The following is a 108,262-nucleotide window of genomic DNA, read 5'->3' on the forward strand; positions in this document are numbered from 1 at the left end:
TGGAGCAGACATTACCCACATGGAGGGCTGGGTGCTGGGAAATTACGTAACTGAAAAGCTGTTCGAGTTTGGAGGCGGCAGGAACTCCCTGAAGCCGGAGACCAGAGCACTCGGCGGAGTTGTCTGGGCATCGGGCACAGAGGGTGTGAAGCAGCTGATTGGCAGTGGCTGCGGACTCAGGGGCAGCAGGCCAAATGGCCGTTCTAAAGCAGGGCAGTCGGGGCCGGCTGTGGGGAGTTTCATGATTCAGCATTCATTCGGCAAATATTTATTAATTACCTCCTTGTGTCAACAGAACAATTCTGTTGGCTCTGCCTTCAGACACGGGTCCACCCAGAATCTGAGCTCGCTCACCACCGGCGTTGCTCCCACCGGAAGCCAGCAGCCCTCCTCTACCTGTTGCCCCTCACTGGTCTCCCAGCTTCCTTTCCTGAGCCTCTTCAGGCTTTTTTCAGTACAGCAACCAAAGTGAGTCTTCCCATAGACAACACCTGTCACTCTGTTGGAAACATTACGAAAGCTCCCTATTTCACCCCAGATCAAAGCTGTAGTCCTTACAGTGGTCTCCAAGGTCCCAGCCCCATCCCCATTCCACCCCTGTGCTGTCTTCAGGCCATGGTGGCCTCTAGGACAGCCAAGCACACTCTCCCCTCAGGGACTGTACCCTTGCCTTGGACTCTCCCCGAATCTCCCTGGAGTCCCCTCCCTCCCCTCCTTCAGGTCCCTGCTCAAGTCTCAGTGGTTGCGGTGGGGTGGGGATGGCGGTGTGCTGAACTGGGCGATTGGGATTGACATGTATACACTGATGTGTATAAAACTGATGACTAATAAGAACCTGCAGTATAAACAAACAAACAAACAAACCAAAACAACGAATACTAAACTTTCTTTGGGTTATTTGTATGGAAATATATTAATATAAATGTTTCAGACATTACATGAAATTTCTAAAAATCTTATATGTTCTGGTATAACGTTATAAGTCATAATTCTAGTTATTACTTTAAAATGTATATCTCAGAAATAACTAAATTTCCTTGTCAGTTGCATTATTATGAACTTTCATCAGATCTTTAACCGTGGTCATTTTTAAGTCTTTTGTCATTTGCAGACAGTTCTGGGTGTACTCTGATGCTTTTGCAAAAATGTTCCTATAAAAGGGTTTCATCTTCAAGGAATTCATGGAAAAGACTCTGACAAGTACAGGTTTCTGGTAACTGACTGTACTGCTGAACTGAATGAATAAGCATTTTCAGAACTCTAATGGAAAACTGATGAATTCATAAAAGTGCTAACAAAAGATCAAGACTAAAAAAATTAATTACATGGGACTGAGTGAACTGATGAGGATAATTATAATTTTTGTGACTTTCTGTTTGAATAAAAAAAAAAAAAATCCCACAAGGGAGCTGTTACAGTGGAGGATTACTGGACTGAATGTCAATATCATGACATAGTGTGAGTGTGTTTCGTGTTTGGTGATTGTAATCATTGTTGCTTTTGTTGTGGTCATCCATTTACAATGCTTGGTGTCAGTTTATTTATCTCTTGTAAAAATAAAATACAGTGCGTGTGTGTGAAAAAAAAAAAAATCTCAATGGTCAGAGATGACTCCTTGGAGCAAATGACCCTCACCCTGCCTCACTCATGACCCCTCGCAATACCAAGTATTTGTTTGTCCTCCATCTCTCCCCATTAGAACGTAAGTTCCACAAGAGAAGAGTCAGTGTTTGGCAAACTACTACTCCCCTCCCCATCCCCACCTCACTCCTAGTCCAGGGCCTGGCACATAACACTCAAGAATTTGTCAAATGAATGAATGAATGCCCAATACTATTTTAGGGGCCGAGGATACCGCAATAAACAAGATAAACAATCCCTATCCCCTGAAGCTTACTTTCTAAAGACAGGCATTGAATAGGTTACATAATTATCTATGAAATTGGTGGTGGGGGGGAGTTAAAAGAGAGAAAGGGGGAAAAAATAAGAGAAAAAACAAAATCCACCCAGACTAGATTGGAGGCGGAAGGACTCTTACCCAAGAATTTGATCAAAACCCTGTCACTTCAAAATGTCTGCCACTTGTCTGCAATCATAAGGGCGGATACCTGGGGGCAATAATCACTTTATTTAACAGAACATTTTAATGGATTGTTAAGGGACCGGAGGGGAAACCTATGAATGTACAAATATCCCCTCTTTGTAACTCCCAAAGTGTCAGAGAATGCCAGGACTTACCACTAGGGGGCCTTGGTTTTCTGCGCTGTTGCTTCTGTCTGCCTCTCTGTGTCACTGCTGAACTCATGCATCCTCCAGGGTGATAAAGCCATCATCCTGCCAGAACAAAGGGGCTTGACAAGAAAGGTTTACACACACACACACACACACACACACACACACACACACACACACACACACATACATACACACACACACGAGTTTCAGAACCCAACCGACCCCTGGAACCCCTTAGATCCTTCTGTTTAGCCTGGGCCACCTCCCTTTAATCATGGAGAGTTCCTGCTCCAGGGCACTTAGTGTCCTTTCCTGTCCACAGTCTTCAGTCTAGACTTAGTCCCTCCAAAAGCTTCCTATAACATTGAACTTCAGAAGAGAAGAAATTGTATTCTTGATTACTTTTTCCCCAAGGTGCTCCTTGAACCCCACGCAAAATTTCACAACTCCTTGCCAGTGACAGCTAAGTATGCCAAGACAAGGAATATTAGAAGGGGCAACCTCGAAGCTCCCATTATACCCTTCATGCAGGGCAATGGATGCCTACTCAACTTGCATCACTAAGGGAGAGAGTCCCCACACAGCATCTCTGTCTCAAAAATGTAAAGCCCTACCCAGCCATCTCGTGACTGGTCTGGGGGTGGAAATGTGGGTGTAAGAAAAGCAAATTTGAGGTATTTACTGGCAGTTGAGGGGAGGAGAATATTCATCACCTAGCCTTGGGTTAATGGAGCTTTGGGACAATGGAGGAATTCAGGGGTTTCCATTTGGAGCCAGAGAAGGGCAGAAAGTGGATGGTGGCTTCAGAGGCCAAGAGCTCATGGGAAAAGCCAAGAAGTAGGCTGTATAATTAACCTACTGTATTGTATACTTGAAAATTTCCAAGAAAGTATATCTTGTGTTCTGACCACATAAAATTCTAACTATGTGATGTGATGGATATATTAATTAGCTGATTATGGTGGTGATCATTTCACAATATACACACATATATCAAAACATCAAGTTATACACCCTGAATATATACAATTTTTTTTTTTTTTTTTTGGCCACCCCGTGCCGTGCAGCTTGTGGTATTTTAGTTTCCCGACCAGGGATTGAACCCAAGCCCTCTGCAGGGAGAGTGCAGAGTCCTAACCACTGGACTGCCAGGGAATTCCCAATATATATAATTTTTATTTGTCAATTATACCTCAATAAAGCTAAGGAAAAAAAGGAGTAGGCCGAGCACGGCCTGACTTGAGAGACAGTGAGCCCCAACCCGGGAATCCTCAGAGAGATCATGGATGCCTGGTTATCCTTAATATGTGGTGAGGGGCTCATGTCATTTTATTTTGATGTTAAAGAAAAATGGAGGGTGACTGCAGAAGGTGGAGGATTGGGGGTTATAGTTAATTACAGCTGTGATAAGGACCACAGGATGCTAAGAATGACATAAGATATAGTGGACACCTGCTATTTCCTGTTCCGCACCCACTCCCTTCTCTTTGGGTGCCAGCGCCCCAAGTTTTCCCTTCCATGTTCTTGGTCCATGTGGTTCTGGTGGGGTTGACTCTACCCCTTGGCTCCATGGGTTGATCACATGAGCCAGGTCTGGTCAAGCAGCATATTCCTACCCCTGAGCCACAGTGATTGGCTCAGGCTTATATAACTGGGTTCTACAAGGCTCCTGGCCTTTCTCTACACCTATCAGGGAAAAAAAGTATGCTCTTTTCATTAGAGTTGCTAAGCTTGTGGGATGTAAGCCTGGACCACTTGGGAGGATTCTGGCCAAGCATGAAACCTACACAGAGTGAATGAAGCAGGGCCAAGAGATGAGGAGCCATGGATTAGGATGACATCTGAGCATAAGAATTCATGACTGAAATTAGATCTAAATGGGTTCTGCAGTTGCATGAGTCAATATATTCTCACAAATCCATTTGAGTTTGGTGTCTGTCCCTTCCAAATAAGAGAGTTCTGACTGGTACCCAGAGAAACTTAATCTGTAAGACCCCTGAAACCACCAGCATCTATGGGGCCCTGCCCCATAGCAGCCACTGATCAACACAGGTAACCTTGATCTCTAGAAGCCACTGAGCCCTTCTGGGATGAGACACTCACTTCTGAGGCTGAGATTACCGGAGTATTCATCAGGACTCATTGATCTCGAATAACAGAAAACCCAACGCAGACTGGTCGATTTGAAACTGATTTGACAAAGTCCAGAAGTAGAACCAACTTCCGGTGCAGCTTAATGCAGAGGCTTCAACTTCAGCGCTGGGATGGATTTCCCTCTCCATCCGCTCTGCTTCTTCTGTGTAAACTTACTCCTGGACTTCTTCCTCTCTCCTTGTGGCGTAGGATGGCTGCCAGTCGCCCCAGCCCGCATGTTTCAGAGTGATTCCCAGCAGGAAAACATGAGACGCCCCCTTCCCCACTGTCCTGCCCAGCTGCTGTTTGCTTTGTGTTTGGTTGATCCTGATTGGATCAACCTGTATCGATTGCTGATCCAATCACCGTGGCCAGAGCAATGCCGTTCTCTGACTAGCTGAGACCTTGTCACATGCTCCACCCCTAAGCTGCAGGTGGTACCTCACTCACTCCAGTAACTGACTGAGGGAGTAAAAATGTCTCCAGTGAAAAATCAGGTAATGGTGTGGTGGATGTATCATTTGGCTCCAACTCGTCACCCTTCTCTGTACCCATGTCCTTTGGCAGATTATTTTACAGTGCCCTCCCACCATGGGCAAGATGACCTGCCCAATCTCTTGAACCTGCGATCAAACGTGTGACTTGCAGTCAGTTGGATGTTAGCAGGTGTGATCCTGAGGCTTGAAAAGAGGCTTGCTCATTGGTGCTCAGTGTCTCTTACCTTCTGCCGTTGCCATGAAACCAGGTTTGTTTCCTATTCATGGACCAGGGGATAACTGCCTTTGTATGTTTCCCTGTTTTTCTTTACTCCTTATCTGCATGCATACGTAGTTTTTAAGAACTGGAGAGTATTGCAGTAGGTATCTTTTTTTTTTCCCATAAATTTATTTGACTTATTTATTTTTGTCTGCATTGGGTCTTCCTTGCTGCGCTCGGGCTTTCTCTGGCTGCAGCGTGCGGGGGCTACTCTTCGTTGTGGTGCACGGGCTTCTCATTGCAGTGGCTTCTCTTGTTGCCGAGCACGGGCTCTAGGTGCCTGGGCTTCAGCAGTTGTGGTCAGCGGGCTCAGCAGTTGTGGCTCGCGGGGTCTAGAGCGCAGACTCATTAGTTGTGGTGCACGGGCTTAGTTGCTCTGAGGCATGTGGGATCTTTCCGGCCAAGGGGTCAAACCCATGTCCCCTGCACTGGCAGGCAGATTCTTAACCACTGTGCCACCGGGGAAGTCCCCCAGGCAACTGGATTATAAAATGCATAATTTGGGACTTCCCTGGTGGTCCAGTGGGTAAGAGTCTGCGTTCCCAATGCAGGGGGCCCGTGTTCGATCCCTGGTTGGTGAACTAGATCCCACGTGCATGCAGCAACTAAGAAGTCCACATGCCACAACTAAAGATCCCACATGCTGCAATGAAGATCCCGCATACCACAACTAAGACCCAGTGTAGCCAAAATAAATATTAAAAATAAAATAAAATGCATAATTTATGCAAAACTCCTTAGTCTTATGAGATACCAGAGAACTGAGGAGAGGCATAGGTTCCTGGAATGAGAGGGCCATCGTCTGTATCTTGGTCCTGCTGTCCTGGAAGGATTCAGAGATGCCCTTTCCATCAACTGCAGACCTGAGGTCCTGCAGCCATTCTCTAACTAGGGTCCCCAGGTCCCTCAACTCCTCCCAGGGTCAGAAGATGCCCCAGCTTTTTCTGCCATCATCTGCTTCCCCTCCCACCCCTGGAAAAGCAATCTGAAGTAACTTCCATTCAGTGACCGGGGAGGTGCAGTGCTGGTTTGCAATGGGGAAAGAGGAGTTTCTTTCTTAACAGCTCATCCATGGTGTCTGTTGTGGTCCTGACCTGAGGATGCAGCCATGGAGCTCCATGAGGATCCTGGGCTTCAAGGGGTCTCAGAGCTCTGCTGGCTGAGACCAGAAGTGTGTCACAGCAGCTCTTAACCTGGCTGTTCACTAGCATCACTAATGTCAGGATTTTTTAAAAATAGTTAAGGATAGAGGAACAAGGTAAGTGACACCATGAAGAAAGAATCGGGGAAATCCAGATGTAGAGTATTCTACAAGACAACTGGTCTCTTCAAAAAGTAAACGGGGGGGAGGCTTCCCTTGTGGCGCAGTGGTTGAGAGTCCGCCTGCCGATGCAGGGGACACGGGTTCGTGCGCCGGTCCAGGAGGATCCCACATGCCGAGGAATGGCTGGGCCCGTGAGCCATGGCCGCTGAGCCTGCGCGTCCGGAGCCTGTGCTCCGCAACGGGAGAGACCACAACTGTGAGAGGCCCGCATACCAAAAAAATAAAATAAAATAAAAATAAAAAGTAAACGAGGGACTTTCCTGGTGGCACAGTGGTTTAGAATCTGCCTGCCAATGCAGGAGACATGGGTTCAATCCCTGATCCAGGAAGATCCCACATGCCTTGGAGCAAATAAGCCTGTGGGCCACAACTACTGAGCCTGCGCTCTAGAGCCTGCAAGCTACAACTACCGAGCCCACATGCCATAACTACTGAAGTCCAGTGCCTAGAGCCTGTGCTCCGCAACAAGAGACGCCACCTCAGTGAGAAGCCCGCGCACTGCAACAAAAGTAACCCCCACTCACCACAGCTAGAGAAAGCCCACACGCAGCAATGAAGACCCAACACAGCCAAAATAAAAATAAAATAAATAAATAAAATAAATAATAAAATAGAGTTCTGTTAAAAAATAAAAATAAATGGGGAACCTCCCTGGTAGTCCAGTGGCTGAGACTCCATGCTCCCATTGCAAGAGGCTAGGGTTCGATCCCCGGCCAGGGAACTAGATCCCACATGCCTCAACTAAGAGTTGGCAAGCCGCAACTAAAAGATCCCCTGGGGCTTCCCTGATGATGCAGTGGTTAACAATCCGCCTGCCAATGCAGGGCACACGGGTTCGAGCCCTGGTCCGGGAAGATCCCACATGCCGCGAAGCAGCTAAACCTATGCGCCACAACTACTGAGCCTGCGCTCTAGAGCCCGCGAGCCACAACTACTGAAGCCCATGGGCCTAGAGCCCGTGCCCTGCAACAAGAGAAGCCACTGCAATGAGAAGCCCGCACACCGCAAGGAAGAGTAGCACCCTCTCACCGCAACTAGAGAAAGCCTGCGCACAGCAACAAAGACCCAACGCAACCAAAAATAAAAAATAAAAAAAATAGGGCTTCCCTGGTGGCGCAGTGGTTGAGAATCCGCCTGCCGATGCAGGAGACACGGGTTCGTGCCCTGGTCCGGGAAGATCCCACATGCCGCGGAGCAGCTGGGCCCGTGAGCCATGGCCGCTAGGCCTGCGCGTCCGGAGCCTGTGCTCCACAACGGGAGAGGCCACAACAGTGAGAGGCCCGCATACCGCAAAAAATAAAACAAAAAATAAATAAATAAAGATCCCGCATGCTGCTGGGCTTCCCTGATGGTGCAGTGGTTGAGAATCCACCTGCCAATAAAGGGGACACAGGTTCAATCCCTGGTCCGGGAATATCCCACATGCCGCAGAGCAACTAAGCCCATGTGCCACAACTACCGAAGCCCACGTGCCTAGAACCTGTGCTCTGCAACAAAAGAAGCCACCACAATGAGAAGCCCGCACCGCAACGAAGAGTAGCCCCTGCTTGCCGCAACTAGAGAAAGCCTGCACGCAGAGACGAAGACACAACGCAGCCAAAAACAAATAAATAAATAAACTTATTTTTTTAAAATAGAAGATATTAGAGAATTACTGTTAATTTTCTTGGGTATGATGAGAGCTAGAGGCTATGGAGGAAGATATCCCTATTTTTAGCAGATTCATGCTGAAGTCTTTAGGGGTTAAGTGTCATGATGTCTACAACTAACTTTCAAACATTTTGGCAACACACACACACGTGACCCAAGCAATACGGCAATTATTAGTAATTATTGAATCAGATGATGTAATCATTATACCATCCTTTCAACTCCTCTGTGTTTGAACATTTAAAAACTAAAAAGCTGGGGAGAAGGTATGGCTGCCGCCTAATTGAGTGGAGCCTGCTCTTATCAGCCCTTCTGGGTCATTTAAGGACCTTGGATTCTATCCTGAGTGCGTGAGGAAGCCCTGGAAGGTTTTAAGCAGGGTGTGACATGATCTGATTTTTTTTTTAATTTATAGCTTTAAAAAAGATATTTTCCTTTTGAGGCTTGGCAAAATGGATGACATAGAAAATGGTTCATGGCCAAGCACCAATGTCTGTACCAGGAAAGCATAATTATCAAATTATAAACCAGAAGCCACCTCATGTGTTGATCATTCTGAATAAACCTAAATTCTTTGGTTCCCCAAAGCTGTGTGAAACAAAATCTCATAATCACTTACAGATAATAATAATAACACAGGGACTTCCCTGGAGGTCCAGTGGTTAAAACTCCACGCTTCCAATGCAGGGGGTGCAGGTTCGATCCCTGGTCGGGGAACTAAGATCCCACATGCCACGCGGCCAAATAAGTAAATAAATAATAACAGTTACTGAGGCACCACCCAGACCAATTAAATCAGATTCCTGGCACCAGGATCTGTTAAAAAAAACCCACGTGAGCCTGCAGTCCCGGGGTGACAAGTGCCAGCCTGTGATGGCTCAGCTCCCAGAGTCCCTGAGAACAAGGCTGGTCCTCGGTGCCTGTAGAAGCACTAAACTGCAAAGACACGTATTGCACCCTGGACCTCTCCCAAATACAGACAGACCCTGACTCTGGAGGGCCAAGGTCAAGGAAAACTGCTCCTTCCCCCCAGGGTTTCAGGACCTCTCACTTTTTCTTTTCATTTTCACTTAACTTCTCTGATTATAATGATCCGTATACATTGTAACGAATTAAAATAATAAATAAAATATGAGAAAGAAAGTAAAATCACCTAGAATCCCGCAGCCCTGAAATGACTGTCATTTTACTTGGTGACCACTCTTCAGGTATTCCTTTATGAGGCTGGACACCTGTAAGCATAGAGACGTATGTAGGCGGTGTCCTAACGCATAGGCACTGTTTATCACAGGCAGTCTTTGCTTTTCTCTGGGCTTATCTCCCCCCAGGTCTCTCCTCTACTCCATCCCTGCCGAGGTAAAGCTAACAATGCTGTGTGTCACCTCTTGTACCTTCCCTGTCTCATACGACTACATCCAAGCATGTATATGCATAGAAAGGGGATTTATTTTTGTTTCACAAAACTAGAATCCTATTATCCACACTTCTCTCTGTTTGTTTTACTTTCTCGGTTTAAGAGCATTTGATGGAATCCCTCCAAGGAAGCTGGGATGGATCTATCAAATTCCTTCTGTCTCCTGGCCCCGTGGTATTCAACGGTGTGGATGTTCCCCAGTTCATTGAACCATCTCCTCTTGGGTGGACATTCACTTTCTTTCCAGTTTTTGCTGACGTGAACCCTGCTGCAATAACCATCCTTTAAAAACTTATTGGGGCAGAAAAAAATGTGAAGGATAATGGCTGAAAACTTCCTAAATTAGATGAAAGAGATTATTCTGTCCACCCAAGAATCTTAGCGAACATAACTAAGACATGTAAACTCTACTCAGCACTGAGCCATGAAGTAAATTATGATTACCTTTCCTTTCTGCACTTTCTGTTTTACCGGTGTTAGTAATTCTCTTTCTTTTTTTTCCATTTGCTTAGACAAATCTATGTACGTGTTATTAGTTCAACCCCAGACTCTCCACCAGTTGTTTAAATTGTTTCTCAAGATGTTCAGTTGGATTAAGTGATTTACAAATTTAATCTTGAAGAAAATCTCCCCGGGAGCCCCCTGCCCTGCTCCAACGTGAACTGACTGCTCTCTGGACCTGTTGTGGCACACGGGATCTTCGTTGCTGCGTGCAGGATCTTTAGCTGCAGCATGCAGGGCCTAGTTCCCTGACCAGGAATCGAACCCAGGCCCCCTGCATTGGGAGCGCGGAGTCTTAACAGCTGGACCAGCAGGGAAGTCCCTGTCATCCTGGAGTCTGTCTCTCATGATTTCCCAGAGGAGTCCCTTCCCTCTTTTCTATGCCGGAGCTCCTATTTCTTTATGAAATTATGTTGCTCTTCCTCAATTTCTTCTCTTGTTTTGGTGGAGCACGTTCTTTTGTAGTTGCCCAATAAAGCATGCAGAAAATCTTGCAAAAACTCTTGCAAAAATTCTCATCAGATATTGCCAAATTGCTTTCTGAAAGAGCTGTAAACAGTTCACATTTCCCTCAGCGATATATGAACCCCAAACCCCTTCAGTTCTTTCATTTTTGCCTACCTGCTGGGTATAAACTGCCAGCTCATTGACACTTTAATTTGCCTTTCCCTGCTTACTATGAGACTGAGCATCTTTAATTTATGTATTTGCCATTTGGATTTACTCCTCTGTGAACTGACTCTTCATACCTTTTGACATTTTTCTTTGGGGCTATTGGTCTTTTTGCTGCCAATCTGTAAGGACTGTCTGTGCAGAACAAGCCTGGACCATTCATCTGCCATATTTGCAAACACAGATCATCTTTAACTATGCTGACAGTATCTTTCCATACCTTTCCCTCTAATTTTACCATAGTCAGACTCATCTAAAAGATTTTTGGTGGCCTCTGGGCTTCTTTTCTTGGTTTAAAGAATTTCCCCCAAACCGTAGATTGTAAGTCTAGTTTCCGAAGTTTTCTTCTAAGACTTTTATTAAGCCTTTAATTCATCTCTAATTTACTTTTGCCTATGGCATGGAATTTTTTTTTCAAGTAACACTCTCTCTTTTAAAAATATTTTTACCTATTTTATTTTTTTTGAATTTTATTTTATTTATTTTTTATACAGCAGGTTCTTATTAGTTATCTGTTTTATACATATTAGTGTATATACGTGAATCCCAATCTCCCAATTCATCCCACCACCACCCTCCCGCCACTTTCCCCCCTTGGTGTCCATATGTTTGTTCTCTAAATCTATGTCTCTATTTCTGCCCTGTAAACTGGTTCTGTGGTATAGAATATCGATCCAGTTTTCTTTCTTTCTTCCTTCCAAATGGATATCCAGTTGTGCTGGCACCTATTACTAAATAAACTGCCATCTTCTGGGACTTCCCTGGCGGTCCACTGGTTAAGGCTCCGCACTTCCACTGAAGGGGCCTCAGATTCGATTCCTGGTTGGGGAAACTAGGATCCCACAGGCCACACGGCCAAAAAAAAAAGCCCTCAGGCTTCCCTGGTGGTGCAATGGTTGAGAGTCCACCTGCAGAGGCAGGGGACACGGGTTCATGACCCAGTCCGGGAAGATCCCACGTGCCGCGGAGCGGCTGGGCCCGTGAGCCACGGCCGCTGAGCCTGCGCGTCCGCAGCCTGTGCTCCGCAACGGGAGAGGCCACAACAGTGAGAGGCCCGCGTACCGCCAAAAAAAAAAAGCCTTCTTCTGACTGATTTGAAGTTCCACTTTTGTCATGATTATAGATAAGACTCCGCCTGCATTGGCAGGAGGATTTTTTTTTTTTTTTTTTGCGTTACGCGGGCCTCTCACTGTTGTGGCCTCTCCCGTTGCGGAGCGCAGGCTCCGGACGCGCAGGCTCAGCGGCCGTGGCTCACGGGCCCAGCCGCTCCGCAGCATGTGGGATCTTCCCGGACCGGGGCACGAACCCGTGTTCCCTGCATCGGCAGGCGGACTCTCAACCACTGCGCCACCAGGGAAGCCCCCTCTGGATTTTTTTTTAAGGTTTATTTTATTTTATTTATTTATTTTTGGCTGAGTTGGATCTTTGTTGCTGCATGTGGGCTTTCTCTAGTTGCGGTGAGCGGGGGCTACTCTTCGTTGCGGTGCATGGGCTTCTCATTGCAGTGGCTTCTCTTGTTGCAGAGCACGGGCTCTAGGTGTGTGGGCTTCATTAGTTGTGGCGTGTGGGCTCAGTAGTTGTGGCTCGTGGGCTCTAAAGTGCAGGCTCAGTAGTTGTGGTGCACGGGCTTAGTTGCTCTGCAGCATGTGGGATCTTCCTGGACCAGGGATCGAATCCGTGTCCCCTGCATTGGCAGGCGGATTCTTAACCACTGTGCCACCAGGGAAGTCCCCCTGTTATCTAATTTTTCAAAGCTCCCCATTGGGAGCTGCATGTGGGGGCATTCATGTTTTTCTGATGTTTTAAGTTATACTATTTTCTGAGGTTAACTCTTTATCTTTGTCCTTCTGCACATTTATTTCCTCATAGAGATCTGCATTTTCCCTCTTAAATGTATCCCCTGATAATATAAATGCAAATGAAATATTTTCTTTTTTCTATTTCTTCCAATGATTTCTCACAATATCGAATTAACTTATCTCTTCTTTTTCAATAGTGAGGATTTCATTTTTTAAATCGTGGTGTATTTGATAAGCCCTCCAAAATACTTTTTAATTTTGATTTCAAGGGAAATAGCCTTAGTATTTAGAATGAAGTTTCCTGTCAGTTTTTGGCAAAGAACCTTTATCATAGCTCAGTAGTTTATTCCTTTTTAAAATTTCTTTTTAGTAATTTTTTTGAAAAAGCTAGTGAATTTTTTTTTTTTTTTTTTGTGGTATGCGGGCCTCACTGTTGTGGCCTCTCCCGTTGTGGAGCACAGGCTCCGGACGCTCAGGCTCAGCGGCCATGGCTCACGGGCCCAGCCGCTCCGCGGCATGTGGGATCTTCCCAGACCGGGGCACGAACCCGTGTCCCCTACATCGGCAGGTGGATTCTCAACCACTGCGCCACCAGGGAAGCCCAGAAGCTATTGAATTTTTTCAGCTAACTTTTCGACATCAATTGATATGATCATACTGTTACTATCCTTTAATGTGATGTAAAGAATTACATCACTCAATTACTTGATATTGAACCTGTCTTGATTCCAGAAATAAAGCTCTATTTGCTCAAAGCATGTTATTCTTTCAACATACAATTTTATTTTACTTGTTAGCATTTTATTTAGAATGTTTGCATCCAAGTCATAGAGAGATTGGTCTACAATTTATAGGTTTGTTATGTCTTTTTTAAATGGTTTTAATTTGTTTGCTGGTTTACTATGTTTATCAGATTTTCATATTAAGGTCATGCTGCCTTCATAAAATAAAAGGGAGGGAATTCCCTGGCGTTCCAGTGGTTAGGACTTCAAGCTTTCACCATAGGGGGCCCCAGTTCCATCACTGGTCAGGGAACTAAGATCCCCAAAAGCTTCACAGCAAGGCCAAAAATAAATAAATAAAATTTTAAAAAATAAAATGGAGATTTTCCATCTTTTTCTATGACCTAGAATAGTTTAAGTAACATTGGAATTACCTTTATTTTTATCAATTTCAGCTATCTGATGATTCATCTTTGAAACTGTCAGGGCCTGGTGCCTTTACAATTTTATATGTACAAAAAAGGTAATATAACTTAAATGTAAGTTTGAAGACAGAGAACGCCAAAGGCCCAAGAGCCAAATTAAGGTACATTTATAAATTACTCATCTGTGTTACCAGGGTTCAGCCTGGGCACTTTTTGGGGTGGGTTTCTCAGCTGTAAATAGATTTGTGTGAGTTTTAAATAAGATAAAGGCTGTGCAGTGCCTGCAGATATTCCACAAACGTGCCTCTTCTTTGTCCCCTTGTCCAAAGTGCCCCCTAACAGAAGACTGCACTTTGTTGTGTGGGCAGCGGGGAGCCACTGCTAGTCTTTGAGGTGGGGAGTCCATAGGACTCCATAGGAAGGGTTTAGTGCTGGGAGGTGGATTTAATTAGCTGATGTTACAGGGGAGGAAACTGAGGCACAGAGAGGGGAAGTTCCTTGCACAAGTTCACACGGCTACAAAGTAACAGCCGTAATCCAAACCCAGGTCTTTCGGACTCCAGGCCTCTCAGTCACAGGATCTATCCACCCCCAAACTCCAGAATCTGGGAGAATCCACAAGCCCTCCATAGCCCACTGTACCACCAGCTTCTTGAGAGGGACATGCGTCACCCCCTTGTGCCCCGCACCTTTCGTACTGGCCCCCGCATGAGTCACGGAGCCAGAGTGAAAGAAGCCACCCCCTGGAGGAGTTCTCTCTGTGAGTGCATTTCGGGTTCTGTCTTAGTCACCACTTCTCTTGGTTTCCACCCCTCCCTCGACCGCCAGGAGCCTATGCGTCCCCAGCCAGGGCTTCTGGCCCCAAGTGTGGGGGAGGCTCGGTGGTGGGGCTGTTGAGGCGGGGTCCTGAGATGTGGGCAGGGTGACTGGGGGCACCTGGCCCTATAACCACTACTGTCTTCCCTCAACCCAAGTGAAAGCAGTGAACCCATCAGGCAAATGCAGCCTCAGCGCTAATAACAGCTGACGCTCCTGGAGTGCCGACTGCAGCCAGGCCCTGCTCAAAGCCCTTTGCATCAATTAAGACATTCAATCCTCAGAAAAGTCCGTAAGGTACCATGGTCCCTATTTGATAGATGAGGCAACTGAGGCTCAGAGAGGGGAAGTGACTTGCCCAAAGTCACAGAGCCAGCCAGAGGCACAGCAGGGAATCCAACTCAGGGAGCCTGTGGCCCGAGTCCACTCCCAGACTCACTACACATTCCTTCCTCTTTGCCCTGCTGGCTTCCCCTGGCCCTCCCCTCCATGATCAGTATCAGAACCAACACGGCCTAAGGGCCGGGCAAGGCTAGATCCCTGCCTGGGCCTCATCCTGTCCTTGCAGACCAGCCCAGCCAGAGGCCCTGAGAATGGCGTGCAGCTCCCCCAGGTTGCCAGTCTGCTCAGCCTCCAGCCCTTTGTAGGTGGTTTCCTTTGCTTGGATCACCCTCCTCCTTCTCTCCACTGGACCAATCCCCTCTCTGGTACAACTCAAGTGCAGTGCACCTCCTCTGGGAAGCCCTCTGGGATATGCCCCCATGGAAACCTAAACTTCCCCTAATGAGTCCTAAATTTGGCATTTGCTTGCTGTGACCTTAGGCAAATTACTGAATCTCTCTAAGCCTTAGTTTACTGATCTACAAAATGGGGCCAATGTTATCTCAAGGGGTTGTTCAAAGATGAAGAAATAAACTGGGCAAAATGCTTATGACAGGGCCCAGCCCAAGGTGAATGCTCATTAAATGGGCTCATTTTATGGCACTGAGTTGTGGACACTGGGTTGCAATTGTCTGTGTCTCTCTCTCCCACTGGACTGAGTGCACTACAAGAGAAGAAATCCCAGAGACCAGCACGGAGCCCACCCTGAAGGACATCTCAACACATATCCGATTTATTGGATGAACGACCAAGGTCCAGCTCCCTGGCGGTGGGCTGGGGCCCAGCACTGGCTGAACGGGCAGGCAGGGCTCATCCTGCGGGGGGTGGGGGGTGGGTGGCGACTGCCTCTTCCTGGTTGCGTGACCTCGTGCAAGTCACTTAAATTAACCTTTCTGCAACTCAGTGCCTCCAGGCCAAGTGGGGATAACAGTCGTCCTACCTCTAAGGACTCTTAGGAGGATTAACCGAATGGCTATTTATAAAGCACTTAAGGAGAGCTGGCCACGGCAATGCTGTATGAGGGTTGTTGGAATAAAAATAAGCAGCTGCATCCCCTTCAAGTGTCCATATTTGGCCAGCTCCCACTCCCTGCCCCGGCCACCTCAAGGTCTAGGTCACAAGGAGCACTTCCCTGGCCACGTCCTCCTTCATGCCACTCCCCGCTTGTCCCATCACCCTCTAGGCCCTGCTCCCAGCGGAGCCTGCATCCCAGATCCGGGGCTGGGTGTCCTGCTCCATGTCAGGCACTCCGTGCAGGAGCAAAACCACAGAATCCAGAAGCAGAAGGAAACAGTATAAACTTGTTTTCCGAACCTAATTTTCTTGACTCTGACACCCCGAACCCCATCGGCTCTGCCGATATAATTGAGTGGGGTTCAGGGAAATCCAGTCCACACTGGTGACTTTTAGTCACGGTGAAGACTCTCTGAGTCCCAGCCATTTTATGACACTGGTCACGAGATTCTTCCCCCATCACCAGCCTCTAGGCTGGGCTGTGGACCCCGGGCCACAGGGCCACTGAGGGGTGGGTAGGAGCCCAATGACACGGGGGAGAGGACAGGTCGGACTGAGCTGGGGCCCGGCTGGTGCTTCTGCCCCACCCCCTCCCGTCTGCTTTGGGGAGAGGATGAACGGGAGCATTGTGGTTTCCCCTGAAGCTTCAAGGCTTTCTTCTTCGCGTTCACTGTTGCTGAGGCTTCTCAAGTCTCTGCTCGACGCCCGGTTGGCGCCAGCCCTCAGCTACGAGGTCGCATCGCCCCTGAGAATGAACGTCCCTGTTGGCAAGCTCTCCAGCCATTCCTCCCAGCTTCCTTCTGTGTCCCCCTCGGAGCCTGCAGAAAGCTCTGGAAGGCCTCTTCTCTAGGCAGAGGCCATGGGATGCCCCTGCCCCTTCCCCCAGAAATGCCCTCCCCTCCCCTCTCTGCCCCGTCCGTTTCACGCCCACGGATAGGCTTGTCGGATAAAATACAGGACACCCAGTTAAATTCGAAGTTCAGAAAACCAACAAATAATGTTTTAGTATAAGTATAGCCCAAATATTATATTTTTATTTGCTAAACCTGGCAGCGCAGCTTGTGGGGCTGCATTTGTCTGTAGGGGCCTGGCCCAGCAAACCCAGCCAAGGAAAGAGTTGTTGGTCTCCCTCTCTCTCAAAGACCCCGAACTCCTTGGGGGACTCTTTCTGTGGCTCCTTCCCTTCCCTTAGCCCTCTTCCCAGCCCATCCTTGCCCCTGGACGCCCCGAGGGGAGGGAGGGAAGGAAACTCCACCGGCTCCTCAGCAGCTCAAACTCCCCCTCTGCATCCCCTTTCCGGATGGGGTACGTTTCCCCTCTTGCTGGCAGGAGAAACCCTGTTCTCCCACTTGGCCTCCCCTCCCTGGTCCCTTCTGTGTTACACCTGGCACAGTCTTTTGAACTGTCGGTTTGGGCTCTTTGTCTCCATTTCCAGCTGCTGTTGTGGGAGGTGGTAGAAAACAACACGTTTGATGTCTCACATTAACAGGCCGCCACAGATCAGCTCCTCCATGCCATCCTGCTCTGCACACGTCCTCCCCTGAGAGTCTCCCTACAACCTGCCCATTTGATAGATGAGGACACTGAGGCTCAGAGAGGTCAGGGCCTCGCCCCAGGTCACACAGCTGGTGAGTGGTGGGCTGGGGGTCTCTTTCGAGGACTTGGAGCTGCCCAGAGAAAACTCCCGCCTCCCCGGAGACCTGGGTTCCCCGCAGAGACGAGCAGGCCCTGTAGGGAGGGGCTGAGCTGCTGAGGAGGCTCCGGGCCCCTCAGCCCACGAGGTCTGTTCACACAGGAGCTGGTGCTGCAGCCGCCCCGGGTGAAGCCTCATCCCACCCCCCCGCAGCTGGGGCTGCGTGTGACATTTCCTCTCTGAGGATCAGCCACAGCCTCGGGGCTGGGGGAGAGGGAGGAAGAGGGGGCCCCTCCCACCCATGGGAACTCAGAGAAATCTGTCTGCTTGAGGCGGCCAGGCCTCTGCGTGTGGGGCTCAGGAGCGGGCAGGGCCCCTTCTAGAACGAGTGCCGCCGCTCAGCAAGGTCCCGGGAAAGTCATTTCGTGGCTCCAAGTCTCAGTTTCCTCATCCCCGATAGGATCAACAATACTTGCTACATCATAGACCTGAAGGAAGGATTAAACATGGCCTTAAATAATAAAAATAGGGACTTCCCTGGCGGTCCAGTGGTTAAGACTCCGAGCTTCCAATGCAGGGGGCTCGGGTTCAGTCCCTGGTCAGGGAACTAAGATCCCACATGCCCACGGCACAGCCCCCCACCAAAAAAAAAAAATGGTTCACACTTAGTATTATATGCCCTAGACTGCTCTAGGCACTTTACATAATATATTAAGTTATTTAATCCTCCCAACCAACCCATGAGGTCAGTCCTATTATTATCCTGACCTTGGAGATGAAGAAACTGAGGCATAGGGAATTCCCTGGCGGTCCAGTGATTAGGACTCCACACTTTCACTGCCGAGGGCCCAGGTTCAATCCTTGGTCGGGGAGCTAAGATCCTGCAAGCCGTGCAGCTTGCCCCCCCCCTCAAAAAAAAGAAACAAACTGAGGCAGAGAGATGAAGTCACTCGTTCAAGGTCACTGAGGTCACAGTAATTCTGAGGGCTCAAGGCTCTTATGTGTAAACCACACAGCACAGAAGTGCTCAAAAACCTCCACATCAGGAATCAACAACTGAAATGGCCCAGGAAGAGACAGATGTTAACAAATGGACCAAAAATCCAGAAACAGTCCCGAGGAATTTAGTATAAGATATGGCACCATTTCAGATTATATGATTATATATATAATCCATAGACAGAAAATATGGACTGTTTCATAAATGGCCCTGGGGCATAGTTTAGCCACCTAGAAAAAACATAATGACTGCTCCATAGATCATACCTTACACCAGCATAAATTACATTAAAGATTTAAGTGGAAACAATAAAACAGCAACAATACTAAAGTCAGGAAAATGTTTTTATCTCAGTGTGGGAAAGGCCTAACCATGACAACAGATCCTAGAAGTCATAAAATAGGAGACTGATAAACTCAACTGTGTAAAAATACGAAATTTCTCACAGCAAAGCCTAGGATAAATGATGATAAACGTGATAAACAACAGGGGACACAGGTGGGTCCACTTTGTGAAGATTCATCAAGCTGCACACTTCTGATCGAATAGTTTGCTGTGTATGTTGTACTTTAGAAAGTTTTTTTTTTTTTTTAAAGAGAAGTGACAAACTGGGAAAATATGTTTGCTCCTCATGTCATAGATGAAGAGTTCCTTTTCCTAATACATAAAATGTTCCTAGAAATAATAAGAAAAAGACTACTCAGAAAAATGGCGATGGACACAGACAGGTCACAGAAAAGAGAATACAAATGACTCTTAAACATATGAAAAGATGCTCATCTTTTCTCTTATAATAAGAGAAATGCAAATTACAACTACAGTTAGATGTCAATTTTTAACTGACAGTCTGGCAAGAGATTAAAGAGTTATATAGCACTGAGTTGGCAAGGATGTGGGGAGACAGGCGCTGTGGGATATTGCTTGTGGGAGTGTCAACTGCCCTCCTCCCCCGAAGGGGAATTTGACAATATCTATCAAAAGCACACTTGCTCGTTCATTTTGATCAGATGAATCCACTTCTAGGGATTTGTTATACAGAGATACTCCCACGTATAAGATCGTTACTGCAACTTGATGTGTGCAAAGTAAATTATTGGAAACAATCTAAATGTCTGTCACTAAAGAACTAGTTAAGGTACATCCATATAATGTCAAACTACGAATCGGAAAAAAAAAAAAAAAAAAAGAACGAGCAAAGTTTTGGGATATGCACAGAATAATCTCCAATACATTGTTACATGAAAAAAGCAACATACGAAGATCATGTAGCATTATACCGTTTATGTAAAAAAGGAGGGGTGGAGAATATGCACATTCATGTATTTGCTTATATGTGTGAGAAAAATCTCTGGGTAACATAACACCCACCGTGCCTTGGGTCAGGAACTTAGTGGCAGGGGATGAGGTAAGAGGGAGATTTTCCACTGTATACCCTTTAGTACCTTTGGGATTTTGAAGCACAGGAATGCAATACCTTTTTTTTTTTTTTTTTTTTTTTTTGCGGTACGCAGGCCTCTCATTGTTGCGGCCTCTCCCGTTGCAGAGCACAGGCTCCGGATGCGCAGGCTCAGCGGCCATGGCTCACGGGCCTAGTTACTCTGTGGCATGTGGGATCTTCCCGGACCGGGGCATGAACCTGTGTCCCCTGCATTGGCAGGCGGACTCTCAACCACTGCGCCACCAGGGAAGCCCTGCAATACCTATTTTTAAAAACATATTAAATTTTCATTTTAAAACTTTGAAAATAAAATAGAACAGGGCAGGTTCTACCCAGCTCTGGCCAGTGGTTGCCACGTGGTAATACAGAGCCAGCCTTGCCAGACATGTCACGTCTTCAGGAGAAGCTGGAACTGAATTTCATATGGAAATTACCTGTGTTCATCAAGTTGGCAACAGTGGGGAGCCCATAGTGGCCCTCTCATTACTTGCTTCTTCCTTAGTTACAGAACTCTGATTTGAAGACGTGATCAGGTAAAAAAAAATGCATTTCCTGGCCTCCCCTGAAGTTAGGATTGGCTAGTGAAATAGAGGCTGTCGTCTCCCTGAGTGGAGATGCATAAAATCTGGAATGGGGGCTTGGACTTGGTGGGAGAGGCACCCATTTTGCCCCTCCCAGCTCTACTTTTTCCTGCCAGAGCACAGATGTGAGCACTGGCAGTCATTTTGTGACTCTGAGGATGGAGGTAAGAGTTGAGGATGGTGACTAGGAAATGTAGAAGGAAGCTGGGTCATTGGTGATGCTGTGGAGCTGGCACACATCCCTGGACCGGGGGCTGCTTGCCTCACAGGACATATTCACGTGGTGGACATGGCAGATTTATATGTGCATGTGACCATTTTCTGGAATACAATAATGGAATGTCTTATTTGAACAAAATCAGCATATCACAACAATTTTCCAACAGGCAGAAATAAAGTCTGTGGAGAATAGGGTATCTTTCTCTAATTTGCACAAAGAATTAGACTATTATTTGCCTGAGCTATTATAGTCAGGTCTCAGTCAAATCCAATACAGCAACTAATTTTTAAAAATTAAATAGAAAAAAAATCCATCCTAAAATTCATGTGGAATCTCAAGGGACCCTGAATAGCCAAAACAATCTTTTTTTAAAAAAATATAAATTTATTTATTTTTATTTTATTTAGTTTTGGCTGCGTTGGTTCTTCGTTGCTGCACGCAGGCTTTCTCTAGTTGCGGCGAGCAGGGGCTACTCTTCATTGCGGAGTGAGGGCTTCTCATTGCAGTGGCATCTCTTGTTGCAGAGCACGGGCTCTAGGCATGTGGGCTTCAATAGCTGTGGCACACGGGCTTAGTTGCTCCAAGGCATGTGGGATCTTCCCGGACCAGGGATCGAACCCATGTCCCCTGCATTGGCAGGCGGATTCTTAACCACTGTGCCACCAGGGAAGTCCCCCAAAACAGTCTTGATAAAGAAGAACAAATTTTAGAAGACTTATACTTTCTGATTTCAAAACTTATTACAAAGCTACTACTGTAGCTTTGTAATCAAAACAGTGTGTTACTGACATAAAGACAGACAAATAGACCAATGGAATAAAATAGAGCGTCTAGAAATAAGCCCTCACTTATATGGTCAAATGAATTTCAACAAGGGTGCTAAGACCATTCAGTGAGGAATGGATAGTCTTTTCAACAAATGGTGTTGGTAAAACTGAATATCCACATGCAAAAGAATGAAGTTGGACCCTTACCTAACACCATATACAAAAATTAATGCAAAATAGATTAAACACCTAACACTATAAAACTCCCAGAAAAATAAAACATAAGGGGAAAACCTTCATGACATTGGATTTGGCAATGATTTCTTGAATATCACACCCAAAAGCACAGCAACAAAAGCAAAAATAGATAAAAGGGACTACATCAAACTTAAAAGTTTCTGTGCCTCAAAGGACACAATCAACAGAGTGAAAAGACAAACTACAGAATGGGAGAAAATATTTGCAAATCCTATATCTGATAAGGAGTTAATATCTAGAATATATAAAGAATCCTACAACTCAACAACAAAAAACCAAATAACCGAATTAAGAAATGGACAAAAGACTTGTATAGACATTTCAACAGAGGAAGGGATAAACAAAATGTTATGTATACATAGAATGGAATATTATTCAGTCTTAAAAATGAAGGAAATTGTGTCACATGCTACAACACGGATGAACCTTGAGGACATGATGCTGAGTAAAATAAGCCAGTCACAGAAGGACAAATACTGTATGACTCCACTTGTATGAGGTAGCTAAAGTCAAACGCATAGAAACAAAAAGTAGATTGGTGGTTGCCAGGGGCTGGGGGAAAGGGAATGGGGAGTTGTTTCAGTTTTGTAAGGTGCAAATGTTCAGGAGATCTGTTGTACAACAAGGTGAATATACTTAACACTACTCAACTGTACACTTAGAAATGGTTAAGATGGTGAACTTTCTGTCACATGTTTTTTTTTTAACCACAATTTCAAAAAAATTAAACACTGCAGTGGGCCAACAGATTGCAATCCTTCTCCTAGACAGTGCTTCCCTTAGGCTGGATGTGTAACCATGTGTTAGGACTGCAAGGGCCGTGGGGAACTTGTCACTGAGGGGCTCACATGCTTGTCGTCAGCTCTCTTTTAATTTATTCATTCAACAATACTTACCGAGAACTTACTCTGTGCCAAGATCTATGCCAGGCCCTGGAGTGAGAGAGATGAAGGGGGAACTAGCTCACAATCTAGAGGAGAGACAAATGATAAACACCAAATGCATAAAAAATCAGTGTTATGATGCCAATTCGTTGGGGTGGCCAGATCCGGGGTGACTGGGAGTGGGACAAGATTACTTGAGGATCTGAATGACAAAAGGAGAGGGCCATGTGAGGACATGGGAGAAGGGCTCCAGGCAGACAGAAGGGCAAGTACAAAGACCCAGGGGCAGAAATGAGCCTGGATTGTTTGGGGAGGATGGGGCAGGAAGGTCAGCATGACTGGCTCAGAGAGCAAGGGGGAGGTAGATGGTTGAAATTCTGCCAGCAGGCCCACATACATGAAACAGATAAAAAGCAGCCTTTTATCAGCATAAATTTTTTTTTTTTTTTTTTTTTTTTTTTTTTTTTTTTTTGCATTACGCGGGCCTCTCACTGTTGTGGCCTCTCCCGTTGCACAGCACCGGCTCCGGCCGCGCAAGCTCAGCGGCCATGGCTCACGGGCCCAGCCGCTCCGTGGCATGTGGGATCTTCCCGGACCGGGGAACGAACCCGCGTTCCCCGCATCGGCAGGCGGACTCTCAACCACTGCGCCACCAGGGAAGCCCAGCACAAACTTTTTTTTTCAATCAGCATAAACTCGATTCGTGAGTTCAGATATACCATTATCTTTTATGGTAAAAAGAAATTATAACAATTATTTTGTCCTAGAGAAAGGCTGGGTCAACAGACGCCCCTCCAAATCTCCTATTTGCCTCAACACATCCACTGTCTGCCGAATCTCTGAATTAGTTCCTTGGGGTAATTTAAAAACCACTGATCTGCTTGGGCCCCATCACTCAGCAGATGGGTGGACTGAGGCCCAGAGCAGAGAAGGAGCTCCAAGTAAGGCCAGGGCAGAGCAGGAGTTAGGCCTGGTGATCAGGGGGGCCTGGCTCCCCGGTCAGGGGTGGGGAGGCCTGGGAGAGGGGGCAGTCCACAGCCCGTGACCCTTATTCACATGGGAGGAGCCGTGAGTGACAGGACACTGGAGGGCCCTGGCCCTGCTTCCCGTATAGGGAGAACCCTCTCCCCAACACCCAGGCAGCCTGGGCATGGGTGTGGGGCCTGGGAGGGACAGTTGAGGGTCAAGCCGGTGGCCTGATGGCAGGGCTGGGAATGTCTGAGCACGGCCACCTGTGCTCAGACCTTCCCCTCACTTCCTGCTGGTTTTCCAAGCCCGCCTCAGCCCTCTCCTGTGATCCTCTGGGCCTGGTCCCCGTCTGGCGAATCTCTTTGAAGCAAACAGTCTCAGCTGGTTTCTGTTGCTTGTTACCAGGAGCTCTGCAGGATCTGGAGGGTCTCCCAGGCTGCAGTGCCTCCATCACCACCCATACAGCCCCTCCGATGGCTGCTAGGGTCTCAGCTCTGTTACTGACTGGCCATCACGTCTGGGAGAGGCAATCGCGGGCTCGGCCAGGCTGGGAGGGACATTGGCAGAGCAAGTAAAGGGCTCTCGGTCACCGACCGGCTCTGGGTTTCCAAAAATTCAATTCTGAATCCACATTCAGGACTTTTACTATATCCATAACTGCCTGGATTCAATCTTATTATTTTTCTTTAAAATGACTTCCTTTCAAAACTCAAATTCAGGGACTTCCCTGGTGGTCCAGTGGTTAGTACACGGGCTTTCACTGCAGGGGTCCCAGGTTCAATCCCTCATCAGGGAACTAAGATCCCACAAGCCATGTGGTGAGACCAAAACAAAAACAAAGAAAACAGAACAAAACAAAAAACCTCAACTTCATTTAATAGGCAACTACATGCCCCATTCCTGTATTTGGAAATCCTGTATTTCTTGCCTTAAATAAAAGGAAACCCTAAAAAACAAATCCAGCAAAATCAAAATGATTAAATTCCATCCAGCTGCCTGCTCAGGGCACTGAGCTTGAGGCTTCCTCTCTGTGCAAAAAGGGAGATTAGCAAGTGTCTAAGGACAGTTAATAGCACCCAAAGAGCCTTTCTCCATATCCATAATCAGAATTGAGAAGAAAATTACTTTCTCTCCCCAAGATTTAAGGTGAGTTAATGTTGCCACTGTTTAAAACCGGCACGTATACAATGTACCCAGACATTGGCAATGACCAGACTAATTCAGCCAGAGTCCTGTCACGTCGAGGGTTCCAGCTGTGTGACCTTGGGCAGGTCACTCAACTTCTCTGTGCCTCGGTTTCCCCATCTCTAAAATAGAATAAATAACAGAACCCACTTCCTCAGGGTATTGTGAGGATTAAAGCAATGAATAGCAGACAGGACTGCCAAACATCTGTTAAATAAATAAGCCCACCGCAGTACAGGTGGAAGCCCTGAGGTGCAGGGAGGGGGAGGGATGGGCTCAGAGCACCTGGGAGGCTCCCTTCCCTCAGCCCCTCAGCAACCCCAGCCAGCCTCACCCTTGGGCCCCCCACCCTGTCCCCTCCCTGCTGCTCCTCACTCGCCCCATCTTCCTGAGCTCCTGCTCCGGCTGGGCTACTTGATTTAATTCTCACACGAACCCCGAGAGGGAGGCGGGTTCATCAGGCCCAGTCCACAGAGGGTCGGCCTGAGCCCCAAAGGGGTGACATAATTCCTGTCTGTCTCTGCTTGCACCAGGGCTGGGAGGAAGACGCAGCGGATTCTGGGCTCCCCCACCATCCAACCCAGGCCACCCCCCTCCAATTATCTTTAGGCGGCAGCAGCGGAGCCTCCTGGTATCTCTCTGATCCCCCAAATTTCCGGTTCCCCAAAGACAACTCAGGATGTGGGGAGGGCGGGGCAGGGAGAGGAGGAGAGAGATCACAGAGAGACAGAGGGCCACAGAGACAGAGAGACAGGGCAAAGAGACAGATGAGAGATACAGCTTCCAAGACAGAGACTAAGAAACAGATTGAGGCCCACAGAGAGGGAGACAAAGAGTCAGCAAGGGAACGGGTGATCCAGAGACACACAGAGACAAGGGGCGAGGGAAGGGAGAGGCCAAGAGAACAAGACGGAGGCAAAAGTGAAAGTGGCAAGCGGGATGGGGAGAGAGGGGGCCCGGAGTCGGAGCTTGGTGTGCGGGGGTGCCGCGGGGGACCCGGAAACAGAAAGACAAGGGGCGAGCCTGAGAGCCAGGTGGGAGAGAGAGAGAGAGTGCTCAGAGGCCCAGCCGAGGCATACAAGGAGGCAGATGGGGACAGGGACCCCGAGCGTGGAGGCAGGAGGGGCCCCAGGTCCCCATGTTTCTCGGAGCTCAGGGGGCTCCCAGCCCCCACAGGGCCACAGATGCTCCAAGCGTCCACCCCTCAGGCTCACGTAGCCCGTGGGTCCCCAGGAAGGGGGACTCGGCTCAGGTCCAGCTGCCCACAGCCCAGAGCCGGCAGCCCCTTTGAAGTCCAGCAGGGGAGTGGGCCCTGAATGGCCTTGGCTACCTGCCCCGCTGAGGGACAGAGGTGGACAGAGAGGCCTGAGGGGGGACTTGGTGGGTACAGATAGATGGAGGCACTTGGGAACAGGGGTTGCTTAGACCACTTGGGGAGGGGAAGCCAGTACCCTGCTTGGTCTGGCCACCTGCCCTCTCTGAGCCTCAGTTTCCTCATTTGTAAAAGGGTGATAATGAGAAAAACTTACTCAGGGTCACAGTAGCGACCAAACATATGTGAACCATGTGGCATCTCGTGTGGCCTATGTCAGTGCCTCAAAGTGGGCCTTGTTGAAGGTCGAAGATCCACAGCATCCTGTCCAGATGAGTCAGGGCCCTTTCATTTGCAAATGACAGAAACCCAGCTGGAGCAGCGCCAAGTGAAGGGTGTTAATTAACTCATGTAACTGAACAGTTCATGGGTGGTGCCAGTTTCAGGAATGTATGGATCCAGGACCTCAACCCATGTTCTCAGGAACCATTTTCCCCCTACCTGGCCCTGCTCACCTCTGTGCTATCTTCCCCCTCACAGGTGCCCTTCACATGGCAGCCCCTGGCAGCTCCAGGCCCATGTGTCCTCCCTGTTGAGGGGTACCAGCAGAGAGAGCGAGCCTTATTCCCAAAAGTTTTAGCAAAAATCCCTATGCAAAGCAGAATTTGCTCTCTCTGGAATTTCTCCTTGGGTCTGCCTCCTTGTTTTCTCCTTTTGCACCAACTTTAAACATAGTCTCCCTCCCTTCACTCCAAAGTAGGCTGCGTTTCCATAAATAACTCTAGCATTTGCTGTGTGACTTTAAGCAAATCACTTAGCCTCCCTGAGCCTGTTCCCTTCTCTACAAAAGGGGCTCCTTATACCTTGAAGACCAGAGTGTTGTGAGACTCAGTGAAATCATGAGTGTGGCACACAATAAATGTGGAATAAATGCATCCCAACATCAGCAATAACCCCTAATTTTCTCTGGGTGCCTTCCCCACTTCCGGTGCCTTCCCCATTTCCATTCCCTCAGAGTGGAGCATATGACCCAGGCCTAAGTCAGTCAGCACATGGCATTCTCCTGGCCAGTGATTAGTTCGGGGAGTCTTGTGACCCAAACTAAGACAATTAGAGTAACTTTAGGGCTTTTGCTGGAGGTGCTGGGACATTTTGCTCCCCCCACCCCCCAGGATAGGAACTGGAAGGACATGGTCCCTGCAGCTGCCAGAACCATCACATGACCAGAAGAGGCTGTGAAAATGGAATCAGTGGAGAAATTAAAAGTTGGTAGTGATACTTAAGCCTCTGACTCCAGCCATACCTGAGTCCCAACTACTTTCTCAGCAACAAGGGATCCCATTCTTTTACTTCCAGGGACACCTTTTGGGGCTAGGGACCTCAAAATGAGAAGGTTTTAAAACTTAAGTTCAACATCCTCAAAGGTTCCCAAAGTCCAGAAATCTAGTGGTGGAGTAGGGACTCAAACTTAAGTCTCCTCACCTGTATCCCAGTGCTGTTGCCACCAAACTCAGTCCCCTCTCTAGAATTATTGCTCATCAGCTCCAAGACTAATAATACCAAGTAAATAAAGCAAAAGTAAGGAAAAACCAGAAAGATTTCCCTGGGCAGGTGGGTGTTGAGGAGGAAAGTGGGACACTGGGAGGGGATTAGGTAGAAGGGCAGACCCATGTGTCCAGGATAGATAGGTTACCAGCCATAAAGTGTGCACCGAGGTATCTCTGAGGAGCAGTCAGAAGAGGTGGAGGGTGAGGAAAAAGGTGAGTTTCACATATTGGTCACCAGGAGGTCAAGCCTGGGTTGGCCTGATAGTGGTTGGGTTTTGGTGGAAATGATAGGCGCCGTGGTTATCCACTAGGAATCTTTTTGTGGCAAGTGGAAGAAAGCCTGGCTCAAATTGAGCTAACCAATTGGCCTGATGATATTGACTCATCAGGGAGTAATGTCTTCAGGCATATTGGATCATTGGATCTGGGTGCTTATACAGCTATCACGACTCAATTTTTCTATTTCCATTCCTGTTGACTCTGCTTTCCTCTCTGGAGCCTTCATTCTCAGGCAGGCCCCCTCCAAGTGGAAGCCTGCAAAAGCTCCAGGCCTACGTCTTATGGTCTTGACACCGCAGTGGACAAAGAGCTTCTCTTTCCTATTAGTTCCACTGAAAGTCTCAGGAATGTGTCTCATTGGCCTGAATTGGGTCATGTGCCCTTCTATCAACCAATGACTGTAGCCAGGGGGTGGGATATAATGATTGGTCAATCCTGGGTCACATGCACATCTAAGACTTCAGTCCCACCTGAGCCACATAGACATTTCAAATCCAGGTGGCGTCATTGGAAGAAAAAGGCATGGATACTGGCAAGGAAAAACAAAAGAAGTCCTCTATAGATGTTAGAAGGTGGCCAGTAAAATGCTAATAATAACATTTTTTAAAGTTCTAAAGTCAAATACATTTGGGGAATACTAGGTTAGGCAAAGAGAAAAAAGGTTTCTCACAGGATCCCTCAGAGCCATGAACTCAGCAAAGTGCACTTGACTCTGCCAGGAGGATTTAGAGAATGCACTTCTCCCAAACTCTCCTGAAAGCAGAACGCTTCCTTGAGAAGTTTCTCTCGGGACTCATGCGCCACACAGTGTATTTTGGAAAAAATGGCGCTGAATACCACAAACAGCTCGAGCTCTTGCAGAAGCACTGTCGATGCCTCGTCCATGGCCCTCCTCACCATTTCAGGGCTCACTGGCCCACGCATCTGCCGGCACCTGCCTTCCTCTGCTCCAGGCTTGCTGGGGCCACTGGTGCCCACTGTGCCCACATGAGCAGCAGGCCAGAAGTTCTGGAGAATTAACAGCCCCCCTTTCCCTGGAGCCACCCTCAGTTGGTGAGTAATGGGCGAGGTTGTACAAATACCCCAGCTCCCTCCCCGGCTGGGATGGCTCATACCCACCCACTCCACAAGGCCCCCAGCCTGCCCTGGCAGGGCTGTGCCCCAGTTGCCCGCATGGGTAACTGGCTCTGTAAAGCATCCTTTGTTGGCTGCCTTCTCTTTCCTGTTTCACTCCCTTGTCAGTGTTTTTGGGACCACCTCCCAAATAAACTATGTGCACTGGGACCCTTGTTGCAAGGACTGCTTCTGAGAGACCCCAAATCAATAGAGCTGTTACCTTCCAATGGCCTTTACAAGCACCCAATTGTCTCCCCAGCAATTCCAGAAAACATTCTCTCTCACTTATCACTAAATCTACCTTTCCTCCAACAACGGACTTCAAGAAAAAAATCTGTTTCTGCTCCCCAGCTTTCATCTGCAGGGATTCTACCTACTGGCCACCCCACTGTGCAAAGAACCCCAGCCCAGCCCCGTAGACCTCATTGCCTTGACTATCTGTCCCTCCTGGCTCATCCACTGGTGGAAGCAAAGCCACATTCTCTTGCTGATCCAAGAAACACCAGTGGGAAGCTGCTTCGTGCCTCAGGGCACACCTCGCCCCCAATGCACCAAGGCAAGGACCCAGAGTCACCTTGGACTTCCCCAAGGCTCACGGCCCACGGCCAACCCATCACCACGTCCTTTGCTTCTGCCTCCCAAACATCCCCTATTCTACCACCTCACTCCACCACCACTCCTTCAGCTAGCCCACCATTTCTCCTGTGGATCGCTCTAGGAACCCCCTCACTGATCCCACCTCAGGGCCTTTGCCTACGTTGCTCCTAACGCCTGGAGCACCATATGCAACTCACCTACTTGGCGCAGACAGACCGGCCCCTCTCAGCCTCCTGTTTACTGCCTCCTAAAGCTGCCCTACTTTTCTGCCTCCATCCACTGCCCCCTTAGGTCTTGGCCTCTCATCTTATTACAAAATCATTCAGATATGCAAACACTTAAGAGAGTCACGTATCATACACCCCTGTATCCAACCCTGCTTAATACGAACAAGACATTACATATAGCGTGGAGGCTCTTCCTGAACTCCTTCCCAGGTGTCCTCCCCCTCTGGCCCATGGCAGTGAAAGCGCGGAATCGTAACCACTGGACTGACTGGGAATTCCCTCCTTTGCCTATCTTACTATCCTTGCATATATGTGTACCCCTGGACAACATGTACAGGTTTTTCATGTTTTTAGGTTTATATAAATAAAAAATTGCTTTCCTCTTCTCACTCCACCTTCTGCTGGTGGTATTTATCGGAGGTGACAGGCGTTGCTCCAGTCCACTGATCTTTCTCTGCTGGTGGGTCTCCACGGTGTCACTGGACTGCAGCCCCTCCGTCCACTCTCCCAGTGGCGGTGTCGGCTGTGTCCCGCTGTCGGCCATTACAGTTTGCCCTGAGCCCCTTGGACGCAGCCCTTAGCCCATGTGCTGCTTTGTCCAGGTTTATACCCAGAGATATGCTAGGCAAAGGGACACACCATCTTCAGCTTGACTGATTTTGTTAGTTTGTTCTCAGGGTGGTGGCACCAATATGACCTTGTTGGTAAACTGTTTCTGTCCCTCAGCCCAGGCATAAAGGTGCCTCTGCCCTTTTCTATTTCCTCCAAATAAAATGACTTGGACTTCTCTGGTGGTCTAGTGGTTAGGACTCCGCGCTTCCACTGTAGGGGGCGTGGATTCGATCCCCGGTTGGGGAACTAAGATCCCGCATGCCGCACATCGGCCAAAAAAAACCAAAAAAAAAGACCATACCACCTGTCGATGTCCAGCTTGTCCAAACCCCTCCCCAGACCTCCCTCCCCCACTTCTCCAACAGGCCTCTCACAACCTCCCCACCTGGCGCAGCGGCACCTAATACAACACCCAGAGCAAGGGTGCTGGCGGCAATGACTCTGGAGGCCAACAGGCCCAGATCTCAGCCCAGATTGGCCACTGCAAGTCACTTTTCCTCTCTGAGCCTGTGTTTCCTCACCAGCAAAATGGGGATACGCACAGACAACAGGGCCGTGACAATGATGAAATACACACGGAAATGTGGCAAGCGCTCCATAGAGGAGCTGTTGCTATTACCTTTGGAGGCCAGAGGCCGCCAACAACTTTGCATCCCGCTCAGGTCTACTCTGGTTGTATGTGACAGAAAGCCCAAATCAAGCCGGTTGAAGAAAACTGGTCATTTATTGGCCCAAGCAACCAGGAGTCTGAGGGGATGTCTCGCTTCAGGTGTGACTGGATCCAGGCATTCTGACACCACCAGGAAGCCAGCCCTGCCCACCTCCAGGCCTTCTCTCTTCCATGCTGGTTTCATTCTTGGGAGGCTCTCCAGGTGGGGGCTCCAGGACCATGTTCTCCCAGCTTCACGACTGCCATGAACAAAAAGCTTCTCCTTCCTGACACTTCCTGCCCATGTCCGGCGCTGGGCCTCACTCTGGCCAGGTTGTCACACACCCACACGGGGGCCAGTCCCAACGACCAGGGTATCCACCAGGCCCTCCTACTCAGAGGGGGTCTTGGAGCAGCAGCAGTGGAACCACGTGGGAGCTCGTTAGGAATGCAGAGTCTCAGGCTACATCCCAGATGGACTGAATCAGAATCTGCATTTTCGCAAAACCCCCACACGAGTCATCTGTAAGTCAAATCTGAAGAGCCCGTTAACTTTTTCAGTTGCTTAGACAATTTTTAAAGTTCTGTTTTATTAAGAACCACAAAAAGTAAGAATTAAGAAGGCCCTTTGAGGGATTTCCCTGGTGGCACAGTGGTTAAGAATCTGCCTGCCAATGCAGGGGACACAGGTTCGAGCCCTGGTCCGGGAGGATCCCACATGCTGTGGAGCAACTGGGCCCGTGCGCCACAACTACTGAGCCTCCGCTCTAGAGCCCACGTTCCGCAATGAGTAGCCCCCGCTCGCCTCAACTAGAGAAAGCCCGTGAGCAGCAACAAAGACTCAATGCGGCCAAACATTAATTAATTAATTTTTTAAAAAAGAAAGCCCTTTGAGGTCATCAAGTCCACCCCTTTGTTTTAAAGATGGAGAAACCAGGGGCCGGTGGGGAAGGGTCTTGCTCTAGACGCCCACCCAGAGCTTCCCCAAGCCCTGTTCTCCCATCACCTCGGCCGTCGTCTGCCACTTCCAAGGACTATCTCACGAGGACACGCACCTGAGCCCCAGGAGTGCCAGCCGGGCTCAGAACTGCCTCACTCAGAAGGTGACGTGTCCCAGGCTTTGTTCAGTCACTCATACACACCTGGTCAGGACCCTCGAGAGCGCAGAGGGTCTGCGAGGATGGAGACCCATAAACACACACACGTGCACACGCACACACACACACACACACACACTCAGGACCTCGGACACAGCCCACCCTCACCCTGACTCCGACCCACTGGGCCCCCCAAAGCTAAGAGCACTACAGACCACAGCAGCCTTTATTCTGTTACGGAGCAGGGCTGGGGTCAGGGTGACTCGTTCTCAGGCTGCGTCAGAAGGTGCAGAGTACTGGGGCCACACAGACGGGACCCCGAAGTGACAATAAGTTAGGGGGAAAGTCCTCAGGCTGTTGTCAGGCTGGAGACGGGGCGGGGTGCCAAGTGGGGGCCCACAGAGCCACTGCCGGCTGCTTAGCTCAGCACTCCCAGGCAAGGCTGGCTCCAGACCCGGCAAGGCCTCTCACTGAAACACAGCGGGACAGGGACAGAGGGAGGGGTACAAGGTCAGGAGGTCGGTGGCGGTCACAGAGGCCCCAGACTCAGAGAGGAGAGGGCGGGGAGGGCCCAGGGCCCGCAGGTCCAGGGCAGGGCAGGGCAGGGCCAGGCCGGGCGGGCCTCTCACCGGGCCTTCAGTGGATCTAGAGGTTCTCGTAATCTGGAGCTTCCTCACCCTCCACCTCCTGGGAACTCTGGCCGGCTGCGAGGGAAGGGAGGGTTGGTCTTCAGCTCACAGACCATCGCGCTCTCCTCCAAGGCAGCTCCCCCCAGCGTCTGCCCTACCTCCCCCGACACACACCAGCCTTGCTCCTCGCCCCGGGCGGCAGCTCCTGGGACACGTTCACATACTCCCGGCTCCCATCTGCGGGGACAGGTCAGAAGGAGGGACGGCCATACCGAAAGGGGGGCAGGCCACACTGAGGGTGTGAGAGGAGGAGGAGGACACCCGGGCAGAGGGCGGCAGAGGGCGAGGAAGCCAGAGGGGGGCGGTGGGCACCCTCAAGGCTGGGATGAGAGTGAGGATGGGGGCGGGGGCGCGAGAGTGAGGAGGGAAGGCAGACCCCAGCCGCTCACCCAGAGACACCTCCGCGCTGTCCTCACTCTCGGGAACATTCACGTAATCGTCCCCCGACTCCACTGTAGGAAAGGCATGGGCGCCCACGCACTGTTACCCAGACCCCCCGAGGCAGACACCCAGAGGCTCCCAACCACAGCCCCCAAAGACTTTCGACATAACCAGCCCGAGACTCCCACACGCAGACCCCCAGAGACCATCCCCACTGTCGGCCCCAGAGGGAGGCAGGGAGGGCGGTCCGGACCTGCGACGCGGGTGGCGACGGAGAGAAGTAGGACAACTCGACCAGAATAGATTAGGGGAAACGGAATTGTGGGAGGAGAGACAGCAGGCCCCAGCGTGTCCCCCAGGCTGAGGAGCAGGGACGGGGAGCGGCTCGGGGTGGTGGCGCTGGGCGACACGTGTGCAGAAGGAAACAACACGCGGGGCTGGGCCGAGTCGGAGGCGCCATCGGCCCCGCTGGCCCCTCCTCCTCAGCCAGGCCTGCCCTGTCCCCCCTCTCCTGTCCTTGTCCCTTCCTAGCGCCTAGCGCCATCGACAACATCTTATTCTTTCACGTGTTGACTTATTTCTCCCTGAGGATGTGGACAAGGCAGGCTTCGGAGTCAGACTGCCCAGGTTCAAGTCCAGCTCCAGCATTAACTAACTGTGTAACCTCAGGCAAGCTACCTAACCGCTCTGGGTCTCAGTTTTCTCATCTGTAAAATAGGGTGAGGAACGGTACCCACCACACAGGGGTGTTGTGAAAACGGTGAATTAAAATAAGGCCTGTCATATAGTAAGTGCTGCCAAGTTTCTGTTAAATGAACAAATCATTGTTCAGATGGGACAAGTGAGGGGCAGGAGGGGAAGGGACAGGCTCAAAATCACCTGGGAATTGTGAGGTTTAATATTAATAAGTTAATACACATAAAACTCTTAGTAGGGCATGTAGTAGGCCCTCAATAATGTTAGCTGTTTTAATCACAACTCTACCTCATTAGATGTGATTATATCAGGGGCACCCAGTAAATATAATGGATGACTGAATGAGTGAATGAATGAATGAAAATAAGCACTTGGACAGATGGTCTGGGGCTCAAGAGAGAGGCCATGAGTTGAGAATCAGGACAGCACATGAAGCCAGGGTGTGGAAGTGAAGACCCAGAGCAAGTATAGAGAGAAAGGAGAGGAACGAAGCCAACAAGACATTTAGAAAAGCCTCCAACAGGCAGGATGAAACCAAAACGAAGAGAGGAAAGCATCCCAAAGGAAACTAAAACAACACAGGAAGCAGAAGAAAACTTCCCAAAGAAACCCAAAAAAGACGACCTATAATCAATATCCTTAGAGATTTACGAGACGATATTGCCTTTGTGAAACAAGATAGGAGGCTATGAAAAAGGAACATTCAGAGATGAAGAAAGCGCTTTTGGACAAGAAAGACAAAATGAAAGCATAGAGTCAAAAGAAGAATAAAGTCAAGGAAATCTTGCAGACAATAAAAGCAAAAGACAAGGAGGGAAGAGGAGAGAAAAGGTAAGGAAATCAGACGATCGGAGCCGGAAGTCCCCCGATCTGAAGGACAGAAGTGCTAGAAAGAGAGAAGAGAGAAAATGGAGGGGGAGCAAACATCCAGGAGGAGAGGGAAGAGCCGAGGGGCCGCAGCACAGAGGGGCAGGGAGTGGTCAGATGGCCGACTCACTGGAGAAGGCGCTATCTCGGAGGCCAGGGTTGCTGGACACGGGAGCTGGGGGGACGGCGGCGCCAGCGGCCGGGACGCTGTCAGGAAGCACGACCCTGAGGGAAGTCAAGGAGCGGGTGAGCGAGGAGCCCCGGCCTCAGCTCCCACCTCCCGCCTGGCCACTCACAAGTAGCCCTCGTTGTTATAGTCTTCCTCATCCTCATCTTCGTCCGCATCCTCACAGACTGCCTCTGGGGCGGGTAACGACACAGGGTCAGCAGAGCCCAGGACAGGCCCCAGCCTCCTCCTAACCGGGGCCACCAGGGTCCCTGACGCACCCTCGTTCTCGTAGCTGGCCACGCTGCTGGCTGCAGAGAGAGCAGGACAGGAAGACTGAGCCAGCTCAGAGGGGCCTGTCCTCCGCCGGGCCCCAGCCCCACAGGCCCAGCTCCACACTTACCGCCATCTGAGTCCTGCTGGGAAGACGGCATGCGGTGGGAGCCTCCGGGGGGCTGTGGGGATCTCCTGGGAATCAAAGGTCAGAGGGCGGGCTGGGGTGGGGCTCTGGGGCAGGAGGGATTGCAACAGGGAAAGAGGCCCCCAATCCAAGCAGGTGAAGGGGTAAAAAGGGGGATTTGGAGGGGAAGCGGCCACTTACGGGATGGGGAGCAGGTCTGGCTGGCTCTGGAGCAGGTAGGGCACAGGCGGGTAGGAAGTGGCTGGTGGCCAGGGGGCGAGCGTGGCTGAGGACACAGGACCAAGCTGAAGGAATGACTCCAAAGTTCATAGCTCATGTCCCTACCCTGGACGAGGCCTCGAAGGGCAGACTAGACCCCGACACCCCTGTGCCCTGGACAGGCCTGGGTGGGGGGCACCCATCTCCCTCCCCACTCCCAGCTCAGGTCAAGGCCATGTGGGCAGCCACAGGGGGAAACTGAACAAAGGCACACGCTCTCCCACCCACGCCAGGAGACGCTCCCCCCCCCTCCGCATCCAAGGAAGAGGACCCTCCGTGTACTCACGAGGCGGTTTGATCACGATGCTACTTGGGGTCAAACTAGCAGGAGAGACACAGCTTGGCTAAGCAGCTGGGAGAGGGCCCAGACCCCATCTCAGTCCCCTGGGGCCCAGCCCTGCATGGGGTATTGAGGGAGACACCCAGGGCGGACGGGGCAGACTCACCCATCAGAGGCAGCAGTGTCATATGAGCCTGAGGAAGAGAGGGCCCGTGAGGCAGCAAAAGGGGCTGACGAGGGCAGAGGGTGATGGAGTACGGGGCTCTCGGCGACTCCAAAGTCAAAGAGGGACAAAGGAGTTGGGGCGTGGGATGAGGATCCCTGTCGGTGTGTCTGAGCACCTGGACACCCCACCAGCCCACACTCACCTGGCAGCTCTCGGCAACGCACACACAATGCCATCAGCAGCACGGCCAAGAGAGGCAGCAGCAGGAGGCCCAGCACCAAGAGGACCAGGCTAACTGCCTCCATCTGCAGGGGAGAGCTTGGACGGGGCCTAGCTGCTCGCCGCACACCCCTCAGGGACGGAGCAGCAGGGCAAGGGCCAGGCCAGAAAGGGTAGAGGAGCCAAGCGGGCACCAGGCTGGGAGCCTCGTGGGGGGCAGCCGCGCCCTCCTCGGGGGCTCCCTGGGTCTCCTCCCCTCAGTGGGCTCAGCGAGCGTCAGCGCGGGCTCTGGAAGACCCTTGAACACCAGGCCCTGGCCTGGAGTCTGGGGTGCCAGCCACCCCTACACAAACCCTGTGCCCCAGCCCTACCTGCCCCTGGGCTCTGTGCCTGCCTCTCCTCAGCGCCTGCCTGCCTGCGGCAGGAAGCTGTGGTAAGCACCGGGTGAGGGCAGGAAATCATCGGGGCTCAGCTGGCTGCACCCTCCCCCTTCCCACCCCCACCCAGCCAGTGGGGAGGGGGAGGAGGCGGCCTCAGGAGCCGCCTGGGGCCCTCAGGAAGGGTCTGCTGGTCCCTGGGACAAGGGGCAAGCAGACCAGTGGGAGGAGGAAGAGATACTTGCAGGCCAGCCAGCTGCCGGGCCCTCCACAGTGAGGCTCAAGGAGGCGGCAGGGAGGGAGGCCCTGACACCGGGAATTCTGAGGGGCCCAGGGCGTGCCCACCCCACCTCACCCTGGCCGGCCTGCCAAGAAGGGCGGGCTCTCGGGGAGACATGGGCCTGAGCCAGCTCCCTCCGCCCCCTGATCATCCACTGGCCCAAAAGGGCAGGGATTTGCCCAAGGGCCCGCAGGAGTGACCCAACAGCCACTGGGAACCTGGGACTAGAGAGGGGGTGTCCCCTGCAATCCAGAGGTCACTAGCACCCAGAGAGACTCCAGCAGGCACTTGGGGTCTGGCTACAAACTTTATTCAGTTACAAATAGCACCGAGCCCCTGGGGCTGCTCCAGTGGCGGGGGATCCCCCTCCCGGAGCCCCAGAGTCCCCTCTTGGCCACCTGTGTAGTGTGTGGGAGCTGGAACATGGCCCAAGGCCCCTCCTAGAAAATGGGCCAGCCGAGGATTGGGGCCCGGCCACCTCCTGGGGTGGGCCCGGGGCCAGCGGTGGTAGATGTGCAGGTAGAAAGCGGTGACCCCTCAGATGAGCACACTGGACACGGGGACCCGGGTGGAGCGTCCTCTCTGGGGCACCACGATGCGGTCATCAGCAGGCCCAGCCTCACGCAACAGACCTGTCGGGGAGGGGTCAGAGTCAGGGCTGGATGGACAGACAGACACAGGGCCAGGGAGGGGACAAACAGGCACTGGCAAATGGATGGGGCAGCAGAGCCACACAGTGGGGCATCAGCTCGTGGGACAGGGAGACCCGAGGCCGAGGGAGGGGAAGGCTGCGGACTGAGGGCTGCCAGGGACACGGGGCTGGGTGCACGGACGGATGGACAAGCAGGCAGCATCATGAAGTTAGGCAAGGAGCTGTGGACGGACAGCGGGGAGGCCCAACTGACCCTGCACGTGCAGCTGGGCCCGCCGGCGGTCGCCCTCAATGAAGATGGCAGCTCCCAGGAAGGCCGCGCCGCCCAGCGCCCCCATGAAGGCGCAGAGCATGAGCGAGAACTGCAGGGCCCGGAACTCAGACAAGAAGGAGGGGGGCCAGCCCTGGCGGAGGCGGTCGGAGATCTGCGGGGAGACAAGGAAAGAAAAGTCAGGAGAACAGAGAGGAAGCCCCTGAACTCCAGAAGAACGAAGAAGACTTAGGCCTGGACCTTACCGGTGGAAATCTGCCAAGACAAAATCATGCCCACCCGGCTGAGCCTCCGAGGTTAAGGGTGCCTGGCACAGGGGACTCGGATGCCTCACTAGGGTGAGACCCTCTAATCTGGCCCGTGCTCAGGCCACTGGCCACCAGTCGGTACTGGGAATGTGGGGTCCCCCAAGCCCCACCCCAGGCCCAGCCAAGGGGCCGTGCTCACCAAGCCAATCAGGTAGGGGCTCCCAGCGTCACCCAGCAGGTGGGACAGCACGATCTGAAAGGCCTCAGCGGTGGAGCGTCGTGTGGGGATCACCACGTACTGGGAGGAAAGAGGGGCAGGAGGCAGAGGGTGGGGACAGGGCCAAGGCTCAGCCTAGGCTGAGGTCAGGTGAACTCTAGCTCAGAGGTGTGGCTGGGGTGAAGGGCAGGGCAGGCCCGGGCTACAGGCCCACCTGGGGTTGGACTCTGAAGTCAGTCCAGGGCTGGGTTTTGAAGAAGGGATGAAGGTCACAGTTCAAGACAAGTGAGGTCCCCTGCCCCCACTCCCTGCTCCCATCAGCCTCTGGGGTAACCCTGGGCCACCTACTCACCAGCAGAATGTCAGCCACAATGGCCCAGTTCATGGACAGCAGTGTCTCTCCAATAAAAATGAAAATCTGGGGGATGGGAGGTAGGCAGTGAAGGAGGGGGAAGAGGGGTGGGGCGTTGGTCTCATCACAAGAAGAGCAAACACATGGAGGGTTCACTAGGTACCAGGTCCATCTATTAACTCATTTAACCCTCACAACAGCCCTAGGAGACAGTTGCTACTATTATTCCCATTTTACAGAAGATGAAACTGAGCACAGAGAGGTTAAGTCACTTGCCCAATGTCACACAGCTAAGAATGGCCAGAACTGAGATTCAAACCCAGGCATTCCCACTCCAGAGTTGGCTCTGACCCTAGTCCTGCCCCAGTGCACCATTCCTCCACCCTGGACCCAGAACACCCCCTTAGACACCTGCTGGCTACTCACATAGGTGGCCACAATGCTACCACGGGCGCAGGCGAGGGACAGGAAGAGGAAGGGTGAAGAGCCCAGGAGCCCAGCAGCACAAACCAGCGGGTCAGCCCGGGGGTTGGAGCGGCGGAGTCGGCGGCTGATCTCCACGCCCAGGCCCACACCCAGGACCCCGGTGAGGCAGGTGATGAGCCCAAAGATGAGGCTGGAGGGAAGGGGAGGGGCAAGGGGGCTAGCCTCACCCCCATGGCCCAGAGAGAAAGATCGTCCATCCTGGCCACCATCACAACCCGGGTCTATCCAGGCACAGCACCCCATGGTTCACAAGAGGAAGGCACCTATTCCCAGACTAGGAAACTGAGACTCTGGGAGAGGAAGTAGCTTGTGGAGGTGGAGTCAGGATTCACACTCTCCTTGCCTGAGTCTGAATCACAGACTCTCTCCACTTCATCCCCTGCCACCTGCAGGGCCACCCAGACCAGACCCCATCTGGGTACCTGTCAGAGGAAGAGCAGGAGTCTCCAGGAAGGCAGGGGGGGGTCTCCCCCAAGACCACACGGGAACGCAGCAAGAAAGCAGGAGCCCAAAGAGCCAGGGAGCCCGTGACAAAGGCCACAGCAGTGAAACCAAGGGAAGACAGGATGAAACTAGGACTGCAGACAATTAGGAGGGAAGAAGTTAGACTCCACTGAGGTATCGGTGTCAGAGACCTCTCTTCTCCCTCTCTGGCTTATTTTAATAGTCAGGGCACTGAGTCTGGAGGCTGTACTGGCTTCCAGGATCTGGGCCTGTAATTCAAGCAGCTGCCATAAGGGGGCAGTGGCGACAGAATTCCTGGCCTTAGGATAGGGCCAGCTGACAGAAAACAGAACAAAGACCACACCCATGTAAATCTCAAACTAGACCTTAGGGCCTCCCTGGGGGCCTCAGATGTTGGGTTAGGATGGAACTGAACTCACTTTCTTGCCAGAGCCCTCAGATCTGCCCACCACGAGGTGGGGTTCAGGGGTGGTGAGTCTAAGTGGCGCTCCACAGCTCCCCTTGGCGGTTCCCGTACTACCAAGAACAGCAGCACAACAGCCACCACTCCTAGACCTGGTGTCACCTGGGGAAAGAGTGGGCTTCAAGAAAGGCACAGACAGGGAGACACTCAACCCTGGGGGCTGAGAGAAAGTGAGGGTGTACAAAAGTAACTCAGGCCCCAACACTTCAAACACCCAGTGAGTGCCTGCTCAAGGAAGCTGAACCTGTGGTTGAGGGGAGGAGGTGACTGCCACTAGGAAGTGTTTCTGTTTCTGCAAGCCTAACTGCTCCCTCTTTAGCAACAGCACCCTAATTTTCTTTTGGGAAAACACTCCCCCCCATTTCTCTCAACCCATGTGGTTCAAATAGGGTGGGGCTTGTAACCCAGACTTGGCCAAGAGTAATGTTAAACCTCCCAGGCCTCAGTGATTGAGTCAGTGCCAGCATGTGACTCATGTTCATCTAATCAGACACCATCCAGGACTACTGCTCAAGGATCCAGGGTGCTGAAGTTTCTCAACGGGAAGATAAACATGTGGAGCTTTCACTTGCTTGAGAAGGAAGATAACAGAGGACAGTAGAGCTGAGAAAAGGATGATCAAATTCCTGTGACACTGTGGGAGTCCTGCATCCAGCTTTACCTGAAGCTCACCCTAGGACTCTCCATTATGAGAGCCAATACAGTCCCATTTGGAGGCTTACAGTTGTACAATGGGCTTCTATCACCTGCAGTCAAGAGTTTTACCTAGCACGTGGCTTCGCAGTAAGGGCAGCTAGGCTGCCTGTAGGCTTGGCAGAGTGAGCGCTGCCTTCAAGAGGGGGTGTCTGACGGTGGAAAGGGGGAATCAGTGAGTGCACTGCTAACCTTTCTCCAGGCCGTGACCCGACTCACCCGCAAAGCCCAGTGCCAGTCCCCGGCCACATCCTTCACTTTGGAGCCTGCAATGTAACCCAGACCACTGTGGGAAGGGGGTGGGGGGGGAGAAGAGACGGCTGGTCAGTCCCGTTCCAGGCAAGGCCCTTCTGCCTCCCCGCCAGGCCCAAGGTCCACTCACCTGCCCACAGGGATGGCAAAGTAGAACACGCTGAGCATCCGACTCCGCTGGTCTGCCACGAAGAGGTCAGCGATGAGGGTGGGTGCGATGGTGGAGTAACTGGCCTCCCCGACCCCCACCAGGCCCCGGGTCAGGAGGAGCAGCCAGAATCGCTGGGGAACGAGATATGGGGCAGGTGGCACCCCGCCCTGCAGCCAGCCTCCCAGTCTCCCTCACCAGCCAGCTCTGGAGAGGTGGCAGGGATGGCAGGAGAGGCCTGGGTTTTAGAATCAAACCGACCTGAGCTTGAATCTTGGCTCCACTACTTACTAGCTGTGACTCTGAGAAAGCAACTTAACCTCTCTGAGCCTCAGTTTCCTCATCTGCAAAAGGGGGATAATAACAACTTGTTCACATACCTATTGTGAGAACTGGACCACGAAAGGTCTATTCATTACCTTGCACCCAGTAGGTACGAAATAAATCTTTATTTCTATCTTGTCCAAACCACCCAAGACACCCCAACAGTGAATAGTGATCTTAGGCGGGGGTTTGTTTGTCTACCAGAGACACCAAAGCTAAGAACAAGGTACAATCACCCAAGGAGAGTGTGTAGTGTCCGGGGCTGAGGAGACAGAGTCCCAGGGCAGAAAGTGAGAACAGACAGAGGTGAGTTAAAAGGAGCAAAGAAGCAACAGCCAGGGGGGCAGGACGAAAACCAGAAGAGGGCGTCACAGAAGTTAGAAGAGAGTTTTCGGAAGGAAGAAGTGGGTCAACAGAGCCAGAGGCTCTCAGGAGATCCAGCAAGAACAGGACTAGGAAGTAGGAGCTACAGCTAGCAACTGAGAGGGCACTGTTGACTTTGGCAACGGAGGGATGGGGGGCAGGTTAGCCAGCAGTGCTCAAGGGGGGAGTGGGAGGAGAGGAAGTGCAGGCAAAGTGAGAGCCTCTCCCCAGCTGCTCCTTCACCCAGACTAGAACTTCCCTCTGGGGAAGTCTGACTGGGAAGAGGAAGATGGAGAGAGGGCAGTCCTGGTAAGGTCTTTCCTGTGATAGAGAAATGTGAGTGTTTAGGTGTGCAGTGGAAGGAGGGGATGATGGACAGAAGAAGGTTCTGGAAGAAAAGGGGAGAGGATGGGGTGGGCAGATAACTCAGGCAAGCAGGGAACAGAAGACGGCATGGACCAAGGGAACCGCACGAGTTCCCCGGGCCCAGTCTGCAATGACTCCCAAGAGCAGCAGCAAAGACTGATGGGGGAGTCAGGGTGGGGGGAGGAGAGGGCAGCGGGGGAGAGCAGAAGCAGGAGCCAGTGTGGGACCTCACCTCTCTGGGGATGAAGGACGACCCCAGTGTCACCAGGGACCAGAAGGCAATGCCCCCGCACATGAGATACTTCCGATTGTACCTGTCACCCAGGTAGCCAAACACAGGTGCCAACACCATGTAACTGGAGATGAACACTGGGGGGAAGCAGAGAGTCACAGCCCAGCCCCAGTACCCCTACCCCACCCCCAAACCAGCTCAGGGAAGGCGAAGGGGGGCAGGAATAACTCCCAACCCTGAAACTATCAGAGCTTCCTGCAAGCGGGAGTGGGGGGAGGTCGTAGTCGTCCAGCTCCATCTCCAATGTTCTTCAGATCTTCCATTGTAGAATGGATGGCCCAGCTGACTCATCCCTTCCCCCATACCCTGGTCTGCAATGCACTTATCTGATCTAGCCCCTCCCTACCCCCTCCAACTTCATGCTTATCCACTTTCCCTCTCCGCACCCCAATGACCCAACTGCCAAGTTCAATACCACCTTAAGGCTTTGGGCACCTGCTGTCCTCTATCTGGAATTGTCTCTCCTCTCCCCTGAGCTCCACAACCTCAGCTCCTTCACCCTCAGCTCAGAAACCTTCCCAACCACCACATATCCAGTCTCTCTCTATCACAGCTACTCTGTCTTCTTTTACATAACAGTTATTTCTATAGAAAATTATCCCATTATTAGTTTAGGTTTTCAGGGACTGTTGCCTCCCCCATGCACAGCAAAATGTTGGCTCCAGGAAGACAAGGACTGTATTGGCCATGACCGGGTTTCCATCACTTAACATATTGCCGAGCACAAAACAGGTGCTCTACAAACACGTGTTGAATGAAAATGTGAAGAGGGTTGCTGAGAAAGACCTGTTGTTGTTGTTTTTTGGCTGAGCCACGGGGCATGTAGGATCTTAGTTTCCGGACCAGGGCTCGAAGCCCCGCCCCCTGCACTGGGAGCACAGAGTCTTCATCACTGGACTGCCAGGGAAGTCCCAGACCTATTTCTTCTCTAACTCAACAACTCTTTAGAGCTTTGCAGACCTGGACCTATGATCCCATTCTCATTCCATTAAACTTTGGCTTAAATAACTCCAGTTCCTTGGTGGCCTGGAGTGGAGCAAAGAACACTGCAAGACCTGCCTGGTTTCAAACTCCTCTTCTGCCTCGAACTTGTTGTGTGACCCTAGGCAAGTCTTAACTCCTCTCCAAGCCTCAGTTTCTTTATAAAAATGTAGATGATACTACCTACTTTCTCTATAAAACAAGAAAAATAACTCCTTGGCTGATAAAGGATTAGAAGACAATGGGTGTAAAACGTCTTGCCAAATTCTTTGGATGTTATCAGTACTTCCTCCAGGGCCTGGCACATGGTAGGTGCTCAGAAATGAAGGAAGGAGGGAAGGAAGGAAAATAGGACTTGGCCTTGGCTTTGCCGTTCCCATAAATCCCAAAGTTCTGAACAAGTAAAACTCACCTCTTCCTCTTCTAGACACCCTCTTCTGCCATTATTTACTGGGTGCCTACCATTTTTCAATACTGTACTATGCACTTCACAGGCATTATCTCATTTAATCCTCACATCCGCCCTATGAGGTGAGCCGGGGTTATTACTAGTTCCAGCTCACAGAAAAGGAAAGTGAGGCTTAGAGAGGTTGAGGGCCTTGCCTACCATCACATTAAGTGAAAAGCTGGTATATAAACCCAGATCTGTCTTAACCGTGATACAAAACTGACTCACTGTTTAAACCTCTTTAAATGTGGTGTCCTAATCGAACAGGACAGCCTCAGGGCAGAGCCATGGCCATCTCGTCCCCTAGCTGGGCCACCGGATCTCCCAAAAAATAAGACCCCAGGCACGCCAGCATGTGGCCCCAACTGGGGTAGAACAGAAAGAAGAGGTGCTGTGTGCCCAGGAGGGGCCTCCACTCACCCGTCTGGATAAGGCCGGAGCTACTGTCTCCGATGTCGAAAAACTGCTCAATGTCCGGAAGGACGCCTGGGAAGGAGAACACTCAGGATGGGCTGGCCGAGGCAGCCCCACCTTCGGGACCCCGCTCCCATCCCCGTTTCTAACTTTCCCCCAGAAGTGAGTACCAGCCACGGTGAAGCGGTCCATGTAGTTAAGGAGGTTGATGTAGCACAGCACGGCCACTATGAGAGCCGAACGGCCCGAAGACAAGCCCGTGATGCGCTGCAGTCCCTCCCGGTCTGGGACTTCGGGATCCTCGGACTTCGGGTTCCCCACGGACCCCGGCAACCCGGCGGTGCCGGGCGCAGGCCCGTCGTCCGTGTCATCCGCCTGGCTGAGGAAGGGCGCGGTGTCGGACCCGGACATGGTCCCGGGGACCGCGCCCGCCCGCGCTACGGTCCCACCGACGATCCCACCTGCGAGGGGAGGAGGCTGGAGAAAGGAGGATGGACGGAACCCAGGCGAGGGAAGTGCGCTCGGACACCGAGAGGAGCTTGCCCCGAAGCACAGAGCACGGAGGATGGAACCCGGGCTCTATCATGCGTCCCCGCCCCGGCAGACACACCGCGCGGAGGGACGAGTGGAACTCCGGTGAGATCAGAGACAGGAACGGGTTGAGGAGAGTCCGATCCCCCGCCCCCTCCCTGTTGAGGCCACCCCTCACCCCGGGTAGGAGCCCACCGCATTCGCGGTTGGTCAGCCTCGGCGCCGCACCACCGCCACCGCCATGTTGTCTAAGAGCCGGTCATGTGACACTGGAGCAGGGGCGGGGGCGATGGACGCCACTGCGGGCCAGCCCCTGAGGCGACTACGGAGGCCGCGCGCGTCCCTGCGGTTTTGCCGACGTTCCCACGTTGTGACTGTGGCCGGTCGCCACGGTCCTCAGCTGCATTCCCGCCACGACAGCCGACCTAAAGGTATCTGGGTGAACTGTTGCAGTACCTCCCACTCTGAATCTCGGCTTCCTTATCTGCAACGCTGCTTGGCAGACTTCTTATTGAACGAGATCAAACGAGACAATGGAAACTTAAAAGATTCTGGAAATACAGTAGTACTGTAAATATCTCTAAACGTGCCAACAGACAGGTTTTTAAAAAATTTTTACTTATATGTGTTTCTTGGGTCTTTGTTGCTGCGCGCAGGCTTTCTCTAGTTGCAGAGAGCGGGGTCCCCTCTTCATTGCGGTGTGCGAGCTTCTGAATGCAGTGGCTTCTCTTGTTCAGAAGCCCTGGCTCTAGGTGCGCGGGCTTCAGTAATTGTGGCACGCGGCCTCAGGAGTTGTGGCTCGCAGGCTCTAGAGCGCAGGCTCAGTAGTTGTGACGCACGGGCTTAGTTGCTCCACGGCATGTGGGGATCTTCCCAGTCCAGGGATCGAACCCGTGTCCCCTTCAGTGGCAGGCAGATTCTTAACCACTGCGCCATCAGGGAAGTCCCAACAGACAGTTCTTACTCTCTTCCCCACGGTGTCCGGTTGGGGCTTCATACGTGCTCAGTAAGTGTTGGATGAATGAATGAATGGTGAACAGTGGCCCCCGTCCCTACCTTTAGGATTCCCCAACCCAGCTGAGCTTTCCCTGCAGACGTTTAAGAAAGTGTCCCCGGCCGCGTCTGGAGCCGGTTTTTCCTCACATCCAACTTGCGCCCTCTGATGGTCTCACTTGGAACAGGCAGGGGCTAAGGAGACTCCTAGCCATGGACGGCTCGAAGACCACAGAGCCCTGGCACCAAAACAGCTTGGTTCCTGAGTGCGTCGCCGCCCCAATCGCCAAGCTACAGCTAATAAACATACACTCTAAAGTTAGTGTAGTTCTATGCAAAGGCAGCTTCAAGACCCCTCTTCCAACCAGACCTCTAAGTCCCTCTGCCGAAATTCTAGAGTCTCATGATCTTGGGACCCCCACAAGAGGCCTTATCAGAAACTCGAGTCACTGCCCTACTTGGCGTTGCCCCAGGAGTACTTCACGTTTCAGAACCTTAAGCCTGGTCTCCCTTTAGGGTCTAAAGGAAAGAGATGGAGAGGAATTTCAGATTGTAGTCACTGAATTTCCTCAGTACTATTGAGCAGCTACTATAAGCCTGACATTGTGCTGGGTGTCAGGCAACTGCAGATTTACCTACCCTCATAGAGCTTATCTGAAGGAGCTTTTGCATGCAAAAGGTGCACCTGTGAAATGAAAAGGCAAGCCATTGATTGGAAGGAAGTATTTGCAAAGCATGTATCTGACAAGGACTTCTATCCAGATGTATAAAGAACTCTTAAAACTCTGTAAGAGGGCTTCCCTGGTAGTGCAGTGGTTAAGAATCTGCCTGCCAATGCATGGGACACAGGTTCGCGCCCGGGTCCGGGAAGATCCCACATGCCGCGGGGCAACCAACCCCGCGAGCCACAACTACTGAAGCCTGTGGCCCGTGCTCCACAACAAAGAACAAAAAAGCAGCCAAAATAAATAAACTAAATAAATTTTTTAAAAAAACTCAGTAAGACAAAAACACAATTTTTTAAGTGGGCAAAAGATTTGAATAGACATCTCACAAAAGAAGATATATGCATAGCACAGGGAGATCAGCTCGGTGCTTTGCGACCACCTAGAGGGGGGATGAGAAGGGTGGGAGGGAGATGCAAGAGGGAGGGGATATGGGGATATACGTATGCATATAGCTGATTCAGTTTGGTATACAGCAGAAACTAACATGACACTGTAAAGCAATTATACTCCAATAAAGATGTTAAAAAAAAAAAAAAAAGAAGAGCATTTTGCTCAACATCCAAGTCTACAAAGATTAACCTGCTGCAGCCACTGACCAATAGTGCACTCGGTGATTCAGATGAAGAGATTAAGCAAATAACGGGATGCACTCTGCTCCAGACAGAGGAAATTAAGGATAACAGGATGCTCTGTGCTTTGGATAAACAGTAGCTAATACGCATTTCAGGAAGAATTTTAATGAACCCAGCTTCTTGCATCTTCCCATACATAGAAGAGCACTATAATCATTAACTTGAGAAAACTGCTCTTTGTGACCGGCAGTAATCTTTTACCAAAATGTATATTGACTGCTTGTACTCCCTGACCAAAATATTTACATGTAAACTGGCCTCACCCCCTACCTCTTTGGAGCAGTTTTTCAGAGCTATCTGAGAGGCTGTCTCCCAGGCTATAGTCCCCAGTAAGTCCCTGAATAAAACCTCAGATGTGGGGGAGGGGCAGTCATTGACTTTCCAGGAGGGAAAGAAGAGCAGTCCAGGCAGCAGAAAGCATGTGCAAAGGTCCTGCCACGGGAGGCAGCATAATGAACACAAGGGTCTGAAAGCAGGGCAGTGTGGAGAGCAGTGAGAGAGGGAGGCTGGCTGGGGAGCGGGCAGGGAGCAGTCTTCAACAGGCCCACCTGGTTTTCCGTCTGGCTCTGCCTTCCGTGGCTGTGCCGTCTGGGACAGTTTAATTCATCTTAGTTTGTTTCTCTTCTGTAAAATGGGAATAATAACACCTGCCTCCCAGGATTGCTCTGAGGATGAATGAGATTAGGAAAAGTGCCAAGCTTGGTATGTGACACCAGATCAGGGCTCCTTAAAGTTTTGAAGGTTTCTAATCAGGGGAGTTTTAGAAAGATTCCCTGACGAGTGATCAATCTCTTTGATCAAAAGGATGAATAATCACTGTCATCATGAAAGAAATGCAAATCCTTTTACAATGAGTAGTCTTTCCCCGTATCCTCCCCAGATTAAGCACTGGGGAAGATAAGAGGAAACTGGAACCTTCTAGCACTTGCTAATGGATTTATAAAGCGGTCCAGTCACTTGTACTCGAGAGAAAATGGGTAGGTGCACATCCAATGATCTGTGATTCCATTCCTGGATATAAACCTGAGAAAAATCCCACTCGGGGTCACCACAATATTGCTTGCGATAGCAACATACTGGGGGGCTAGGACGGGGTTTGGTTACAAGTGACAGAAATCCTCCAATAGCAGTGATTTTTTTTTTTTTTTTTTTTTTTTTTTGCCATACAACTTGCAGGATCTTAGTTCCCTGGCTAGGTTTTGAACCCGGGCCCCAGCAGTGAAAGTGCCAAGTCCTAACCACTGAACCACCAGGGGATTACCACCCAATAGCAGTGATTTAAACAAGACAGGAAGTTCCCCTTCTCGCCAAAGCCCAGAGGTCAGCAGTGCAGAGCTGGTAAGACGCTACATGGAAGCTCAGACCCAGGCGCCTTCTCTCCTGGTCCTGCCCTGCACGGCTCCCTTCCCCATGGTCACCTTGTGTCGGTAGGGATGCTCCACTTCCAGTGAGCAGCAGGAAGAAAGCCAAAGAGAGGGGCACACACTGCCCACTTAGGGACGCGTCCTGGAAGTCGCATGCCTTCCTCTGAATTGGCATTTGGCCACACTTGGCTACAGTGGAGGCTGGCAAGCACTGTCTTCATTCTGAACTCTCTGTGCTTTGCTAAAAACCAGGGGTTCTGTTACCCTGGGAGGAGGAAGAATAGGTGTGAGGGGACAACAAACGGTCTCAGCCACAGGGGTCATGGGGGGGGGGTGGTCACGGGAAGGACAGAGAGATGGAAATCCTCAAATATACACAAGTTGAATGTATTCCCATTTATTCTGTTGAGATTGAACATATTTTAGTTTTAATGTGTTCAGACTTATTAACGGACATAAAATATCTGAAAAAAATGAGTTATACCATAACATGGATTATTTAAATGTTAAAAAATTTTCTTTCTATATTTCCCACACTGTAAGTTCAAAGGAATACCACATTCCAACAAAAAACTCTTTAAAGAGAGTGATATGCTTTTGCCAAAATTATACCACCTATCAGTGGAAAATTCATGGCTTTATTAGTAGACGGTGCTCAGAAAACTGGCTCTTTATATGGTGAAACTAAAACTTGAATCTCGTAGACAAAGGTGAATTTCAAATAGTTTAAAAGTAGCATTCAACATTTCAGCAGCCAGTACAGCCTGGCATCAACCAATGAGAACAAATATTTGACCATGCAAAGCAGATGCCAGAACATACCAGTGTGTACTGGCTGGACTTCAGCCCAATATTAGTGGCCTAAATGTGAAAGAAAAACTAATAAACTAACAGAAGAAAATGTAAACTATCTTAACTACTTTTAAATAAGAAATCAAAAAGCAACAAATTATATAACAAAATAGTTGATTCATCTACATTAAAATTAAGAATTTCTGTTCAGTGAAGGACACCCCTGAATATACAAACACAAGTGCCATTTTGAGAGTTTTTTGCAACTGCCCAGGAATATACGAAGAACTTTTGAGAGTAAACAAAAGAAAAAAGATAGGAAGCTCCCATGAGAAAATCAGCAATTCACACAAAGGGAAACCAGAAAAGCTGACAGCTATATAAAGAAATTCCCCAAATTACTGGTGATCAGATGAATGTACATTAAAATACGGCACCACTTTACACCCAACAGACCAGCAAAAATTAGAAAGTTGGGCAGTAGCAAGTGCTGGTGAGGATGAGGAGAAATAGGAAGCTTTAAGTGGGAGAGTCAATGACCATTCTGAAAACAAATAGAGAAATTAACCTGTCTGACCCATATTCCCCTCCTGAGTACCTCTGCCAGAGAACTTTTCACAAAATATGGAAGGGGACACATAAAAAGATGTTCACCGTGGCCTTGTATGTATACATGCTGAGGAGTTGGAGGCACCCAGGTGTCCACCACTTAGCAAATGTGTAAACAAAATGCAGTTGACACCCACCATGGAATACCTCAGAGCAGTTCAAAGAAATAAAGCTGATGTAGCATAAGCAACACAGGTTGAGTGAAAAAAGCTACAGCACAAGATCTACAGCATAATACTACATGTGGAAAAAGTATATTCACACACACAACATGGCGTTTTTCAAGGATACATTCATATTCAAAGTCATGTAATCAACACATTAAAATGGACGCTTACGGGAGAGGATGGAGTGAAGGGGAAAAGCCATAAAACCAGAGAAGCTTTGTGTGGACTGGAATCCTGAGATCCCAAACCAAAAGGCTCAAGGTGCTCAATTATGCCTTAAATAATGTGTGTGCATCAGGAAGGTGGCTTGAAAGGGTCCTGGGGTGAGGAAGACACCCAAGCCTGAGAATCTACTATATTCTTCAAAAGAATAACCCATTGTCTGCCTCTGCTGAAGCTAATGCACGTGTGAGCTTGATCATCTAGTCTCCTACAGGCTGAGGAGCCACCCCCCTGTATGTGCCTCAAGCAAACTTCACCTCCACCCCCCAATGACACTGAGGCCACTGTTGGTCCTGGACGTGGCATATATCCCAGGCCTGGAATCCTATACCAGGGATTTCATGTTGATTTCAACTCACTCTTTCAATAGGAGCAGTTTCATAAAAGAGACATTTCGATCAAGGAAAGGGTGATGGTGGAGGGGAAAGGGTGAGGGTAAGGGATACCTTCTCCGTGTCCCAGGGGACTGCAAAACGCAGCACACCCTGTGGATGGAGCCACAGTCCACTCAGGGCAGCAAGGGCCACCACACAACTAATCGGGTAGCTAACGGCTTGAAACCAAGGTCGATGGGGCGGGGCGGGGGTGGTCCAAGATCACTCCTTGATTTTGCTTCAGCTTGAGGATAAGTTCGACCTCAGTTTCAGCTAGCCCTTATGGGGCCAAAAGGGAGCAGCCGCTCTCCCCAAGTCCAAGCTGGGCCTCTAAACAGGGAGTGGGGTTTCAGCCCCAGACTTCGATGAGGTCCCCGGATTCCATGCCCAGATCAGCCGGCAGCTCCTTGCCTGAAAGCTTTGTCCCATCAAAGAAGAAGGAGAGCTTGCGGCCCGAGAGTCCCATGGCCTCCTCGTAGCGGGACATGAGGGTCTTGAGAGGAGAATCCTGGATGGAGAGGAAAAAATGGATGTAAGAATTTGAAAAGAGAGGCTGAGGAGGACTTGTAGGGACAGACAGAGGACTTGCGACAGGGAGGACAAGGGGACAAGTCAAGTCAGAGCCCACGGAGGGAAAGGCAACTGGTCGAAGAAGCGAGCAGCAAGCTGGTTCCTCTCTAGGGAGCTGGGCCACAGAGCCCAGGGCTGGGATGTTGGCTCTGGGTCAGGCAGGTTCTCCAAAGCCTGTCTCCTCACCTACGATGGGGGCATGAATCACAAGGAGGAAGCCAGCCGGGCTCTGGAGTGAGCATGACCCAAGCTGGGGGCCAGGCGCTCCCATTGAAATGGATGTATAACCCTAGCCAAGTGCTATGGGTTGATTGTGTCCTCCCCAAAAGATACCTTGTGGTCTTAACCCCTGGTAAATGTGCATGTGACCTCACTTGCAAGATGTGATCAAGATAAGATGAGGTCATACTCGATGACAGTGGGCACTAAGGCAACAGGACTGGTGTGCTTGTAAGAGAAAACAGACACACAGAGAGACACACAGGGAGAACGTCATGTGAGGAAAGAGGCAGAGATTGGAGCGATGCAGCTGTGAGCCAAGGACTGCCCGCCACCACCAGAAGCTGGGAGGAAGCAAGGAAGGATTCTACCTAGAGTCTCTGAGGGACCATGACCCTGCTGACAACTTTTCTTTTTTTTATAGTTGATTTACAATATTTTATTAGTTACAGGTTTACAACATCATGATTCAATATCTTTATAGATTATACTCTATTTAAAGTTATTATAAAATAATGGCTATATTCCCCTCTGCTGTCCAATATATCTTTTTTTTAAACATCTTTATTGGAGTATAATTGCTTTACAATGGTGTGTTAGTTTCTGCTGTATAACAAAGTGAATCAGCTATACATATACATATATCCCGATATCTCCTCCCTCCCTCCCACCCTCCCTATCCCGCCCCTCTAGGGGGACACAAAGCACCGAGCTGATCTCCCGGTGCTATGCAGCTGCTTCCCACTAGCTATCTATTTTATATTTGGTAGTGTATATATGTCCCTGCCACTCTCTCACTTTGTCCCACCTGCTGACAACTTGATTTCGAACCTGTAGCCTCCAGAACTGTGAGAGAATACATTTCTATTGTTTTAAGCCACCCAGTTTGTTGTATTTTGTTATAGCAGCTCTCAGAAACTAATACGGCAAGTTATTCCACCTCTATAGAGGCTGGCTTCCGTATTTGTTAGATGAGGGTAACAACAGTGCTTTCCCATATAAGATTGTTGTGAAATTCAATAATATCCTGAATGTGAAGTAAATATCCTTAGCACAGGGACTGTCACTTCTTTTGTAATTATGATGGGTTTTATTGGTTACTGTCCAAGGGTGATTTTGACTTTAACCAGGAGGACTTAGGAGACCAGAGCCAGGTTCCCAGCAGAAGGGGGAGGGAAGTTGAACACTGGGCTTTTTCCACTATCTAGGATGGGTGGGGACCCAAGACCACAGAGGGCAGTGACTCCATCCTCCACCCACTGACACGAGAGACCGCAGAGCACGGGGCAAGGGGCACAGAGAGCCAGCTCCCCCACTCACTCGAGGCAGCGAGACTTCCAGCAGCTGGTGCTTCTCCTTCCCCTGCACCCGCAGCTGGAGCAGGTGGGACTTCTCTGCGACATCCGGAGAACTTGCTAGCACCACACAGTCTGTGGGGGGCAGGATCGGGAAGCCAGGCCTAAGCGGGGGTTGGAAGCAGGGTCCCCTCTGGGCCTCTTCCCATATCCCCTCCCTGTGGCAAAAGCCTCCTCAAGCCTCCCTGCCTTCCTCTCACCAATGATGTCAGCCACTCCAAGCTTTAGGGTCCTGGGGGTGGCAGTAGGGGACAGCTCTGTCTCTCCGAAGAGCAAGAGGATCCTGCTTGGGGACACCCCAAGACGGGCGGCCATGTGGTCCACCACGCTCTGGAGGGGCTCCGACTGGGAGGGGGACAAGAAGTGAAGGATGCCTTTCTGCCTTGACGTGCTTCCCCCCCCAACCCCCAGTTTCTGGCCTTAACTACTTGCTGAATTCCTCATCTGTGAGTTCCACCATATTTACCTGGCAAGGCATAAAATAAAATCATGTCAATAAGGGGTTCAGGCAAGTGACACAAAGACACGAAACAGCCATGAGTTAGGAGAAAAAGGGGAGTGGTGGGGATTGCGGCCAACCAGAACCGGATATGCCCCATCTAAGCAGGCCAGCTGTTCCGCAGTTCCAGCTGATTGGTACCATGTAGGAATATGGGCCAGGTACTGTATCTCCCTATTTCAGAGAAACCAGAAATCTGGACCCTGGTACAAAATCACCCATTGCAAAGGTTGGCGATGAACTCATATGTTCATATGAGTCATACATGGGACTTCCCTGGGGGGGTCCAGTGGTTAAGACTCCACGCTTCCACTGCAGGGGGTGCGGGATCGATCCCTGGTTGGGGAAGTCCTGCATGCCGTGAAGTGCAGCCAAATAAATAAATAACTAAAAGCACCATACAGCAAAGAAGAAGCATGGGACTTCCCTAGTGGTGTGGTGGCTAAGATTCTGCGTTCCCAATACAGGGGGTTCGATCCCTGGTCAGGGAACTAAGATCTCGCATGCCACACAGCAGGGACAAAAAAAAAAAAAGAAGAAGAAGAAGCACAGTTGATAAGGCCATGGGCTGCCAGTTCGCAAGCCCTGGCTCAGTTGCTTGCCTGATGCACGGTTACTGCTCGATAAATGGTCACTTCTGTTAGCGTTCTTGTTTGGAATTGGAGTCATGCCTACAAAAAGAGTAGGCTTCATCAGGAAGCTAGGGGGGATCGGAATGACCAGGGACATCTGGGTGTCCGAGGCGGTAAGAGCAGGCACAGGAGGGAAGCACAGGGTCCGCGGGAAGGACAGAGGGAGGGATGCACCCTGGGGACGGACTACCAAGCAAAGCTTCTCAGGATGTTTTAGTGGAGCCTTGAAAATGGGTGGGAAGTTTGCCAGAAAGAGAGGGGAGAGGGAGGAAAAAAATCTCGCAAGGGGAACAGTGAGCACAAAGGCGCACAGGGCTGAACGAGCGCTGGGCAGCTCCAGACAGCAGGATGGGCCAAGGAAGCCACGGGCCCTTCCGCCCAGACACCACAGCCTCTCCGCAGACAGCTCCTGGGACCCTTCTCCCCGACTCTTCAGGCACTTACCATTCTGACGGGCAATCTGACCAGGTCAGCCCGGCACCGGATTTTGAGCGGCAAGAGCCGAGCGTTGTCTGGGAGAGTGGGCCCCTCCAGTAGGACCACCTCATCCTCTTGGCTCAGGTGGTCCTGGCCCTGGGGCTGCTTGGGACTCAGGCAGGAACGGAGATCTTGGAGGCGCTTGTTCACCTCCCTGGGTGCAGAAAAAACTGTGGGTCAGTCAGGGTGGGGCCCCTCCATGCTGCCCCTCCCCACCCCAGCCCGGAGTCCCCTGCCCTTGGTACCTTAACTTCTGGAGCGCCCGAGTATGCTTCCTGCTGTTGGTTCGTGGCAGAGGTGGAGGCAAAGGTGAGGTGTCCTGAACCCTGTAGAGATAAAAGGGGGACAGGATGGAGAAAGAGGTGAGACCCCAGCCCCACACCTCTCCTCATGGGACCCCTGGGGACCAGAGGGGGACCTGGAGAATCAAGAGAGAGCATCTTCCGGTGACATCCGTCTTATGGGAAGACAGGGGGAGGTAAGGACAGGGAAAACCTGAGTCATAATTTTTATATTTATATGACCCAAATATGAGGGAGAAGAATGCCTAACTTTTAAGGTAAGTTACTTCCCAGGTAAATGTCTGATAACATCCAAATGACACCAAGCACTTACTACCTGCCAAGGGTTAACTCTTAATTTACCCCAACATTCTGACCCAGGTACCACTATTATCCCCATTTTGCAGAAGAGAAAATTGCAGCACAGAGAGGCTGGCTAAGAGTCAGCTGCCGGATTTGAACCACAGGGCAATCTGCAGAGCCACACCCTTCACCCCTGCATCACTACTTTCTTAGACACAAAGCTGAAATCTCCACTTCCTGCCGGGTCCTGAGGGCCCGCTGTCATCCTCTGATGGAGCTCACCTCTTCTTCCGCCCAAGAAGAGCTTCATTCATCACCTGAGCCTCAAGACTCCTTCCGTCCCTTCTCCTTACCCTTTGAGGAGCCAGCCAAGGGGTCTGCCTGCCTCAGCCTACCCCCTCCAACTCCCTTTCTGCTCCAGCGGCCCCAGGGCCCTTGCCTCACTCACAGTAACACCTCTTTCTTCTCTTCTCCATCCTTACTCCTCAGCTTCTTCTTCCAGGGAGAATCGGGACGTGGGGAATCCTCAGCGTGGAGACTGCTGGAATCTGCCATGTCCGCCTCTGGGGACAGAGCGGGAGGAAGTAGAAAGGGTTAGCCAAGAGAGGGCAGCGGGAGGCCAAGGAGAGACAAGTCAGGGGCTTCAGAAGGTTCTGAGAAAGGAGGAGACTAAGGGAGTCCCAGACACACACAACCACTGGGGAAAGGCTCAGGGGTGTGAGTTAAAGGGGAAAAGCCTACCTCAGAGAGGAGAATGAACTGGAGCCTGACAGATTAGAACAAGAGAGTGTCAGAACTTCGTGCTAAGGCATGAGACAGTGGCGAGCGTGGACAGTCGGAAAGTGGCTCACCCCAACTGAGGCGTGCTCTTCTCACTTTTGATCACATGCACCCCACAAATGAAGAACACTGAGCACACAACCCGGAAAATAGGTATTTACTTAATACACATATACTACTTACTATACAGGGACATACTATTATATATGTTATGAAACATACACTAAAACAAACGTCAAAGGATGATTTTTTTTCTAATATTTCTCTTATTTTCTTCCCATACTCAGTTTGGTGGGCACAGAGAGACTGTGACCCCGGGGTGGAGGAGGGGGTGTGGGGCAGGGAGGGAATGAGGTAAAGAGGTTAAGTATAGGCCCTCTGAGCCTACGTTTCTCAAATTTCATCCGTGTGTCATTACCATATTTTGCCATATCTCTGTATTATTTAATATCTTTCTTTCTTTCTTTTTTAAGTTAATTTATTTATTTTTGGCTGTGTTGGGTCTTCGTTGCTGCATGTGGGCTTTCTCTAGTTGCGGCGAGCAGGGGCTACTCTTCGTCGCGTGCACGGGCTTCTCACTGTGGTGGCTTCTCTTGCTGCGGAGCTCGGGCTCTAGGCGCGCAGGCTTCAGTAGCTGTGGCATGTGGGCTCAGCAGTGTGGCTCGCGGCCTCTAGAGTGCAGGCTCAGTAGTTGCAGCTCGCGGGTTCTAGAGCACAGGCTCAGTAGCTGTGGCGCACGGGCTTAGCTGCTCTGTGGTATGTGGGATCTTCCTGGATCAGGGCTCAAACCCGTGTCCCCTGCATTGGCAGGCGGATTCTTAACCACTGCGCCACCAGGGAAGTCCTAATATCTTTCTTTAAATCACTCATTTTAACTTGAATATCTTATAAAAGGAAAGCAAGTATAATATTCTAAAGTATAGAAGCTCTTTTCCATTTGCTTGCCACACGATCATCATTAACCATAAGATAAATACTGTGAATACAAAACAATGATAATGAATCTAGATCGGTGGTTCTCAGAGGCAATTTTGCCTCCTGGCGGACATGTGGCAATGTCTGTAGACAATTTTGGTTGTCACAATGAGGGGAGGAAGGGGTTGGGGTGTGATACTGGTATCTGGTGGGTAGAGGTCAGGATGTTGCTGAACATCCCACAGGGCACAGGACAGCCCCAAACAAAGAATGATCCAGTCCAAATGTCAGTAGCACCGAGGTTGTGAGATCCTGTCCTAGTAGCTGCCAGAGGCCTGAGATTCCGCGTTTCTGACAAACTCCTGGAAGATACTGAACACTCCTGGGTCCACATTTTGAGTGGCAAGGACAGAGGTGCCTTTGTACTTCTCTGTTCCAGGCACCATATACGCAAACCAGATATGTAGCCCAAGAGGGGGCTTTCTATATATTCTCTTTAATTAAGTCTCACCAAAATCCTTTGACATAGGTCCATTTCTTATCCCCATTTTGCTGATGAGGAAATTGAAGCATTGAGAGATTAACTCGCCCAAGGTCACACAGCTACGAAGGGGTAGAACTGGCATTCAAATCAGGCCTGCTGGTTCCTAAATCAGCTCTTAATCACCCTGCCATACTCCCTCATGGTGCAAAAGTCTTAGTCCAAGGTCTGCATTTGCCCACTGGATCGCTTCCCTATTAGACTTGACTCCTACTCACTGCCCTTGAGTGGTTTGCAAAAATCAAATCACTGAGGGAGAACAAAGGCTGGGCAGCCCTGAAAAGATTCAAAGAACCCCCTGCTGGCTCCAGAGTGTTCCCAGTGTTGCAGATGTAACAAGATGTTACAGCTTCTTAACACCTCCCCCTCCCCTGTTCCCAGGATTACAGAATCAGAATCTCTGGGGATGGCACCTGGAAATCTGTATATTAGCTCACTATTATGCCTATTAGAGTTGGCGGAAGGGTGTTCTGACAGCATTTTCTGTGCCTTCTGGTTAACAATCCAGCTCCTTTCAGGATTGGAGCTTTTTCTGGCTAGAATGCAGGAGTCACCTCTCCCATGTCCTTCCCCTGAGCCTCAGGAAACAACTAACTGCAGGGATGTAAACTCCGGAAAGTCTCCTCAAAGAGGCCAGCGCTGGACACCTCTCCCTAGAAGCCCTCCCTTACCTTCCTCAGTCTCTGGGGGGCAGAATTTCAGGAGGGACATGTGGTCTGGGATGAGGTGGAGGCTGCTTTTCACCTGCAGAGAAAAAGTAGATCAGTCCTAAATCCTCCCTCCACTTAAAGAGAAAACTGGGGTTGATCCTTCCCTCACACCCAGGCCTCCTCCAGCTCCCATGTCCTCTCTAAGGATGTAGACATTACAGCCCTCCCACAGGGACTCAGGAGCTCGGCTTCCCCAGGATCCAAAATTGGAGTACCCTATCATACCGTATCACTTATATGTGGAATCTAAAATATGACACAAACGAACCTATCTACTCACAGACATAGAGAACAGACTTGTGGTTGCCAAGGGGAAGGGGGGAGGGGGGAGGGGGGAGGGATGGACTGGGAGTTTGGGGTTAGTAGACGCAAACTATTACTTATAGAATATCGGATGGACAACAAGGTCCTACTGGATAGTACAGGGAACTATATTCAATGTCCTGGGATAAGCCATAATGGAAAAGAATATAAAAAAGAATGTGTATACATACATGTATAACTGAATCACTTTGCTATACAGCAGAAATTAACACAACATTGTAAATCAACTACACTTCAACTTAAAAAAATAAGGAGTACTCTGACTCCGACACCCCTTTCCCTTATGCACTGTAAGGATGCAAGCTTAGTTCCCCTTTCTTATGAAGCTGTTAGCCATCCTGCTATCTTAGAATCCTTGGGAATCTCAGCCCCCTAGCTCGCCCTACCACGTGGGGACTCCAGCCTCCTGGAGCCCCCAGTTTTCTCTGAACTTCCATGGACCCCAGTCCCCATCTTCCTGGATCTTTAGCAATGGGCCCCAACCTTAAAACCCAATATGCCCCAAATCCCAGCCCTAGGTGCCTCAACTCTTCTCTGAACCATCAGGGATCCCAAACCTTTAGGCTCTCTATACCCTCGATACTCCAGCTCCTGGGAATCCCAAACTCCCAGCACATTCCAAACCCCTTCACCTCCCCAGTTTACAGAAACCCCAGGGACCCTGCCCCCAACGCTCCTAGCCCCTGCTTCCGTTTAGTCTTCCAAGACCAATCCTAGAACCTTACCCTCAACATTTCTAACCCCAGCCCCTCCGCACTAGCCCTCTCGGGGACCCGCGTGCACCTTCTCGGAGTACACTGGAACCGCCGGTGCCTCCCCGGGATCCAGCAGCAACGGCCGCCGCCGCCTGACCAAGACCCGAGGGGTTTCAGCCGGCCGTGCGTCCGCCCCTTCGCTGTCACTGTCGCTGTCGTCCCGAGGCGCGGCCGGCACGGGGGTTTCCGGGAGCGGGACCTCGGCCGGGTCCGCAGCGCCGCGCGCCGTTGCGACCTCCAAGACATCCTCATCGCTGTCGCTGACCAAGTCCACAAGCACCGAGTCCAGGGTGCGCCGGGGTGGCGATCTTTGAGCGCCAGGACGCCGGCCACGGCCGCCCCGGGATCCCCGAGCCCCTCGGCCGGCACCGCCGCCTCTGGGCCTCCGGCCCCGTTTCCTCACCGGCTCCGCCATGGTACACACCCGGCTGCCACAGTCGCCGGCCTCTAGCCAACTCGCCTGGCCCACTCCAGGGGCTTCCGCCCTTCATTGGGCGAACTGCCTGCTAGTCAGCACCTCTCCCCGCCCACACCCTCTGGATCCACCTCTCCGCCTTTTCACTGGTCGCTGCACCCGCCCATCACACATTCACCACTGAAACCAAGGCGCCAAAGATTCCAAGCAGCCTCGGCGCAATCGGCGTAGGTTTTGACTCGTCCCGGCTCACCCATTGGCCTGACCATCCTTCTACAAGCCCGCCTACTGAAGAGAGTCTTTCCTGGTTGGTGGAGGAGCGGGGCATCCTGGGAATTGTAGTCTGCAAGCCCTCAGGCTAGAGTGGAGGGAGGAGTCCGGCTGGGAATTGCTTTTAGAAACCGCAGACCTCGCGGGTATCCCGTTTTTTCTTTCCCCCAACCGCTTGGTGGGCTGAGTAATTCCGCTCGACGCCGACCCCTCGCACACGACCCCTCCTCACGTGCAGAATCCGCACAATACGCCCCTGGACCAACACTTCAATACCGCGCAACTCTTCGCATAACCTTCCGACAGCATACATACCCTCCCTCACACTGGAGGTCCCGACAGACGCTTTTCACGGGCAGTCAACCCAACATACACTCTTGCAACACCCTCCCACAACGTACACCTAAGCACAACCCGCCTCACAAACAACACCTGGAAGGGCAAATACAAGTGAAAAATAAGAGGCTTAATTCTCCCTGTTGAAAATAAGGGACGTGACTTCTCCCTTTTCTTTCAGAATTTCTTTCTTGGATCTTTTCAAAATGTATGTAAATCTTTTTAATGGCTAGCTAAGCCTCTTGCCAGTCTCATAACTCAGGAACTCCAGAACCTGGGAGACATTTTCTTTTTAATTGAAGTATAGTTGATTTACAATGTTGTGTTAGTTTCTGGTGTACAGCAAAGTGATACAGTTTTCTATGTATTTTCTTTCTCAGATTCTTTTCCATTATAGTTTATTACAAGATATTGAATATAGTTCCCTGTGCTATGCAATAGGACCTTGTTGTTTATCTATTTTATATTTAGTAGTTTGTATCTGCTAATCCCATACTCCTAATTTATTCCTCCCCCAACCCCACTCCCTTTCCCCTTTGGTAACCATAAGTTTGTTTTCTGTGTCTGTGAGTCTGTTCCTCTTTTGTAAATAAGTTCTGGAGCCATCTTTTTGAAATGCAAGCATCGGGGAAATAGCTCCCAATCTCCCCATCTCCCAGCTCCAGCAGGAGAGTAACAGCTTAACTTCATGGAGGCTCTGCTGCAATATACAAAACCACCTCCCATTAAAAATACTGTAAAGCAACTATACTCCAATAAAAAATTTTTTTAGAAAAGAAAAGAAACAAAACTAGATAAATCAGACTCTAGAACAAAAAAAAACGATGCCAGAAGTTTGTCTTGTCCTTGGATAAAAGCCAATCACCATGATAAAGTTAGGATGATCTACGTGTGCCTAAAGGTGGTGTCAAGTCCTCTTACTTGAGGCCTAGTCATTGTTTATCTTGAAAACAAGATATGGGTTTTGAAAATTTATCCTGAAAACAGGATAATGGGTGGTACCTGCTTGGCTATATAAAATGGTGAGATTTTTTTCTGCTTTTGCAATCCATCTCTCAGGGGATTGCCTGTAATGTGCCTGGCATTCTGTTTAATGTTTATTCAATAATAAAACTGTTTTCTCAAATGTATGGACACCAAGGGGGGAAAGTGGCGGCAGAGGGTTGGGGTGGGGTGGGGTGGTGGTGGGATGAAGTGGGAGATTGGGATTGACACATATACATTAATATGTATAAAATAGATAACTAATAAGAATGTGCTGTATAAAAAAATAAGTAAAATTCAAAAATTCAAAAAAATAATAATAAAACTGTTTTCTGTCTCTACTACCTCTGTGCAGAGGTTTTCTGGGTGGGAAGAAGGTTTTGTTTTTTCATTTTATTTCCCCAACACACCCACCAACGACATTGCATACCTCAGAGGTATGTACAACTCCTGTACAACATGCACCCCAACGCAGCACAGATGTAACAGATCAGGACCCTATGGGGCCTTCCCGGGACAGGCCCTTCCCCCATATCCTCTGCTTTAGCTCCTCCTTTAAGTATCGATACCTAGATAACAATATTTGATGCACACTTCCTAAGTTGTTTTACAGATGTGAAAACCCCCCACCAGGACTTCCCTGGTGGGGCAGTGGTTAAGAATCTGCCTGCCAATGCAGGGGACACAGGGTCGAGCCCTGGTCCGGAAGATCCCACATGCCATGGAGCAACTAAGCCTGTGCGCCACAACTACTGAGCCTGTGCTCTAGAGGCCACGAGCCACAACTACTGAGCCCACGCGCCTAGAGCCCGTGCTCCACAACAAGAGAAGCCACAGCAATGAGAAGCCCATGCACCGCAATGAAGAATAGCCCCTGCTCAGCCCCTGCTCGCTGCAACTAAAGAAAGCCCGTGTGCAGCAACGAAGACCCGACGCAGCCAAAACTAAATAAATAAATAAAATTTTAAAACAATGCTTTGCCGAAACCATTTGGGGAGCTCCGGGCTTTTTAGGGCATGAGCCACTCGTCTCCTTGCAGGGCCCTGCAGTAAACCTTTCTCTGCTCCAAACCTCAATGTTTTGGTTTGTTTGGCCTCACTGTGCACTGGGCACACTATCTTGAGCGCTAGCACAGACACACCCCTCCTACACTTCATACCTTCCAGATTGCCTCCAACTGCATGACCCCCGTTGGCCTTAGAAATAAAAGGCAGTTATTTTACCAGCAAGAATGGGTTTATTCAGGAATAGCAGAGGAATTGCAATTTGGGACAAGGCAGCTATAGCGAAAGCCATAGGCAAGTCCAACAAAGAAGGTTATTTTATAGAGAAAAGGGAGGACATTGGGAGGGGTCGTTTTGAAGGAAAGTCCATTGGAGAAACGTGAGAGTTCAGGGTGATGATGGTTTCTCATTGCCTGAGTTGCTCCAGTAGTGGATTTCTTCTAGGAGATGCAATGTACATCTTTTCCTGTTGGGACTTGTAATTGATGATTCTTTCCTGTCCATGATTCTTCTGTTGGGGTCTTTAACTGACAGTTCTTCCTGTAATTGATGACAAGTGGTACAGCAGGAAAGCTCCCCCTTCAGACTCCACTTTAGTGAGGTTTCCTTTTATTAATTTTCACTCCCTTGACACCTCACACTATACATGCCACACTATACTTCACACATAACACCCACACAGCATACACCCAATACCACCTGTCTCTCACACACTTAACATTCACATAGCTTGTACTTCATACATCCATCCAGTACAGCATCTTTTTTTTTTTTTTTACAAATTAATTAATCTATTTATCTATTTTTGGCTGTGTTCGGTCTTCATTGTTGCGCGCGGGCTTTCTCTAGTTGCGGTGAGCGGGGGCTACTCTTCGTTGCAGTGCGCGGGCTTCTCCTTGCAGTGGCTTCTCTTGTAAGGGAGCACGGGCTCTAGGCGTGCGGGTTTCAGTAGTTGTGGTTCACAGGCTCTAGAGCGCAGGCTCAGTAGTTGCAGCGCACAGGCTTAGTTGCTCTGTGGCATGTAGGATCTTCCCGGACCAGGGCTCGAAGTCATGTTCCCTACGTTGGCAGGCAGATTCTTAACCACTGCGCCACCAGGGAAGTCCCAGTACAACTTTTTTTTTTTTTTTTTTTTGGCTGTGTTGGGTCTTCGTTGCTGCACGCGGGATTTCTGTAGTTGTGGCGAGCAGGGCCTACTCTTCATTGCAGTGCACGGGCTTCTCATTGAGGTGGCTTCTCTTGTTGTGGAGCATGGGCTCTAGGCGCTCGGGCTTCAGTAGTTGTGGCACGTGGGCTCAGTAGTTGTGGCACACGGGCTTAGTTGCTCGCGACATATGGGATCATCCCGGACCAGGGCTCGAGCCCATGTCCCCTGCATTGGCAGGCGGATTCTTAACCACTGCGCCACCAGGGAAGTCCCCCGAGTACAGCATCTTGATGACCAACCACATCCCATCCCATCCCCCTCCTCTGCTACACTGATATCCCCTACACACACACAGCCCAACTCAGCCCACACTTCAAGTCCTCCAAGTAGACTCAGCCAAGTTCAAGACTGAAAGCACACAACCCCAGCAGGTGAGGCTGTTCCCCAAGGAACAAAGACTCTGGACCTGGCAGAGTGGACTCCAAGGACCTCCTAGCCCTGGGAACTCTTCATCCACTCTTTATAGTAAGGCTGGAAGCATAGAGATTGCACCAAAAGCCTTTCTGCAGCCTTGGTCCCTACCTGGGAGGTCCCTGCAAACTAGGGGTGACCCTGAGGGCCTGAAACCTCTCTCAAGCCTCCTTCTCCCTAAATCTTGTTCAGGAACTATAAGTGATCCAGTCCCTGCCAAAGAAATAGGTCCTGGGGTGGGAATTTGTGAAGCTTCGGAGTGTGGCTTTCTTCTGAGCAGGTCCCTGCACTGGAGGAGTTCCTAATCCAAATATTCTGTGTGCCCTCTGGCTCTTGGGACACAGTAGCCCCTTAATAAATGCCAAATAATAATAATAGCTAATGTTCGAGTGCCTGCTATGCTACTGTCATGTGCTTTACATCTCATTTAAGATTCACTAACGTAGCTATCATTATTATTCCTACTCTACCAGGAAACTGCAGCACAGAGAGTTTGAGTCACACAGCCAGAAAAGGTTGGAGCTGGGATTCAAACTCAGGTAGTCTGATTCCAGAGCACTGGGCTGGAGTTAGCACACCTCTGTTCCTCATCTTCTCCCAAGACTTCGCTGCGTAGCAGAGCTCACAGGAGTAGCTCCAGCCTCTGGCCCCTGAACCTCAGGACTTGGCACAGTCCTTCATTCACTCCTCCTTCCCCACTCATTTCCTGAGCTCCTGATCTTTGTCATCCCCTGGCTGGGTACCAGGGGCACAGAGAAGACCCAGACATGGATTCACCCTTGAGAAGGTAGGGTGTTTTCACCAGGAGTGTCATGTTCAAATGATTCAGGCACAGGCAGGAGACCTACATGAATGAAGCAGACTGGGTGAAAGGCAATAGGGAATGGTGGGGACTTTGGCAATATGGAAAGCTTACATTAGCTGAAGGGTAAGGTCGGGGTGTGAATCCTGAGCTAGATCTGGGATATTTATTTATTTATTTATTTATTTAGTTTCTGCCACATGGACTGTGCCCAAGATGGAAGCCCAAGGAAATGCTGAAGGTTCATTTCCCATCCGCCGCATTCCAAACATACACTATGCAAAGATAACAAGAGGCATCGCTTTCTTTCTTTTCTTTTTCTTAATAGATACCTGAGCTCAAAAGCAGGACAGAATCTCCCTGGTGCTAGAAATAACGAAGGAAATCAAAGCCACAACATTGAGAGGGCAGCGCATGGGAATGCTGGAATCCCTAGGATTGAAGTTTTAATGCCCCCATGGGGACAGAGGTTAAGGCTGAGGCCCCAGGAAGAGCAGAGAGCTGAAACTAAGCCCCATGTGCAAAGCTGGGAGCTGAGAAAGGACTGTCTCTTCTGGGCACAGAAGACAGGGGGGGAAAAAATCCATCCACAGGCCTTGGGATGCAGTTTGGAAAAAGTCACCGCAGGAAATCGGAATCCCCAGTCAGACCAAACCCCTAGGGCAAAAGCCTGCTCTGAATAAAATGGTCAGAAACCTGTGTAGCCTGTAAGATTGTGGCAGAAGCCAACGTAAGCTGGGCCCAGAAGATGTGAGTGGGGCAAAGGACTCCTGCAGGAGAAACACAAAGATGTCAAAGAACTCTTCCATGGTGATACACCATGGGAGGCTTCCCCCCATTGTACAGATGATGATAATCACCTCCTCCCTAATGCTACTTTATAACTGGGAACACTGAGGGTCATTGAGCTTGAGTAAGTCGCCTAAAGTCAGCTAGCAACTGAAGTATTTAATTTCTCTGTGTCTCAGTCTTCTCAGCTCTAAGGTGATAATACTTTTAGTGCACCTTCCTCATAGAATTGTCATGAAGATAAAATGGGATGCTACTTGTAAAGCATTTATTAGAACAATGCCTGGCACATCATAACAGCGTTAATACAGTTAAAGTAAGTTTTAAAGGTTCAGAGATAAAGAAGGAATAGAGTCTCAAAAACAAACACAGGACATTATGAAGAAACAACAGGTGCGTTAAGAAAAGGAATTCTAGAAATAAAAATATAGGTACTGAAAAAGTCTAGACGATCTTACAGAGAGCATTGAAACTTCTGGAGCAGGAGAGGGACTAGGTTTCAGATGCCAGTCCTGGGTTTCAGAAGAGCACTGGAGCTGGGGAGACCAGGCAGAAGACACAAAGACTATCAATGACTGAGTCCACCTTTGCCTGAGACAGGCAGGAATTTGGGTGTGGTAGAGCTTGCTACATAATGGTTTCAGGGTCTGGAGACTTTTAGCTCTGAAGTCTTTGTGTTTGTGGTTTATATCATAGGCAGTTTACCAGGCAGTAGGCACAATGGCTAGAACAGCAGCCAGATTTCTGGATTCAGCTCTGTGAAGTGCTAGTTTCATGACTTGGCCTCTCTGACCCTCGGTTTTCCATCTACACAACTGCACCTAGGAAGGGAGAGCATCAAGAATGATATAGGCTCTGGAATTAGATGACCAGAGTTCAAGTCCTGACCCCAACATTTATTAACTAGGTAAGTCTTGGGCATGTAATTTAGGGTCTCTGCCTCAGTCTCCTCATCTATGAAACAGTGTTGTTTGTGAAGATAAAATGAGCTAATATATATAAACATACACACACTTAAAATATACATAAAATACTTTGATACAATCCTGGCACATAACAGATGATTAGAAAGGTTAAATGCCTTCATTGATGTTAGAACATAGTAGATGCTCAATAAACGGCAGTGATGAATGCCAATTCCTGGATTGCTTCGGCTTCTCTGGGCGCCACAAATACAACTGCTGAATGAACAATGATTGAATGACTGGCTGGCGGGAATGGCAGGCAACTGAGGGAGATGAGTGCAGGCCAAGCCCCAGGTGGGAAAAGGCCCTGTGGTTCCGGAAATGCAGTTCTCCCTCCTCCGCTGGATTCAAGAGGGGGTGGGAATATACGCATCCTCACCTTCCCTTCCCCTCCCACACAAGGGCACTATGTCACAGGATTGGAAGAGCTCACTGAGTTTATTTGGGGAGTTCAAAGGGGGCCGAAGTTTCGCTTGTGTACACTGTGTGTGTACACAGATACACACATCCTGAGTAACATTGCTCCAGAGGCTGGCGCCATCTGCTGGGGGTCCCAGATTTCAGAGTCAGGTGTGGATCTCAGGGGCCTGAGGAGGCCCATGCTATGCAGAAGAGATGGTAATGGGGAGCCGTCCAGGAACCAGCACCCCCCTTCCATCCCTATTCATCTCCCTCCTTCATCCCCATCCCTGCAGGGCAGTTCCCAGCTCACCTGAAGGGAATCCCCTAGTTGCTCCAGGTGCCCATGTGGCCCCCTCCTCCCCACGCTGGTTCTGGTCCATTGGGATTATCCATATTCTCGTAAGAGTCTGCATCTGGTCAGGACCAGGAAGGAGTAAGATATAAGTGGAGCTGAAAGTCAGCTGGGAGGGAGGAAGCCTCCGAGGACAATGGGAGACAGCAGGAGAAGCACCCACCTTCTTCATGACTGGGACCAGGCTGGGCTTGAACAAAGCGGAGCTGGGGGGCTGCATACAGGATCCCTCTCATATCCTCATAGGACTGGGACCCTACTTGGCCAGGGGATGGAGAGTTGGAAGCCTGGGAGCCATACTGGGGGCTTGGGGAAGGGAAGTGCAGCCTAAGATACTGAGGGAGTCTAGGGGCCGAGTGAAGTGGAAGGCTTGAACAATGCTGTACTAGGAAGGAGTGACAGGGTTAGCATCAGGTTCTGGGCCCTTGTTTGTTGTGGGGTTTGATCCCGTGTGGTTAGATTATGGTCGTGGTCAGAGAAAAAGTGAAGAACGGAATTGGAAGGAGTCAAAGTCAGAGTTGTGAGGAGGTTGTAGAGAGAGCGCAGGTCAAAGGTGAGGCCTGCATTGGGGCTGAGGTGAGCTGGAGGTCAAAGCCTAGGCTGGAACTGGATTGGGGTTGGGGCTGATGTTGATGATGAGGGATGGGGTGAATATTGGGCGTCAGGATGGGCACCGGGGTCGGTGTTGAGGTCAGAGTTAGGAGTCAAATCTAAGGTCAGGATTGGGCTTGGGTTTGGGGTCAGAACCAAGGTCAAGGTTGGGCCTGACATTAGAGCCGAGGCCACATCAACCCAATCTGGACAAGACAGGCAGGTCCCAAGTACTTCTCACCAAGGGAGGTTGCCTCCCTGCTGGGGTCCCAGGCTGACCCATGGGGGCTCAGGAAGTCTGGAGAAGGAAGAGGGAAGTCACTTGCAGCCTTCGCGCCACACACACCACCACCCCCATCCACCCCGCAGGAGTGTGACCATCTTCAGACACACCTGTTGTCCTGGCAACTGGCTGGGCCAGTTCTTCATCCTCATTCTCATAAGACTCAGCTGCTGCCGAAAAAAGAGAACTCCAGGGACCACTTCGGCCCTGTAGGGGATCCACAACCCTGTGGGTTCTCCCAAGTCTACGAGGCCCCACGAGTACCCCAGATTACCGTTGGAGAAGGAGTCTTCATCCTCAGGACCCAAGACCCTTTCCTCAGGGTTCTCATAGCCGCTGCCATCTGGTGGAGAAGGAGGGGGATCCAGGGAGGGCCCACAGCCCACCGTGGCTGAGAAGGTGAGGATGAAGGAGGGCAGTCTTACCCTGGGAGAGCTGGTCCTGCCCAAGGTTGGAGTCGTTCTCGTAGAACTCGGAGCCCTCCTCACTGTCCGGCTCCTCATAGGCCTCCCCTTCCTCTTCTTCTGGGCCTGGGGTTTGGGGATGGGGGTGGGAACCGGGTCACGGGCCCCCTCCTCTAGGCCGCAGTCCACTATTCCTGCCACAGACCGCTCCAACACCTCCCATGTGAGTTACCACCCCCCTCAATCACCGGTTCCTGGTGGGCTCCGGGACCCCGTGGCTCTGGCCTCCTGGAGGTCGCTGCGTGGATTTCCGTAGGACGGCACGGTGGCTCCCAGGCCCGCAGCCCACCGCAGGGCGCGTCCTGGAGGGTGAGAGGAGATGGGGGCGGTCAGGGCTACGGGCAGAAGATGCTTCAGGGCCTGCTGGAGGACTCCGGGTCTAGGTACCCAGCCTTGAGCCAGCGGGGCGGGATCTAAATCTAGAGGCGTGGCCTGAAGTCTCGGGCTAGGTTCTGGGGTCAGAACCGGACTTCAGGTCCCGAGTCTGGGGGGCGGGGATACGAGCTCTGCGGGCGGGCCTTGGTCCTGGGGGCGGGACTCAAGTCTGGGTGGGACTCCGCAACATGGGGCGAGCTCTTTTCCTTCTTTTTTTTTTTTTTTTTTTTTTCCCCCGGTACGCGGGCCTCTCACTGTTGTGGCCTCTCCCATTGCGGAGCTCCGGACGCGCAGGCTCAGCGGCCATGGCTCACGGGCCCAGCCGCTCCGCGGCATGTGGGATCTTCCCGGACCGGGGCATGAACCCTTGTCCCCTGCATCGGCAGGCGGACTCTCAACCACTGCGCCACCAGGGAAGCCCACGGGCTCTTTTCTGAAGGCGGAGCTCCGAGCTCGGGAAGGCTTGGAGCTCAGGGGTCAAGAAGGATGAGGAAAATGGGTGGGGCTCTAGCTCTGGGTCAGGGACCTGGCGGTGCCTCCTACCCGTGCCTGAGTGGGGAGTGGAGAGGGAGAGCATGTTCCCGTACTGGTTCTGGGCCCCGTTTCCCGGGGGAGGCGTCACTTTGAAGAACCTGGCGGAGGAAGGGGAATCGCACTGTGAGGCCAGGCCTGGAGGGGACTGGAGGGGCACTCAAGATTCAGGCTAGACCCTCAGAGGTTAAAATGTGGTCACGTATTATGAGCACCTCTGTTCTGCCACAGCCTACAGAAGGGTCTGCGATCAGTCGAAGGAGGACTTCACAGAGGAGGTAGCTTGGGTACTGGGCTTTGAAGGTTGGGCAGTATTTCAACCATAGAGATGGAGAAAAGACACCCTGAGCAGAGGAAACAGCAAGTGCAAAGCATAAGGTGAAAGTGCAGGAGTGGGAGCCTGGAGGGCGCTGGCATCATTACCTTCTAGTGGGATCTGTCATTCGCTTTCTTTTCCTCCTCAGGCTCAGGGCTGGTGGGAGTTAAGGGGAATGGTCAGAGGAGGGACTCAAGAGTAGAGATTTGGGGGATGCTGGGGAAGTCACTTGGAGGAGATGGGATTTCAAATTCCAAAGAGCTCGGGTGGTTTGGGGGAGGGGGTAGAAAGGGAGTGGGGGCAGGATTCTGAGGTCTGTGGGGGGGTGGGGGGAGGGGAAACAGAGGGTTGTCAGACTGGCAGTGTGGCCTCTCCTGAGGAGGGAGGGGTAAGTTTGGGAAGACCAGCTGGGGGACATGACTCACCTCTGCGAAGATGAAGAAAGCCCATGAGGGATCCCAGGCAGAAGATCAGATAAACTAAAGTCACAACAGGGACTATCCAGCCACCAGTCTCCAGAAGCCAATGCCATACTGCTAGGGAGAAGGAGCTATGAGATGAAGACCCCGGGCTGGCATCTTGCTGTCCAGCCTCAAGACCTCAAAGGGCCATAAGTCTGGGGGGCCGGGGCAAGACACAGATCCTCAACGTCCCAAGCTACAGGGAGGGCTCTCCTCCCTCCCTCTGAGGACCCGGAGCCTGGCACGGGGCCTGGAGTGGCATCTGTTAAGCAAACCATGAACAAACTATGACTGTAGTCAGACACAATGTTAGGATTAAGGGGAGCATAATGGTCAGCTTCCTGCTGCAGTTAAGGACAGCCATGGTCAACGTAAAGGGCAGAGTCGAGTTCACAAGGTTAGAGGTGAGACGCGGCAATGTGCTGCTGAGGTCGAGTTTGGAGGGAAAGTTCAGGATGAGTTTGAGAACTGTGGTTGCAGTAGCATGGTAGGATTGAAATAAGGGAGACAGAATGGGCAGGACATTATGGCCAACTTGGTGGACAGGTGAGGAAAAGGAAGGATGCCCAGGTTGCTGGCTTGGACACATGGGCGGGTGGTAGTGTCCTTCACTTCTAGGGCCACCTAGAAGACTGTGCTTGAGGAAGATATCAAGTTTGATTTTGTACATGTTGATCCTGCAATGTCCATGGGACATCAAATGGCAATGCCAGGAGTTGGCTGGGTGTGTGGTGTATGGAACTGAGTCACCAAGGCATGGTGGCCTAAGGAGTCATGGGAGTAAAGGAGGTCAAACAGGAAGAGTGTGTAATCAAGGGTGAGAGAGTGTAGACAGGGATAAGAAGAGGGCTCAAGGCTCCAACAGTGAGGAATGAGGGAGGAAGGAAGCCTCTCCCAAAGTTGGTGGGAAGGAACAACCAGTGGTAAAAGACCCAGAAAAGTAGTGTCTTAGAAGCAAGGGAGGAAAAAGTTGGGGTCAGTGTTCAGTGTAGAGGTTGGGGCTCGGGGTGAGGCTGCTACTAGCCCTCAGGTTGGGGAACCAAGGTTGCCGGGCTTCCGGTTCTTCCCAGTAGCCCCACTCAGATGCCCCACAATTGGGAGAAACTCTACCTGACTGGGCAGTGACCTTCAGCTGCATCTGGGTGGTCACGTTGCCATGGTTACAATGATAGACGCCAGCATCTCGAGCTGTGGTCTCGGGCAGCAACAGAACAGCCTTTCCCCCGAGGGTGCCCATGACCCACATCTCTCTGAGTTGGGCATCCTCACTCAGGTTTAGGCTCAGCAATTTGATTCTAGGCTTCTTGGGACGCACATGGATCCAGGAGATGGGGCCTCTGGCCAATGAGGTACGGGATGCCCCACAGGACAGCGAGAGTGTGGAGCCAGGGGCCACAGTGAGGTCTGGGGCAAGGAGAGCCAAGGCTAGGAAAGTGTAGTCCTTGGGGGTCTCCTCCCCTGCACACCATCCAGTTCCCAGTTACCATCCCCCCACTTCCTGGCATCTCCCCAGCACCTTACCATGGTTGTTGCTCTGGTTCAAAGTGCCGTTAGGAGGGGCACAGGCAGAGTCTGTGTGGAAGATCTCAGCGCCGTCCTTGGCCCACACATAGAGCTGTGACCTTGTGGGGTGACCAGAAGAGGGCGTGGGGCCCTCTGAGGACCTGTTCCCCAGGCCACAGCTTGGGTCATTTAGGTCTGAAGCATTCCACCGGAACAGTTCTCCTGGAAAGATACCCAGAACCAGATACAGAGACATCTAGGAGAGGCAGAGAGATACAGAGACCCAGAAAGGCAGAGGCAAAGACCCAGAGAGAGACAGAGAAACGGCGACTCAGAGAAAAGAGTCAAAGACAAATACAGAGCAGCGTGGTGCTGACGTCACGAAGCCACAGCAGTTTTTAGAAGCCACCTAAAACTGGCTCGCAGCTTGTCCCTCGGACCCTCCAGCCCCTCCCTCCAGATCCATTTCAGCTGTTGGACCTCCTTCATCTACGGTGGGCCTCCCTCTTCTCATCCAGCCCCCCTGCCCCAGCCTGGACCTCACCGCTGCCCTTCACGCTGACCGTCCAGCCAGGCTGCCAGGCTTGCTCAGAAGAGGGGCCTGTCTGGCACAGGTAGAAGCCCCCCATCTTGCGGGAGACGTTGAAGATGAACAGCAAGGTTCCCTGGGGCTCCTTCAGGGTGCCCAGGGGCCCCACGTGGATGCCCAGGCCTGGTGACCCTAGGCTCAGCTCTAAGAAGGGTGTTGATTGGGAGCCCCGAAACCAGGCCAGTTGCTCAGGGGGACCATCTGAGAGACCTTCAAGGCACGGCAGCACAGCATTGCCTCCCTCTGTGGAGAGAGAGAAGGATGGGGGTGGGGAGTGAGCAGCCCCTAGCCCCCTTCACTCCTCACACTGGGTTATAAAGCCAGCGACCCCACCGGCTGGGAGCGGACAAGTCCTCAGAGTCCTTGCAGTCCTCCCCTGAATCTTACAAATAACAAAATGGAGGCTCACGGAGGGTAAGTGACTTGGCCAAGGGCACCCAACCGGAACCCAGGTTTCCAGCCCTTCCATCCATCTCTGCCCTCCGGACATACCTTTAGCCTCCAGTAGGTGTATTTCCTGCGGCCTGACTCCCATGGGGGTAAGGAACAGGAGGAGGAGGAAGAAGAGGAGGAGAGGAGGTGCCATGGTGGCCAGACTCCCCGGGGCACCCAGCTTCGCCGCGCGGGGGATGCTGGGGCAGGCGGGGACCTGGTGGGCACTGAACCATGGGCGTCTGTGGGGGAGGACGGGCAGTCCCCCCAGAGAGGAAGGGGTGGTCATGCCTCAGGCCCTTTCTCCATGCACCCCTCCAGAACCACAAAACTCGCCTCCTCCCTGCTACCGTGTTTTATTTTCATCACAGCACTTACCACCATGTGAGATGATCTTATTTGCGTGTCTCCTTTCTTGATGGATTGCTGTTTCCCCACTAGAAAGCCCCTTGTGGCAGAGACTTTGTCCTGTTCACAACTGTACACACAGTGCCCCGGAACAGTGCTTGGCACGTTATCGTGTAGGTGCCCAAGGAATATTTGTTAAATGAGTGGGTCCAGGCTCCCTCCTTCTCCTCCTCCTCCCTCCTTCAACCTCAGGCTCTTAGTTCATTTCCCTTCACACACACACCCCCTTCATTCATTCAACCCACATCTCTTGGGTCTTTCTCCACCTCCATACAACCCGCCCATCACACATACCGTGGGATCTGGAAGACCTGAGTTTGAATCCTCCACCTCCGCCACTTGGCGAAATGTCTTCATCCTTCTAAGCCTTAGTTTCTTTCTCTGTAAACTGGGGATAATAACTGTAGTCTCAAAATATTGTTTGTGCTTTCAGGTCCCTGGGGCCAGGATGACACCTCCACACTGTGGCAGTGTATGGTCTGTTCTTAATTGCTGCTAATTCGATGATGACCCCTGTCCCCGTTTCCCCAAAGCATGAGCTAGGCCAGAGTGACGTGTTACAGATGAGTGAAAGAGGAGTCCCTGCTTCCCTCAGAGATAAAGGGAGGTGAGCTGCAGTGCTGCATTGGGCTTCTCAGCCTCCAAGATCTCCTCCCACTTCCAGAATCCAGCCATAACTTTGCATGTTCCCCTTCCCGGGAGAAAACCAACTGTCAGAAGGGGAGACACATTGCCCCCTCGCCCTTCTTCACCTGAGATGCATCCTGGCTTTTCCTCATCCTGCTCTACAGTGCCCGGTAGACAAGTGCTATATTGAATACAGACCTTGTTAAGACTTGTCCTGTAGCTTGGTATACAGATGTTCTATTAGTGCAGTAAGGTGAAGGCTGTCTACCCAGAGAAATTCATAATTTATATGAGAAAATAAGTTTCATAAATTAAAAATATATATATTGTTTGTGGAGATTAAACAGCATGATATACATACGGCACTTGTAGCTCAGCACAGCACATAGCAAGCGCTCTCAGTTCGTGAGAGACAGTGTCCATTAATAGCTAAGGGTTCAAGCCATTCTGCCACTGGGGCTCCTTTGCAGCGGTACTGAGGAATGACTGACGCTTAATGCCCCTTTGTCTCCCAGTTCTTCCCCAGGAAGCCCCTGCTTCAGTTATGGAAGGAACCCATTTAGAAGTGGGAAAATCGAGCCCACACACACACACACAAAGGCAGGGTGTTGCCTGAGATCACACATTGGGCTGGCGATACAACTGGGCACCAGAACCCAGGAGTCCTGACTCTTAAATCTGTTCTTCTGACACACACCCCTCCATGTCTCTCTCTCTCTGTCTCTCTCTCTCTGTCTCTCTCTGTCTCTCTCTCTCTCCTCCCCTCCACCCCGCCCCACCCCCTCCATGTGAATCTCTGTGTCTGTCACTGCTGCAGTCACGGAGCGAAAAGGGCCAGGGACCCAGGAGACCTGCTTTCTCAGTTGCTGGTTCCCAGGCCCATCTCACTGCGCTGTGGCTTCCTGTTTGCCTTAGGCAAACCCCAGGGGACCCTCCAGCTGGCAGGGCCCCCACCTCCCTTTGGGGGAGTTGGGGTGGCTGGGGAGGGGGGAAGAGAATGGAGCCGGTGAGGGGGCAGGACCCCATCTGCCTTTCCTTCAACAGAATCTCTCTCATCCCTTCACTAGCTTCCCTGCTGCCTCACACGCAGAGTGTTCTTGCTAGAGCATGTCAGCTCCCTGCTTAGAACATTCCAGTGACTGTTATCTGCCTAAAATAAATATTCCAAAGGCCTGAGGGAGGCTGCCTGTGACTACATTTCCTACCTCAACTCTCCACCACTCTGCCCCTGACTCAGGGCCTTTGCACTTGCTGCCCTTCTTCCTGGATCTACTCTCAGCTCTTCACTCCACTGGCTCCTTTCCATTGCTCAACTCTCAGTTCACACATGGCTTCCTCAGAGAAGCCTTTCCTGACACCCCAGGTACTTTGAAATTAACCTCACACGCCTGTTTTATTTCCTTACCAGCATTTGCCCCAGTCCCAAAGTCTGCCTGTTTATTTTTTAGTCTTCTCATTGGCCACCTGCCCTATATTATTCATTGTGCTACAACAGGGGTCTTTACTGCCTGGTTCACCGGCATCCAGTAGGTGCTCAATAAGTGTTTGTTGTATAAAGGAAGGAAGTTAGTTATGGTTTCCGAAGGGGAAATGAACGGGGGGGGGGATAAATTAGGAGTATGCGATTAACAGATACAAATTACTATACATAAAATAGATAAGCAACAAGGATTTAGTGTATAACACAGGAAACTATCTTCAATATCTTGTAATAACCTATAATGGAAAATAATCTGAAAAATATATATATATATACACAACTGAATCACTCTGCTGTACACCTGAAACTAACATAATATTGTAAGTCAACTAAAATAAATAAATAGATAAAAAGGGAAGGGAGTTAGGAAGAGAGATAGGAAACTTTCTTTTCTCTTTCCCCCGTGTACTCAGTCACCAAAGCTAGTTCATTTTCTATCCTCAGTATTTCTACAGTCAGTTTTCTCCTATTTTGGACTCTTCTCAACCAGAACCATTTCAACAGCTTCTTTTGTGGGCTCTCTGTCCTCTACCTCCTTTACTTCCCACCCACATTCCTTACAGAGAGTGTTTCCTTGGAATTAGCCGTGTGCTTCCCCTGTTCAACAGCCTTCAATGACTCCCAGGGGCTCTGGTTAAAATCCAATCCTGATAGTTGACCGGAATCTTATTTACAGGCATCATTTCATGTCCTTCCTAAGAAACCCTGCCACATATACAGGGAATCTGGGCTTTAGTCTGAGGGCAAGAAGCTCTTGGGGATTTATAATCTAGGAGTTGACCTGGTCAGATTTGCAATTTCTAAAACTACCCAGGCTGCAGTGGGGTGGGGGAGGGGAGGGCGTTGGAGGGAGTCGAGAGAGATCAGTGAGGAAAGTGTTCATTCATTCATTCACCAAATATTTATTTACTACTCTTTATTTACCCGGCACTGTGCTAGGTGCTGGGAAAATAACAGGGTACAAGAAAGACAACGTTCCTAATCTCATGGAGCTCTGATTCCAGTCTTGGGGCCACAGAAGGCTAAAGGGGGTAATAAACAAGTTAACCAGTAAACAATTGGTTAACCAATTGTTAATAAACAATAAATAAGTTAACCAATAAACAATTTCAGGTGGTGAGAAGTCTCTAATGCCATCTAATGGTGGACAGGTGATAGAAGTCTCTACTTTAGACAGGGTGGTCAGGGAAGGCTTCACTGAGAAGGTGACTTCGGAGCCAAGACCTGGGGTGGGGAAAAGCTCCATGTGTTCAGGTAAGGTCATGTTTAGTTTTGTAAGAAATTGTCGTGCCCTTTTCCACAGTAGCTATACCGTTTTACATTCCCATCAGGAATACATGAGACACTCAGTTTCTCCATCTATTCACCAGCACTTGGTATCATCACTCTTTTTAAATTTTAGCTGTCCTGGTAGGTGTGCAAGTAGGAAATCTGCACTTCCCTAATGCCTAATGATGTTGAATATCTTCTTTCATGCACATATTTGCCATCTGCGACATCAATGAAATGTCTATTCCTGTCTTTCACCCATTTTTAAATGAGACAAGACCTGTTTTACAAAGATCACTCTTAACTGCTTTGAGAATTAACTAAAGGGGCCAAATGGCAACACAGGCGGAGCCTCTGGCAGCGTGGAAGTTCAGGAAAGAGATGATGGGGACTGGGGCTAAGTGGGGCTAGTGATGGTGGGACTGGGGCTAGGTGTCAGAGCTGAAGATGAAGAAAAAGGGACCCGTTCTGGAATATTCAGTCTTTTGGAGGTAGCGCTTACAGGACTTTCAGGAGGACACGAAGAACCAAGGACCTGCAGGCTCCTGGAATGCACTTTCCAGAGGGAGAAACGGGTTTGGGAGAAAGAGAATCAAGGCTCTAGACTGAAGTTTGAGTTACCTGTCACCTTCCAAGGGGAAAGAAGTCAGGTCGGCTGTTGGAGGGGAGAGGTCACAGATAATGAGAGCTTGACCTAGGGCAGCGGCCGACAGAGGAAAGGAGGGATTTGAGAGGCACTGGGAGGTGGAGGGAGGATTAGCACGAAGCGGTGACCGGCTGAATATCAAAGTGGGGGTGGGGACATGGAAGTTTCTGACTTCTACGACTGACTACGCGGGGACCCAGGCGCCCAGAAAAGTGAAGTTGACCCAGCAGCCCTGCCCCGAGCGACGCTCCACGAAAGCGGAGGTGCACGGAGGCCAGACCACAATTCGCTGTAACGTGAGCCTAGCTCTGGGGGAAGGGCGGCCAGGGACCGATCAAAGGGGTCAGCTCCGAGGCTTGGGAGAGACTGCGAGAGCTTCGCCCTCCTTACGCTGAGGCAGTGGGCGTCCCGGAGGAAGTGTAATTTGAGCACAACTTCCAAGGTCACGCGGAGACGCCGAAAGAACTACTTCGGGGTTTGAACGGCACGCTTCCTTCGCAAGCACCGCTGCCCAACAAAGAAGGCGGGGAGGGGCGGGACCTGGGGCTACGGCCGGGAGTCCACTCGGAAATCTTCGGCCGAGGCTCGGCCACCCCTCCCCAACTCCGGCCTCAGCCTCGAGCCCAGGGCCGATCCGGAAACAGCCGAGCGGATCCGGAAACAGCCGAGAGGACCCGGAAGCGGTGAGCGCCGTCACCACGGAGTGCGGGAACCCGCCGTTTGAGCGGAGGCGATGGCGGCACCTGCGATGGCGGCACCTGCGCCGGCGGCCGTGGGCGAGGATGGCCGGCGGCGGCAGCCGGAGGCCGGTATGTGAGGACACGTCCGTGCACGCGAGGGGCGGCGAGGCCGGAGGCGGGGCCGAGCTCGGCGTCGGTGGGTGGGGGGGATGGGGGGGGAGCCTGGAGAAAGGGGCGGGACCACGCCGCCGTGGGTGGGTGGGTGGAAGACGGGGGGGCGTGGTCTAGCGATTCAAGGGAGAGTGCCAGTGGCAGGTTAGAGGTGGGGCCCAGTGTGGCAGGGGAGGAGCCAGGTGGACAAGGGGCGAGCCACTAGAAGGGAGGGGTCGTGTCAGAGAAAAGAGGGGATTGGGTGAGCCGAGGGAGGAAGAGGCGGGGCTCTAGGCAACACTAGGCAGAGCTAGGTGAGGAGGAGTCGGGGAAGGGGAGGGGCCAGGTGAGTGGGGCTGGACTAGGTAAAGGTGCCGGGACCGTGACTGCTGTACTAAGTTGCAGCAGTTGAGGATTTGATGCCCTGGGAATATTGGGAATCCGAGAGTGATGAGAAAAGAGGCTGATCCTTGTCCTTCACAGCGCTGGACCCCCAGACCCCGAAAGGGGCAAAAGTTGAGGCCGAGTCAGGGGAGCTCGACCGGCTTCGGGCTGAGCTGGCAGGCGCCCTGGCAGAAATGGAAACCATGAAGGCTGTGGCCGAGGTGAGCGAGAGCACGAAGGCCGAGGCTGTGGCTGCAGTGCAGCGGCAATGCCAAGAGGAGGTGGCCTCGCTTCAGGCCATCCTGAAAGGTGAGGCAGGCACTCCTCCCAGACTCCCTCAGCCCCATAAGGGGGAGTGCACGACAAGAAAGGGGTCAGCGGGCATAACCTACACCTATGGGGTAGGTTAGCAGGGCTGCCTAGCGCAGGGTAGACCCGGGGGCTCAGAGGGAGACGCGCCCTTTTCTAATTTGCATAGCGGCGCTGCCTGCGCTAGCAGCCGCTCTGTCAGTTCCAGCTAAGTTTAGGTCGGAGCTGCTACCTGTTCCCTGGCTCCATGTCGTGTCATTTCTTGTCCCTCACTGATGACTGATCAACCCTGAAAGTGAGCAGCTTCTCAGTTCCCTGAGAACTCGTTTGAGCCTCTGGCCTTCAGATTTGGCCCTGGGCCTAGTCTCTGTAAGTCTCATCATCTGGTTTCCTTTCTTCCCCAAACACCCCTACATCCACGCACAACCTCCTCTCCATCCCACCCCACATGCACCGACTTCTCTCCCTCTCATCCTCTGTACTTGGGATGCATCAGCTCCCCTTGTCCCAGATCCCCCAGCTTCTTTTCCTCCATTCCCCTTCTCCTGTAGTCCAAGGCCAGAGTCTCTGCAATAGCTCCCAGTTGCATCCCACCCCTTTGCTTCCACTGCCACTGCTGTAGCAAAGCTCTCGTCAACCCCCCCGGACTGTGTCCCAGCCTTCTTACAAGTCTCCCTCTATAATCTGGCCTTGACATTGACTTTCAGAGTAAACTTCCTACAATTCCCATCCCATCATGTTATTTCCCTTTCTAACAACTGCTCTGGCTTCCAGACTTCTCTGGGGCCATGGTTCCCCCACATTTCGGGCATCCATGAACCATCTGTGCAACATGGTTGTCCTTGTATGACTTACCCTGTCATCTACTTAATGTTGTTCTTTAAATAGATCCACTTTTCCTTTTCTTCTTTTCTTTTTTTTTTTTTCTTTTTTTTTTTTTGCGGTACGCGGGCCTCTCACCACTGTGGCCTCTCCCATTGCGGAGCACAGGCTCCGGACGCGCAGGCTCAGCGGCCATGGCTCACGGGCGCAGCCGCTCCGCAGCGTGTGGGATCTTCCTGGACCGGGGCACAAACCCGCGTCCCCGGCATCGGCAGGCGGACTCTCAACCACTGCGCCACCAGGGAAGCCCAGATCCACTTCTAAAAAACCTATATACATTTATTTTAAAGGGAGCTTCCTGTCCCTGTAAGAAACTGTGTCCTAAATAATAATAATAGTAATAATAATAATATTTATTGAGTGCCAGGCACTGAGCTAAATGCTTTATGAGTATTTAATCTTCATAATAATCTCTATGAGTTAGGAACTATTATCCATCTCCATTTTACAGAGGAAGCTCTGAGGCCCAGAGAGGTTAGATAACTTGCCTAAGGTCATACAGATAGAAAGGAGAAGATTTGAACCCAGGCAGTCTGGCAACAGAACCCTTACTTCTAATGTTAGTATGTGTTAAAATAAATAACTATGCAAATGAAAAATGACCATGTTCCGCCCAGCATCCCTTTACCTCCCACTGACATGTAGGATAAATCCCAAACTCCTTGGCATGGCATTCAAGGCCTTAGCAGCCATTCACGGCCACCCTCTCCACCCTTCCCAGCATCTCCTCCTACATCTTCACTCCAGTTTTTCCAATGTGCCAACCATGCCCCAGCACACCATCCACCTTCCCACCTGTGAGCCTTTGCTCCTGTTACTTAATGTGTCCTTTCCATCCTTTACCACTTGCTGGTGTCTCTCCTGGCCTGGCAGGCAGGGCGAGGGGCTCTTTCCTCTGGGATCCGCAGGCCCAGGAGTGGTCCTTTCACGAGCTCTCCTCACACTGCCTTGTAACTATTTCCACGGCTGTCTTCCTCATTGGACTGTGGGCTCCTGGTGTCAGGGTTTGTGTTTGATTAATTTCTCTATTTCCAGAGCCCAGCTCAGAGTGTGGTCCAGAGTGAATATTTATGACTCTTATTAGATATTGATTGTTATTGGTATGTATTAATAGCAACAGATAGCCTGTCTTTAGCATTTATTATGAACCAGGAAGAGGGCTGAACCCCTTCCAGGTATCATGTCATTTGATCCTGTAACAAGCCAGTGGGATAATCATTGGCCGAAGACATTAGGCAGAGAGGCTACTTGATTGCCCAGGACCATTCCACCACAAAGTCCACCGTCATCACTGCTATGGTAAATTGCCTTGCGGAGAGCGGCAGTGATGGCGCGCCCCCTGCTCGCCCCGAGGTAGGGCTGGCGCACTGACCCTCCCTCTCCTCTGCCCTCCCTGTCTCGCCAGACTCCATCAGCAGCTATGAAGCCCAGATCACGTCTCTGAAGCAGGAGCGGCAGCAGCAGCAGCAGGACTGTGAGGAGAAGGAGCGGGAGCTGGGGCGCCTGAAGCAGCTGCTGTCCAGGGCTCCCCCCCTGGACTCCTTGGAGAAGCAGATGGAAAAGGTTGGGGTTGGGATCGCCTACCCACCCCCTCCTCAGGGATTTGGAAATATGCTGAAGCCACCAGAGGTGACCGTGGGGCAGAGAGGTTAGCTGTGTCCCACTGCCGCATCACTGGGAGCAGGGCGCCCGGTGATAATTCTAGGTATAACATACACGAGCCCTGTACTCAGCACGGTCCTGGCTTGCCACTTAACTAGTGGGATGGCCAGGTGTGTTTACCTCCCAAATTAAGAAGAGTCATGTAGGGAATTCCCTGGCGGTCCAGTGGTTAGGACTCTGTGCTTTCACTGCAGGGGCCCGGGTTCGATCCCTGGTCGGGGAACTAAAATCCCGCAAGCCACGTGGCGCAGCCAAAAAAAAGAAAAAAGTCATGTCATGTAGAGGGGAGGGAGCTAGCATTTAAGGATACCTCTCATGCACTAGGCATTGCAGTACCTGCTTGACACACTCAAGTCTCCCCAGTCTTTCCCCTAAAAGAGGGACCCATTAGATCCATTTAACAGATGAGTAAGGTGAGGCTCAGAGAAGTTTAGTAATTCTCCCCAGGTTATGCACATAAAAAGGAGCAGATCTGGTATTTTAAAATCTAGGCAGTCTGGTTCTAAAGATTTGCTCTTTTTTTTTTTTTTTTTAAAGCTTTGCTCTTAATCTCTGTGATATATTGCCTCTATTATTCTTGTCATGAACAATTTTAGGAAGCACATATTACCAAACTCTTCATCTTTCAGAGCAAATTCACATCTTCCCTCATTTGATTCACAGAGCTGCCCTGTGAGGTAGGTACTTACCTCACTTTATATGTGAGGAAACTGCGGCTCAGGCAGATGGATTAAGTTGCCTGATTAGAAGGACAGAGATCAAAACAGGAGCCCAAGAAAGGAAGGTTCCAACCCACAGTTTGCCAGCAGAGGCTGCTACTTACTTGCATTCAGAGTGTTCCTCAGGGAGCGGTTACACAGGGTGGTAAAGGAGAGGGCTCCGCTGAATTAAGGCTACCTGGTACGGCGGAAGGAGCCACAGGCCCAGAGTCGGGAAGTTCCTGTCCTGGCCTTGCATCCATCTACGGCATGGGCATCTGCCGGGCATACAGACGTACCCTACCTGTTGCCACTGTGCACATAAGAGATTTGGAGGGTTAAACTGAACTTGTCTGAGATGGGTTTGGAGTGATTCAAGAGGTAGAAATGGCATGACTTGGAAGAAGATGGATGACTGGTAGATTTCTGCCTTGGACAGCTGGGTGGATAGCAGGGTAATTCTTGCCAATTTAGCGCTTATGGGAGGAGAAACGGCACCATGAGTTGGTTCAGATTTGGCTGTACTTGGACAGAGGAGCCTGTACAACATCCAAGTGGAGGTGTCCAGAGGCTGTTGGCTGTGCAAGTTCAACAGGATCCCAAACCTGAAAAGACTGAAAAGAAGTGGCCAGAAATATGCTGTTGATGGGAGTATGGGAAGACATATTGATTAGGACAAAGTTTGAAAACCCAAATAACAGTGGCTTAAATAAGATAGAAATCTGTTTGTCTTAGAACCAGAGGTAGACATTACAGGACTGATGTGGCAGCTCAAAAAGTCAGTGGGAACCCAGGCTCCTCCTATGTTGCTGTTTCGCCATAGGTAGCTTACTGCCTCATGGTTCAATATGACTGCTTGAGCACCAGCCATCACGTCCGCATTTTAGCCAGCAAGAAGGAGGAGGAGGAGTAAAGAAAAGCACACCCTCTCCCTTTGAGGAGTTCTCCTGGAAGTTGCACCTGACACATATGTCTACATCTCATAGCTGGAACTTAGTCATATGGCCATGCTTAGTTATAGGGAAGCTGAGAAATGTAGATGGTATTCTAGAATTTAGGTCATGAGCCCAACTAAAAATGTGACGTTCTATGATAAAAGAAAACGGGGTACATGATGTTGGGGAAGAAAAGTATGTCATTCTACAAGTGGGCAACAGGAAGGTAGTTGTGACTTTGGCTCTGTACCATGTGACCTGGGGCAAGTCATGTAAGCTCTCAGAGCCTCTGTGTTCCTCTCTCTAAAATGGGGGTGGGGACTTCCCTGGTGGCGCAGTGGTTAAGAATCCGCCTGCCAATGCAGGGGACACGGGTTCGTGCCCCTGTCCGGGAGGATCCCACATGCTGCGGAGCAATGAAGACCGTGCGCCACAACTACTGAGCCTGTGCCCTAGAGCCCGCGAGCCACAATTACTGAGCCCGCGTGCCGCAACTACTGAAGCCTGCACGCCTAGAGCCCATGCTCCACAACAAGAGAAGCCACTGCAATAAGAAGCCTGTGCACCGCAATGAAGAGTAGCCCCCGCTCGCCGCAATGAGAGAAAGCCCATGCACAGCAACAAAGACCCAACACAGCCAAAAATAAATAAAATATTTTAAAAGTAAATAAATAAAATGGGGGTGGACGGTGCCTTCTTGGGAGGATTAGAAGAGCTGATATGCTTGGAGGGAAAGCTCTGAACAGTCCTGAGGGTCCTGCAGTCGGGAGGGGGGACAGTCACTGCCCAACCCCCCTTCCTCAGGCCCACGAGGACTCGGAGAAGCTGCGGGAGATTGTGTTGCCTATGGAGCAGGAGATTGAGGAGCTGAAGGCGAAATTGCTGAGGGCAGAGGAGCTGATCCAAGAGATCCAGGTGAGGGGGTGGCCAGGGGGCGCTGAGAGAAGAAGACGCTGCAGGACCCTGGCCCCCCAGCCTCTTCCCTGCCCCCTCTCCCTAGAGACGTCCCCGGCATCCCCCTTCGCTGCACGGCTCCACGGAGTTGCTCCTGTCCCGGGACCCATCTCCCCCACTGGAGCCTCTCGAGGAGCTGAGTGGAGACGGGGGTGCGGCGGCCGAGGCCTTCGCCCACAACTGTGACGACAGCGCCTCCATCTCCTCCTTCTCCCTCGGCGGTGGGGCCAGCGGCAGTGCCTCCCTGCCCCGCAGCCGCCATGGCCTGAGCCCCGAGCAGGAGGAGACAGCCTCTCTGGTGTCCACGGGCACCCTGGTCCCTGAGGGCATCTACCTGCCCCCTCCTGGTTACCAGCTCGTCCCAGACAACCAGTGGGAGCAGCTGCAGGTGGAGGTGAGTGGAGTGGGTGGAGTGGGCTGCCCACGTCTCTTGCTTCAAGTACTTACTGAGCACCTACTATGTCCAGGCCCTGAGCTAGAGCTGGGGATCCTACAGTGAAGAAGAAACCTCCCACCCTCTTGGAGCTTCCTCTAGTGAGGGAGCCGGGCCCAAACATGCACATGGGCACATGAGGAAGACTGTCACAGGGTGAGACATCCAGAACAAGACTTAATAGGGTCATGGGGTAGAGACTGGCAATGCAGGAGACCATCCTGGCTGGAAAAAGAGGTGCTTTTTGAAGATCAGGGACCAAAGGAACTGCAGGCCTAGAGGACAGACAGACCACGGTGTGTCTGAGGAGCAGGAAGGCCACAGAGGAGGGGAAGAGAGATGAGGTCAGAAAGGCAGGCAGGGGTCACAGGAGGTCGGTCTTGGCCTTGGGGCCAGCCATGGAGTTTGCATCTTAGAGGAGAAGCTGCGGGAAGCCTCTGTGGCGTGTCAGGCAGGGAGAAGCCTTCTCTGCTCCAGGCTTTTAACAGATCACTGGGGCCTCTGGGTGGGAACGGACTGCAGTTGGGGGAGGGGGGCAACAGGAGAAGCAGGGTGGTGACCGGTTGGGAGGGCGATGCTTGACATAGTTTAGAGAAGGGTAGTGACTGGGACCAGGAGATGGCAGCAGAGGTGGAGAGAAATGGGTGGAATCCAGTTTGGAGGCCGCTGGGCAGGGCCTGCAGGTGGGTTGGACCTGGGGAGTGGAGGACTTAGAAGAGTCAGCATCCATTCCTGGGCTTTTGGCTTGAACAACTGGGTGCATGATGGCACTGCCCACTGAGGTGCAGGGGGCAAGGCGTGAGAGGTCTGGTGAGGAGGGAAGGCCTCCCCTTGGTGGTTGAGGCTGAGGCCGGCGTCTGTGGCAGGGGCGGCAGCTGCAGAAGGACCTGGAGAGCATCAGCCGGGAGCGGGACGAGCTGCAAGAGGGCCTGAGACGGAGTAACGAGGACTGCGCCAAGCAGGTGGGTTCATCCTCTGCTCCGCAGGGCCTCTGCTCCCTGCCTCCTCCTGGCCCGGCCTCACCCTCGCCCCCCTTCCACCCACAGATGCAGGTGCTCCTGGCCCAGGTCCAGAACTCCGAGCAGCTGCTGCGGACCCTGCAGGGGACAGTGAGCCAGGCCCAGGAGCGGGTTCAGCTGCAGATGGTGAGGGCTGGGGGCCGGGACGGGAGGGAGAGGAGTGGGACAGGAATTGGTTGAGGGGGCCACGTGGAAGGCTGAGGCACCTGTCCTGCCTCACCCCCTGCCCCCCCCCCGCCCCCAGCCGCTCTGGCTTTGCCCTGGAGTTGGTGCCAGGTGGGTAAAAGGGTTTCAAGGGCACCTGGTACTGATTCAGAAGAACCCACCATGCACTCACTCTGTGATCTTGAGCTAATCCCACAAGCCCAGAGCCTCAGCCTTGATGCCTTGAAATCGAGATAATGGGTCCTAGCTTGCAGAGTTGTGAGAATGAAAAGCAGGGATTACAAAATCGGATACTTCCTGAGACCAGACAGGAGAGGCAGATGATTGAACTGGGCCACGTGTGAGGCAGGAAGGAGCAGCAGGGCAAACCAAGTGACCCTGTAAAGGGAGCTAGTGCCCCTTGACTCGCTGCCCATGGTGCATGGGAGTGCAGGCTTGATGCTGCCTGGTTTTTTCATTTGTCAGGAGAAGCCAGAGAGCCGGATGTTTGTGTGTAGTCTCCCAGTTTTTAATGTTGCACTTGTTTAAGGTTTAAAAACACCCATATGAACCAAATAAAACACCCGATGTGGCCTGTGGCTGCCACTGTGTGACCTCCAAGTCATCGAGGAGGGTGTAGAAAGAGCTTGAGGGACTTCCCTGGCAGTCCAGTGGTTAGGACTCCGCGCTTCCACTGCAGGGGGCCCAGGTTCGATCCCTGGTCAGGGAACTAAGATCCTGTGAGCTTACTAAAGGGTGTTTCTTTCTTTCTCAGCCTAGAAGGAGGGCGTGGGCTTCCTGGCTCTCATTCCTGAACACTGGGAGGAGTGTTCAGGCTTTGGCCTCACGGGAGACTGGAGACCCCGTCCCCTCATCGCCTCGTCCTAACTGTCCATCCCCAGGCAGAGCTGGCCACCTCACACAAGTGCCTGAGCCACGAGGTAAAGCGACTGACTGAGGAAAACCAAGGGCTCCGGGCTGAGCAGCCGCCGTCTTCAGCGCCCCGGGGCCTGGAGCAGGATGAGGGCCAGGAGGAGTCGCTGCCCAGCTCGCTGCTGGTAAGGCGGGCGACAGGCCCTTCCTCTCCACGCACAGCAAAGCATTGGCCTGGGGCCACGGGAATCGGGAACGGACCCAGGCTGCTGTGTATTAGCTGCGTCACCATGGCCAACTCACTCAACTTCTCTAAGGCTCGGTTTCCTCCTCTGCCAAATGGGACCGCACCCCCTCCCAGCATCAGCACGGAGAGAAAATGAGTTAACAGAATGCTTGACGCAAAGGAAGCAGTAATTTGGCTTGTTATTTTTAAGTGACATGAGATCCACAAAATTGAATTCATCATAATCTTTGGTTCATAACAAGCTGTCATCATTGATCTGTGCGTGGCCTCTGCTGATTGAATTTATTAAAAATATGAACATCAGCCGGAATCCTTGCCCACCTTGAGAACTATAAGTGACATCGCCTTACATGCACCCTGCCCCGTGTTCCTTGGCTCTGTTTCTGCTGTCCTGAGCTTTATTATTCCCTTGCCCTTCTTTGGGATCGTTTTTATTACATATACACGTCTGCCTACACCGTGGAGTGCTAACTTTAGTTGTTTTTAGTTATAAAAACTCAGAGTCTTGCTCTGGGTGCTCTCCTGGAGCTTTCACTCAGCACCGCTCCTGAGGGTCCTCCACCCCGGCTTGTGCTGCGGGAAAATATTCACTGCCGTCCCAGGGTATTTGTCCACTCTCCCCGTGATGGGTGTTCGGGTTGTTTCCTCTGTTATGTTTTCTTCCTTCTTTCCTTCCTTTCCCCTCCCCACAATCCCCTTCTAGCCGCTGGCCCCCCGCCGGCCGCACCCAGCCCGTGACTTGCATCCTTCCAGGAGCTGCGGCAGCTGGTGCGCCGCACGCAGCAGGAGGCGCGGGCCCGCCAGCAGGCCCAGGAGCACGAGGCCGAGCGGCTGCGGATTGAGATCGTGACCCTGCGGGAGGCGCTGGAGGAAGAGACAGTGGCGAGGGCCAGCCTGGAGGGGCAGCTGAGGGTGCAGCGGGAGGAGACAGGTGAGGGAGGAGGCGGCGAGCCACCCCGCCCTCGCTCCCCGAGAGGCGGAGTCCCCACCCCCTCGGGGACTGCCTGGGCACCAGGAGGGGAGAGAGGACGCAGTGTGAGAATGATGAGCCTTGACCTCTCTTTCTTTCCTTTCCTCACAGAGGTGTTAGAGGGTGAGTATGGGCTGGAGCCTGTGCCGGGCGGGGCGGGGCTGGGAAGGAGAGAGGGCATGGGCCTGACGTCTTGGCCCTGCCTGACTTCCCAGCCTCCCTGTGCAGCCTGAGGATGGAGATGGAGCGGGTCCAGCAGGAGCAGAGCAAGGTGAGGCAGGACCCGGGCCATGCCGGGATGGCGGAGGAGGGTGGCAGTGTGGAGAAGACCCTCACCAGCCCCTGCTGCCCTTTATGTCTCCCTTAGGTCAGACAGCAGGAAGTCCTGAGGCAGCCACCGGGCTCGGGCCGCACAGAAGAGGTGAGGATCGGGGGCGATATTGAAGGGGTTACCCTGTCCAGACATCCTGTTTCTTCAGTCCAGGGCCCCAGCTCTATGTCCTATGCCCCCAGGCCCAGCTCACAGACCTCCTCTCGGAACAGAGGGCAAAGATGCTGCGGCTGCAGGCTGAGCTGGAGACCAGTGAGCAAGTGCAGAGGGATTTCGTACGACTGTCCCAGGCCTTGCAGGTACGGCGTGTGCCCTCCCCACCAGACTGGCATGACTCCAGGTGACTTGTCCTCCGCCTTGCAAGGATAGTCTCCCAGTTAGAAGAGTCCTCTCCCTCCCCCTGGGGCTGGCATGGTCCTTTCCTCTGAGCTAGTGCTCAAACAACGTTGAAGACCTTGTGCTTCCATCTTTGTTGGTGGTGCGAAGCCCGTGGCCCAGGGCCTGGCACGCTGACGTGCCCCGTGCTCGTCACGTCACTTCCACCTGCCCCTGCCCACCCTTCCTCAGGCTGCTCTCTTAGGATCCATTTCTTCCCTCGAACCATTTTCACCGGGGGTTGGGGGAGGTGAGGCCCCTGGGTACACTGGTCCCGTGCTCTTGCCCCTCGGGGCTGCTGGCCGATGGGGTGGAGGCTGCATTTTCCCACCGAGGGCCCTCTGCCTCCCTCGCCGGCCCCCACAGGTGCGCCTGGAACGGATCCGCCAGGCAGAGAGTCTGGAGCAAGTGCGCAGCATCATGGACGAGGCGCCCCTCAGGGACGTCAGGGACATCAAGGACACCTGAGGGGCCAGCACCGCCCACCCTGGGGGGAGACCGTCTTTCTACACTCCTGAACCGTGAGGCCGAGGCTTTGGGGGTCTCAGGATGGAGTCTTCGCCCTCTCCAAGCCTGGGGTTGAGGTGACGGGGCCACTGCTGCCCTGTCCCTCCAGCACCTCCTCCCAGGGACAGCTGGGCCTTCTGCTTCCAAAGATGACCCCTGGGTGAGGGTCCCAACCCCCTCTGGAAACCAGAGGGGCAGGCTCAGCCCTGTGGCTTTCTGGCTGCCATGCTGCCTCCTGGGCTCCAAGCCTCCCGCCCCCGCCCCCACCCAGCCTAACAGCCACGCCTGTTACCTCCGTCCCCTTCCCCAGGCACAGCCGAGCTGTGAGTGGTGGCTGGGAGCCCTGGGTCGTGTCCCCGGGTCCCTCCACACACGCGCCCTGGGACAGGTGGCTGCTTCCTGGACTGCATGACACTAAGATGCTTGTCCCCAGGGGCTCGAACCAGGCCCCAAGGTGTGCACGGAGACAAGGCCAGATTTTTCTGTCATTTATTTTCAATAAATAAGCAGCTCAGCTCAATCGGTTGCCTTGTCCCTGCAAGCCCCACGGGGTCGGGGAGGGGAGGTTTTACAAGGGCAAAAGTCGGGGGGGCGGTTGCTGAGTGGGGAGGAGATGTGAAGGGGACATTATGTTTATAAACAAGAATGTCGGGCTGGGGGGTACGTGGTGGAGGCCTGTGCCACAGCTCTGGCTGAAGACGTGTCACTATCAGGGTGGGGAAGGGAGGGCAAAAGGACTGGTTACTTCCTTCTTTCATCTTCTGGATCTGGAAGGAGAAGGGGGAGGATGAGACTGGTGGCAGGGCGGCACAGGAGAGGAGAAGTCCCTCCCAGCTCCCTACCTGTCCCTGTCTCCCAGCACACTCACCTGGAGGCCCCCCGCCACCCCCCACTCACCTGTGTCCCCAGCCCCCACTCCCCTCAGCCACTGCAGCCCCAGCGGCACACGGCTCAGCGGCCAGCCAGCGCGACGCAGCGCAGCCCAGCAGACAGTGGTGCCCGGGGGCGGGCAGTGTCGCCCCCGCAGAGTAAGGGCAGCAGCCCAGCCCCACTTGGAAGCGCGGCAGTGGCGGCGGCGGCAGCGGCAGTGGCTCCAGGTGGAGCTGCGAGGGCACGTGACCCCGGCGCCGCCGCCTGAGGGGGACAGGGTGTGGGCAGGGGGGGCACAGCAGCTAGGGCACGGGCAAAAAGGGGGGGTGATACCTGTGACGGCTCAGAGAGATGGAGGAGGGGGAAACGGGTTATCCTATGGCCAGAGAGGACAGAGAGACAGCCGTTATCGAGGGCGGGAGGTGGGCGCAGGGGACCAAGAGGGCTGAGGAGGCTTTGGGGCGCCAAGGAGACAGTGTCTGCCCCGGGCTCGGAGGAGCGGGCAAAGGAGGGGCAGGGGCTGGGTGCGCCCCTCGGCGGAGGACTCGGGGCCTGCTGGGGCCCCGGGAACTCACCCACCTGACAAGGAAGCGGGGCAGGCGCCTTCGCAGCCTGGAGGGAGGGGCTGGGTCAGGGCCCAGGGGCTGACAGGGCTGGGGGCGGCGCGCTCTTACCCTCCAGGTAGTTCCGAGCAATGAACTTGAGGATTTCGTCGATCCCGATGACTGGTAACGAAATCTTGAAGACCATGAGCCAATGGGGCAGGTCCAGGGCCTGCAGCTTGAAGATCATCTGGGAGGAGGCGGGAAGGGCAGTGAGAAGGTGCGGGAGCTGCCACTGCACCTGCCCGACCCCACCCTCGGGGTCGTGGTCGCGGACCCCTGCAGAGGCCCCCTGGGGGGGCAGGCGGCCCCTGGCCAGAAGAAGGCTCACCGGCAGAGGGTCCACGTAGAGGATGAGGAAGTGGAGGGACATGGAGAGGCAGATGGAGCCCAGCAGCCAGATGTTCACCCAGGGCGGCATCCGCAGGAGGGACTGGTTCTCAGACAGGCTGCAAGGGGGAGGCCGGGCGGAGCCAGGGGTGGAGGCACAAGCGGGGAGAAGCGGTGAGCAGGGGGAGGGTGGCCTCCAGACGGCCGCAGGGGGAGGGTGTGCGGACCCCACCTGTTGAGAGCATTGCACATCTCGATGGTAACCAGCACGGACAAGGCCATGGTCATGGGCTCGGCGGCCTCGAAGACCTCGCAATCCACACCCTCAAAGTCAGGGTTGTGCTCCGTACACTTCATGTAGTGAGTCTGCAGGAGGAGAGGGGAGAAGCTGGGGTCCCGAAAAAGCCTCCACGCCACCCTCCTGCTCCCCTCGCCTCCTCCCACCTCCCTCCGTGCTGCCCTACCAGCTGGCTGTAGGTGATGTGAGGCCCGTCCTCAGCGTATAGGAACCACCAGGCTGCTGCTCCCACGGTGGCTGCACCCACGTAGCCTGTGGTGGAGAGAAGATGGGAGTTGGGGGCCCAGGGCTGGGGAGATGGGAGGAGTTGAGAGGGCCTCCTGGCCATGAACAGCCGCTGGAGGAAGAGGGCCCACCGCAGTGGCTGCTGTGGGGAAGCTGGTGGCCCAGAGAGGGGATCAGCCCTGAGGGTCGGGAAGGAGTGTGGGGTCTCATCCTGCTCACCCCCAATTGCCATGTAGCGGAAGAAGAGCCAGCCACTGATGAGTGGCTCCTTGGGGCTCCGGGGGGGCCGGTCCATGATGTCCAGGTCTGGGGGGTTGAAGCCCAGGGCTGTGGCCGGGAGCCCATCTGTCACCAGGTTCACCCACAGCAGCTGCACGGGGATCAGGGCCTCAGGCAACCCCAGGGCAGCTGTCAGGAAGATGCTGCCAGAAGGAGGAGGTCACACGTCTGTCTTGCCTCCCAGGCCTGTGGTCACCCCCCAACCAGCCCCGAGTTCCTCCTGGATGCCCTTCCCGGCTGCTCACCAGACCACCTCTCCCACGTTGGAGGAGATGAGGTAGCGGATGAATTGCTTCATGTTGTTGTAGATGGCGCGGCCCTCCTCCACGGCAGCCACGATGGTAGAGAAGTTGTCGTCGGCCAGTACCATCTCGGAGGCCGTCTTGGCCACGGCAGTGCCGGATCCCATGGCAATGCCGATCTCCGCCTTCTTCAGGGCAGGGGCGTCATTGACGCCATCACCTGTCTGCGGGGAGGGAGAGAAGGTGGGCGCTGGCCCCTTCCTCGTACCCTCCTTGAGACTCTTCCATCGGGGCCCAAATCCCTCCCCTCTGTGCATCTCGCCAGGGCCCCCGCTCAGCCCCGTCCTCCCTCGGTCCCCAGCTCCCCAAGACCGTCATCTCAATAGACACTAAGCAGACCGCCCCATGCCAGTCTTCTCACCATCGCTGTGATCTCATCGTAGGACTGCAGATACTCCACGATCTTCGACTTGTGGGAGGGCTCCACGCGGGCAAAGCAGCAGGCGCGTCTGCAGGCCTCCCGCTGCATGGTCAGGGGCAGGTCATCAAACTCGCGGCCAGTGTAGGCTCGGTCGGCCACATCCTCATTCTCCTGGAAGATGCCAATTCGTCGGCAGATGGCAATGGCTGTGCCCTTGTTGTCCCCAGTGATCATGATCACTCGGATGCCAGCATCGCGGCACAGGAGGATAGAGCCTGTGACCTCCTTGCGGGGCGGGTCCAGCATGCCCACCACGCCAACGAATGTCAGGTCCGTCTGCGGAGACAGAGAAGAGAGCGACAGGGTCAAGGAGGAAGCTTGCGGGGAGCTGAGGGGAGAGCTGTTGCTGGGCCCGGTGTTTAAACCTCAGTGGGGCCTCGAAGCTCAGGGGTGGGAAATGTTCACACGTGTGCCATTGTAGGTGGCAGATTGTGTCTTTCATAGAAGGAACTCGAACTGGAAGTGAAGGAGGTGGTTTCTGCTTTCAGCAGGGCTGCTCACTTGGTCTGCAACTTTGAGCAAATCTGTGTTACCTGCCAGGCCACACTGTTCCCTCTATAAAATGGAGTGGGCTTTGGTGCTATTCAGAGAGCAGGTCCGCTACGAGATAAAGAGCTCATGCCAGAATGCAGGTTGATGCACGTCCTTAGAAAACCTCACTGTGGAAACACGTCAGCTAAACCTGAGTGTACTTAGTGACCTGGCTGGCTTCTGTTCTGGATCAAGCACCTCACCTCATCTCAGATGGGTCCACAGACCACATGCCAAGTAGCTGGGGACTGGATGATTCCTAAGGTTCTTTCAAACTCTAATGTCCTGTGATTCTAGGCCCCGTGACGCAGTAGGAAATGACAAGGGTGGCGGAGGGGGTGAGGCAGGTGACGCTGGGACAACGGGAGGCTTCTGTCTGCTCACCTCGTACTCCGCGAACCTGGAAGGGTCATCCAGGACCATCTCCTCTCGCTTTGGGGGGGTGTCCCGGGTGGCCAGGGCCAGGCAGCGCAGGGTGTCCCGGCCAGTGCCCCACTCCTTGATTACCGACAGAATCGTCTCCTTCACGGGCCCTGTCATGGGCACCCGAGTGGTGCCGACTCGCACGTAGTTACAGCGATCGATGACCCCCTCTGGGGCCCCCTAGGAAAACAGAACAGTATTCAGAGACTACTGTTCCTTCCGGCGCACGGTGAGTGGGGCAGGGAGAAGCGAGGAGGGTTCAGGACTGGGAAGAAGGGGGGCTGAGGCGCGCTCGGATTCCTGACCTTGACAAACATTTTGTTGCCCACAGCAGCCCGGGATTTCGCTGGAGAGCAATAGACAGACATGGACTTTCTGTCCCGGGAGAACTCCAGGGTGAATTCTTTCTTCATTAGCTGGCGGATCACCTGGGAGAGAGGAGACAGGGAGGGAGAGGCCAGATATGAGACCAGTGGAGAAAGGGTGATGATGCTATGCTAGAAGGGAAGAGTCCCAGACCCCTTAAAACATAGTCAAAAAGGATCTGGAGGTCAGAGCAGACCCCAAGCTGAGTCTGAGATAAAGCTAAGTCTGCTGCCTATAGCAGAAATGGAGAGAATTCCAAGGCTAGTGCTGCCACTGTCTTACTGTGCTCAGGTTAAAGCACAATAGAAACAGGATGGCATAGTGTGGCACTGTCCGATAGAACCTTCCGTGATGATGGGAATGTTTAATAATCTGGATGGTCCAATACGGTGCAATCGAACAACGGCTACTGAGCCCAGGGAATGTGGTTAGTGCAACTGAAGAACTGAGTTTTTACTTTTCTGTAATAATTTCAATGTAGACAACCACATGTGTGCGTCTACAGACGTATGTTGCCAGACAATGGAGAGCTGGTACCTGGCACGTAGTACTAAGCACTCCATAAAAGTGAATGTGCCAAATGCATTCTAGATGTTTCTCCACAAAACAAAAATTAAAACAATAAATAAAATTTAAAATAATTTGATGTTTTTATTATCATTTGTAAATTTTTTTTTTTTTTTTTTTTTTTTTTGTGGTACGCGGGCCTCTCACTGTTGTGGCCTCTCCCGTTGCAGAGCGCAGGCTCCGGACGCGCAGGCTCAGCGGCCATGGCTCGCGGGCCCAGCCGCTCCGCGGCATGTGGGATCTTCCCGGACCGGGGCACGAACTCGTGTCCCCGGCATTGGCAGGCGGACTCTCAACCACTGCGCCACCAGGGAAGCCCTCATTTGTAAATTTTTAAAATGAATCCTTTATTGATAAATACTTAGGTTGTTTTCATTATTTTTGTCATATTAAATAAAGCAGCAATGAGCATCTTGCCTATATGAACAAAAAATGGAATGAGCGGTGTGGGGAATATAATATAATGCCCCAGAGGAATTCAATAGAGACATTCAGTAAATATTAATAGCAAGAACTTGGAGTGCTAGTCACAAAATTGGGCTTGTTCACCTGGACACGGGGAAGCAGAGGCCTATGAGGCAGTCATATTTCCCAAATCCTAAATCAGGTCTTGTGATTTGATAAAAACAAGTGTGTTTCTAGAGACAGTGGGTAATAGTTGAAATTGGGGCTGTCCCAGGATGGGTCACTTGTGGTTTCTGTGTCCAGCTCCGTCCCTTTCAACTAAGGACACGACAGGAAAAGTGATCTTAAATTCTTCCAGGGACGCTGCAACCGGGCAACAGGAAGAGAAGTGTAAGTGCAGGTGCAGTAGGTCCTACCCCAAGTCAGCCTTGCCAAGGAAAGCTGTGGAGAGGCTCTCTGCCTGTGCCGGCTGGGTCCCAGCCTGGGGCACAAGGCCCTGACCAGCCTGACCCGGGTGGGGCTGGGGGGCCCTGTCTCCTGAGGTTCCTTAGGTCCTGGCCTGTACAGTGTGGGCTGGAGAAGGACCGTGGGAGGGAGTGCCAAACTCACCAAGTTGCAGGCGTTGGCCCTCTCCGCCTTTGAGAGGTTTCTCAGTTCAGTGTTGAACACATTCATCTTCTCCACCAGGGTGGTGAGTGCCGTCTCGGTGGCCTCGCCCACCTTCTCATAAGCACCTTTGGCCTGAGAGGGCAGAGGAGGAAGAGGAAGTAGGTGCCCTGGGCTCCCAGCCCCGTGCCCCCATCTGTCATGCCCACCTTCCACCTAGAATGGGAAGGGAGCAGCCGCTCTCTTCCCCTTACGCCCAGGAGAGGGCTTGGTACAAGGGACCCCCTTCCCCTGAGCCCTTCCTTGCGGCCTGTCGAGGAGGCCTGTACTCTGAGCCAGCTGGAGGGGGAAGGAGGGGCGGCTTCAGGAGTGGAGAGGTTACCTCGTTGAAGTCCAAGGAGGAGTCATTGCAGAGGGCACAAATGGTGGCTAGCTCCACCAGGCCATCATACTGCCCTGTCCGGACCGGCTTATCATTCTTCAAGCTGGCGGCCAGGTGGGGAGGAAGGAAGGAAGGGAAAGAGACAGGTAGAGAAGATAGAGAATGAGATGCAGAGAGAGCATGGGGAATGCAGCAAGGAGATGGCGACCAACTTGGAGATCAGGTGGGAGAGAGGATAAGGTCGGGGAAGGAACAAGAGAGAAACAGGAAGACAAAACTAGAGGGAGGCCCCAGGGAGAGAGGATACGTGTGTGTGTGTGTGTGTGTGTGTGTGTGTGTGTGTGTGGTGGGGAGGGGCACAAGGAACTGGGAAGACGACTTTGGGAGAACTTACACCTCTCCTTCTGGAGCATAAGTGGAGCCAGTGATAGAGAACTTGTTCAGAAGGCAGATGTCCCCGTCCACCTTGTCGATGATGAACATCTGCGGAGGAGAAGGGCATGCACACAGATGTTTAACTCTCCCCATCCCCGAAGGCAGTCTGCACCGAGGGGGCCCGTGCCCCAAGTGTCCCTCTACCTGGCCATCTGCACGGACTTACCCAACTTCCCCCCATCATCCCCTGATTCGTCCTTCCCCTTTCCTCCCCTCTCCTACCACTCCCTTGAAAATCATTCTCTATGTTCTGTGTTCATGGCCTTAAAACAAAAGGCCATGCTGGACGTTCTTCCAGATCAATTAGTAAAATAAGACGTGCATCACAAGGTGTGGTGGCCACCAGTCTACCTGTCAGTACATGGCCCATCTACAGCTCCAGCCTCTCGTGGCCAGATCGTCCAGTTTTGCGGCAAGAACTAGAAATTCAGGTTATTTTCCTATGATATCCCTTGACTTTTCAAATGTGGGCAATTAATTCATTTTTATGAAACACGACAGAAGACCAGTGGTCTGGCTTTGAAGCCTGTGCTTTGGAGGGATGTAGATCACACAGGGCAGAGGGGAGCAGCCCACTCTGAGCCAGAGCACGCGTGGAAGGGATGGGGCTTAAGGTGTGCTCCAGGGTAAAATGGTTGTGTGGCCAGGTAAGTTTGGGAAACTCGTTTAAACTGAGTGAAATCCACCCTCTCTATGGTCAGCCTTCTCCAAGGCTTTCAAATGCCAACAGGCATGTGGTACAGCCTTTCTCGGCCTGGTCTGACCACACAACTCTTGATTCTTAGGACACCGATCTCTATTTCACAAACATGCTATTCCAGAGAACTCTGTTTAGGTCAGAGGTTCTTTGCCTGGGGTCCATGGATGACACCCTGGACCAAGGGGGTCTGTGAACTTTGATGGCGAAACAAAAATTACACCTTTTATTTTCTCTCTGACATTTAGCATTTCCATCCAATTATGAACGGGGGCAATGGACCACATTAATATTAGCAAAACCTGTGACTTGGCCACCAATATAATCACAAATAGTCTCTTGTCACGTTGTATTGTTGCAGGGGTCTCAAAATAGCATTTACGCTCATCACCGCTTCAGCGTTATGGCAATTACGAGACCCACTGCTGGACCTGCTACTTAATACATTAATAAAGAAGCATACGTTTTACCAAATCACAAATCTGTGTTTTTATTTTTTAACATCTTTATTGGAGTATAATTGCTTCACAATGTTGTATTAGTTTCTGCTGTATAACAAAGTGAATCAGCTATACGTACAAATCTGTTTTTAAAATATTTTGATTGCTGTATTTCAATCATTGGTTTCCTCTGTAATCCAATGTATTTTTTTAATAGACACTCTATTTATTTATTTTTTAAATGCATAGTTTTTTTAAAACATTATTTATTTTATTATCTAGTTTTATTATTTTGGGTTGTGTTGGGTCTTCATTGCTGCACTCGGGCTTCCCTCTAGTTGCGGAGAGCGGGGGCTACTCTTCGTTGTGGTGCGTGGGCTTCTCATTGCGGTGGCTTCTCTTGTTGAGGAGCACAGGCTCTACGCGCGTGGGCTTCAGTAGTTGCGGCACATGTGCTCAGTAGTTGTGGCTCGCGGGCTGTAGAGTGCAGGCTCAGTAGTTGTGGTGCACTGGCTTAGCTGCTCAGCGGCATGTGGGATTTTCCCGGACCAGGGCTTGAACCCATGTCCCCTGCATTGGCAGGCGGATTAGTGACCACTGCGCCACCAGGGAAGCCCAGTCCAATGTATTTTATTTAATCTATGTTTTTGGCTGCACTGTGTGGCTAGCAGGATCTTAGTTCCCTGACCAGGGATCGAACCCGGGTCCACGGCAGTGAAAGCACCAAGTCCTAACCACTGGACCACCAGGGAATTCCCAATCTGATGTATTTTAGAAACAGAATCCTGTGTGTTTTATTTTATACATTGAAAATATTAAATGTAGAGATCCAGACTGCCAAAGAGTCCAAGGCGGGACTTCCCTGGTGGCGCAGTGATTAAGAATCTGCCTGCCAATGCAGGGGACATGGATTCCCACCCTGGTCCAGGAAGACCCCACATGCCGCAGAGCAACTAAGCCCGTGCGCCACAACTACTGAGCCTGTGCTCTAGAGCCCACGAACCACAACTACTGAGCCTGCGTGCCACAACTACTGAAGCCCGTGAGCCTAGAGCCTGTGCTCCGCAACAGGAGAAGCCACCGCAAGGAGAAGCCCGCGCACCGCAACGAAGAGTAGCCCCCGCTCGCCACAACTAGAGAAAGCCCACGCGCAGCAATGTAGACCCAATGCAACCAAAAATAAATAAACAAATAAATAAATTTATATATATATTAAAAAAAGAGTCCAAGGCACGGAAAAGATCAAGGGCCCTGGTTCAGGAAATGCTGTTCATGATTCGTGTGGCTGGGCTTCCCGGGCCCTGTCATGGATGACCACTCTGGAGGGTAGTCTGGTGCACAGGCAGGCACTCGAGGGCCAGACAGACTTGGGTTTGAAAGTCAATTCTGCTCCTTATTAACTGTGCACTGAATCTCCTAGAGCCTCAGTTTCCTCCTCGGGAAAACTGGGTAAACAAGACCTTCCCCTGAAGGGCTGCTGTGGAGGATTAGAGATAACACAGCATCTAGCACATAGATGGAGGCTGCAGGGAGCTGCCTGCCTGGGCCAGGCGGGCTTCTCTGCTCCCTCTCATAGCTGGCAGGATGGCACTCTCTGTGCCATCTAAGCATTTCTTTCTCAGGCCCAAATGAAAAGCTACCCATGATGAAGGGGTAACCACAACTTTGGAGGGCTCATTTCGCCTCCCATCTAAGTGGGAGTTGCCACCCTTCCCTGACCTTGCAGACAGACATCTGGTTCGTGGTGAGGGTGCCTGTCTTGTCGGAACAGATGACAGAGGTGCAGCCCAGCGTCTCCACGGAGGGCAAGCTCCTCACAATTGCGTTCTTCTTTGCCATCCGGCGGGTGCCCAGGGCCAGGCAGGTGGTGATGACTGCAGGAAGGCCTGTGGCGAGGAAGGAGAGGGGGTAAGGGAACGATACTGGGGGAGGGAGGGAGACCTAGTGGGGTAGGCCGAATAGCGGTTCCCAAAGATATCGGGTCCCGGGCTTCCCTGGTGGCGCAGTGGTTGGGAGTCCGCCTGCCGATGCAGGGGACGCGGGTTCGTGCCCCGGTCCGGGAGGATCCCACATGCCGCGGAGCGGCTGGGCCCGTGAGCCATGGCCGCTGAGCCTGCGCGTCCGGAGCCTGCGCTCCGCAATGGGAGAGGCCACAGCAGTGAGAGGCCCGCGTACCACAAAAAAAAAAAAAAAAGATATCGGGTCCCAATCCCTGGAACTTATTTGGATAAAGGATCTCTGCAGATGAGATTAGCAAACGGGAGGAAAAAGAGAGGTTGCCCTACCTTCTGGGATGGCAGCCACAGCAAGGGCCACGGCAATCTTAAAGTAGTAGATGGCACCACGGATCCAGGAGCCCCCATGGATGGGGTCGTTGAAGTGGCCAATGTTGATAAGCCACACGGCCACGCAGATGATGGAGATGACCTTGGAGAGCTGCTCCCCAAACTCGTCCAGCTTCTGCTGCAGAGGCGTCCTGTCCTGCTCTGTGGCGGCCATTTGGTCACGGATCTTCCCAATCTCAGTGTTCACGCCAGTAGTGGCCACGATGCCTATGGCCTTACCGGCTGCAACGTTGGTGCCCTTGGAGGGGGAAGAGGAGGCAGGGAGTCAGGTGACGCCCCTCGTGCCACAACCCCCCATCTGTGGGTCTCATCTCTTCCCACACCGCCATGTCTCTCCCAGACCAGGTCCCCCAGCTTGAGCACACGACAGCTGGCCCTGGAAGCCTCACCGAGAAAAGCATGTTCTTCTTATCCTGGTTGACGGCTCGGGGGTCGGGAACAGGGTCTGTGTGCTTGATGACAGAGACAGACTCGCCTGTGGAGAAGGGGCAGAGGGGTTTTCAGATGACATCATGTCGTTCTCCCATACTTCCCCCCACTAACTCTCTGCTTGGCGGGACAGGGCCTGGTAGGGACCAAGCAACAATCCTGGAGGAAGTCTGGACTCTGGAGGAAGGCCCTGGAGGCAGATGGGAAACCCACTGCACTTAGAGTGAAAAGACCTTGACCCCAGTCCCAGCCTGACCACTCACAAGCAGCATGGCTTTGGATCACTTAGCCTTGGTTTGCTCTTCTGTAAAATGGGGACAAGGATGTATACACTTCAGAGCAAGGTCTTGGTGAAAGTCAAACAAGCTGATGTACGTGGAAGTGCGCAGTCAACTGGAGAGCACATTCCTGGGAGGGAGAGGCCCCCACCCTTGGGACCTTGCCTCCTTCACCCGAACGGCAGGAGCTCAGGCAATCACCCTGGGCCAGCCTGCCTCCTTGGACCATGGAGCATGCTCACTGGCTCTTCGCCCTCTCTCTCCCAGGACAAATGGAGAAGCAGCTGAGGTTTTAAGTGTATCTGAACCCTGCATCCTATCCCAGAATCTCTACTTCCTCAGTTGGGGGCTTCTGAGGAGGCAGGATAGTTCTCTGGTGAGCGTGTCCGTATGTCCGTGTGGAAGGGACGGGTTGATGGCCATCTGGAAATGGGGACAAACATCCCGCCATTTCCCATGAACCCTTGTGTTCCAGGCTTAGGCAGTGGGCAAAGCTGAGCAGGGCTGATGTCGCTGCCACTATGGGGCCAGGAGGGGGCCCTACTGCTGAGGGTCCCCTTTCATCCCTGTCTGTCCACTCAGCTCTTCCCTCATCAAATCCTCATCCCCCTCCCCCTTGATGCATCCCCTGACCCTGGCCAGCAGACCTGTCAGGATGGACTGGTCGACCCGGAGGGTGGTGGACTTGATGGTGAGGATTCGGATATCTGCAGGGACTTTGTCCCCCACTGTGGAGAGACGAGAGGAGAGTGAAATCAGTTGAGATGGGAGTTTTCTTTCTTCCTAAGAAAAACCCAGTCTTTCGTGACCTCACCTCATCCTTCACATCTCAGGGAGTTCACCCGGGCTGTGCTCCTGTCACCCAAGCAAGCATCTCCCTCTAACACTCACTCCAATTGTCCGCCCTGATGAATGTTTCTCTCCCTACCAGGCTGTGAGCCTGGCAAGGGGGAGGTCTGGGCACACAGTATGTGCTCAATAAATGGACCCTGAATGACACAGGGAAAATCAGGGACAATCCTGTCATCTAACGAGAAACTAAAACCGAGGCCAGGAGAGAGCAAAACAGAGAGGGAAACAGGAGGGAGAAAGGTGGGGAGGGACAGGCAAGAAAAGAACTAGAGAAAAGAGGGTAAGTCTCACAGACCTGCGTCCGTGGAGAACAAAGTGGAACAGCCAGAGAAGGCAGCAAGAAACAGGAGGAAAATATGGGAATTGAGAAAATCAGTGTCAACCCAGACAAAAGGTGGAGTGAGAAGCAGGAGAGGGAAGTGTGAGAAGGACAGACGCAGGAGGAGAGGCAGGAGCAGCGCAGGCAGAGGGTGCAGGCCTGGCAGGTCCACGTGGAGGGGATGGGACACACATCAGAAGCCTGCCGGGCCCTGGTCTGAGTATCTGGGGAAGGCAGTAAGCCACGGTGAGTGAGCAGGGGAGAAGGCAGGAGAGAGGGGGAGTCTGCAGGAAACAAGGCTCTGGGAGGGGGGCGGAGGAAGCCATACATAGCAGAGAGCTGAGAAAACAGGGAGGGGGGAGGGGGGAGGGGGGAGGGCAAGGGATGTGCACAGAAGGAGGGGGTCCATACAGGAAACTTCCTGGGGAACACAGCAGATGCCCCACCAGACTTAGAGGCCTCCAAGGAAGCCAGCTGCCTCCCAGCCTCATCCCGCCTGGTCCCAAGGATGGTCCTGGGGATGGGGTTTGACTGCTTTCCTTTTCCTGTCCCCAAGCTTCCTCCTCCAGTGCCAGAGGAAGCTGATGGAGGAGGGGGGGAGGTCGGCAATGGAGTTGGGCGGGACACCCTGTCACCCAAACTGAAGTGATATTTATAGACATTCATGGCGCTGACTCCAAACTGTCACCGTGGCAGAACGGCCCTGTGATGGGGCACTGGAGTCTTCAGCCCACCCGCCCTCCCTGTCACCAAGCTTCCCAGGGTGGGGACTTGGGTATCTGGTGGAGGGAAGTAGGCCTAGAAAGACACATCTTCCTATGCCAGGGGCCTGGAGACGTGGGAAAGGCCTGCACAGGGCAAATATAAAAACCGCTGAAGGGGGCAGAATTCCAGTAATCTTAGCCTCCTGGCCCCCACCCCTCCCTGGTCAGGCATTAAGTGTCCCTCACCGGAGAGGCGGGGCCCTCCTTGAGCTCCCCTCCTCCCAGTCCCGTGCTCTCTGCTGGGGCCTGAGTTTCCCTTACATGGTCGGGGGCTTGAGCCTCTGGCCCCCCTCCTCCCTTCTACCCTTGCTCCTTCCCCTTTGAGAAGCCTCAAGGGTACCGAGAGGTCAAGATTTAAAGCTGACCAAGCTTGGGGGTGGGTGGAAGGAGAGGGAAGCCAGGCCTCAGGAGGGGGGTGGAGACAGGGCCATTGGCAGGGACTGGGTTCCACCTGTTACTTGCAAGTGCTGGGTGAGAGGAGGGGGAGCAGGGGTCTGCCTGCAGCGTCAGGGACAGGACTGGCTGTTCCTGCTGAGACTCTGATGGAGAGGGGGTGCTGTGGCCACAGTGCCCTGGGGTGACCTCCTGAGGAGTCTGGGAAGGAGAAGCAGAGACTCCACCATCCTGGCTACCTCCTGGGCACTGGGGATCAGGGCCCGACCAGCCCCCAACATGCACATCTTCTTGGCCTCGAACCCATCCTGGACCACTCGTCCCCATCACTCACCAGCCACCTCCACGATGTCTCCGGGGACAATGTCCCGAGCCTTGATCCTTTGCACTGACTTGCGGTCAGCCCGGTAGACCTTCCCCATCTCCGGTTCATATTCCTTCAGAGCCTCAATGGCATTCTCTGCATTCCTTTCCTGGGGGGACAGGGTTGAGGAGAGGAGGGTCAGCAGAGGGAGGAAGGTCGTGGAATGACAGAGGACTGGTCAGGGAGGATGGGGAGGTGTAGGGATAGAGGAGCAGGGGCCAGAGTCCTGGGGGAAGTACGGGCATCACAGAGAAGGAGGCAGGTTATGCAGTCCTGGCTCCTGGCCCAGGGGAGCAGACAAACCCCACATGACGGTTAAGGAAACCATCACCCACAGCTGAGAACAGGTAAGGAGGTTTGGGGGAGAGAAGGAAGGAGAATCAAAGAAAATCAGAAAGCAGGGGACAGGAAAAGCAGAGGGTGGTATAAGGTAAGAGAAAGAAGTACATCAAACTAGCATTTACTGAGATCCTCCTTTATGCCAGACACAGGGCTGGGCGCTTTCACACTCATCATCTTGTTAAATTTCACCACCATTCTGAGGGATAGGATTATGAGCCCCATTTTATGGATGAGGCAACTGAGACTCAGAGGAAGGAAACTGCCCAGGGTTGTACAACCAGCAAGTGACAGTGGGAACACCAGTCTCCTGCCTCTTTCCAACATTCTGTCCCTTTCCTGAATTGGGCAAAAGGACCAGAGAACAAGGCAAGCCCAGGGTAAGTGATGGAGGAGAAGGAGACAGGGAGGGAGGCTGGCCTCATGTCCAGTGTCAGGATGTGAAGGAATGAGGCGGGGTCAAAGCTAACCTGCCAAACCCCCACGATGGCATTGGCAATGAGGATCAAGAGGATGACAAAGGGTTCAACAAAGGCGGTGATGGTCTCTTCGCCTTCCTCAAACCAGGCCAGCACCTGGGGAGCAAGGGAAGGGAGAATAACAGGTACTAAAGCCCCTCAAGCGAGTAAGGAGAGGAAATGGAGGTGAGAACATGTGCAGGAGCAAACGGGGCAGGGCATCATGGGGGCACTGCAGCCCCACAGCCCTTTAAGGGTCCACGTGCTCCACAGCTCAAACTCACATAAGCACGGCCACTACTGTTATTCAGTGGGTGCAGGCCGGCACAGACATGCACAGCTAGGGGATTAACTGGGAATGCTTTCAGGTTTCCCTGACCAAGTTACTGGCTTGTAAACGAAGCTCAGGGGACACCCAGGCCAACTACCCCCGCAGCCACATCCATCCCCTGGGAGCCAAAACTCAGTAGGAAAAACCCTGTGGTCCTCGCAGGCGGCCGGCCCACACACGGCCCTCCCCCAACAGCCCAAAGCAGGGGAGCTCCAATTTCATGAGGGAGCAGGAGTGGCGTATAGTGTTACGGGGCCTCCTGTGCACACCCCACCCCAGCTGTTGCCTCTGCCAGGCAACAGCCTCAGGCAAATGTCAAGGAGCAAATCCGAGAAGGGAGAAGTGAGGCCCTGCCAGCTAGCACTCAGGGGCCCAAGGGGCCTCCACTAAAGACACCAGGGGACAGGGAAACTTTTTTGCCTCCAGAGTCTTGTCTTCCAGGACCATTAAGATGTTAAGGAAGAAACTCCAAAATGCAGGCCGGCCTGCTGGGATGGTGGGTGTGGAGGGGAGCTCCAGCGCAGGAGAGGTGGCAGGGCCTTGAGACCCGGTGAGGGCAGCCCTGAGGCTGTGAGGGGGAAGGGGAGGGTCAGGCCAGGTAGGTGACGAGGGGGATCCTGGGAGTTCTAGCCCTGATGGGGTGAGTGGGGAGGTGAGGCTCTGGTTCTTTGAGTCACCCTCGCACCAGCAGCTCTTTCCCGCCGCTACGAGGTGAGTCTCTGCCTCGACCAATCAGCGTCAGGAGGGCGGGGCAGGGGCGCCAGGATGCCCCGGGATTGGTGAAGCAGTGCGTGCGCCCCCGGGGCATGCTGGGAGCAGCGGTGGCCTGGGAACAGCAGTAGCGTCCGAGCCGGAGCCGCGGAGCCGAGCGCTCCGTGGGGTAACCCGAGCCCTCGGAGCCCTTGAAGCTCTGGGGGAGGCTTAACTTCAGTGTTTTGGCTGAGAACACCCTTAAAGCTTAAAATAAAACCTGCCTGCGGGGTGTGGGGGAGGACAGAGGAGTATACAAATCAGCGTCACCCCACCTCCCTCATTTCTGGTCTGTAGAAAAGGATGCTGAATGTTTGGTCTACAAGAGCCGATGATTTGGAGCTGCCCGCCAGCAGACTCTCCAGATCCCCCCAACCCACACCCCACACTCCCAGCCTGCCCCCAGATGCCCTCCCACACTTACAAAGGAAATGCAGGCGGCCAGGAGAAGGATCCGCACCAGTAGGTCTTCAAACTGCTCTAGCACCAACTCCCACAGGGACTTCCCTGAGGGAAGAGGCAAGGGGAGGGGTCCCCGGGGTTAAGGTCTAACGGATGAATGGCTGGGACTCGAGACGCAGGCAGGCCATTTGGTACTGAGAAAAGGGCTGAGAGGAGCTGGCCCGGAGTCCAGAAACAGGCTCCTCAAAGTGGTGGGCAGTTGTTCAAGGACTGGATGCCTCAAGGAGAAAGTGCCTGGAAACTTCTGCCCCCAGCCAGACTCTAACCTTTGGGGAGGAACAATTGCCCCAGGAATTGGAAGGAAAGGGCAGGGAGAAGGGAGTGGGGCACGCTGGGGAGGAGGTGTCATTTATGAGAGCTCAGGGCTTCCAGTAACTTACCTTCCTCGGCAGGGAGCTCTGCCCAGGGAAAAAGAAGAAAGGGACATATTCATTTGGCGTTCAGTCTAATGCCGCCCACACCCAGGACTTCGTGGCTAAGGTAAGAGAATCAGGCCACCAAAAGTGCAGCTGAGATTCACCAGGGTTATCCCATAAAACTTCCCAAAAATCAGGGTCTCAGGGACCCTGTTTTCTCAGTATCCTCCCCTCCCTTGCAGTCATTGTACCATGTCCTACCTCTTCCCTAAGATACCCTGGAGGGAGAGGCTCCAGTGTGTTTGAGTGTGAGTCTGTGTGTGTGTGTGTGTGTGTGTGTGTGTGTGTGTGTCCATCAAGGGACACTTACCATTGTGGCCGTATTTCTCCAGATGTCGCTTAACTTGGTCCGGGGTAAGGCCTGTAGTTTCGCTCACCCCAAAATAGGCCAGACATTCTTCTGTGGTCTTGGAGTGTGCAGCCTCCATCGTGCTCCCTTCCTGGGGGCCAGGGGGCGGTGTGTTCCTTCTGGGGGGTTCTCACACGTCAGGGGCCTTCTTCAGCGTGTCCACCTGCCTGCTTGTCTGGGTTTCTTCCTTTTTCTCTCCTGCCCCCCCAAGTTATTCTTCCCTCCACGAAGCTCTGACCCCCGTTCCACTTGCAGCAGCCGGCCACCTGCCCCAGCCCCCAGCTGGTCCTTATGAAGGAGGGGGGGCAGGCTCCCCCCTCCCCCAGATCAGGGATTGGCTGGCTGAGACTCTAGCAGGAGGGGTCAGAAGAGAGAGATATTTCTGCTGACAGAGGGGGAACAGTGGGGCTGCAGCCCGAGATGTCACTCATGAGGGAAGCTAAGGTGGCCCCAGCCCCAGGGAAGGGGGGTGCAGAGAGAGACTTCACTTTCTGTCTTCTGCTACTGAGCCCTCCCACAATTGCCTCGACTTCTTCAGCTGCACTGAATCTCCTGTTCCAACCTCACCCCTTCCAGTTCTTCCCTTAAGCCCACTTCTCCTCTCAGGCCTTCACCGTTCCCTTTCCTTGTGTCCCCTTCCCGTCTCATCCCCCTGAACCTGCCTGTTTCTACTGCCCCAGTCTCCTCCTTTCTCACTTACCTTGTTGAAAGGGCAGCAGAGATACTCCAACCCTCAGGGGATTGAAAAGGGGGAGAACACCCCTTGGGGGCAAGAGGAAGTGGCTCTAGAGGGACAAGGGGAAGTAGGGAGGGGAGAGGGTCAAGGGGACAGGGCAGAAGATGGTAACCCTACCCTAGGGAGGGGATGCCGCAGCCATCAACAAGGGATTTAGTGTCCAGGCCCTGGTGAGCAAAGCCAGGACTGCCTGTCTCTCCCCTAAACCCCCCCTCCCCATCGCTCTAACTCAGCCACTGGGAACAGAGCCTTCAGGGCCCGCATCCCTGACAGGGAATCCCCCCCACCAAGAAAATGGGATACCCAGGCAGCCGGGTAACCCAAGAGCCTATAGAATGTGCTGATGGCAGAGGGAGAGGGATCAATGTTTCAGAATGGGGGCAGGGGTCACCCCAAGTCATGGAATAAGGGTCACCTCATCCCACACCGTGCTCTCTTTAACCCACGGGGTTTACATGGCAGACGCCACGTGGCGTGTGGTTGCACTCCGCCCTGGCCCTGAAGTAGCGGTCCTCAAAGGGAGTGAGGATCGGAGCTGTGTGCTCAGGCATACCCTGGGCACACCCTGTCGGCAGAGGGCTGAGGGAAGGGACATTAAGGGAAGGGGCTCGGGGAAGCTGGATAAAGCAGAGGCTCCAGACCAAAGGAATGGACAGCGGGCAGATTGATGGGGACAGGTCTCGGGGAAATAAGGACAGTCATAGCTGGGGGAATAGAGACAGGGCTGCCAGGGTCAGAGGGAAGTCTGAGGAGCAGTGGGGAAAAGGGACAGCAGGGAGCTGGCATGCGGCAGCCAGGTGGGTGGGGGCCCAGGGCTGGGTGCAAAGCCACAAGCTGTTGCTGAGCGGCTGGCCTCAGTATCAGCTTCCTCAGAGAAGCAGCTGCTCTGAACACCCCACCCCCATCCCTCCTCTGGGATAGGGGCGTCTCTTGGTTACTACCAGCTGCGGGAGGAACAGACAAGAGGGTAGCATGGGGTGTGGGCAGGGGAGTAAAGGAGGGCAGAGGAGAGAAAGGCTGAATGAGAGAATGGTGAGAGGTCAGTGAGGGGAAGCAGGCTTATGGCCTTGGCCTCAAGTCCTTCCTCCATCTAGGCCTCAGTTTCCTGAAATGAACAGTGAGGGGTATAGGCCACTGAAAGGGTTCTCAAGGTCGCTTTGCCGTCTGGCACTCAAGTTCCTAAGCAGACAATGGCACAGGAGACAGCGGGGCAAAGGAAAGGGAAGCCCCACTTTTGGGGGCTGGGTAGGCCAGCATGGGTGGATGGCACCGAAGGATTTAGCCTCCCATACCCATCCTTTCCTCTGCCTGGACCTGGGGGAGGGCGGCCCCTTGGGTGAGTTGAGGACACGGTGCTCCTTCCTTCTCCCTTTCCATGGGTCCAACAGACCCCTCCCTGAAGCAGAATCCTGCTGCGATGTGCGGGTGTGAGGGCTCGGACAATGGTGTGAGGTGTTGGGGGTCACATCCTCCACCTGGCTCAGCACCCACCTTCTTAGGCCAGAGTCAGGCTCAGCATCTGCCAAGCCTTTTGGTGCTGGCTGGCTTCTCCCCGCCACCACCTAGAGGAGTGACAGGGGCACTGTCTTAAAGGAGCAGGAATGCCCAAACATGGAGAAGGGGGAGAAGACTGGACAGATTTCAGCTTCAAGGGACTGGAGAGCATGAGGCCGAGGAAAGGAGGCAGGCTTTACAGGGCACTGCTGCCAACAGGGCCCTGTAAGGTTATTCATTTCTGCCTCCCCCAGCGTCCCAGAGGGGAAACAAGCCAGAGAGGGAAAGCCACCAGCCAAGAGCTGCCAAAGGATCACC

At 52.3% G+C, this 108,262-nt stretch overlaps 6 protein-coding genes across 24 annotated transcripts; 1 reads left to right on the forward strand and 5 right to left on the reverse strand.

The window, feature by feature from the left end:
- Nucleotides 1-32,421: 32,421 nt before the first annotated feature.
- On the reverse strand, nt 32,422-36,773 carry LAT (linker for activation of T cells). Of its 4 annotated transcripts, none has more exons than XM_067013251.1 (12): nt 36,340-36,773; nt 36,138-36,165; nt 35,978-36,012; nt 35,614-35,698; nt 35,416-35,480; nt 35,294-35,323; nt 35,143-35,206; nt 34,977-35,071; nt 33,292-33,354; nt 33,017-33,079; nt 32,843-32,917; nt 32,422-32,683 (listed from the first exon to the last, which is right to left on the reverse strand). In XM_067013251.1, the coding sequence occupies exons 1-11, from the start codon at nt 36,440-36,442 to the stop codon at nt 32,859-32,861; spliced, it is 690 nt and encodes a 229-aa protein (XP_066869352.1). In that variant the 5' UTR covers nt 36,443-36,773; the 3' UTR covers nt 32,422-32,683; nt 32,843-32,858. The 4 variants fall into 4 exon arrangements, with proteins under 4 accessions (XP_066869352.1, XP_066869353.1, XP_066869350.1 ...); XM_067013252.1 differs by having other exon boundaries at nt 33,001-33,079; XM_067013249.1 differs by having other exon boundaries at nt 35,143-35,323.
- Nucleotides 36,774-37,306: 533 nt separating this feature from the next.
- Nucleotides 37,307-45,747, reverse strand: SPNS1 (SPNS lysolipid transporter 1, lysophospholipid). Of its 8 annotated transcripts, none has more exons than XM_067013247.1 (13): nt 45,158-45,747; nt 44,619-44,823; nt 44,455-44,520; nt 42,546-42,682; nt 41,243-41,394; nt 41,080-41,146; nt 40,124-40,269; nt 39,662-39,817; nt 39,180-39,369; nt 38,754-38,819; nt 38,384-38,482; nt 37,919-38,090; nt 37,307-37,645 (listed from the first exon to the last, which is right to left on the reverse strand). In XM_067013247.1, exons 2-13 carry the CDS (start codon nt 44,638-44,640, stop codon nt 37,551-37,553), a joined length of 1,368 nt encoding a protein of 455 aa, XP_066869348.1. In that variant the 5' UTR covers nt 44,641-44,823; nt 45,158-45,747; the 3' UTR covers nt 37,307-37,550. The 8 variants fall into 8 exon arrangements, with proteins under 8 accessions (XP_066869348.1, XP_066869345.1, XP_058894183.1 ...); XM_067013244.1 differs by having other exon boundaries at nt 44,619-44,909; nt 45,175-45,255; XM_059038200.2 differs by having other exon boundaries at nt 44,619-44,909; nt 45,158-45,252.
- A 4,624-nt stretch (nt 45,748-50,371) lies between these two features.
- On the reverse strand, nt 50,372-59,750 carry NFATC2IP (nuclear factor of activated T cells 2 interacting protein). The gene is made up of 8 exons (XM_059038220.2): nt 59,250-59,750; nt 58,104-58,176; nt 55,645-55,759; nt 54,858-54,938; nt 54,580-54,766; nt 53,205-53,349; nt 52,970-53,079; nt 50,372-51,368 (listed from the first exon to the last, which is right to left on the reverse strand). Exons 1-8 carry the CDS (start codon nt 59,634-59,636, stop codon nt 51,210-51,212), a joined length of 1,257 nt encoding a protein of 418 aa, XP_058894203.1. The 5' UTR covers nt 59,637-59,750; the 3' UTR covers nt 50,372-51,209.
- A 5,936-nt stretch (nt 59,751-65,686) lies between these two features.
- Nucleotides 65,687-72,887, reverse strand: CD19 (CD19 molecule). 3 transcript variants are annotated; one of them, XM_067012194.1, is made up of 15 exons: nt 72,764-72,876; nt 72,227-72,514; nt 71,701-71,904; nt 71,290-71,583; nt 70,144-70,251; nt 69,826-69,874; nt 69,415-69,503; nt 68,685-68,798; nt 68,458-68,562; nt 68,307-68,375; nt 68,143-68,199; nt 67,991-68,047; nt 67,322-67,414; nt 67,117-67,219; nt 65,687-66,260 (listed from the first exon to the last, which is right to left on the reverse strand). In XM_067012194.1, exons 1-14 carry the CDS (start codon nt 72,855-72,857, stop codon nt 67,131-67,133), a joined length of 1,710 nt encoding a protein of 569 aa, XP_066868295.1. In that variant the 5' UTR covers nt 72,858-72,876; the 3' UTR covers nt 65,687-66,260; nt 67,117-67,130. The 3 variants fall into 3 exon arrangements, with proteins under 3 accessions (XP_066868295.1, XP_066868294.1, XP_066868293.1); XM_067012193.1 differs by lacking the exon at nt 65,687-66,260 and adding an exon at nt 66,457-67,006 and having other exon boundaries at nt 70,144-70,254; nt 72,764-72,887; XM_067012192.1 differs by lacking the exon at nt 65,687-66,260 and adding an exon at nt 66,827-67,006 and having other exon boundaries at nt 68,143-68,202; nt 70,144-70,254; nt 72,764-72,857.
- Nucleotides 72,888-77,594: 4,707 nt separating this feature from the next.
- Nucleotides 77,595-89,206, forward strand: RABEP2 (rabaptin, RAB GTPase binding effector protein 2). Of its 2 annotated transcripts, XM_059038205.2 has the most exons (14): nt 77,794-77,942; nt 78,447-78,656; nt 80,944-81,101; nt 83,638-83,748; nt 83,834-84,181; nt 85,087-85,182; nt 85,267-85,365; nt 86,286-86,441; nt 87,257-87,434; nt 87,585-87,596; nt 87,689-87,744; nt 87,841-87,894; nt 87,987-88,103; nt 88,546-89,206. In XM_059038205.2, exons 1-14 carry the CDS (start codon nt 77,867-77,869, stop codon nt 88,645-88,647), a joined length of 1,773 nt encoding a protein of 590 aa, XP_058894188.1. In that variant the 5' UTR covers nt 77,794-77,866; the 3' UTR covers nt 88,648-89,206. The 2 variants fall into 2 exon arrangements, with proteins under 2 accessions (XP_066867891.1, XP_058894188.1); XM_067011790.1 differs by lacking the exon at nt 87,585-87,596 and having other exon boundaries at nt 77,595-77,942; nt 87,257-87,446.
- On the reverse strand, nt 89,160-106,513 carry ATP2A1 (ATPase sarcoplasmic/endoplasmic reticulum Ca2+ transporting 1). 6 transcript variants are annotated; one of them, XM_067011788.1, is made up of 24 exons: nt 106,415-106,513; nt 105,676-106,096; nt 105,330-105,347; nt 104,912-104,994; nt 103,419-103,523; nt 102,580-102,718; nt 100,565-100,645; nt 99,600-99,685; nt 99,151-99,448; nt 98,585-98,751; nt 95,688-95,776; nt 95,294-95,396; nt 94,915-95,046; nt 93,273-93,395; nt 92,929-93,147; nt 91,954-92,289; nt 91,536-91,756; nt 91,231-91,433; nt 90,953-91,038; nt 90,721-90,854; nt 90,490-90,607; nt 90,231-90,348; nt 89,890-89,932; nt 89,160-89,453 (listed from the first exon to the last, which is right to left on the reverse strand). In XM_067011788.1, exons 2-23 carry the CDS (start codon nt 105,791-105,793, stop codon nt 89,928-89,930), a joined length of 2,982 nt encoding a protein of 993 aa, XP_066867889.1. In that variant the 5' UTR covers nt 105,794-106,096; nt 106,415-106,513; the 3' UTR covers nt 89,160-89,453; nt 89,890-89,927. The 6 variants fall into 6 exon arrangements, with proteins under 6 accessions (XP_066867889.1, XP_066867887.1, XP_058894162.1 ...); XM_067011786.1 differs by having other exon boundaries at nt 105,676-106,064; nt 106,415-106,509; XM_059038179.2 differs by lacking the exons at nt 89,890-89,932; nt 106,415-106,513 and having other exon boundaries at nt 105,676-105,998.
- Nucleotides 106,514-108,262: the final 1,749 nt, after the last annotated feature.

Source organism: Kogia breviceps, chromosome 14 (assembly GCF_026419965.1).
Source record: "Kogia breviceps isolate mKogBre1 chromosome 14, mKogBre1 haplotype 1, whole genome shotgun sequence".
Lineage (NCBI taxonomy): Eukaryota > Metazoa > Chordata > Mammalia > Artiodactyla > Physeteridae > Kogia > Kogia breviceps.

Bases quoted from the DNA above. Each gene is read 5' to 3' on its own strand.
- SPNS1 (XM_059038197.2), bottom strand. From the start codon at position 45,179: ATGCGGTGGGCTCCTACCCGGGGTGAGGGGTGGCCTCAACAGGGAGGG. The intron at 44,824-44,909 runs GTGGGATCGTCG...TTCCTCAGCCAG, and splicing joins CCAGCCTCCTCCCCTCGCAG to GCGGATGACACGGACGACGG. The intron at 39,818-40,123 runs GTGAGTTCAGTT...AATTGTCTGCAG, and splicing joins CTGAGGGCTCTGGCAAGAAA to TCCTAGTTTCATCCTGTCTT.
- ATP2A1 (XM_059038179.2), bottom strand. From the start codon at position 105,793: ATGGAGGCTGCACACTCCAAGACCACAGAAGAATGTCTGGCCTATTTT. The intron at 102,719-103,418 runs GTTAGCTTTGAC...CTGTCCCCCCAG, and splicing joins CCATCGTGGGGGTTTGGCAG to GAAAGGAATGCAGAGAATGC. The intron at 99,449-99,599 runs GTGAGGCTTCCA...TCCCCCTCCAAG, and splicing joins AGAAGAACATGCTTTTCTCG to GGCACCAACGTTGCAGCCGG.
- NFATC2IP (XM_059038220.2), bottom strand. From the start codon at position 59,636: ATGGCGGAGCCGGTGAGGAAACGGGGCCGGAGGCCCAGAGGCGGCGGT. The intron at 53,350-54,579 runs GTAAGTGCCTGA...TCCCCCTCCCAG, and splicing joins TCAGATTGCCCGTCAGAATG to TCGGAGCCCCTCCAGAGCGT. The intron at 53,080-53,204 runs GTGAGAGGAAGG...TGCCCCCCACAG, and splicing joins TGGAGTGGCTGACATCATTG to ACTGTGTGGTGCTAGCAAGT.
- LAT (XM_067013249.1), bottom strand. From the start codon at position 36,442: ATGGAGGCAGTTAGCCTGGTCCTCTTGGTGCTGGGCCTCCTGCTGCTG. The intron at 36,013-36,137 runs GTGAGTCTGCCC...CTCTCCTGCTAG, and splicing joins GACACTGCTGCCTCTGATGG to TTTGACCCCAAGTAGCATCG. The intron at 33,080-33,291 runs GTGAGCGGCTGG...CTGTCCCCGCAG, and splicing joins CAGCGCGGAGGTGTCTCTGG to ATGGGAGCCGGGAGTATGTG.
- CD19 (XM_067012192.1), bottom strand. From the start codon at position 72,857: ATGGCACCTCCTCTCCTCCTCTTCTTCCTCCTCCTCCTGTTCCTTACC. The intron at 68,799-69,414 runs GTAGGAGGCACC...CTCACCCTCCAG, and splicing joins CACTCCCCACTCAGGCACGG to GACGCGCCCTGCGGTGGGCT. The intron at 67,220-67,321 runs GTGGGTGCTTCT...GGTCCTGACCAG, and splicing joins TGGTCCCAGTCATGAAGAAG to ATGCAGACTCTTACGAGAAT.
- RABEP2 (XM_067011790.1), top strand. From the start codon at position 77,867: ATGGCGGCACCTGCGATGGCGGCACCTGCGCCGGCGGCCGTGGGCGAG. The intron at 85,183-85,266 runs GTGGGTTCATCC...TTCCACCCACAG, and splicing joins ACGAGGACTGCGCCAAGCAG to ATGCAGGTGCTCCTGGCCCA. The intron at 88,104-88,545 runs GTACGGCGTGTG...CGGCCCCCACAG, and splicing joins GACTGTCCCAGGCCTTGCAG to GTGCGCCTGGAACGGATCCG.